This window comes from Xenopus laevis, chromosome 2L (genome assembly GCF_017654675.1).
Source record: "Xenopus laevis strain J_2021 chromosome 2L, Xenopus_laevis_v10.1, whole genome shotgun sequence".
In the NCBI taxonomy this organism is placed as follows: Eukaryota; Metazoa; Chordata; class Amphibia; order Anura; family Pipidae; genus Xenopus; species Xenopus laevis.
In genome coordinates this window covers 9,700,105-9,844,283 of record NC_054373.1, presented here as the reverse complement: position 1 = coordinate 9,844,283, position 144,179 = coordinate 9,700,105, and the positions used below count along the sequence as shown (strand labels likewise).

At 39.0% G+C, this 144,179-nt stretch overlaps 3 protein-coding genes and 1 pseudogene across 5 annotated transcripts in view; 2 read left to right on the top strand and 2 right to left on the bottom strand.

Moving 5' to 3' along the window:
* Positions 1-31,379, bottom strand: part of tmprss2.8.L (transmembrane serine protease 2 gene 8 L homeolog) — a 35,628-nt gene extending 4,249 nt beyond the window's left edge. The window contains exons 1-9 of the mRNA XM_041581163.1: positions 31,059-31,379; positions 27,502-27,553; positions 26,799-26,921; positions 21,952-22,081; positions 19,469-19,579; positions 18,819-18,862; positions 10,846-11,014; positions 3,752-3,921; positions 2,826-2,921 (exon numbers count right to left, since the gene is read on the bottom strand). Of these exons, the coding sequence (XP_041437097.1) occupies positions 2,826-2,921; positions 3,752-3,921; positions 10,846-11,014; positions 18,819-18,862; positions 19,469-19,579; positions 21,952-22,081; positions 26,799-26,921; positions 27,502-27,553; positions 31,059-31,379 (1,216 nt within the window). The remainder of the gene's footprint in view (positions 1-2,825; positions 2,922-3,751; positions 3,922-10,845; positions 11,015-18,818; positions 18,863-19,468; positions 19,580-21,951; positions 22,082-26,798; positions 26,922-27,501; positions 27,554-31,058) is intronic.
* Positions 31,380-62,730: 31,351 nt separating this feature from the next.
* Positions 62,731-81,261, top strand: LOC108707403 (annotated as a pseudogene).
* An 8,393-nt stretch (positions 81,262-89,654) lies between these two features.
* On the top strand, positions 89,655-130,145 carry LOC121393120 (transmembrane protease serine 2-like). Of its 2 annotated transcripts, XM_041581521.1 has the most exons (16): positions 89,656-89,756; positions 94,987-95,039; positions 97,773-97,941; positions 100,786-100,866; positions 104,247-104,381; positions 105,403-105,540; positions 106,275-106,403; positions 112,524-112,653; positions 116,324-116,434; positions 116,841-116,884; positions 118,736-118,904; positions 119,549-119,727; positions 121,080-121,175; positions 122,899-123,041; positions 128,656-128,808; positions 129,852-130,145. In XM_041581521.1, exons 2-16 carry the CDS (start codon positions 95,031-95,033, stop codon positions 129,861-129,863), a joined length of 1,698 nt encoding a protein of 565 aa, XP_041437455.1. In that variant the 5' UTR covers positions 89,656-89,756; positions 94,987-95,030; the 3' UTR covers positions 129,864-130,145. The 2 variants fall into 2 exon arrangements, with proteins under 2 accessions (XP_041437456.1, XP_041437455.1); XM_041581522.1 differs by lacking the exon at positions 105,403-105,540 and having other exon boundaries at positions 89,655-89,756.
* A 3,669-nt stretch (positions 130,146-133,814) lies between these two features.
* The window catches only part of tmprss2.4.L (transmembrane serine protease 2 gene 4 L homeolog), a 30,805-nt gene continuing 20,440 nt past the window's right edge, over positions 133,815-144,179 (bottom strand). For both annotated transcript variants that reach the window (XM_041581523.1, XM_018245886.2), the window contains 6 exons: positions 143,422-143,590; positions 141,686-141,861; positions 138,448-138,543; positions 137,625-137,767; positions 135,179-135,331; positions 133,815-134,123 (listed from right to left, as the gene is read on the bottom strand). In XM_041581523.1, coding sequence (XP_041437457.1) covers positions 134,112-134,123; positions 135,179-135,331; positions 137,625-137,767; positions 138,448-138,543; positions 141,686-141,861; positions 143,422-143,590 — 749 coding nt within the window. In that variant the 3' untranslated portion in view covers positions 133,815-134,111. The remainder of the gene's footprint in view (positions 134,124-135,178; positions 135,332-137,624; positions 137,768-138,447; positions 138,544-141,685; positions 141,862-143,421; positions 143,591-144,179) is intronic.

The window sequence follows — 144,179 nt, the reverse complement described above, 5'->3', positions numbered from 1 at the left end:
CCACCCTGGCCATTACCTTACAGTGCCCCACTTTTGCCTCCAGTGGGAGCTTTTTCTACACTCACAGCTGTGCCCCACCCCTTCCGTGACATTAGAGTGGGTCGGGCGTGGGTCTATAAATAGGGAAGCACACCAGGTTAGGGTTAGGTGCAGGTGCTGAAGGGTCAGCCGAAAAAGTCAACCCACACATCACTAAAGGAAAGCTCAGTATAATTAAGTTGTGGAGCTTTCTTCTAGAGTACTGATCTGAGCTGCAGTTTTCAGCTTCTGTGTTAGAAAATACATCAGACTTAAGGTGACCATAGACACACAGATCCGATCGCACGAATCGAGGATTCGTACGATTTTCGGATCATGTGTGGCGTGTGCCGACATCTTTCGCCCGGCAGAGATCGGTCGTTTGGTCGATCGGTCAGATTTGATTTTGAGCCGACCGATCCCATCGGAGCTCATGGCACATCGTAATCTGATCGTTCGGCCATACGGCCGAACAATCAGATTACCCCCGATATAGCCATGGCTGTTAATGGCATATCGGGGAAAGATCCGCTCGTTTGGCAACATCGCCAAACGAGCGGATCTTTGCATCTATGGCCACCTTTAGGGTGGTGGCACATGTGGCTATTCAGGGAGATTAGTCGCCCAAAGAAGAGCAGATTTGTCACTGGGCGACTAATCGTTTTTCCGAAGTCGCCTTAAGTTGCTTCATGAAGAAACTTCGGGCGACTTTGGAAAAACAAAGTGATCCGAGTTCCATCCAGCCGGTGATTCACATTCTAGCCGATGGGAAGCATTTTGAGGAGATTAGTTGCCCGAAGAAAAGGAGATTTGTCGCTGGTCGACTTCTCTCCCCGGAATCTTAGCGTGTGCCACCACCCTTAGGGGCTGATTATTATTTACATACTGCAGTGTCATCATTTCACACAGCGCTTTACAGACTAAGGGGATACAAATAAAAGACTGATTTTATGATGCTTAAGCAACAATTTACTGAAACCATGCGTGAGTTCCTGAAACTACACATACTAAGAGAATGGGTTTTTCCGCCAAGCAGGCTTTTGAAAACATTTGGCATGTTGTAATTGTAATTTTCTTCAAAAGCTCCCTTTGTAGAAAAAAAAATCTGCTCACCAAAAAGTCAAAGCAGAGCAGAAAAAATGAGTACGTTCAGGAACATGTGGTCTCAGAAAAATGTTTGCATGAGCCTGAAGGCTTGAGCAATCATAAGTCTGCCTCTAAATATAGAAACAGAGGTATGTCATTTGGAGGGGTTTGTTTAAAGTTTTTTTAGAGATTTTAAAATAAGAGGCTTACTTATTCTTAAAGGAGAAGGAAAGGTTAAAACAAAGTAAGCTTTATCAGAAAGGTCTATATAAATACATCAGTAGCCCCTCAAAGTAATGCTGCTCTGTGTCCTCTGTCAAAAGAAATTGTGCATGTTCTGCTATAGTCATTGAGTACCATGCAGCATATTTACTTAGTTTGTACCGCAGGAGAGCTAAAGTTTATAGTGAAGCACTGCAGAGCACATGGTGCATCACAAAATGGCTGCCGCATGAGAAATATACACAGGCTGAAAAGTACTGTTATCTGATTATGAGTTTCTCATCACAATGCAAAAGACTGTTTGTTATTTAGTGATATTTAATGTATTTTATCATATGCTCTTAGGTTCTAAACATAATGGGGCTCATTTATCAACACTGGGCAAATTTGCCCATGGGCAGTTACCTATAACAACCAATCAGTGATTAGCTTTTTGAAGCCATCTGCAAATAGGACAATGGATGCAGCAATCTCATTGGTTGTCATGGGTTACTGCCCATGGGCAAATTTGCCCAGTGTTGATAAATGACCCCCATATGTTTCTAGCGATATACAGTGAATAAAGTAAAATATAAGTCACAGAGGAGTTTCATGACCATATTTTATACAGGTCATGGAACTCAGAGGTAACTTCTAAAATCCTCAAATTCTGCAACAGGGGGTACTTTATTTATTATAATATACAAGTTTTAGTGAGTCATGTGACAGAAATGACATCACTGAGCACCGTTTATAAGGATATAAGGATTTATAATTTACAGGATATTCATGGCTCCTGTGTACTATATAGTAATAATTGCCTGTTGTAATGGGTGGGCTGGCAGCCTTGCTGTGTACCCAACAGTGACTGTGTTTCTCTGTTGTTTTAGAGGTATCTTTGTATATTCTGTTTTACGTAAATGTGTCTGATGTAACAGAAAAATCCACAGATGTCATTGTCATCCACCCTTAAACTCCATATCAACCAATGGGATAGCAGCATTCCAATTCATTTCAGTGAAATTTCTCAGTTTTGTGACATTTTCCACACTTTCACAAATTTTCAGCAAAGTGAAAAAAAGCAAATTCACTTATCACTAATTACAAGAAGTAATCTAAGACTGTCAGGCTAAGGTTATATATTTAGACATAGCATAATATTGTATCCAAAAGATGTGAGGGTCTCCAAAAATAAAGAAACAAATGTAAAAAGTAAAAAAATTATTAGGACATGAAGACCTAACGCGTTTCGTGCCTATAGGGGCACTTACTCATAGGCTAAATGACACACCCCTGTGCATCTGTTATATAGGGGCTGTGACCAATCACAAAATTACAGACACATGTTACTATTTCACACAATAAGTGAAGTTCCACCTAGTGGCGGGAGCATGGAATGTTACATACATATCTTAAACAACAAAAAAGCAAAAAAAAAAAACAAAAAAAAAAAAAATAGCATAATATAACAAAATGACAACTTTCAAGTTGCTTTAGGTAATGCTACTTATTTTCCTTACCTGTTTCAGAGGTCTTACCCCAGCCAGATATCCAACATGTGGTACCAGTTTCCCAGATCATTCCTGAGTTGGGTAAGCACACCGGCTGAGTGTTATCTGCAAAAAATAAGATAATATTGTATGGTTTGCATTTTCTTATTCTGCTAAGCAATGCCAAAATTACACAGCTATATAGCTATGCAGCCAGTATCTAGTCACATTTACAAATTTGTTGAAAAAAAATATTTTTGTAAAAAAGAATTCCAGGCAATAAATGGTACATTTCAGAGAGGTATACATTACTAACATAAACCAAAAATAAATGTGTTGAGTCAGCTTCATGCAACTTTAGAATGCAGTTACAGAGTAAATCTTGTCAGCTTTAGATACTTTTGGGTTTCTTTAAGAAATGACAGATGAGGAGTGTTTTAGCAGTTTGTCTAGCAGGTATTTTAAAGGATTTAAACATGCATAACCCCAATCACCTGCATTTGAAAACAATAGAACTTGGCAGGAAATCATAGCTAAAAATCTAGCAGATGCTACTTGAATTTTTAGGTGTGTGACCTTGCAGCCAGTGAGGGAAATGTTTGGCATTTCAGCCCTAAATTTTTGGATTACCAAAAAATGTCAGGAAAAATGTCCCAAATATCTTTAATTCAGTTTATTTCACATGAATACTGCAAGCAAAGTTCAAAGGCAAACAAGAGCATCGTCCCCATGTGCATCCCCATCTCATTCCACATGAATACCTTCCAACACTTTCCCCTTATCTCTATCCACATATATAAGCCATCTAGTGCTTACCAATCCCTATTTCTGTATGGAAATGAGAGCAGAGCAGGCAGTAATCCTTCCAACACTTTCCTCTTGCCTCCATCCCTAAATATTCTGAACTGTTAGAGCTTGGATTCTGCCCATTTTATTTCAATACAGATAAAACTTACAATTATATGATATTTCATCTTGGAGTTTCATTAGGGCAATATCATTATCATAAGACTTATAACCAGGGTGTGTATATATTGCTTGCACCAAATGGCCACTGGTGTCACTGTAACTTGGCAGGGTCAGTGTCCCAGCAAATACCCTCCAGTCTGAAGCATATGAATTAGATCTACAAGAAAAACAGGACATTTTATGATTCTCATATTGCAAAATGTGTATCAAAGACACACACATTTCAGTTAAAAATCCATCCAATTCTCAAAGGCTTTGAGATTACTAAAATATTAATTATATATCAACGAGAACCTCCGGGCCGATAGCTGGCAATGTTTTAGGTGCCCTCACTATGAGCATATCCCATTCAAATTATGTAGTCACTATTTGAGTACACTAAATGATCGCTATTTGTTTCAAAATGGATGTCCATTTTCTGTCTTAAAGGAGAAGGAAAGGTACCGAAGCAGTTTATTTATTGTTATAGCTTGCACAATAGTGCAAGCTATAACACTAGCTATTCTGCGGAATGCTTTACCATACCTGAGTAAATGGCTCTAGAAGCTCTCTCTGTTTGTTAAGGATAGCAGCTGCCATATTCACTTGGTGTGACATCACTTCCTGCCTGAGTCTCTCCCTGCTCACTCATAGCTCTGGGCTCAGATTACAGCAGGGTGGGGAGGAGGGAGGGGGAGAGGAGCAAACTAAGCATGCTCAAGCCCTAGCCCTGGAGGATTAAGCTGAAAACAGGAAGTCTGATACAGAAGCCCATGAGTACACAATAGAAGGAAAGAAATGTGGTGTTTCTTTTGACAGAGGACTCAGATCAGTATTACTTTGAGGGGTTACTGGTGTATTTATATAGACCTTTCTGATAAAGCTTACTTACTTTTAGCCTTTAAGAGTGGCTTGGATGATTTTTTGGACAGACATAATATCAAAGGCTATTGTGATACTAAGCTCTATAGTTAGTATAGATATGGGTATATAGAATTTAATTAAAAGTAGAGAGGGGTGTATGTATGGATGCTGTGTTTTCATTTGGAGGGGTTGAACTTGATGGACTTTGTCTTTTTTCAACCCAATTTAATTTAACTATGGTTCCTTCTCATTTAACCCAACATTTTCTAATGAAATACTGTACATTAGTGAAAACACAAGGGAGCAATTCTCAGCATTATAAACCTAAGAATGTCCCCTCATTTTCTGCATTGAGTTCAGGTTTAAGATTCTAACAAAATCATTAATATCCTAACTATATTGTATCTGGTTTGGTCTGGTTTATTTGATGTCTTTATCTCAGCTCTTGTCTTATACTCTTCCACATTTTCTCCAATGGTGAAAATCCATAGAGAACAATGTATCCACTACAGTACATCCTGAGAGAACTGCAAGAATATCATAAGTAGAATCTCAATCAAAGAAGTTGAGCATTCCTAAGCACTCAAACAGCTTCCAGCACGCCTTAACCTTAATAATATTAGGGGTGCTGTGGGATGGCGTTATGGCTCGGTTTACATCCCTGTTAAAATGGTTGCAAACCCAACTGTATTTGTAAATCCATCCCACAGCCCCCAAAGTTTTCAGTAGAAGTTACCAAAATACATAATTATAGATGCAAGAAAATTTAGCAATAAGAATTATACTGACTGATCAATCAGAATGTTGAATCCCAGCACCATGTCAGGTATCTTGCTGGAGTTAATTTGATTATTTCTCTTTGAAACCGTTGACCTGAGCTCCTTACAGACTTTAATATGTTTGATAGGTTAGAGACATGTTTATTTAAGTAATACATTTTTGCTACAATATTTATAACAACCCACGACAGACTACAGAATGGGCAAAAATCTTATGAAACTGTTTGCTATAGCTGGTGATGAGAGAAATTTGTTCTTTTAATTTTGGATGCATTAATGGCAGCTAATAATTAGTGATGGGCGAATTTGCGGCGTTTCGCTTCGCCGTTTAATTCTCAAAACGGCACCGGCTTCTCGTTTTTGACGCCGGTGCCCGTTTCTGACGCCGGCGCCCATTTTTTTGACGCCGGCGCCCATTTTTTTGACGCCGGCGCCCATTTTTTTGACGCCGGCGCCCGTTTTTGACGCGAATTTTCGCCACAAATTCGCGCCTGGTGAATAAATTTGTCCATCACTACTAATAATGTACCTCTCCTAACCCTGATTGCCCTTTGGAAAGCTCTATCAATAGTTCCTTGACCAAAACCTTGTTCCTCAAACTTCCTCCTCATAGCCTGTGTATGTTTGAAAAATTCAATATCTGTTAATTCTTAATTGGAGGAACTACCCAACTGGTGTTTTCATATGGCGAAAATGAACATTTAATATAAGCTTTGGCATACTGAAATAAGAAACTTTCAAAATACAATCAATAAAATATTCTGTATCATTTCTGAAATAATCAAGTTTATCTTCACTATCCCTCTCAGCATGGGTATCAGAAGTTTATTGACAGTTAGATCCAATATATCTTATAGGGGGGCTTCCTTTCCTAGAAGATGAATTAGAGCTCACTCAAATAACTGATTCCAGTACAAACAAAATCTAACAAAATAACTGCCTTTTGCACAAATTCTGCATGTAGAGAGACATGTTGTCTGGTGATTTTAATAGAGTGAGCTCTAATACATCTTCTAGGCAAAAGGAGCCCCCCTACAAGATATATTGGATCTAACTGTCAATGACTGACACCCAACATGCATGTTCTCAAGGTAGAATGAAGAAAAACTGATTCCGAGAGGAATAGTGAAGATGAATTTGATGAATTTTCATTCATTTATTTTCACGATAGTGAATTTTTTTGGATGACAGAAACGTGCATATAACAAAGTATTGCCACTACACTCCTTCCGAAGCAATGTAGTGTTTGTTAATTGATCAATTACTGAAATGTTGATGTCAATAAAATTTATCTTCTTTTTATTGTTTTGCCTAGTAAATTTAAAATTCAACTCATTATCATATATCTTTGCCACAAACGTAAAATAATCCTTTCTTGCTCTGGTCTAATGATCTCAAATCTCTTTTGTTACTTGTTTTTTGTAATGTGTAATTTTTGAGTAAAGGACTGTCTTTCTCACCAAGTAGGGATTTTAATATGTTTGAAACCATTATTGATGTCAATAGATTAGTAAGGAAAATAGTTTTAAAAAATACTTCTCACAAAGTGCAAATAACCATCTAGGTAACAAAAGAGAATTGAGATCATTAGACCAAAGCAATAAAAAGATATAGATACTGCCAAATTTAAAAATAAAAGCAATTTTTATCCAACACAACATAGGGGTCCCCTTTTATATCATTTTCAGCAAATAGAGGAAGAGGCTCTGTGGGAATTAAATAGTGAGGTTAAAGAAAAGAAAACTTTGACTTGAGAAGAAAAGAGAGCACTACTAGAATTAGAGCAAGATGGGTCCATCATAATAAAAAATACAGACAAAGGAGGCTTAGTAGTGGTGTTGGATTCAGAAACATATAGAGAGGAGGCTCTGAGAAAGTTGAGTGACAGGCAGGTCTATATTGTCCTGAAGAATAATTCTATAAATGAATATGTGATAATTCTCTGGTTGATAATGCAGTACAGGAAGGTCTGATAGATATAGTTATAAAGGATTACCTGATTCCCAAGACAGTAGTGACCCCACCTTCTATCACCTACCTAATGTAATGTAGGAATGTATTCAATTTTTATTAACAGCAACTAAATTCTTGTTAGAAAATAATTATTTAATTTTTTAATTTGTCTCTTAGAGATGTGGGATGGCAATGGGGGCAAATTTGCCCCCTCCTTCACCAACCTGTATATGGATTGGTTGGAGGAGACCCACATCTCTGCAGATATGAGAAAACATTTTTTTTTTTTTATTTACGGTATATAGATGATTTACTGTGTATACAGGATGGATAAATTAACACTACAATGTTTTGGAAACAGTGTAGTGACAATACTTAGTTACAAGCACATACGTGTCATGCAAAAAATCTTAAACTGGGTATACCAGTTGGACAGTTCCTTCAATTAAGGAGGAACCGCTCAACAGATATTCAATTTTTCAACATTTCTAGCTTTTTAAATAAGTTTCTTTAATCGCCAGCTATAGCAAACAGTTTCATAAGATAATAGGCATAGTCAAGAGATTTTTGCCCATTCTGTATTCTAATAAGTATTTCTTTAATTGTCTGAAAATGGTCATTAGGGGGTGTTCCCAGGAGAGCATACACTTTAGGTGATGCTTTGTCTCTAAGTATGTACCGTAGTACATCAGAAGGTAAAGATCAGTTTCTTAATGCTGTGGGTTGTTATAAATGTGATAGTTAAAATGTATTACTTGTAAATCATCTGAACAGTCTCTAAGTCTCTAAGGTATTCAGGTCAATGGCTTTGAAATAAATTTACCAAATTAAATCCTATATCAATGCAATAGTCCAGTTGTTATTTATTTGATCATTTGTTTAATAGGTGTGAACACGAGGGAACATCTGAGCCATATTAAGAATCCACAGTATAGGGGCAAAATCAATGTAACTAAGCATTTTGCTGAATGCACTAAAAGCAACGTGAGCCAATTTTCATGTGGCTTTTGGTGCCTTGCACTAGGTATAAGAAGGGGAGATCTAGCCAGTTTACTACTGGATTTTTTACACACTAGTATACCACTAGGTTTGAATTGTATATTTGATGTTACTTGTTATACAAATTAGAATTATATATTTAAGTATTGTATATAAACATTTATATATATTCTATATGCTTAAAGGAAAAGTTCAGTATAAAAATAAAAACTGGGTAAATAGATAGGCTGTGCAAAATAGAAAATGTTTCTAATAGTTAGTTAGCCAAAAATGTAAGCAGCTAGAGTAACTGTTTGTCTAACATAACACGACTTCCTGCTTTTCAGCTCTCTAACTCTGAGTTAGTCAGTGACTATAAGGGGGGCCACATGGGACATAACTATTCAGTGAGTTTGTAATGGATCCTCAGCATTCAGCTCAGATTCAAAAGCAACAGTTATGACTCATGTGGCTCCCCCTCAAGTCTCTGATTGGTTACTGCCTGGTAATCAATCAGTGGAAAGTAATAAAGCTGAGAAGCAGGAAGTAGTGTTCTGGCTATTATGTTACACATCCAGTCACTCCAGCCTTTATACATTACATTTTTGCCTAACTAACTATATTAGATATATTTTTTATTTTGCACAGCCTATCTATTTACCCAGTTTGTATTTTTACACTGAACAATCCTTTAAGTAATTTACATAGTTGATTTGGGCTCTGACTTCAGCTTTTTTTAAATGTATATTTGGATTCATGTATGCACTGTATGTATTACTTAATGCTGTCTTTTATATGGGTATTTACTGTAAGATTTTTACAATGCATAACCATATGGGTATAAAAAGCAATTTGCATATATTGTTACATCTATGTATAAGGCAGCATTATGATTGTGTCACTTTCACAGAGAAACAACCCTGCAGAATGTATAGAAATTAGAAATAATTCCATTGGCACCGTGTATATGTATAAGCACGGCTGCCATCGGGGAAGGGGGAGTGTTGTCCCAGGCTTGGAGGGTTTTAGATCTTAAGAGGGGCTTGGCTGTGCTGCACTTACTTGATTAGCCAGCCCCCCCCCACCAGCTTTCAGTGAGCTGCAGACTTATGAAGGGTGGGCGGGATCACAGATGACTGATTCATAACTCCTGTAACAGCATTCTCTTCCCTTATTGGTCACAGATGTTTAAGTCCCGGTTGAGCTGCTTAGGGATTGGATATTTGAGATTTGAACTTCCCCTCCAGCTCATCCAATCCCCCTGTGACTTTACTGGGACTTAAACCTCTGTGACAAATAAGGGAAGAGAATGCAGCCACCTGTGCTCCTGTCCTCCTTTCCGTAGTTGGCAGCTCACTGACAGTAGGGGGGGCCCTGCTAATCAAGTAAGTGCACATGGCAGAGCCCCCTAAAGTTAACCCCTTTGTGGTCCCTGTTATTGTATGGAGGGAACCTAGGCCACCAATTTTTTGAAAACTTCTGGGGGCCACAATTTTTTTTACATAAATATGTGAGTGGGCCCTTTCCACCAATATTTTTTTTGACATGTGGGGGGACCCTGGCCACCACCAAGTTTATAAAAAAAAACTGGGGGGGAGGGTTGGCCATATTTTTTATATGAACATGTCAGGGGTTCCTAGTCACCAATAGTTTTTTTAATGGGGGCTCTGACCACCAATAGTAGTTTTACGGGGGGACCTGACCACCATTTTTTAATAACATGTGGGGACTTTGACCATCAATGTCTTTTTGTTTTCACTGTGGTGTGGGCGGACCTGTGGGTGGGTGGTAGAGTCCCAGAAAATGTTGTAGTATGGGGCCCCGATTTTTTTGATGGCAGCCCTGTGTATAAGTATAAGATAGGGGAAGAGCCAGTACTGATGAAATGTTCAGCAATTGGCTAATCCTTGATTGAAGGGGTGGGGTTTTATGTTTCTAAATGTTGTACATGACTGGAGCTTTTCATTGCCTTTGACTAAGTGCCATTTGGGCATAAAATGTGTAAGGCTGTAGATTGTGGGGTTGGTATATATATATATATATATATATATATATATATATATATATATATATATATATATATATATATATATATATATATATATATTTAAACATTTATTGAATTTTCTGTGCCTGTCCTGCTGAATCAGCTCCAGAGTTGTGACACTTTTGCAGGTTCCTGGGTTAGAAAGTAAGTTAACTGTATACAGTCCACATTGGGTAGTGATTCTGGGTAGTGGTGGATTGCAGATGTGGGGCAGGTTAAGGTTCAGCGGGTCCTTCTGAATGGACCTCTGCAGGACTGCAGCTGAAGTCCCAAAAGCCTATAATCTATTTGGAAATAAATATGGAATAAATATGATTATGCCCTAATGCTATAGGTGTGCTTATTGCTATATTAATGAGGTGTTAGCCATGATAGGTAATGGAGTTTATTACATTTGCTTGTCCAGTTTTATATTACTGGACAAGCAGTTTGCAGTGTAATGCCACATCAACATTTGTGTTTGCAAATAATAAAACCTTACCCATCTACACAGTGAGCTGCAGTTACTATCCACCGTGGAGAAATGATTGACCCGCCACAAAAATCTCCTTTTCTGTGCTGTAGATTCACTTGCCAGGGCCAGTTTCCGTATGAAGCAATGGATCCTCCTGATATTCGGCTGGTAACACTGTTATATGATAAACCACAGCCTGCAGGTAAAGGAATTAAAACATACAATACTTAAGCAATATATCAGCTACAAGTCAGAAGTAAAATGGCCACATTCAGTTAGGCCACATCATCTCAATGCTACCCAAACCCAGACTTGTATTTCTGGAGAGACCAGACCCTTCCCAGGTCTGTTTAATAAGAAAAACCCAGTCAAAACAGTAACAGACACAAGGGGCATGAGCAGGTCCGGACTGAGAATAAAAAAATAGGCCCTGGCATTTCAGGTACATAGAGGCCCAATCAGCCCACATAGAGGCCCAAACAGCCCACACCAGCCCACTAAATAGTGACTTTCTATGGCACCTTATAGCAGCCCCTCTGGCATTTGCCAGAACCCACAGATTGCCAGTCCGGGCCTGGGCATGAGAGATAAATTGCATGAAAAAAACAGCATTGCAGGTACAGCTATAGTTAAATTTCTGACTGTTCTAGACTTTCAGGGCCTTATTTATCAAAATCTGAATTTTTAAATTAAAAAAGTCTGAGCAAAGTAGAAGCCATGATTTGCCCTTATTTATTAAAAAAGCATGATTTAATTGTTTAGGGGACAAATTTGATCAAAACAAGCAAAAATCTGATTTGTGTGATTTTTGTCAAGTTTTTTCCCAAATCGCTATTTTTTTCCAGCCTTTTTTCCAAAAAACCTTAATTTTTGGGTTTTTTTGGCAGAAAAAGTCCACAAAAACTTCAAAACAGGATAGGGACCTCTCCCATTGACTTATATACAACCTTGGCAGGTCCACTGAAAATTATGATTTTAGAGTAAAAAAAACATGCTTTTTTTCCCCCCGTTTTTGGTATTCGGACTTTAATAAATAACCCCCTCAATGTATGCAATATCAATTTTTCATTTTAGTGATATGAACATAGGAAGTATTTATTTTTAGTATTCTTCACTGATTAAGGCTAATATCCCACCATTAAATCTGTTGTTATTCTTTAGCTAGAACAAAATACATTGAATTGTTCCGCCACTAGAGTGAAATTCTGCCACTCTCCATTCATTTCTATGGGATTTTTATAGGCGTATTTATCAAAGGGTGAACTTTCACTTTCACCCATTGATAAATACGCCTTTCAAAATCCCATAGAAATTAATTGAGAGCTGTGGAATTTCACTCTAGTGGCGGAACTTCACTCTTTGATAAATTTACCCCATTGTATCTTTTTCTGGCTGTTCAGTGCAGGAGATCAAAGAGAAAGTCAGGACATTTCAGCAGCAATCTAGGACTATTGGGAGGTATGGCGACAAGGATTCATACCATCTGCAGGTATCACAGTAAAACAACTCGCAATCCACAGTACTATCAGCATTCCAGCACACAGCATGGCCAGCCTGCCTAACTTTCCCTGTTTTGATGTGCACCAGTCCCAAGCAAACCTAGGAACACTCTGGAATAAGTGGCTAAAGCCTTTTAAAATATTTCTCCAAGCCATGAACATTACTGACAATACCAGAAAGAAAGCCATGCTATTACATTATGCAGGGGAGCAGGTATATGATATATTTATAACTTTGCCTGGCACAGGAGGTGACCATGACTATGAATTATACAAAACAGCCCTAACAAACTACTTTTCTCCGCATAAAAATCCAGTTTTTGAGACTTTCAAGTTTCAAAACAGTCACCAAATGAAAGCACTGATGAGTAACATGTGAGATTAAGACTTCTTGCTGTCTCATGGGAATTTGCAGATGTGGACAAGAAATTCGCATGCAGCTTATACATGGGTGCACTTGAACTAAGCTGAGACAACAGGCACTCAGAGACCCCACTATTACTTTGTCTAAATTACTAGAGACTGCTCGCATTAACGATGCTGCAGAGAAACAAGCTAAAATGATTGAGCAAACTGACAATATTCCAGATCAGTCATTCTCTTTAACTAATATCACACCAAAACCACATCAAGCCCATAAATCTGCTGCAACCTGCTACAATCGTGGTGGCCCTTATCCCCACCAGGAAAACTGTCCAGCAAAAGGGGTAATCTTCCATATGTGGAAAACAATCATTTTGCAAAGGTATGTAGATCATAGATCTCCAGGAAGCATCTCCAGGAAAAGAGTAAGCACAGTTTTACCAGTGGTTGCAGATTCTTGTCATGGTCATGCAATTGCTAATCCAAAGCAGATAATTCTAATAAATGGCAACCTTGTAGAAGCTCTTATTGATACAGGGGCATCTGTCAATGTTATCAGCCAAACCACTTACCAGAATTGTACAAACAAAGTGGCATTTCACACAGGGTCAGACTGGGCCGGCGGGATGGCGGGAAAAATTGCGGTGCCGGTGCACACACACTGGCATCTGCACATGTACGGCGGCATTCATGCATGCGTTCATGCGTAACACGCACGCTTAGGGGGGTCCCCGGAGATATGGAACTCGGTGGGGCCCAAATGGTCCAGTCCGACCCTGATTACACAATACTGAGCTGAAAATATTTCCTTATGGCTCATCACATGTCTTGCATATATGTGGTAAATTTCAATCAGAACTGACATTCAATGACAATTCTGTCTCTGTCTGATTCTTTCTATGTAGTGGAATGTGCTGCTGACACACTCTTTAGCTGCAGCAGTGCATTGGCTACTAGTGATGAGCAATTTTTTTCGCAGTGAATTCGCAGTGAAATTCCACATTTAGTTGTCTGTGTGTTTTAGGGTTCAGGTTTTATGTGTTATTACAGTTTTGCTAATGAAGGTGAATTGCCCTTTAAGCTGCAAGTCAGAGTTTCCCCAAGAGACCTGATTATCTTAAATTGTTACAATTGTTTCTTTGCTTATTTTAAATTTTTACAAAAGTATCTAAGTGCACCTGCCACGTATTCTGGGCTCTCTGCCAAAAGGTAAAGAAACACACCAGCACACCCTGGCCTTTGGAACTGATTTCCGCCACGGTGCTCAATGTCTCCTGAGGGATCGGCACTCCAATTAGTAGCAAGTTGATTGGAAACCGGCACAACAAGGCTGTTATAAGCGTGATAAACCCTGCATGTTCATTGGTGTTAGTGATGTAACATTTTGGGGCATGCCCCTTCATCAGACATGCCCCGAAATGTTACATCACTTGCACCAATAAACATGCCGGGTTTATACTGCTTGTGTAAGGAACCCTGGTGGTCTAGTGGTTGACACTTACCCTGGTGGTCCAGTGGCTCTCTCCTGGGCATGCGGGGGCTCCCGCCATGCCTCCGACGGGGACGCCCACCGCATGCATCCTTCTTCCTCTAAGTCCGGTTTCCCTATGGCGTGCGCGACAGTGCGCTTCCTGATTCACTGGCAGCATGATGACGTCATCGCGCAGTGGCGCGAGATTGAAATCTTTAAAAGGGGAATTCAGTCTCTAGCAGATTGCCCCCTGTTAGATTCTATTTGATTGTTCCTGGGTGCCTCAATCTTCGTGATTCCAGTCGATTCTCTGTGTATTGACCTTTGCCTGCTGTGACTACTCTGATCTCTCCAATCCTGACCCTTGCCTGCCTGTTAACTCCGAACTCTCCAATCTGACCTCTGCCTGTCCACCAATTACTCTACGCTCTCCAATCCTGATTCCGGCCTGTCTGACAATTCTACTCTGCTTGGGTTGGCCCGGCCTGCCTGCTCCACTCTGTGTTATCTGGCCTGCCCTCCTGAGGTGTTCTTATATTCCAGTATCCTGGTGAGATGATCGTGCCCCTTTGCTCATCCAGAACCATTAGCTTTGCTCCTCTCTCTTTTAAGACCTGGCGGCATCCGATAAGCCGAGGGCTCCTCCCGAGGTGAAAGGCATCGGTTAAAGGAAGAAGTGAGAGCCAAAACCAGGGAGCTTAGCTTGGGTTCTGGATATAGGGTGCCAAATGTGACAGCTCGTAACAGCCTCATTGTGCCGGTTTCCAATGGATTTGCTCTCTGCCAAAAGCCAATTAAGTTAGAAACGTTGTATCTAGCTGTTCTGTGCAGGAGATCAAAGAAAAAGTCGGGACATTTCAGTAACAATCTGGGACTGTGGGTTGAGCTGTCAAAATCGAGACTGTCACATGAAAAACGGGACAGTTGGGAGGTATGTCAAAACACAGATTCCACTTTGCAAAACACATAACTCTGGGGAAAGGCTATTTATTCAGTGCAAGAACATTGAAAGAAGGAAGGAGCTACTATACTGCTACAGCAGTACATAAAAACCTCAACTAGTTCTAAAAGCACCTGGTGTAATAAGAGCACACATACCAGCTGTGTCTGCACAGAGGCTCACAAAGAAACCCCTTAGATATCAAAACTACAAAACCCTTAGATATCAACACTGCAAAACCCTTAGATATCAAAACTGCAAACCCCTTAGATATCAAAACTGCAAACCCCTTAGATATCAAAACTGCAAACCCCTTAGATATGTAAACTACAAACCCCTTAGATATGTAAACTACAAACCCCTTAGATATCAAAACTGCAAACCCCTTATATATCAAAACTGCAAAACCCTTATATATCAAAACTGCAAACCCCTTAGATATCAAAACTGCAAACCCCTTAGATATCAAAACTGCAAGCCCCTTAGATATTTAAACTACAAACCCCTTAGATATCAAAACTGCAAACCCCTTAGATATCAAAACTGCAAACCCCTTATATATCAAAACTGCAAACCCCTTAGATATCAAAACTGCAAACCCCTTAGATATCAAAACTGCAAGCCCCTTAGATATTTAAACTACAAACCCCTTAGATATCAAAACTGCAAACCCCTTAGATATCAAAACTGTAAACCCCTTATATATCAAAACTGCAAACCCCTTAGATATCAAAATTACAAACCCCTTAGATATCAAAACTGCAAACCCCTTAGATATTTAAACTGCAAACCCCTTAGATATCAAAACTGCAAACCCCTTAGATATCAAAACTGCAAACCCCTTAGATATCAAAACTGCAAACCCCTTAGATATCAAAACTGCAAACCCCTTAGATATCAAAACTGCAAACCCCTTAGATATCAAAACTGCAAAACCCTTAGATATCAAAACTGCAAACCCCTTAGATATCAAAACTGCAAACCCCTTAGATATCAAAACTGCAAACCCCTTATATATCAAAACTGCAAACCCCTTAGATATTTATACTGCAAACCCCTTAGATATCAAAACTGCAAACCCCTTAGATATCAAAACTGCAAACCCCTTAGATATTTAAACTGCAAACCCCTTATATATCAAAACTGCAAAACCCTTAGATATCAAAACTGCAAAACACTTAGATATCAAAACTGCAAACCCCTTAGATATCAAAACTGCAAAACCCTTAGATATCAAAACTGCAAAACACTTAGATATCAAAACTGCAAACCCCTTATATATCAAAACTGCAAAACCCTTAGATATCAAAACTGCAAAACCCTTAGATATCAAAACTGCAAAACCAGAGGAACTTTACTAGATAGCAATGCCTTTCCAAAAAACAGACCCCATTCAAATCCCTGGAGAAAAGAGGCTTAATATGCGTAGACTCAAAGTCAGACAGTGAGAGAAGAAGGAAGTACCATACTGCCATAGCAGTGCAAAACCCCCATCCAGTTGTGGAAGTACCTTGTATAATAAGAGTACACATACACTGTGTCTGCACAGAGGACTTAGGCTCACAGTAAAAAACTTTAGATATTAAACAGCCATAGCAAGGAGTCCCAGAGGAGTATCTGCACCTTACCAGATAGTAGTAACTAGTCAGCAAGAGAGAAAACTCCAGCCAGAGTCCTGATAGCTTTCAGCTGAGGGACATACATCATCTGTTCAAGGGGAAGGTTCCTAGCATGTGTAGAGATCTACCTTGAACAGAACTGTGACTGACCCGTTGAATAGAAGGTCCTGTATTAGAGTGGTTAGAGTGGTTATTTTCAATGGAAGGATTAGGGCGCAAAGTTAAAAAAAAACAGGAGCAAGTATCCATTGGCACGATCTGTTGGGAGAGGCATGTAGGCATCTATCATCGTCATTCAGATATCAAAATTAGTGTGTGGTGTAGAGGAAGCATTTCTGGCTGCAGAGAGTCACAAGGTGCATACGTATGTTACAAGAGGCAAGTGCTGAGTAATTGAGCAATAAGGGACATTATTGCACTTGCATCCAGGTCATTTGTGAATTACCACTTAGATGTCAAACTTATATACCGTAGTTTTTCAGCATCCAAAATGTGCTGAAAAAGTCTACCTCAGCTTATACTCAGGTCAGCGGTACCCGACCCAAGTAGCTGAGATTGCAGTCACTTTTAATCATTCCTATACCAACAGTTCACTTGGGGAGAGACTGCAATATCCCACAATGCCCTCTGTTAGTTATATGAAAGAATAACAGTGCGCCCTCTGTTGGTTATATGAAAGAATAACAGTGACTGCAAAATCACACAGCGCCATCTGTTGGTTATATGAAAGAATAACAGTGACTGCAATATCACACAGCGCCCTCTGTTGGTTATACGAAAGATTAACAGTGACTGCAATATCACACAGTGCCCTCTGTTGGTTATATGAAAGAATAACAGTGACTGCAATATCACACAGCGCCCTCTGTTGGTTATACGAAAGATTAACAGTGACTGCAATATCACACAGTGCCCTCTGTTGGTTATATGAAAGATTAACAGTGACTGCAATATCACACAGCGCCCTCTGTTGGTTATATGAAAGAATAACAGTGACTGCAATATCACACAGTGCCCTCTGTTGGTTATATGAAAGATTAACAGTGACTGCAATATCACACAGCGCCATCTGTTGGTTATATGGAAGAATAACAGTGACTGCAATATCACACAGTGCCCTCTGTTGGTTATATGAAAGATTAACAGTGACTGCAATATCACACAGCGCCCTCTGTTGGTTATATGAAAGAATAACAGTGACTGCAATATCACACAGCGCCCTCTGTTGGTTATATGAAAGAATAACAGTGACTGCAATATCACACAGCGCCCTCTGTTGGTTATACAAAAGATTAACAGTGATGGCAATATCAAACAGCGCCCTCTGCACATGGTTGTGGGACAGTGGGACAATGCACACAGTAATCCGTTTGGCAATTCCCTGTCACCATCAACTTTGCAAAGAAGTCCGGTTGATCGCTGGGGGGGTCGCTTTGGCAGAATGTGCGCTGCTGGGAGACAGGGCTGTAGTTGTGTCTAGGCTTATACTAGAGTCAATAAGTTTTCCCAATTTTCGTAGGTAAAATTAGGTACCTCGGCTTATACTCGGGTCGGCTTATACTCGAGTATATACGGTAGGTAATACCCCTAATTTAAGCAAGAAATACAAACAGCAATTCATCACAACAAGAAACCTGCATATTTCTGTAGAGAGGGTTTTACAGCTAGTTGTTGAATTAAAGGGACATCATCAACCACTGACTAGAAGAGACTTAAAGGGGTAGTAAAACCCTGCTGAACTACCCTGCTGAACTGCACTGTTCAACCAAACATTACTCAGTTGTTTCTGGACTACAAATCCCAGCATACTTTAACATATTATTAAAGATCAGATATTCCAGATTGCAGTCTTGTCAGTTGTGATCTTGTTATATTAATGGATCATTTAAGTAAATTAATATGATAAATCAGAAACATATATAATTTAGAGAGGCCCCTAATACATATATATATATATTTTTAATATAACTAAATCCAGAATATTTTAATTTGGTTTCATAAAACTGTATCATTAGAGTAAATTGTTATATTATTCAAATCCCAAACCAATTCCTGCTATCAATGCATCCCTCATATTCCCATTCTGATGGTCATAGTTTGACACTTACCTATACAACGCAAATAGACCACATATCCTGATGAACAGGAAAGACTGAAAATAAAGGCAGAATATTGTTAATTGCAATTATTTTAATAATACATTAGTTATATTTAGAAAAAACCTGTACAGTTTGCAAGTTGCACTAAATGCAGAACCCTATACTTTATGTTAATGATGTACAGGTTGTTGGATTAATATTAATATGGAAATGTTTAGGCTAAACTTAACTCTTGGCTTACATTTTAATTGTATCCAATGATATTTGCACATTTCAACATCTCAACCGATGGAAAAGGGACATCTGAGGGTTGTCTAGATAATACATCACATTAATGTGTATGTATTGTAATTCTTTAATTATATATTTCTTTTGGTGGCAAAGGCACAAAACTAGATACTGGGAGGCTTAATAAAGAGAGACATAAAAATCAGCTAAAATGCCTATGGGTTTACCTGATGTGGAAAAGAAATGCTATGTGTCTCAGGAGCCAAATAAATAAATCGGGGAGTCCTCTAAATCCTTATCACAACCTTATAAGTGAGACCTGTCCTTAGATTTTGAGAAATACTGATATATATATAGGCATTTAAGAAAAAAATAAAATGTACATGTTTATTAGTTGTTGCTATAGGAGAGGGTATAATAAAGACAAATACCTGTATTTAATGCTTGTATAGAATTTGCTGGTCAAAGATTCTGTCTTCAGTTTGAAATACCCTTCAGGGGCATATACTGACCTCAGCATACCATATCTAATATAACTACTCCTGAAGAAGAGACCAAACATACATGTCTGGGTTAAAGAAACACTGGTATATACTGTATAGTGGCATGTAATGAATCCAAGGAGGGAAATATAGTATGTCAGACATTATGGATAATTAAAAGGAAACTATGCTTCAGTTAGTTAACTTTACTGTAAAACATAATTTAAACGTATATGTTTGAAAGGTGTAATATCAGTCTTTCTGCTGTAGTACAAAGAATAGGAATGACAGACATTCACCTCATATTGTATCTTAACTGGCATACAGGGTTAGATATCAGGAATACCCTGAAAGGTAGTAATTTCCACAAATTTCACCCTCATTAGGATTTAAGTTAAGTACCCCACCCAATCCCTGCCATGTTATCATTCCCCCTCTCCTTCCACATCAGCCAATGGGATTTCAGCTGTCCCACAGTCTATATAAGAAGGTGCACAGGTGGCCATTACTCATTGCGTTGTTGGTTGTTGTTAGAGTAGGAGCATTTTCACCTAGGTTAGGTGTAGGCGTTTGGAGAGTTAGCTGTTTGAGTCAATGCAAGTGGAAGTTGTAGATTTCAGTTTACTGCTTTCCCTCATCTGCTTGCCTGCTCACCTGTGAGACCCAAGAACCATTGTTAGCGTTATGTTTGTTTGGCTGTATGTATCCCTTGTGGTGCACACTGCTGCTGAAGGTTTTGTTCCAGGTTAATTTAGTGCTTTATTTATCTCTTCCTTTCCCCAAATATCCAAAAAAAAAAAATATCTAGTTTAGGTGTGGTCCAGTATGAGGTTCTGTGGGAGAGGGATAAATGGTGGGATGGGAGTTGAGGGTGGCAGAGGGAGGGAGGATGGTGTAGGGTGTGAGGGTGGTTGAGAGTGCATTACTGCTAACCTGCTGTTTTTTCTGGCCTTTTGAAACTACTAGTCAAGTCCTGCTGGGTCTAAGTACTCCGTATAAAAATTTTGCAATCACACAAACATGTCTCTTAATTGAGTGCTCAAATGCCTCCAAGATACTGTTGTCTCTGGTCTATTGAGACTTTTAGTCAAGTCCTGCTGTCTAATCATCATTGTCAAACAAAAATCATTCTCTTCAGTTAGTGCTTACAATTTAAATCACATCTCTAAGGCTGTTGCTGTTGTCTCTGGCCTTTTGAGATTTATAGTCAAGTCCTGCTACCTGCAATCGAACAAATTAAGTGACTCTAACCTGCTGTTGTCTCTGGCCTGAGATTATCTGCTGCAAAAAACTTAATGGTGTGGCCGCCCCATACTTGCCATCCTTATAGATGATGGTTTTCCTGTAGTTACATCACACAACTCAGCCTGTATAATTTGTACTGTACAAATGCAAGTGCTGCAATACTCAGACAAATTATTTCATTGCCAGCTGAATAGCTTCAAGTAGTTCCGCCTGCAGATGGCACAGCACCTGAATATGCAACAGCAACACAGGCAGCAGAACCACCGGCAGCAACAGTACCACCATCTGTAGAAGTTCCCAGCTGGCAGCTGGGGAAAATGGGGAAATGTTTTAGAAAAGTTTTATTGTGCAATATTGCTTTAATTATACGGCCCAGGTGTTGCTGGACTACAGCTCCCAGCATGCCTCAACCTGGTGAATAAATTCGCCCATCACTAATTGGAAGCTTTAAGCCCAGTTTCCCAGAACTGAACAAGTCTGTCCTTTATCCCCATGTCTAATTTCAGTGTCAAATAACGAAGAAAAAAATGACATAATTATATTTATATGTAAGATAACAGCAAAATGCCTGACATGGTGCTGGGAATCAGTATTACGAATTTGTCAGCTTATTGTAATGTAGTTTTTGATCAGTAGAATTCTCACTGTTGAATTTTCTTGAATCTATAATTACATTTTTTTGGCAACTTCTATAGAAAACTAGGGGGCACAGTGGGACAGATTTACAGCTGGGTTTACAACCTGTTTCATCACATTTTTCAAGAAATAAACAACATTTGATTCCATGTTTGATTCCAATCTTTAATACTTAGCTTTTAATCTTTAATGCAACTGTTTTTGCAATTACTGTATTTCGTTTTTGTAATGATCCCTGTTTATTCTATTAATAATTGTTATACTGTACAGTGCTGCAAACATAAGTTGCACTATATAAATAAAAATATACATAAGTACATAGCATATGCTTGCTAAACAGATTAAAAATATTGTGAGCTTTTGTATTCTAACTTCCAAACAAATAAATAGTATCACTTGATCCCTTAACAACTCTGGTTAACACATATACTTCAAATGCGAAATAACTGTGAATTGGGGGACACGCTCAATTATATTGTAAACTAATAGGACCTACAGTTGGTGAACTATAGGTATATTGGAATTTTGTTGGACCATATATAGTAATTTACCTGCTGTATCCAAAGTCCTGGCAGGCGAACTTCCCATAGTCATCATTCCAGTAATCACTGCACACGGGCAGCCATGCTGACTTTACTGTAGAATAGACCTGCAGCTGGAAGTCTGCTCCATATAATCTCACTGGAAGAATAAGAGAATGTCCTGTAACTCTTCTACTAACAAAGACATTATTCTTATTTCAGAGTGGATTAATCACTTCACAAGAAAATTATTTAGTAGTTCTTTCATTGTTAAACCTTTAGCTAGCCAAACACAGAATAATATAGTGAGCTAATCCTTTTCTTTCATGTGTGAATTGCACCCTTGACCTGTAAGAGTACGATAACAGCTTACAGTTGGTTGTTCCTGACTAGCGATGAGCGAATTTTTTCACCAGCCATGGATTTGTGGAGAAATTCTGAATTTCGCCATCTACAAATTTTTTCGCAAAACTGCAGCAAAAATTTGCTGCGGAAAAAATTCACCGCGAAAATAAAGTCACAAAGAAAAAATGCCCATTGACTTTAATGCATTTGGACATAAAAGTCGCCATAAGAAAAAACGCCTTTTGGCTTTAATGTATTTGGACAAAAAAGTTGCAGAGACAAAAAAGTAGGCATAAGAAAAAACGCTCATGCGTCTGGAGCAAGGACAATTTTTCGTGCACGTAAAAAATTGTTGTGCGTAAAAAAAAATTGATCCCCATTGACTAAAATGCATTTAGATAATTTTTCTCCATTTCTTACATTATTCTGGGATTTGTAGTCCAGCAACAAATGAGTAACATTTGGTTGAGTAGTGCAGGAGGTTTAACTACCTGAAACACTGCTTAGTCTTTCTTATGGTCCTCTGCTAACACTAAGCGGGTGAAACACTCGGAAAAAAAGACTATACATTACTGCGTTTTGTGCTGCGGTGGAATGCAGGAAAATAATGTACAGGTATGGGACCTGCTATCCAGAATGCTCAGGACCTGGGGCTTTCCGGATAACGGATCTTTCCGTAATTTGGATCGTCATACCTTAAATCTACTAGAAAATCATTTAAACATTAATTAAACACAATACGCTGGTTAAGCTTCCAATAATAATTAATTATATCTGTTAGGATCGAGTGCAAGGTACTGTTTTATTATTACAGAGAAAAAGAAAATAGTTTTTAAAACTTTGGATAATTTGATTATAATGGAGTCTATGGGAGACAGCCTTTCCGTAATTCTGAGCTTTCTGGATAATGGGTTTCCGGATAACGGATACTATACCTGTACAGTGAAATACCTGTGTGTAAGGGACCTAAGACATTTAAAGCATGCTTGAATGTGGCACAATCTTTTGGAGTTTTGGGTTCACAAAAGCTATGTTAAATTCATGCAAGGTTCACACACAGAATCCCATTGTATACTACAGAGCTTATCTGTTATCTGCTGTGTATCCTGTGCCTTTTCTCCTTATTCAGGTTTGAATTTTAGTCCCTACGGTTACACAACAGCTTGTTTATATAAACTATAGTAGTGTTCTGAAGCAATACACCATTTGTACAAGCACAGCATAATCAGTACATTATATTATCATTACTTTAATACACTTTTATTTTTTGTGTTATTGTTACTCTAAGAATACAATCCTGATGTCGCTGGACTACAGATTCCAGCATGCCATACATTTGTTACTATATAACACTATTCTGGGATGTTTGTATTCCAGCAACAACTAATGTTGTAGAGTAAGTAAAGTGTGGGTAAGAAATGCATTGCAGCATGATTTAGTCCAAAAACCAGTTCAAAGATATTGAGTCTCATTGGTCATGAGAAATCTAGCAACTAAATCTGCAAACAATTAAACTCAGGTTGCCCTGGATGCCCCTATGTTATTTCTTATAGGGGTAGTAAACCCTGCTGCACTGCATTGTTCAACCAAACGTTCCTCATTTGTTGTTGGACTACAAATCCCAGAATAATGTAACATATAGGGAAAGTTGAGACATTCTGGGAGCTGTAGTACAGCAACATCAGTGTTGTATTCTTAAAAAAATATTGCACAACAAAACTTTCCCCAAAATCTCCACAGCCAGCGACTGCTTTAAAATGCAAAAAATCCTCCAATGAGAATCCCAGCCGATCTGTATAAATCTGGCTCCATGTTCTTTGTGCACATGATCAGTCCCAAGTCTCTGGCTAAAGCTATTATGTAGTATTTGAACCATACCTACCAACATTTTGGAAATAAAAAGAGAGACAAAAAATTTTTTTGCATGTAGTGCAGCAATTTTTTTTGACCACACCCATTTTGTGGCCGCACCCCCTAATTACCATGTTCATTTTACAAAGTTTGGCAGGTTATAAAAATTTGAAAATATTTCTCCTTATCTAAACTGTTAAAATTACTTATTTTCTTATCTCAAAATTGTTATAAAGCATCTTATTTGCACCTGTTAGCTGTACTGGCCTCTCTCTGCCAAAAGCCAATTAAGTGAGAAACTTTGTTTTTTTTTCTGTGCAGAGAAAAGAGGGACGTTCCAGTACAAATGAGGGACCTCAAGTTGAGCTGTCAAAAGAGGGACTGTCCCTCTGAAAAAGGGACAGTTGGGAGATATGTTTGTTCCTGCAACTGGAGTTGGAAGCTTTAAGCCCAGTTTCCCAGCACTGAACAAGCACTGTGGGATGCCATTGTGGTTGGGGTTACAACCCCTTTAAAGGGGTAGCACATTCTGCTGCGCAGCACTGTTCAAACAAACTTTACTCAGTAGTTGGACGCTTTAACCCCTGTTTTCCAGCAATGAACCTGTGTGATTTAAGTAATATAATGAAGCCAAAATAACACAATAATCACATACTAATCTCTGTATGTAAGTGTAGGGAATCAGTGCAAAAGCATTGCCCTTATCCCTGTTATGGCAGAAGTACAGAGCCTGTGTCTGTGTCCTGTAAGCTGTTACCTAGCAACCAGCTTGTCAGTGATTTCAGTGCAACAGGAAGTGACACAGCAGCTACGGAGTGGCAGGCAGGAAAAGGAAGTGAGAGATACTGGCAAAGAAGAGAGCCTGACATAGAGAGCGCATGGTGGACAGAGAAGGAAGCAAGAGAGCTGCTGGTGGGCCCAGAGAGCTGAAAGGCTGCACCAAAAATATTCATTTGGATCGGGCTGGTACAGGGAAGCCACATACGGTGCCTGGAGAGACAGAGAGTGTGAAAGGAATCCAGACTGGTGGAACAAACAGCAGAAGATTCGTATCTGAGCATCCGAAGGGACTGGTAATCGCACTGTATGTCTGAATATGCTGGATTCGCCTGGAGAGAGCTATAAAGTATTACAAAGAGGATTAGTGAGTATCCTGGTTAAAGGGACATTACCTAAAAGAGGCGCTTGAACATAGAGACTGTTTTATTAAAGGACTTTGCCTTCTTTAGTTAGACAGTTTGGCGCTAGCAAGTTAGATAGTGAGGCCCTATTGCCACCAGTTAGGAGTGCTGCATGTACAGTACTAGCTGGCCATTTATTTTATATAAACCATTATTTAGTTTAACCAATACTGTGTGTGTGTGTTATTACTGTATTCCTAGTGGGGCCATCCGTAGGTGCATTCCCGGATCCCACTAGGTGGAGTCACTGTGCTAGTAAGTACCAGGTACCCAGTCTCTCCCAATACCACTGCGGAGTGGCTCAGGTTTGTCCCGCGTCATCAAGTAAGTGCCACACGTGGAGTGTAACACAGACAAAGGGGTGTAGAAAGGGTTACATAAGATAAAAAGAGGGTGTCCCACATAGTGCTGGGAATCAGCATTCTCATTAGTCAGATGTTTTGCATTTATACTTATGCTTTTGATCTTTCAGATTTTCATTGATGAATTTTCTTGCATCTATAATCATGTTTTCCAGCAACTTCTACAGAAAATTAGGTGGTGCTGTGCGATTGTGTTATGGCTGAGTTTACAACCCCTTTAACAACATCCTGGAAGTAGGTCAGACTTGCCTATTATCACTCACCACAAGACATTTCATCTTCTCCATTAGGACATTGGATCACCCCATCACACCACTGGGTTGAGAGGATACAATGTGCTGATGAGCCGCATCTCTTTTCACATGTTGTTGTTGTTGTTGTCGTCGTTTTTTTTGTTGTTACTGCAAGCAGATATAGAAATTATTGATGCTTGTTTTTTCTTAAGAGAGAAAATATTGTGCCACAAAAGGTTAAAGAATGTGTCACCTATATGAAAGACATTAAAAGGGATGTAAACCCAGCAGTAATGCCATTCCCCAACGCCCCCTAAATTTCTATAGAAGATGATAAAAAATTTAATTATAAATGTATAAAAACTCACCAATGAGAATTCTACTGATCAAAAACTTCATTATAAATACAAACAAATTGACCAATGAGAATGCTGATTCCCAGTACCATGTCAGGCATCTTGCTGATATCTTATAGATATACTGTATTTATGTAATTTTTTACTTCATTATATTACACTGGGGGTAAAGGACAGATCTGTTCAGTGCTGGGAAACTGGGCTTAAAGCTTCCTTTATTACAACAAATATGTCCTTTAACCCCTATTTTTGATTTCACTGGGATGAAGGGATAATGAAATAGCATAATAATCTCTTTATGTAAGATAACAGCAAGATGCCTGACATGGTGCCAGGAATCAGCATTCTCATTGGTCAGTTCTTTTGCATTTATAATGAAGTTTTTGGTCAGAAGAATTCTCATTGGTGAATTTTTTTGCATCTATAATTACGGTTTTCAGCAACTTCCGGGGGGAGCCGTGGGGTGACTTTTTGCCTCAGTTTACATCTCCTTCAACAATTTCTATGTTTTTTAAACATTGTGGGGAAGGGTTGAACTTCATTACTCACCGCAAGACATTTCATCCTCTCCATAAGGACACTGGGTCACTCCATCACACCACTGGGATGACAAGATACAATAGGCAGAGAAGCCACATCTTTTTTCACACATGAGTGGTGTTTTTGTTGTAACTTTAATTAAGCAAATATACAAGGTATTTAATTTGTATACATTAAAACTCTTTCCCAGGTCTCCACAGGCAGCAGTTATATTAAAGTGGCACTGAGCTCAAACTTAAAAGGGATGTAAACCCAGCTGTAACGCTGTCCCATAGCACCCCCTAGTCTATAGAAGTTGCCAAAAACTGTAATTGTATATGCAGGATAATTCAGCAATAAGAATTTGACTGATCAAACGCTTCATTATAAATGCGAAATAACTAACCAATGAGAATGCCAATTCCCAGCACATCAAACATCTTGCTGTTATATATATAAAGATAATTATGTCATTTTTATTCTTCATTATATGACACTGGAATTAAACATAGGGATAAAGGACAGACTTGTTCAGTGCTGGGAAGCTGGGCTTAAAGCTTCCAACTCCAGTTGCAGAAAACATAGAGCCAGACATACACACATCAGCTGGCATTTTTATGGGTGAATGGTTTATATTTAAGACCATTTTTACATGTCTAACAAGTTATTTTAATCATCATTTCATGACAATAAAAAACATTCTAGATGTGGGTAAGACTTGCCCATTACTCACCGCAGGACATTTCATCCTCTCCGTTGGGACAATGGACCATTCCATCACACCACTGGGACAAGAGGATACATTGTGAAGATGAGCCACATTTCTTGTCACAAAAAGGTTGTGCATTTTTTGTTACTATATGTAAAGAAGCAGATATATGAATTACTTACATTTTTGTTTATAATAATAACAATCCCACAGTGTCATTTGGTCCCAACAATAGTTGTAATACAGTTTTGACATTATAAAGTACTAATATTCCTCTATTTTGTTCCATGCCAGAATGCAACACATACTGTATAGTGCTTTCTACAGATCAGCCCGTCTTCAGTTTTCTTTATATGGTTGGCAATTGGTCACAGCAGATTAGGCACATGCCCATTTGTATACTGTACATTGCTGTGCTTTAATAACCTGTAGCATGGGGAGATATCAGCTGCCAATAAAGGCAAATTAATAGCCTTTTCAAATCAATATCCATTTGGAGTGGTGATTGGTGAGGGAATTTCTGAGCACATTGGACAGTGTACAGGATTCATTGCTAGTGCTTTGTATTAGAACCATGTTTGAATCAATCATAGCATATTATTTGTGGGTTAATATAGCAGTGACTGGGTATCCCTCCCTGTGAAGTGTGTATTTTCTTGTATTTCATAAAAGTATAAATATATGACTAACACAATAGATTATATGCCTTATATTAAAATTATTGCATAGAATATGGGTTTGTGGATATTGTTCAGGAAGATTTGGCAAAAGTGAGAGCAAGCAAGGAATCTCTGTACAGTCTGTAGAGGAACAGGATTTTGGCACATAGTCTGGCTTCTGTTTAGAGCCCAATCCTCCTTGACCTGTTGCTAAAATTTGTAACAGTGCATGTGCAGATGACAAGGTTATCTGTGAGTATGGCTAGGGGTCATTAGAATAGCTAAGTCTAGAATGTAAGATGTCTAGCTAAGAGTCAGTAGAGGTCAGGACGCAAGTTTATACCTTGAATATGAATGGTGGGGTCTGGTTTGCCAAAAGACTGAGTATGGGGTGCAATTTGTCCTAAATACATATAAGGTATGTCCTAATATGTATAGGGTACATTATTTCTAATAATTTTTAATGTGTCACTTTTTATAACTGATTACTGATTTATCAAGGATCGAAGTGGATTCGAGTGAATTTTCGAAGTTCAAAAAGTTCGAATTTCAAAGTAATTTTTTGGATACTTCGACCATCGAATAGGCTACTTTGACTTCAACGTAAAATCGTTCGAATATTCGACCATTCGCTAATCGAAGTACTGTCTCTTTGAAAAAAAAACTTCGCCTTCAATAGTTCGCCAAATTAAACCTGCCGAAGTACTATGTTAGCCTATGGGGACCTTGTAGACCAATAAGCTAAAATCGTTCGAATCATTCAATTCGAACGATTTAATTCGATCGTGCGATTGCCAAATTCGGTTAGAAATCCTTCAACTTCGATATTCAAAGTCGAAGTATTTCAATTCGAGGGTCGAATTTCGAAGTATTTTACACTAAGAAATTCAACCCGTAGTAAATCTGCCCCTTAGTGTCTAATTTAAATTCAATTTAAATTGAATTATACTTTTCTGATACACTTATCTTATCAATTGTTTGAGTCAAGTACAACAAGAGACTTTATTGTTATAAAAAGGAATGGCATTGCTATTGTTCCGATCTTTCAGAACAATGAGTTTTAAGGTACTAGCAAACTCGGATTTGTGGTGAGGCCACAAAGTCCCTGGCCTAGGGTGGCAAAATATTAGGGGTGACATGCCTTCTGTCAGACTCACCAGTATAATCCAGTCGTAGAAGGAGCTGGAGCAGAAGATAATGAACCCACAAGCACCTCACACAACTGCTACCCACTTGGAGTGGAACAAGGAGCAGGGTTGTGGAGAGTAGCCAGTGAGACGATAGCGAAGAACAAGGGATTAGGCGAAGTCGTAGTCAGGAGATCCGAGGTCAGAAGGCAGGCAGCAAGATTCGTAAATGATAAGACAGGCGGCAGTAATCAAATCCGGGTTCAGGCAAAGGTCGATAATCAGGAATCCAAAAAGTTTAAGACGCTAGGGTTTTAGTTCAAACAACCTAATAACCAGGCAATGCATTACAGACTGGTTTGGGTTTAAATGCAGATAATTTGGCGCCAAACTGGCGTCACTGCGCTGACGTCGCGGAACTGACGCCAGCACGTCTATCACAGGCGTTTCCGCCTACGTCCTTGTGCCCGTGACCGTCGCCGGCGCCTCCGCGCCCGCGACCGTCGCCAGCTCCCGCGTCAGACGCCGACGCGCATTAGCGCACCCACGCCTGCGCCGGACAGGACGCATGCGTGCGTTCTCACATTGACCCCCATCAAGGAGCGGCCTCAGGACGCGACCACCAGAAGGCTTACCAGGGTAAGTTCCATGGAATTTCTCCAGCAACTCCGGAGCGTGGATGTTAGACGCTGGTTCCCAGGAATTTTCTTCCGCACCATAACCCTTCCATCTTACCAGGTACAGGAGCCGCTTGCCTCTTAACCTGGAATCCAGGATCTCCTCGAATTCTTCTTTTCAACAAAGAAGATCCCGGCTCCAGCTGGGGAAGAAGACTGTCTAAGGAACCCTTTGGCCAGATTCTCATCTAAATAAGAACGAAGTTCCGACAGTTCAGATTCGGATAAAGGATAAACTCGCCCAAAAGGAATTTGAGCCCCAGGAAGAAGTTTAATAGGGCAATCATAAATACGATGAGGAGGTAACTTGTCTGCCCCTTTTTTATTAAAAACGTCCGTAAATTCCCAGTAAGCTTGAGGAAGAAGATTATGAATTTCAGAGGCAAGGGATAACGAACAAACTCTACTTGAAGAAGAAATACATTGAGAGGAACAAAAATTTGAAAGAAAGTTCACTTCGCCGGTAGTCCAGTTGATGGATGGGTTGTGTTTCTGCAACCAGGGTAAACCCAAGATGACGGGAAATAAAGGAGAAGAAACCACATCGAAGTTCATGACTTCAGCATGCCCTTTATTTAACACAACAAAAAGTGAGACAGTCTCTTGCACCACAGGGCCTGAGGTAATCAGAGAACCATCTGCCACACAGAGAGCTATGGGGTTCTTCTTAGACTGGAGTGGTATCTGGAACTGTAGTGCCACCTTATTATCCTAGAAACACCCGCTGGCCCCAGAATCAAGGATTGCTTGAAGCTCTACCCGCTTGTCTCCCCACTGCAAAGATAAAGAGACAGTCAGGAGAGGCACGGGCACATGGCAACCAGAAAAGTCTCTTTCAAACATCCTCTTACCCGTTGGACGGATCGGACAACCTCGAAGCAAATGACCAGCTTGTCCACAGTAAAGGCAGAGGTTGAGTCTGCGACGTCTGATCCGTTCCTCTGGAGTTAATGCCGATCTAATGGCTCCAATCTGCATAGGCTCTGGAGCTGTGCTGAAGACGGGCGGAGAGACAGCTGGAGGAAAAGTGGAAGGCATTCGAATAGGAGGTGGAGCGGTTGGTAACATCCAAGACTGAGGAAGAAGGCCTGCTTTCTCTGCCTGTTCTTCCTCTCTACGTTCTCTGAGCCTCCGATCCAGTTGGATGGAAAGAGAGATGAGGTCTTCCAAACTGTCAGGGATGCCAGTGCGGCTAATTCATTCTTTAATTCGGAAGAAAGTCCGAAGCGGTACTGGTTTTTAAGCGCTGCCGGGTTCCATTCCGTGTCATCTGCCCATTGCCGAAATTCCAGGGTGTAGTCTTCCGCTGGACGGCCACCTTGCTTCAGAGCACGCAGGTAGGCTTCGGCGGTAGTTGCTCTGTGAGCGTCATCGAAAAGAACTGCCATAGCATCGAAGAAGGAGTCTACTGAGGCCAATACAGGACTGTGACGATCCATAAGACGAAAGGCCCATGTCTGTGGCTCTCCCGTAAGAAATTAGATAATCACCCCGACCCGGGTCTGCTCATTAGGATAAGTGTGTGGTTTGAGCGAAAACAGCAATTTGCAGTTGCTCCTGAAGTTCCGAAACATATTTCGGTCGCCAGCAAACTTCTCCGGAAAGGCCACCTTAGGTTCCGAAATTTCAGAGGTGATCACCTGAACTTCCGTTGGAGCAGGCGGAGTTGCAGCGGCCGTGGAAGGGAGAACGGCTGGTGGATGGGTCCTGATGTGTTCCTGTAGCTGAGTATAACCACTTTGCAGCTCCCGGACATCTTGCGTGAGGGACGACAGTTGTTGAGTCAGGACGGCCCTTCAGCTGGATCCATCTGGCCTGGTTATACTGTCTGACTCACCAGTACAATCCAGTCGTAGAAGGAGCTGGAGCAGAAGATAATGAACCCACAAGCGCCTCACACAACCGCTACCCACTTGGAGTGGAACAAGGAGCAGGGTTGTGGAGAGTAGCCAGTGAGACGATAGCGAAGTACAAGGGATTAGGCGAAGTCGTAGTCAGGAGATCCGAGGTCAGAAGGCAGGCAGCAAGATTCGTAAACGATAAGACAGGCAAGAAGGTCGAGACAGACGGCAGTAATCAAATCCGGGTTCAGGCAAAGGTCGATAATCAGGAATCCAAAAAGTTCAAGACGCTAGGGTTTCAGTTCAAACAACCTAATAACCAGGCAATGCATTACAGACTGGTTTGGGTTTAAATGCAGATAATTTGGCGCCAAACTGGCGTCACTGCGCTGACGTCGCGGAACTGACGCCAGCACGTCCATCATAGGCGTTTCCGCCTACGTCCTTGTGACCGTCGCCAGCGCCTCCGCGCCCGCGACCGTCGCCTCCGCGCCCGCGACCGTCGCCAGCTCCCGCGTCAGGCGCCGACGCGCATTAGCGCGCCCGCGCCTGCGCCGGACAGGACGCATGCGTGCGTTCTCACAGCCTTCCAGCCGCTTTCTGGGGAGTACTGGGGAGCACAGCTCCCCATCGCTCCAGTGCAGGCAATCATGGTAGGGGGGATATGCGGGCGCCACTGGGTTCTAGGACTACGCGGCCTAGGGGCCACCTACGGTGTTGGATATTAGTGCTGAAATCTGCATTTCTTCAATTTGATAACATGAAAGATTTATTAAAGTTAAATAAATTAACATACAAAAAAAGTAAATCTGTCTCTATACCAGTGCTTTTATATTATACATAAATGATTAATAAACTTCTCTTACCAAAATACCAGATAACTGGTATAGCAACAATAGCAGCTACTGTGACTGCTCCTGCTGTAATCTTGATCTGTGCTGTAGAAAAAAAGTAATATTGTTGTTAGTAAGAAATAATTGAAACAAAGCTTCCTTGTGCTAGTAATTTATCTACAATAACATGCTATGTGCCTTCTCTAGCACATCACCCAACCCCCTTGTAGCTCTTCAAGAACTTCTGCACCATAAGGTTGAGAACATGTGTGAAGCATGGTATATAGCCAGCAGGTTGCGTCTATTGTTGCAGATCACAGTACCTGCTTGGTGTTGGCATGGGATAAACCACTGTTGGATCTGAGACTAGAAGGTGTCCAGGACCTCAAATTCAGTGTGGCTCCTCTTCCCAAGCCAGAGAAGTTGCAGCACAGCCTGGCACTGAAGCAGTGATGCTTTAAGGATGGTTTGGCCGTAACTTGCTTTGGGTGTAGGGCAGCGGAGAAGAAGGAGGACTTGAACAAAGAGGATGAAATGCAGCCTGTAGCGGAGGCAGCAGCTGCTCCCTGGAGCTCAGTAGAGAGGCCCAATGAGACCCAATGGTAAAAGAGAAATATTGGCCCTGGTCTAGAGTGCACTGATATCAAACACACATGTGTATAAACAATCGAGATGGCAGGACCTTTTCAAGGGTCTACACTGTAATTATACAAGGGTCTACATTGTAATTGTAACTTTAATTATACCAAAGATCACTTCAAGTAAGCAGTGATATTATCTAATCATTGTAACCTGAGAACATCTAGTTACCTTACAGACGAAGCAAGAAAATTCACCAATGACAATTCAACTGATCAAAAATGTAATTATAAATGCAAAATAATTGACAAATAAGAATGTTGAATCCCAGCACCATGTCAGACATCTTGCTCTTATCTTATTTTTTTCTTCATTATATGACACTGGAATCAAACATGAAGATAAAGGACAGACTTGTTCAGTGCTGGGAAACTGGGACTCGGTTCAGTGTAAAAATAAAAACTGGGTAAATAGATAGGCTGTGCAAAATAGAAAATATTTCTAATAGAGTTAGTTAGCCAAAAATGTCATCTATAAAGTGTTATTCAGTGACTTGATGGGAAAGCAGTTTCTGGCAAACTATCGTCGAGGTATAGAGCTGTACCGCTGGCTGTGGGCCCCCAATACCACCCTGTGATATGCTATGGAATAATAACTTACCACGGATTGGTCATCCAGTCTGAGCACAAGCCTGCCAATATTGTTTTGGAGCTACAGTCCTAATTGAGCAGTACTGGTCCTGATAAGTATTCAGTTCAAATATTGGGCATGACTCACTACTATGATAAACAATAATTCACATTTATTGAAGACTATCATTGTGTGCCGGATATCAGCTCTGCATATATATCTGGTCGGGCCATAGAAAAAATATTCAGAAAAAAAGTACCACTTTGGTTTTAATTACACCACTTTACTTCTTTTTTTCTAAAATGGGCATTGGTTTAGGCAGTCTCTCCCTCTTAAAAGCCGCTCAGCAGTTGGCGGGGGAGGATTTAGCACACAGTTTGAAACCAAAGCACTGGAGATGTTTACATAAAGAATTGTTACTAAACAGAGAGGTAAAATTCCTTTTTTACTATGATTTGAGATAAATAAGTTAGGGACCACCATGTGGGGTTTTACCTTGATGTGGTATGGTGGCTTATCAATATTATGATCATAACTTTGTAACAAAAAAACCCTGTTTCAAAATTACTTGCACTTGCATATTTACTTGAATCATTTAGACAGGGCTCTAAACGTTTTGAAATTGGCCTCTGGTGTGCACCCACAACCCCCTCAGTTTTGCATTATACCACTTGGATTTGAAGTGGTTCTATGTAAAACACCTCATGGCACCGCAAATTGCTGTATAAGCTATAACATCTTATTTTAATTGAGTGACTTGTGCAGTCTTGTGTATTGTTTCAAATTGGATCCTTAAAGTGATGCTAGACAAGCTAGAATATCTGGTTGTAATATATTTGGGAACACAGTACTGCGTTAAGGATATGATTCCACCACTGATTGTGGATAAGGCTGTGCTCAGTTAACAAACTGAACCAATCCATATATCATTGGGTGGTTTAAAATTCCAATATAACAAGTGATATTGTGCATGTGTACAATAGGTGATGTTTTGTAGTGATGGGCAAATTTGTCCCGTTTCTCTTCCCCCTGTAAAATTTGCAAATTTCCAGTGAAATTCACAAAACCTCGTAAAATTAGCAAAATGCATTGAAGTCAGTGGGTGTCAATTTTGACACCAGCGACAATTTTTATACGCGTGCCTATTTTGTACGAAAGCATTTAAGTCAACGGACGTCCAAATAATTTTGACTAGCACCAAATTTTTTTGATGTGGCAGATTTTCTCTGCAGTCTTGCAAATTTATTCACTGGTGACGAAACTCGGAAATATGCCGCAAATTTGCGCCTGTCGAATTTTTCACCCTAATGTTTTGATGAAGATCTACACAAGAGATACTTTTATACATAATTGCTATAATTATTTGTATGTCTTGGCAAGGAGGGGCCCACAATGGTAACATCTACAGTATGTATGTTATCAAGGTTTAGGATTATTTTAATTGAACACACTGGCAGATTGATAAGAAACTTATATGGTTTTAGAACTGTTTGGATGTCTAATAATTTGCAGATTAGAATTTGAGTCCCAATGTATGTTAAAGTGTCTCAGGTATTAGCTTGATTGGGACACTCATATTCGGCTATATTAGCTCAGATTCAAAAGCAACAGTTCTGATCCATGTGGCCCCACTCAAGTCTCTGATTGGTTACTGCCTGGTAACCAATGAGTGGTAACAAAGAGAGCTGAAAAGCAGGAAGTAGTGTTCTGGCTATTATGTTACACATCCAGTCACTCCAGCCTTTATACATTACATTTCTGCCTAACTAACTATATAAGACACATTATTAATTTTGCACAGCCTATCTATTTACACAGTTTTATTTTTATACTGAACTGTTTAAAGCTTCGAACTCCAGTTGCAGGAACAAGGTACATGGGGCCAGATTTACACAAATCATCTGTGATTCTCATTGGAGGATTGTTTTGCATTTTAAAGCAGTCACTGGCTGTAGAGATTTGGGGAAAAGTTTTGGCAAAGTATATTGTGCAATATTGCTTTAAAAATACAACCCTAATGTTGCTGGACTACAGCTCCTAGCATGGCTTAACCGTGGGACAGGATTATGGTTGGGTTTACAAACTGTTTAAGGTCCTGTTTAACAAGCATCAGGAAGAACATTTTACAAAAATTATATACAAGGGCATCAAAGCACTAGTTTCATTTTCTAGTTTTCATTGTCAATTAGTCAATAACTCACCTGAACAAGGTCATAAATCAGTCAGCAAACAGAAATTGGTAAGCTAGTATGATTAAAAAATTGTTTCAAAGTATATGCTTGACACCTTGGTCTCCATGTATTTTTATATATAAAAATAATCACTTACTTAACAGTACTGGCATGTTTACTTCTTGACGTTTATCACAAGCTCTACTCTATGTTTAGGAAAAATGGATAGTGGTGGCGTTGGTCTCAAATGACAGATTCATCCATAGACTCTACAAAGGGAAAGGAGACAAAATGTAAACCCTGTCACAATACCCCCTAGTTCTCAAAGAACATGGGGCCAGATTTACACAGATCAGCTGGGATTCTCATTGGAGGATATTTTGCATTTTAAAGCAGTTGCTGGCTGTGGAGATTTGGGGAAAAATCTTATTTTTATTGTGCAACATGGCTTTAGGAAAAGAAGCCGTATGTTGCTGTTTCTGAGTAACTTGTACAGAAAACTAGGGGGCACTGTGGGACAGCGTTACAAATGGGTTTACACCCTCTTTAAGGTATTTCAAAGGGTACTCCTTCTAATTTCTTCTAGTTGTGCTTGTTGTCCTTTCTGCCATCTGTTCTGTTCTATTCTATTCTGTCATTATTGTAAACCTCTGAACTGATTTAATCCCTTATATTGTGAGAGACTGGCTCAGGACTTTATACACATGGGTCAGAGAATAAATAGGTGAGCATGCCCATGGAAAAAAATGAATGCTTATGTTTAACTTTACACAGTTACCATAACTATAAAATTAAAATGTTTAGTGGAATTACCTTTGAATGTGTGTAATTATTCTATTGAATTAAAGGTGAAAATTAAAGGTGAACTACACACTTTACAAACTAAATTCTTTCCAGTGGATGTTCACTGGCAGCACCATCAGGCCTGGATTTGTGGGAAGGTCACAAAGGCACGGGCATAGGGTGGCAGTATTTTAGGGGTGGCATACCACCCAGCTGCATCCACATTGTTTCTGAAGCACTGGGGACATACAGGAGATTTGATAGTTTTTTAAAATTTCCCAAGCACCAATCTTCAGTGTTCTGGACTTGAAAAAGGAAATTTGTGTGCGTGGATGTGTCAAGGGGAGGGTTGTAGGGACAAAGAGCAGGCAGGCGGCAGGCCTATTGTTGCCCAATGAGTAAATCCAGCCCTGAGCACCATAATCTACATGTTACCAATAGGGATGGGCGAATTTTTTCGCCTTGTTTCGCCTCAAAAATTACGCTCATAGACTTGTATGGCATCGTGCGTCAAAAAAAAGACATGTGTCAAAACAATTTCGCCACGCGACAAAATTTTTTGGACGGCCATAGACTTTTATGGACGTTGGCGACATTTCGCCGGCGGCGACTTTTTGGCGAAACGAAACGGGTCAAATTCACCCATCCCTAGTTACTAATGTAAAATGTCCCCAAAAAAGACTGAGTGTTGTGTTAAACAAAAGCCCTTTGCTGTAACTTGTTTACTAATGACCTGGAGGTGAGTAATGTAAGTTTTGTCTATTATTATTTTATTATTTTATTTATATTGTAATTATTATTATTTTTACTGATGATACTGAATTGTGCAAAACTATAAGTTCCATTCGGGTTGCTGCCACTTTGGCAAAAACTGGGCAGCAAACTGAAAAATAAGATTCATTGTTGATATATGCAAAGTTATGCAGTTTGGTATAAAAACATAAATGTTATACACTAAGGGGGGAAAGTTATAAAAGAATAAATATGTGCATTTCCCCACGCATGTAATATTATTTGTTAGATTGTTATTGTATTGCAAATTTGAATTGTGCATTGTTCATTTCTAAAGGGGAACTATAGTGAAAATCAAATTGTCATGTGATTGTTAAAGAAAACTATACCCCCAAAATGAACACTTAAGCAACAGATAGTTCATATCATATTAAGTGGCATATTAAAGAATCTTACCAAACTGGAATATATATTTTAGTAAATATTGCCCTTTTACATCTCTTGCCTTGAGCCACCATTTTGTGATTCTCTCTGTGCTGCCTTAGAGATCACCTGACCAGAAATACTACAACACTAACTGTAACAGGAAGAAGTGTGGAAACAAAAGACACAACTCTGTCTGTTAATTGGCTCATGTGACCTAACAAGTATGGTTTGTTGGTATGTTTGTGAGTACAGTGAATCCTACGATCCCAGGGGGCGACCCTTATTTTTTAAAATGGCAATTTTCTATTTATGATTACCCAATGGCACATACTACTAGAAAAGTGTATTATTATGAAAATGGTTTATTTACATGAAGCAGGGTTTTACACATGAGCTGTTTTATGCAATATCTTTTTATAGAAACCTACATTGTTTGGGGGGTATAGTTTTCCTTTAATTCCAGGACTAAAAGAAACAAGATTTAAATCATTTATAAAGTGTAAGTAAAGTTTATTTTGCTTGACTAACATCATGAAATGGGATTTGGAATTATTTCTTAGAGTGTCTGGTCTCCTTTAACTTTGCTTTCTTTTCTGTCTCCTACTTTATCATTGGTTGTAAAGTGGATTGAAAAGCTTCCTTTTTTGCCGCACCTAAAAACACAAATCTCATGCTTTCTTCTTTGACCCCCCCTCCCCTCAGAATGGCATGTGGAAAGGCAGTGTTGTCCATAGTAAAGTGGCTTCAAATACTTCCTTCTCCGTTTCCCCTCCATTCTCCACACAACTCCTACTACAAATCCTTCCCCTCCTCAGAAAGGGAGGATAGGCAGATAATTGGTGGCGTCCTTCAATGTTCAGGGTTGTACTTTCACTTTTAATTATGCTCTATGCCTCGCAGGCATTGAATGTGCTGTGCAGGAGTGTTTGAACAAGGAACGAGCAGGAGTTAAGTGGGAAGGTCAGGGATTACTGATATTGCTTTTTCACATGCCTTTGAGGAGGGGAGGGGGTGAGCTCCGTGGTGCTCACTGGTATAACCCCGGGCCGGTGCAGTTTTCTGCTAATAGGAGCACCAGCCTGGGGATTCAGGTAAGTCAATCCAATCACTTGGGGGTGCCTAACATTTTGCACCCCCAAGTGCAAACAGCCTTTCCTTCTCCGTTAATGGTTTATGATTAACAAATAAAATTGAGGACAGACTTGTTTTTGAAATGAACCCAACCTCAGAGCTGGCCAGAGGTCCAGTAACATAGAAGCAACTTAAAGTGGAATCACTATAAAACTTAAATATTTTGAAAACTGTATAAAACTTGTTATATATTATAGCTAGAAACTTTAATAACAATATGATGATTCATCTCAAGAATTATTAATGTCATGAAAATTCCACTTTAAGGGGCCGATTCACTAAATTCGAGTGAAGGATTCGAAGTAAAAAAACTTCGAATTTCGAAGTATTTTTTGGGCTACTTCGACCATCGAATGGGCTACTTCGACCTTCGACTACGACTACGACTTTGAATCGAAGTATTCGAACTAAAAATCGTTAGACTATTCTACCATTCGATAGTCGAAGTACTGTCTCTTTAAAAAAAACTTTGACCCCCTAGTTCGCCATCTAAAAGCTACCGAAGTCAATGTTAGCCTATGGGGAAGGTCCCCATAGGCTTGGCTAACTTTTTTTGATCGAAGGATATTCCTTCGATCGTTGGATTTAAATCCTTCGAATCGTTCGATTCGAAAGATTTAATCGTTCGATCGAAGGAATAATCCCAAAGTTGAAGTTTAAAGTCTGGTGTTTCAGTCTGGCATCTCAGTGATCGAGGTACAGATTTTGAATTGTTACAAATTGCAACTTAAAAAGGTTATTTATTAAAATCCAAATGTTAAAATCTCTAAATATTCAAGGTTTTTTTGAGATTTATTATACCCTGATGCTACAAAAAGCCTGAATCTGAAAATCCTCCATTCAGACCTGTTGTGGTCCTGTATAAAGATGAAACCACTTTGGTTTGTGTGATTAACTCAGAATATTTTAACAAATTTAACCCATTTATTCCATTTAACACAGAAAATTGCATCATAGCATCACATCTAATTAAAGCGTTCACCATTGTGAACAATGGTGCTTTGGTATGCTAATGAAAAGGTTAAATGCAATAAATGAGATTAGATGATTTTAGATAACACAGTTTCTTCAGTTTATCCTGAGTCATGACACATTTAATACACAAATCCAAGTGGCTTCATCTGTAAGTCAATGGTAGAGGCACCTATCACAATTTAAAGTTTTCATGGTCTGCATTGGGTTTAGCCCAAAAATCTGACATTTTGGAGGATTTTAGGTAAAAACTAGAAAAAATCAAGCAATTCGGAAAAAAAACCCCAAAAATTTGAGCAATTCGGATTTTTGCTCGATTTTATCATGTTTTTCTGCAAAAAAAGATTACATTTTGCTCGATTTTATCATGTTTGTCTGTCCCTGTCTTGCTCTACTGTACAGTACAGTATCTATATGTAGTACTTGCTTGAATACAAATATACATTATCAGCAATATTGATTGTTCATACCTGGATCAGATTAGTTTCTTTCTATTCCTTCAGGGCCTAAACATTGAGAAGATAAAGAGAGGCAGAACACTGAGCATCTGTGGATGCCTACATACAATAAAGCAGTATTTATACGTAGCTCTAGACTTTGGTATGAGGAACAAATCTGTATAAATATATATAAAAATTGCAAGGTACATTCCCATTTGTTAGTTCTCATCAAGGTTACCCATAAAGTGGGGTGAGAGGAGGAGCTTTAAAAAAGTAATTTATTTGAACAAGGTAGATCATAAAACAAGAGAATAGCATCTATAATTAGTAATTTGGCATGCACTGATTTGTCATACAACCCTGTGTCCAAAGCAAAGGGCATCCACCTCATTGTCACTGCAAATGCCGTTCTTTTAAAACAGGGATCCCCATTCCCAACCTTTTTTTTTACCCATGACTCACATTCAAATGTAAAAAGAGTTGGGGTACAACACAAGCATAAAAAGTTCCTGTGGGTGCCAAAGGGCTGTGATTGGCTATTTGGTAGCACATATATGGACTGGCAGCCTACAGGAGTCTCTGTTTGGCAGTTCACCTGGTTTTATGCACCAAAACTTGCCTCCAAACTAGGAATTAAAAAATAAGCACCTGCTTTGAGACTACTGAGGGCAAAATCCAAAATGTTGGTGAGCAACATGTTACTCACAAGCCACTGGTTGGGGAAGGTTTTGTCCTTGCTCTTGCCAATCTGTATTACTCCAGCAACATTCAGAAGTGCATACTTGCTGGGTCATAAGGAAAGTAGGTTTTGAAACAGTAGTCATACTGGTGTAACAATAGGGGAAGCACTGCCTGTACCACTGCCTGTGTGGGGAGATAATGGGTCACATGCTCAGGTGAAGAGCAACCCGGAAATGCTTTTTGTTGGAGGAAATTTAAATGACACCCCTTAGTGGGAAACTGTATATATATCTTTAATGCTAAAAGTATCAGTGCAAGAACTAAGGATTTAGGTTGCTTAACACAACTTTGCATTTATCATATTTTACCCCATATTTTACAATAGTTTGTAAATTGTTTCCTATAGATTGTGAAAAGCTACACAATTATTAAAAAATGAATTATGTATAATTATGTGCAGGGCTTTTGCTAAACAAATAGCTGAGTTAACTATGAGAGCTAATCTGAGATGTTGCTTTAGGGTAAATCAAGATATGTAGGCATACAGCATATATAAACTCAGTATCAATCAATATTTTAGTATAAGATTATTTAAAACTATTTAAGTCTGATTTTTCTCTCTAGTCTCAGGATCTGTAATTTATGCCCTTGGTTGTGATATTGGCCCAGGAGGGTTGTGACCATTTGCAAAAAAACTTTGTACTCACCACTAATTTTAAAACCATTAGACAGGGGTGCAATGAGGATGTGAATACAAAATTCATCAAGACAAAGACAATAGATCCTCTGCACTCAACCCATTATCAATATATTAAGGACACTGACACATTTTGTGCCTTAAGCTACAAAAAAAATGCCTTACACTTAAAACAGGAATTGTTTGTCCATATATTGCAATATATTTAAGTTGGCCAACTATATCTGGCCAGTCCTACACTCAACTTGCATCTGATTCATTAAGAATACTATTGTTTCATTATTCATTTTACACAGGGACTAAGTTTTTCCTGCAACTTACTAGCTGCTTTCAAGGTTAAAACTCTCAGACATGGTTGCCCTTTTCCTGTTACATTTTAAATTAATAGTAATACCTACTTCCAGGGTTACTCGCTGACATCATGCATGAAAGAGAGGCTCTTTATTTTCCTGTTACATTTTAAATTAATAGTAATACCTACTTCCAGGGTTACTCGCTGACATCATGCATGAAAGAGAGGCTCTGCATGTATGGTTTCAGACCCTGACACTTTTCAAGGTATCCTGGAATGTGTAGTTTGAGCAACAGCTACTGCAGAAGTATGGGCTTAAGGGTCATTTATCCCCAGCCAAAAGGCCCACAGGGAGTAAAGGACTTCAGAACCCCTTCACCTCAAGTGCAGGGGGGCACCTTTGTCAAATCCCCTCCAGATGAAGCCTACAAGGGGAAGGGTAACAAATGATCCAAAGAAGCCTCAAATATATATTCACCCACAGCAGAGCTGAGTTTTAGAAGAAGGAGCTTAATGGCCAGGCATCCACCCCTAGATCTGTGCAGACCTGTAGGACCCTACTTCTACTGACTATTTAAAAATAAAAGACATATAAAATTTGCAATGTGACAAATGTGAGTTAAAAGAATAAATAAACAGTATAAAATCCACAATAAATTAAGTGGCTGTGTGCAGCTACAGTCTAACGACCGTAATGTAGGGATTCAATTACTCCCAGTGTGCAACAGGCTGGGGTAAAAGAGCAATGCATTAAAGTGCATGAGACAAAGTTCACATAGTGCCATGATCTTTGTGCCTCCAACCACCATAATCTTAAGGCCACGCTTTTTAAAATTTTTGGCAATATCTATAGAAAACTAGGGGGCATAGTGGTACAGCATTAAGGTTGGATTTACATCTCCTTTTACATGCAAGTCTAAAATACATTTACTGATCATACATCAGTAGTGATGGGCGAATTTATTCGCTAGGCGCGAATTCGTGGCGAATTTGCGCGATTCGCGGCAGGCGAATAAATTCGCGAAACGCCCGCGAAAATTCGCGGAAAAAAACGGGCGCCGGCGTCAAAAACGAGACGCCGGCGCCGTTTCACGAATTTTTCGCCGTTTCGCGAATTTCGCGCGAAATTCGCGAATTTTTCGGCGAAGCGAAACGGCGCAAATTCGCCCATCACTATACATCAGGGTTAAGTTGAATCTCAGACAATGTAATAAGCATTTTCATTCCCACAAAGTTACTGCTACGTGTGAGAATGTAAAAGAAAAGTGTCTCATAAGATAAGATAAAAAAATAGGCTAGTAATGTATGCCCCTCCCCTTTTTTACAATCTGTTTTTAACCTATTTTCTTTATTATTTACCTATTTCATCTGTACCTTCTTCCAGTAAAAGGAAACTTTGTTCATTTCAGTAAATCGGGACTTTCCCACCACAGTAAATGACAGTTGCTTTGATAAATCCTAAAATACGTTAAATTGTTGGGAATCCTTCTGGATTCTCCAGTTGAATAAATAATAAATCTGCACCATTGTTTTATGTTTGAAAAGACAAATCATAAGAAGAATTAAAAAATGCAACACACTGTATGCACTCATAGTGAAAATGGTAGTTGTAGAATCAGCCTTTGGATCCTTTGGAGCTGATTTTATCCCTCTGAACATCACCAACCAGCTCCCCACTCTATCAGCTCTGCCCCTCCTCTAGCCCCCATATATTTCCATTCGACAAATAGGAAGGAGTGATGATGTAGCTCTTTAAGGTTTACATGATGGATAAAGCCACTTACTGTATATCATTGATCAAATGTGCAGTACAGGTATGGGACCCGTTATCCAGAAAGCTCAGAATTACAGAAAAGCCGTCTCCCCTAGACTCCATTATAATCAAATAATCCAATTTTTTTTTTTTTAAATAATTTCCTTTTTCTCTGTAATAATAAAACAGTAGCTCATACTTGATCCCAACTAAGATATAATTAATCCTTATTGGAGGCAAAACCAGCCTACTGAGTTTATTCAGTGTTTACATGATTTTCTAGTAGACTTAAGGTATGAAGATAACATATTGTTTAAATAGAAGAGGAAAAACTGCTTTTTAAGATGCTAAAACTGACAGTTGGAAATTAAATTTTTTATCAGAAGGACAATTTACAAGAAAACTCAAGGACAATGAAACCCAAATTCACTGAGAACAGTGTGTGTGCAAATTTATTAGACCTTTGGGAACCTTGACTAATGCCGTTCTGCTCTGGGTATGTTTACATAATTACTTAAGAAGTAATCTAAGCCACTTTGTCATCACCTGGCAACCTTACTGCCCTCAGTCTGAAGAACTACCTTCACGTTTGTTGATCATTTCTGTGGAGGAAAAAAGATCCACAACTATATGTCTATAATGTCTTCTGATGTACTTGTAAAGAGAAACCATAGCACTTTGCAACCGCATTTTCTCCAAAAAAACAACCTCAACGTTGACAATATTTGGTTTAATTCTTCTATTCCTTTTACTAGTTTAATTGCAAATATCTGCACTGTCTGCAGCTTATTAATATCCAAAAATGGCACTGCATTGCACACTCAAGGTGAGGCCTTACCAGCAATCTATCAAGTGGCAAAATTATGTTTTCATCCCTCAAGTGAAGGCCATTTTTATGCAAGCCAGTACTTTATTTGTCACTGAGTGACACTGCTAGAGTTACACAACTTGTTATCCACATAACTCTCCAAATTCTTCTCCATTCTTTTCCATTTGTTTTTTTCTAAATAAGATACCATTCGAGTTGTGAGTTCATTTGAGTTCATTCAAGTTCATAATATTCAACCTTTGATATATAACCCCCTAAATCTTAAAGTGGACCCGTCACCCAGACACAAAAATCTGTATAATAAAAGTCCTTTTTAAATTAAACGTGAAATCCAATTTCTATTTTTTATTAAAGCATTCATAGCTGTTGTAAGCGCATTTAAAAATCTCAGCTGTCAATCAAATATTGTCTGCCCCGCCTCTATGCCTAGGCATAGAGGTGGGGCAAGCAATTACTTTCACTTTCCATTCAGCACTTCCTAGATGTCACTGCTCTCCCCACAATGCCCCGTTCACTTCACCATTTAATTGTGTAGCCAGGACATGGGGATGGACATCAGGTCCCGCATTCTGGTGTACAAACAAGATTCTGAGATGATACAAGGCTTCTCTTAATAACAGTGTCCACAAAATGGCTCTTGCCTGCTTGTTATAATTATGAATCCCCAGACTGAAGGAAACAAGATTCAAATAGTTTATATAGTGTAATGAAAGTTCATTTTGCTTGACTAATGTGATAAAATAGGATTTTTAATATTTTTTTGGGGTGATGGGTCCCCTTTAATTGCCAGTTTGATACCTAGTTCTATAATTAAGTCATATCGTTCTGCAAAGCATCCTGTATGGAACTTATATTAAACAAATATTATGTTCCAAGTCAATATTCCTTTATATTGTCAGTAACCATATGTATGGTACAATATTAAATGCTTAAAGGAATTGTTCAGTGTAAAAATACAAACTGTGTAAATAGACAGGCTGTGCAAAATAAAAAAAATGTTTCTAATATTGTTAGTTAGCCAAAAATGTAATGTATAAAGGCTGGAGTGATTTGATGTATAAAATGTTAGTCAGAACACTACTTCCTGCTTTTCAGCTCTCTTGGTTTAGACTGACTGGTTACCCTGGTTACCAGGCAGTAACCAATCAGAGACGAGGGGGGGGGGGGCACATGGATCATAACTGTTGCTTTTGAATCTGAGCTGAATGCTAAGGATCAATTGCAAACTCACGGAACAGAAATGAACCATGTGGCCCCCCTTCAAGTCGCTGACTAACTCAGAGTTAGAGAGCAGAAAAGCAGGAAGTCGTGTTCTGGTTATTATGTTACACATCCAGTCACTCCAGCCTTTATACATTGCATTTTGGCTAACTAACTATATTAGAAACATGTTTTATTTTGCACAGCCTATCTATTTACACAGTTTTTATTTTGACACTGAACTGTTCCTTTAAGCAGTCTAAATAGATCACATCCACCTACAGGTAATTTTGCATTTCCATATACTGCTATAGACACCACTCTATTGCAACTGCTAAATACTGCTTATTCTGGTAATTTTGTTTATATCCCTACCTGTATCTGTTAACCCCAATAATTTTTGCCTGTTAGGCCTACTCTGCTTTAGTGCTTTTTGATAAATATCTCAAACACACATCTGTGTCTACTCCTCAGTGAACAAGAGATATTTTATTGCCCCAAACTTGGTTCTGATCTGGTGTCTGTAGAAACTCTGCCCTTTGATAGCTGGTTAATTGATTAATTAGTCAATTAAACTCTGTTTTTTCAATCAGCTACATATAAATTCAGGCCCAGTATAGGGGATGGCACTAGTGTCAGTGGCATGGCAATAGTGCTAACATTTCCTAAGTGCTAGTATTTTACATGTGCTAGGAAATGGCAGTTATACAAGGCAATTGCTTATATTATACAAGTGCTAGGAAATGTCAGCTATACAAGGCAGTTGCTAATATTTTACAAGTGCTAGGAAATGGCAGTTATACAAGGCAGTTGCTTATATTTTACAAGTGCTAGGAAATGTCAGCTATACAAGGCAGTTGCTTATATTTTACAAGTGCTGGGAAATGGCAGTTATACAAGGTAGTTGGACAAGGCATTGACAAGGCAAAATGAACCATGTACCAATATGTAAATATATATGTACTGTATATACGGTATATAAAACTTATTATAAAACTGGCCCCAAACTCACATATTTATATTGTGCTTATTTAAGAAATAATCTAAGCCACTTTGTCATCACCTGGCAGTACATTCCCACAACCTTACTGCCCTCACTCTGAAGAACTACCTTCTCTTTGGTTGATCATTTCTGTGGGGGAAAAAAGATCCACAACTATATGTCTATAATGTCTTCTGATGTACTTGTAAAGAGTAATCATAGCCCTTTGCAACCACATTTTCTCCAGAAAAAACAGCCTCAACCTTGACAATCTTTGGTTTAATTCTTCTATTCCTTTTACTAGTTTAATTGCACATATCTGCACTGTCTTCAGCTTATTAATATCCTTCTTAAAGGACTGGACCCAAAAATGGCACTGCATTGCACACTCAAGGTGAGGCCTTACCAGCAATCTATCAAGTGGCAAAATTATGTTTTCATCCCTCAAGTGAAGGCCATTTTATGCTAGCCAGTGCTTTATTTGTCACTGAGTGACACTGCTAGAGTTCCACAACTTGTTATCCACAAAATTCTCCAAATTATTCTCAATTAAGGAGCCCCCAACACACTACCATGTGTGTGTATAACTCACAGTTATTTCTAACAAATTGTATAGCCTTGCACTTATCAATATTAAGTGGGTTATTTTTTAAGGTTTGAGTTATGTTTTCCAAGAACATTCAGGTTAACAAAACTCAAATTTTTTAAGTTTTTTTTTAAAGAATAAAACTCAAATTTTTTTTGTACACCAACCCTGGAAATAGTTTGAATCCAAACATACACCATCTAAAACCTGTCAAGGTCATGTATGAGGCAGAGGTCCCTTGGACCATTTGAATATGTTAATAGCCTGCATTGTGTTTTTTAGAGGGTTTTGCCCAAAAACTGGAATAATTTCAGTAATTCGAGTTTTTTTACAGCCAAAAACTCCATTAATTTGAGTTTTTGGGTTTCGCAACTGTAACTCGGAGAATCAAGTTTTTTCCATTTGAGTTTTTTTTAAATAAGATACCATTCAAGTTGTGAGTTCATTTGAGTTCATTCAAGAAAATTTTTTTAATATTCAAACTTTGATATATAACCCCCTACATCTCATTTGCAAAATTTGATACCTAGTTCTATAATTTAGTAAGATCACTCTGCAAAGCATCCTGTATGGAACTTATATTAAACAAATATTAGGAAATGGCAGTTATACACGACAGTTGGACAAGGCATTGACAAGGCAAAGTGAACCGGATTCCCCTGCAATCAACAGTGAACCAGCTGGGATAAGAAAAAAAACTGATTTTTTTTGTACCTGCTAGTTTGTTACTTCTTACTCCAAAAATGCTTTATCCTGCATTTCTCCTCTTTTCACTTTCTTGCTTCCTAAAACATTTTTCACCACCTCACCCATCAAGTCAAAAATTTATACAAATCTCAGCCTCTCTACTTTCCTCTCCTTCCCTCTCCACACATGAAGTATATAAAGTACTGTGTTTAGCCAGGTTATGCCTCTTCTTCATACAAACTAAGAACTAACAAATCCCGCTCTCACTTAGTCTATCTTTCCTTTCTATTGCTGGCAGCTGGGGACATTTCCCCAAACCCTGTCCCCTATCCCATCCCAGTTATATCACAGCCACTGGCTCCTTCTGTTCAGTGCAAATTCCAACAGTACAGAACTCTTGTCCCTATACCCAAAAACCCAAGACACTGCCTTACCTGCTGCCCTGTCCTATAGGGACCTACACCTTACTCATACTCCCAGACCTGGTAACAGACCTGGAGGTGGGGTAGGTTTGCTTCTCTCTCCCCGCTGTACTTTTAAAGTTCTCCCACCTGTTCCTTCCCTATCATTCTCCTCATTTGAGGCTCACTGCATTAGGCTCTTTTCTCCTGTTTCACTTTGAATTGCTGTTATATATCGACCTCCAGGACCAACCGGCCAATTTTTGGACAACTTTGCTGCCTGGCTTCCTTACTTTCTTTCATCTAACATCCCATCCATCATATTAGGTGACTTTAATATACCCGTTAACAACATTAACAACTCTTCTGTCTCTAAACTTCTTTCGCTAACCTCCTCCCTAGGCTTATCTTTGTGCTCAGACTCCCCCCTCACTCCAATGGTAATGCTCTGGATCTCATATTTACCAGACTCTGTTCAACCACCAATTTTACTAACTTACAGTTTCCCCTCTCTGATCACAATATGCTCACATTTCAACTCTCACTAACTCCCTCCTCACCCCCTGCTATTCCCCAAACACGTACCTACCGTGACTTGCAAGCTCCAAACAGGTCGCATCTCTCTTCTTCCTTTGACTCACTTCACTCTGAGGGGCAAATTTATTTACCTTCGAAGTTGCGCCAGTATTGACTACAGTGCACTTCGCCAGGCGTAGATTTGTCAGGGCTGCTCAAATTCACGAAGATCTGAAGTTGGGCATAAGTTACCGATCATTTGTGAAGTTGTGCTAGCAATGTTACGCTCCTCCTGGAGCTGAATTTGAGCTCCCTCCAAGTCCAATTTGAAAGCCCACAATTTTAAGGTACATAGCATTAGATTTGTCTTTTATTGCATTAGTGAGTAAGGATCACTGAACTGGTTGTGTATCATCACATCGGCCACACTGCACCTCATAATAAAGAGTGTTCCATTGTGTGGCATGTATGGTGCCTATTGTGAGATTTTGAGGTATTTCCAGCCTTTATGCTGCTTACTATGATGTACTATATATCCTAATTTCTCCCAGAGGCTGTGGCTTGTCATATGACTTTAAGTATGTATAATTTGATGCTATAAATTAAAATATGCATTATGCTCAGTGTTGTTTTGCATACAGTTTATTTTTGATAACTTTCTAACGCTTAACGTAAACTGTCATCCGAATAAGTGTTCACATTGCCAGAAAACAATGAGAATTATTTTGATTGTATAGAGTAGTTTTGGGGAAAATTTTAATTTCTTTTATGTAAAATACAGAGAATTTAAAATATCCATAAGGCTTGGGATCTGCTATTTTCCAGTTATTGGATCTTTCTGTAATTAGATCATCATACATAAAGTCTACTAAAAATGTCACTGGCTCTTTAAATTTGGGGAGCCCCACCAAAGTTGCTCCAATTGGGCCCCGCTGCAAGCATAGCAGACGGGGGACGTCAGTAGAAGGACTCCTGTGCGAGACGCAGACATGCTACAGGCTCGCCATCACTGACTTAGGTATTCCCAGGCTACGTGTTGCAGCTCTCTCAGGTCGAGCCCCCAGCACTATCCAGCTCCCAAAATCCTTTTGCCCTTCTATCTGTCCCCATATTGTACCCCTGGGCCCGGTAATCACCAGACCATACTACTTTCCAGCCCCATTTTTTCTGTATCGTCACTACGGCTTTTGCACCGAAATATCAATCTCTGCTATTTGCTGTCAATCACTTTAGCCTCTTCTGGCTCTTCAAAAGCAGGAGATTCTGACTGAAGATGCAATCGGTGCCAGACCTGCATCATCAACCACTGTGTGCGCTCAGTTGTATGCAGTACCATTTCTTACTAAAGAGCCGACTGAGGCGGCTCCTGTGCTGCCTTCCCCCTGCCCGCTTACCTTTGCAAGGGGAGGCAGCGACGCTAGCGTGGAGAGCGCAATTGCACTCTCTCTCGTCTCATCAGTAAAGCCGAATTTTTGGTTTAAAAATTCGGCTCTTAAAGGCACCAGGAGCGGCTTTTTGCCGCCACTGGAAACCTAACTGGCCCTGCTGCCTGAGGCGAGTTGCTCAACTCGCCTCAATGGCGGAGCGCCCCTGGTTGTGTGGTACAAAATGTTACCTCAAGTCACAGTCTGCCTCACATTCTTTTTTTTTATTTAGGAGCGCACACAGTGATTGATGATGCAGGTCTGGCACCAATCACATCTTCAGTCAGAATCTCCTGCTTTTGAACTTCCTGTATCCTTTGGGACACTGGCTGCATCCATCGGGTAGAGCAAGGGGGGGGGGGCACGAACAAGACAGTGACAGACTCGCTGCCCCTGACTGATTTGAATTTCCCGCCCACACTGGCTCTTTAAGCTGGGCTAAGGACTTACTAAAAGGCAAATTGGTGGCTCAGTGACCCCCGTCCTTCTCAGCACAGGGAAATTATTGGTAAGGACTTTGCCTGTTTTTTTTATTGTTTGTTTACAAAGCATTCAAAGTTTGGATCTTTAGCAGGATAACATAGGGAAGGGAATCCTAAGCACTAGTGATGGGCAAATTTGCGCCGTTTCGCTTCGCCGAAAAATTTGCGAAATTCGCGAAACAGCGAAAAATTTGGGAAACGGCGCCGGCGTCTCATTTTTGACGCCGGCGCCCATTTTTGCTGCGAATTTTTGCGGGAATTTGTTCGCTGGCAGCGAATCGCGTAAATTCGCCCATCACTACTAAGAACAATTTAGCACACTGCCCAGTATTCGATATAGAGAAAAATCACATTGTTTACTTGTGGCCTCACACAAGGGATTACAGAAATTAGACACGAGAAGAGGGCCATGGTTTTGTAGCAGCTATATTCCTTTAAAGATTATCCTGCCCTTTCCTGAAATTTCACCCATTTCAGTTTTTAGCAACCTGAAACAGGTTTTCACCTTCCATTGTTCCTTCTATTTTTTTTTTTTTTTTTTTTCGGGTTTAAAATGTACTGTTTTATTATTACAGCGAAAACGGAAATCATTTTTAAAAATCTGGATTGTTTGATTATAATAGAGTCTATGGGAGATGGGCTTTCTGTAATTCTGAGCTTTTTTTTTTTTTTTTAAAACTTGTTTTTATTAGGGATCAGCACATAGTAGTTACAAAGTCATAATCAAGAAGGAAAATGCCCAGAATATTTTTGTAACAATATGTGTATGCAGTGAGCACAAATTATCAAGAACAGTAATCAAAAAAAAAAATAAACAAATAGCTCAAACTAAGGACTGAGAAAGGTAAAAGAGAGAAAGGCCGAGAGAAAAAAGGAAAAGAAAATTCCCTATATAGGGTTCGATAAGTAAGAACTTAATAACCTGTTGGTGAAATGGATCCCGGGGGACGTCGGATTCGAATGTGGTTGATCTAGACGTTGGTCTCTGAGATACTGGGACGACTCCATAACCAGCGGATGTTCCGTAAGTATCGCTGTATCATACCAAGTCGTATAACGGAACGTATGTATCGTAAGGTGTCTAAGCAATATTGGTAAAGATTCTATGTACGTTGACCATGTCGCAAAAGTTCCTTCTATTTTAACAAGATGCACAGGCCGTGCTGATAAAACCAGCCCCAGAAGATTTTTCTTTTATAACCATATTTTAATAAAGGTGCATCCAGCATATTTCATATTTACATTTTGTCTTACGGTTTGGTATTTTCTATCATAAAACAATGGGCCAGATTAGCTATTCATCGAGCTTTGGACTCCAGCCGTTTTATCTATTTTATGATTTATCAAACCAAAAAGATATGGGGATAAATTTATCAAAGTTCCGCCACTAGAGTGGAATTCCGCAGCTCACAATTCGGGGCCGATTCATGAAGCTCGAGTGAAGGATTCGAAGTAAAAAAACTTCGAATTTCGAAGTGTTTTTTGGGCTACTTCGACCATCGAATGGGCTACTTCGACCTACGACTACGACTTCGAATCGAAGGATTCGAACTAAATATCGTTCGACTATTTGACCATTCGATAGTCGAAGTACTGCCTCTTTAAAAAAAACTTTGACCCCCTACTTCGGCAGCTAAAAGCTACCGAAGTCAATGTTAGCCTATGGGGAAGGTCCCCAAAGGCTTGCCTAAGTTTTTTTGATCGAAGGATATTCCTTCAATCGTTGGATTAAAATCCTTCGAACCGTTCGATTCGAAGGATTTAATCGTTCGATCGAAGGAATAATCCTTCGATCGTTCGATCGCAGCATTTGCGCTAAGTCCTTCGACTTCGATATTCGAAGTCGAAGGATTTTAGTTCCTAGTCGAATATCGAGGGTTAATTAACCCCTCAATATTCGACTCTTGATGAATCGGCCCCTGTATGTCTATGGGATTTTGAAAGGCGTATTTATCAATGGGTGAAAGTGAAAGTTCACCCTTTGATAAATACACCTTTAAAAATCCCATAGAAATGAATGGAAAGTGGCGGAATTCCACTCTAGCGGCGGAACTTCACTATTAACTTCACTCTTTGATAAATATACCCCATGGTATTTACTGAGGCAGAAATGAACTGATTCATGAATGTGAACAGAGCTACCATTTACTGGAAAAAAAGATTTTTGAAGGGAAATGGGAGTACAGGAGAAAGGTTAAAAAACACACAGGACATGCAAATAAAGAAACATTACGAACCTATCCCAATCCTGAATTGCATCTTACAAGAAATGCTCATTTTACTTTCTCTTTCCCACACGTAGCAGATTGTATAAGAATAAAAATGTTTATTATGGTTTCAGTTTACCCTGATGTATCATCAGCAACTCTATTGTATACTTGTATGCTGAACTTCTCTCTAGTACAAAAGCAGTGGGTGAAATGACCAAATCTCCCATTCCCATTGCTTAAGGGAAACACACTTCTACATTTTGCATTGGCGTCCATCTGTGAGTCGGCAAAAGTGTTTTCCATACATTGCTATGGGATGCCGCAACAGGCGTTTTCAGACATTTTAACTAGGGATGCACCAAATGCACTATTTTGGATTTGGCCGAACGCCCAAATCCTTTGCAAAATATTCGGCCTAATACCCAATCTGAATCCTAATTTGCATATGGAAATTAAGGATGAGAAGGGGAAAACAGTTTCCTTCGATCGTTGGATTTAAATCCTTCGAATCGTTCGATTCGAAGGATTTAATCGTTCGATCGAAGGATTATTCCTTCGATCGTTCGATCGTACTATCTGCGCTAAATCCTTCGACATTCGAAGTCAAAGGATTTCAATTCCCAGTCGAATATCGAGGGTTAATTAACCCTCGATATTCGACCCTTAGTGAATCAGCCCCTTAAAGTCACAACATTGATTGCTTTGTTTTCTTGTGTGAAAATCATCTCTTACTTCCAATGGAGCAGGTTGGGTCTGTATCCAGAGATTTTACCAATAGAGCAGAAACCTTGACTTTTAGGGGCAGATTTATCAAGGGTCGAATTTCGAATTGTAAAAAAATTCGAAATTCGACTAGGGAATAAAATGGAATAAAATCGAATAGCCAATTAACGTTCTATCGAATATTCGAATTGGCGAATATTCGATAGTCGAATAGGCGCTCGATCGAACGTTCGATCGAAGGATTTTTTATTCGATCGAACGTTCGATCGAAGGATTTTCATTCGATCACAAACTTGGAAAAAAAGCCTATGGGACTCCCATAGGCTTTTATAGCAATTCGGTAGGTTTTATCTACCGAACTAGGGGGTCGAATATTTTTTTTAGAGACATTTCTTCGACTATCGAATGGTCGAATAGTCGAACAATTCGACTATTCGATTTTGTTCGAATCGTTCGATCGTTCGAATTCGACTGTTGAATAAGCCAATTCGATGGTCGAAGTAGCCCAAAAATCATTCGAAATTCGAATTTTTTTTAATTCGAATTATTCACTCGAATTCACTCGAATTTAGTACATCTGCCCCTTACTGAAGCCCCTTTGAACCAATTTTTATTTAACAGCTTTTGCTCCTGCCAGATCTCAGGATGTCCAAAAGGAATTAGAAAGATTAAAAAAAGAAATATAACTACACTCACTTTGTTTAACGCGGAGTGAGTATTATAAGCAAAGATTGATCCCCAGGGATTTACACAAAGCAAATAATTTGGTAGGAAGACAAGAAGACAAAGAGTCTTCTCTGGAAAAACTGATACCTCAGAAGAATCAAGTGGATCACAACCTTTTTTAGTCAAACAAAAAAAAGGCAGACCACAAAAAACTAGGAGAGGGAGTGGCAAGACTAAAAGAAAAAGAAGTAGTGACAGGGTCCCAAATACTGACTAGAAGTCAACAGAAAGACAAATAGTCTTCAATTTATCTAAGATTCCCTTGACAGAGACTCAAATTCAGGTACTCATCAAGGGCCTATCTTTGGTACTAATGGTAATGTTTTTTAAATTGATCTTTTTAAAATTCTCTTGATTGCTTAATTTGAAATCTTTTTTTCAGAATGACAAAGATATTGCCAATCCAAAAGTAACTGAACATCAGACAGCAATGACCCAGAAATTAAAGATGCTTTACACTTATATGCCCCCTGTAGCACATAAATCTGAACGTATATGTATCAATAATGTCAAAAAGGATATGATTTCATATGAAAAACATAAACGCAGATATCATAAAAAATGTAGATGCACTGAGAAAGGACTATATGCAGATAAATAAAGAATCAGGGTTATAGAAAGGAGGCATTAAGACAGTTACCTCTTAGGGTCAGTCCACACGAGCAGATTCGGGGAGATTAGTTGCCCCAGCGACAAATCTCCTCTTCTTCGGGACGACAATCTCCGCCGGCTAAAATGAAAATTGCCTGCGGCAATGCACTCGCGGCGCTTCATTTTCCAAAGGCAACTTTGGGCGACTTCGGAAAACGAAGCGCTGTGTGTGAAATGCCGCAGGCAATTTTTTTTTTTTAGCCGGCGGAGGGCAGGGGGAAGGCAGTTCAGGGAGATTGTCTCCCAAAGAAGAGTCGATTTGTCGCGGGAGCGACTAATCTTCCCGAATCTGCTCTGTAGACTGACCCTTATAAAGCGCTATCCAGTGACCCAAGAATGTTTTTTCTGGCTGTTATTAGAAAGCATGTGACTGAAGCCTTAAACCATAAAATAATTTAAAAGAACATTGACAATCTTTCTATTATGAAATTACCCAGACGACCAAGTTTGTATTTACTACAGGTATAGGGTCCCTTATCCGGAAACCTGATATCCAGAAAGCTCCGAATTACGGAATGGCTGTCTCCCATTGACTCCATTTTATACAAATAATCCACATTTTTAAAAATGATTTCCTTTTTCTCTGTAATAATAAAACAGTAGCTTGTACTTGATCCCAACTAAGATATAATTAATCCTTATTGGAGGCAAAACCAGCCTATTGGGTTTATTTAATGTTTAAATGAATTTCTAGTAGATTTAAGGCACGAAGACCCGAATTATGGAAAGATCCGTTATCCGGAAAACCCCAGGTCCCGAACATTCTGGATAACAGGTTCCATACCTGTACCAAAAATACACTCGTGCCTGGTAAAACCTCCATGTGTTTGACTTTATTTATATAGATTGCTGTGGTTTGGGCATTTTAATAATTTTTAAAATGGAAAGAGTGATAAAATGATCCTCCACTCTACGCACGACGAACACCACGCCAATTGTTGGGCACACCACCTAATCACCACATCCATTTTAAAAGATTTAGCAGGTTATGAAGTTTGACCACATTTCTGAGAGTTTTAGGTACATTTTTATGTGTTTTTTACCGTTTTGCTAATGAAAGTGAAATTGCCCTTTAAGTTGCAAGTCTCCCAAGTCCTCCCAAGAGACCTGCTTATCTTAAACAGTTACAATTGTATCTTTGCCTATCCTAAATTATTACAAATGTATCTAAGTGCAGGTGCTGAGTATTCCTGTCTCTCTGCCAATTAGACTCTTATTTTATTAAGTTTCAGAAACTTTGTATCTTTTTCTGGCGTTGGTGCATCAGTTAATAGTGCTGATCCAGCTGAATTCTGCACTGAAGTCCATTTTTTAAAAGAACAAACAGATTTTTTTTATATTTAATTTTGAAATTTGGCATGGGGCTAGACATATTGTCAGTTTCCCAGCTGCCCCCAGTACTCTGATAAACTTCAGTCACTCTTTACAGCTACACTGTAAATTGGAGTGATACCACCCCTCCCTTCCCTCCCCCCAGCAGCCTAACAACAGAACAATGGGCAGCTAACCAGATAGCAGCTCCCTGACACCTCTGCTGAAGGATTACATTGCATTGCTAAAAATAAAAACCCTGCTTTTTCCTGCTTTGGTACTATTCTCATGTCTACCACTAGGTGGGGCTAGAGACTTGGGTCTTACTGAAGTACAATGAGAAGGGGAGAAACAATATCTGTCTCAATAGCAGTTCCACCCTGAAGTGCTGGCTCCTTCTCAAAGCTCAGAATCAGGCACAAAGTACTGAGATAGCTCCTCCACACCAATATTATAGCTTAAAAAATACATTGGTTATTTCAAGAATACAATTTTAAATGGTAAAGTGAATTATGTGCAATGGAAATAAGTGTAATTTAGAAATAAAAATCATGACAGAATCCCTTTAACAAACATCCAGGCCTGCAGACTGAGCTGTCAAAATCAGGACTTTCCCACAGAAAATAGGACAGTTGGGAGGTATGAGTTTTATCATGAATTAAATGTGGACAACAGTTAAAATGCCCAAGGGCAGCTAATATTAATCCGTGAGGCCTCTTTTTTTTTTGTTGCTCCTTGTGCTGCTTCAGCAGAAATACATTTTTAAAAAATAGCTTACAGATTTTTTTTATGTTTAATTTTGAAATTTGGCTTGGGGCTAGACATGTTGTCCATTTCCCAATTACTCCCAAACCATGTGACTTGTGCTCTGATAAACTTTAGTCACTCTTTACTGTAGTGATATCACCCCCTCACTCTCCCCCCAGCAGCCTATCAATCAGTAGCCTATCGACAGAACAATGGGTAGCTAACAAGTTAAGCAGCTACCTGAAAAAAAGCATAAGAGCATCAGCCTAGGGATTAAAGTTTTTTTTAAGAGTGACTGGGGGACCCTAATAAATGAACATCCCCCATTTTAATTTGTATTTAATTTTCCTAATCAAAGACTAGCAGAGACAGTTTCGTTACACTAAGGTGGAGACAGGACAGGCTGAAAAACTCACCTAATAAGGCAGTGCTGTTTAACTTCTGTGGTACAGAGGGCCAGAATTTTTCTGGTCTCAGTGGTGGACGGCCGATAAGGGAAGCCATTGTTGACCACTCCCTTTTTAAATGACACACACTTTAAAGCACACCTACTGTATATTACCATAGATTATCCCACAAGGAGCATAGGGCAGGCAGAGTATGGCACACACAGGGAGCATAGGGCAGGCAGAGTATGACACACACAGGGAGCATAGGGCAGGCAGAGTATGACACACAAGACAGAGTAGGGCAGGTAGAGCATGGCACACACACAGGGAGCATAGGGTAGACAGAGTATGACACACAGGGAGCATAGGACAGACAGAGTATGGCACACACAGGGAGCATAGAGAAGGCAGAATACAGCATGAGACAGGGAAACCTATCAGGGCCACTCTAAGATGTACTACATACAGTGACACAATGCTGGTAGTTTCAGTCTGGGTATCAGGTGTGAACAGTACAGGGCTTTAGGGGTGTCAACATTAGAGGTGTCACAAGTGTTAACAGGGGGAGCAGGGGGAATAATAAGTGTGAACAATGCAGGTGCTTACAGCTTGAATTTGAGGTGTAAACAATGCAGGGACCAGTTAGTCAGTGTTGATACCTTTTAAAGTTTAAACAAGGTAAGCAGTCACAGCAGGCAGGCTTTCATGTGGGGGCCACACAAAGGGGGGAGTCGCAAGCCGGATGCAGCAGCACTTAGACAACACTGTTCTAGGATTTTAATGCCTCATGTAGTCTGGATCCCCTAACAGTGTAGGACTGGGACACCAGCCAAAAACCTTAGACTAGGGACCCACCAAAAGACCTTAGATCAGGGGCCCACTCTCAGTACTATTATAATTCCTCTCCTTATGCAGCCTCTATTCTGCTAGTCTCTTTTCTTTACATGCTATAATCTATTATTCAATCTATTTAGTCTCTTTGTTCTCGTAGAAATAGGTAATGGCCAAGAAATAGGCCAAATGTTTTGAAGCAGGAGGGTCATCTCCTGACACCTGGGCCCACAGGGACTTTTCCTGGTATCCCTGTGGGCCGGTCCGACACTGTTCCCTACAGTAGAATGGATCAGGGATAAAAAAAAAAAAAGCTTGATTCCCTTTTCTGTACAGTGGTCCCTTCACTTTGGCAACCAGAGCCTATGGTAGAGCTGCTCACTTCTATTCCTTCTATCCTTCTACCTGGAGTATGTGCAGAACATTTACTGGGGCCTTGTTGATCCCAGACTCCCTGGACCTTATCCAACTGGGTCAGTCACTGAAGGCCAAAGAGGAATGATCACCCCATGCCAAACACTATATTAAAGTTTGGCAGGGAGTGGTCATCAACCTATAGGCCAACAATACAAAAATGTAAATTAGAAAACTAGATATATGGGCTTTTGCCCAGCAACTAGGGAATGAGGAATTGTAGGGATTTATACTATATACTGTAGGCTATTAACCCTATGGGTCCCTACAGAAGCATCAGTATGTTCCATTTTTTTTAAATTTGTTCTTATAATTAGTTTTTCCAACCTAAAAAAATGGGGCAAATTTATTATAGCTTCAGCTATGGAATGCAGAAGGATTGCCAGAAGCTCAATCTATTTTATTATTTGTCAAAGCAAATCTCAACTGTCGTCACTGAATCAGAGGTGTCCTGATTCACGTACCTGTTTACTAGAAAGAAGACGGTAGAAGGGGAAATAGATTATAAATTTATAAATTCTCACAGGAGAAAGATTAAAACACAATAGCATTGCAAATAAGGACACAACTGGTCTATCCCATTCCTGAATTGCATCTTACAAGAAATGTGTAATTTGCTTTATCTTTATCTCACAAGTAGCAGTAACTGTACAATGTAAAAATGTTTATTACATTGTATGGTTCAGTTTACCCCTGATGTCCAATCAGTGACTGTAATTCACACTCACACGTTACTTCTCTCTTGTGGAGAAGCAGTGTAATGACCTAAGTCTCCTGGAATCGTTCTTTAGCATTTTGCATTAGCTGCGGTCTGTGAGCCTGCAATAGTGTAGTGCAGTGACAAGTGGTTTAGGCATTAAAACAGTAGTGAAAAAGTCCCATATTCCATAGACCTAAGATGTATATTGAGATAACCCCAAAAAACCCTTTGAAGTATTGCCGTTGTTGCAAGTATTCTCTATGGTTTCTGTGCAGTAAAGTCTGTAATTTTTATTTGTCATATTTAGCACATTATCGGCAAATTACTAAAAAGTTTTGTTATATTAAGTTTGCATTGGTGCTTATATGCATATTTTTTCCAGGTAAAATATATTAGTAGGAAACATCAAATATTTGTGCACCAACAGATTTTTGGCAAGAAGAATGTTGTCTATTACTATTAAATATATAACCTTGTGGCATACCATTGCCCTTAGGACAATGACACACAATCATGGGCAATAAATCTTCTCTTCTGTGGGTGACTAATCTCCTATATCTATATGCCCATGGCAATAAAGTGAATAGCTGGTGGTAAAACCCATGTGTCGCTTCAGTCTTCCAAAATGACTTAAGATTGCCTCAAGAGGAAAAATGTGACAAAATGCATTATAAACTTTAATGCAGCACCTTATTAAAAGTTTTTCAAAGTCCAACAAAATCATATCTATCAAAATCTATCTGCAATCCCACTGTCCAATTCCTGCTTAGTAAATTTGTATGACACAATCTGTCCTTTATAAAGCCAATCGTATTATTACTTATAATGCCATTTTTCATAATTGTGAATGTTATCTCTGTAATTTGCCCACTCCAAGTGTCAAACAGGCCTATAGTTGCCAAGTCAAGACCACAATCTATTTTTACATTAAAGCATTGCAACAGCTTTCTTCCAATCCATTGGCATGATACTAGACAGGGCTGGGCCAAGGTATTTTGGCACCCTAGGCAAGGGCTTCAATCAGTGCCCCCCCCAACCGGTCCTGCATTACCATTTCCCTCCTTACCATTCATATTGCTCCATGTACCTGTGCCAGCAGCCATGATATTGCCCCCATTTGTACCTGTGCCAACGGCAGTCAATCCCTCAAATTGCTCCCAATATGTACCTGTGCCAGCATAAGCCAAAACATCCATCATATTGTTACACCCAATCTGTACCAATGCCAGATATTGCCCCTAATTTGTACCTGTGCCAGCAGGAGCTAAAAATCCATCATATTGACCCAAACATCTGTGTACCTGAGCCAGCAGACACCATATTGCCCCATATACCTGAGCCGGCAGCAGCCAATCCCTCATATTGCCCCCAATCTGTATCTGTGCCAACAGCAGCCAAAAAATCCACAATATTGCCCCAAATATATACTTGTGCCCAGGGCCGCCATCAGGGGGGGACAGGGGGGACAAGCGTACCGGGCCCTGGCATGAAGGGGGGCGCTGCATTTTTTGAAGATCCGGGCCCCCCTTACGAGCGCCCGAGCCGTACGTCTTGCCTCTTGCGTTGCCGAATGCGGAAGTGCTGAAAAGCCGAAGCCAATGCGCCGAAAAGACCCGAAGTCACGGAAAAAGCCGAAGTCACGAAGCGCCGAAAAGACCTGAAGTCACGAAAACAGACGAAATTGAAGTCCTGAAGCGGTGAAAAGACCCGAAGTCACGAAAGGAGGCGAAGTTGAAGTACTGAAGCCATGAGTTCAATTCTACTGAACACCAGTTTGTGTTTTTTTTTTTTTTAATCCCCTGGCCACCAATGTATTATTTTAATATTCTATAGGCCCCTGCCACCAATCTTTTTTTTAAAACATTTTTTTTTGGGGCCCCAATTTTTTTTTTAACTCGTAAGGGGTCTCTTGCCACCATTGTTTTTTTTAAAAAATTAAAAAAATGTAATTTTTTTTTGGCAGCCCCAATTTTTTTTAACTTGTAAGGGGGCCCTTGCCACCAGTTTTTTTTTTTTCAAAAAAAAATTATTTTTTTTCAAATTTTTTTGGGGCCCCAATTTGTTTTTAACTTATAAGGGAGCCCCTGCCACCAGTTTTTTTTTCAAAAAAAATGTTTTTTTACATTTTTTTGGGATCCCAATTTGTTTTTAACTTATAAGGGGGCCCCTGCCGCCAATGTTTTTTTTTTTTCAAAAAAAATTATTTTTTTTTCAAAAAAAAAATTTTTTTTTCAAAAAAAATTTTTTTTTTCACATTTTTTTTGGGGTCCCAATTTGTTTTTAACTTATAAGGGGGCCCCTGCCACCAATGTTTGTTTTTTCTTTGTTTTTTTTTTACATTTTTTTTTGTTGGGGCCCCAAGTTTTTTTTAACTTATAAGGGGGCCCCTGCCACCAATGTTTTTTTTTTTGTTTTTTTTTAAAAATCTAAAAAAAAATTTTTGGGGCCCCAATTTTTTATAAGGGGGCCCTGACCATCAATAGCTTTTTACAACTCGTGTGGGGGGGTTACTTTTTTAGCACTGATGTCTGTGTGGTCTTTTAACTGCGATGTGGAGTGGGCGGGATATGGGGTGGAGCTTGGTCGTCAGTGTGGGCGGGGCCCAGATGGGCCCCAAAAATTTTGTTGTACGGGGCCCCGTGATTTCTAATGGCGGCCCTGGGGGTGGGTGAGAAGTGTTGCCATGCAAATAAAATTGGTCAAATTCATATTTTACATTGAGAATGACATTTGACGAATCTGACTTTTAATTGCCCCAAATTGTCCTGTTTGTAATTTGAATTATAACAATGTTTTCATATCAAAGAATTATTTTTTTTTACTACACCTTTTTGTTGGATCTCTAAACGTTGAAAAATAACATTTTACCCCTCAGAAATTGATTATTGTCTAATTGTGTGAATGTGTTTTAATTGTGTGTGTTTGTGTTTGGCTTAAAAAAGACTGCGATCCAATCCAACAAGAATAACTATGAACAGCCGGCACCTCCTGCTTATGAATCAGTTCCCTATACAATACCAATGCAGCCTGTACTACCACCACCACCTCCATACAGCGCTGAAGAACAAACTGGCCAGTTCAGAGCACCACCTCTTACCAGATCATCAACCTGGAGTCGTGGTATGTCATTTTCATGAATGAAAGCCCATTTTTACCAATAATCTAAATTTTTCAGAAATGTAGCTATTAGTGATGGGCGAATTTATTCAAATGCAGAAAAACTGCAATACCTTAGTATGCTGCAACAAATTTATTCGCCCGGTGCGAATTCCTGCGTTTCGCCACCTGCGAATAAATTCTCAAAACTGCCGCGAAAATTTGCTGGCGTCCATTTTTTTTGGGCTCCGGCGCATTGTCACCAACAAATGTGCGCCAGGATCCAAAAATGGACAGTGGCAACCAAAAACGAGATGCCGGCGACGTTTCGCAAATTTTTGTCCGTTTCGCAAAATTTCACGGGAAATTCACAAATTTTTCAGCAAAACTGGATAAATTTGCCCATCACTAGTAGCTATGATATACAAAACAGAAAGAGGGGGAACTTTCTATCATAGACCCTATCATTAACCACAAGAACCTATTTCTAGTAAGAAGCGAGGAATCTTACCAGATTTTCTGTAACTATACATAAGAGGAAGTGAGAAATCTTCATATATTTCACCTAATCACCTAGGAAGCTGTTCCTGCTGAATTGTACTTATCACTTTACAATACCTATGGTGGCATAGTTTAACGGTATATACATATGTAGTGGAAGGGAAGAAGGAAGAAAACACTGTAGGGCAACAATACGACAGCATACACACACATTAACAAAACTAAGCATACATGCTATTGCCTACATCCCAACACTATTCACTTACAAGATTAACTAAAAAATATAATAGAAAATGTCAACTTTCCTCTAATGTTCAGGAAGTCTCAGGTCAGTAATCAATGACCTGTGCATGGGAGGTATTCCTATTGGCCCAGGGATAGTTTAGTAGCATCTGGTTCCCAAGACTATAATACATAAGGGAACATCCACTCAGTCTCTAATTGGACTCCATATTAGCATGGAGGTGGATGTGCTAGAGTGCCTGAGGTGGAGGTAGACCTTAGTGCCAATGAAGAAGATGTAAGCCTATCTATCACTTTAATGAAGCCTGGGATACAGGGACACCATCAGTGAGGATCAGCAAATGATAGACTAGGCTCAGTCATAGTACATCTCTGGGCTAATGATAAAGAGCAGCTCAGGCAAAGAAAAATAATGTGGGGCTAATAATTCCCAGATTACACCTGCCTAAAGTAGGGACTACAGCTGGAAAGGCCTGGCAATATTTAAGCCTAAAATGCTTCAACTGGAGGGGATGCAGAATCACTGGGGTGTTATAAGGATACAGATTTTTTGGCTTTGGTTATCTTTTCACTGCCTTATTAGCAGATACTTGTAAAACCTCCCTTCCACCCACTGGGCATTACAGGAGAAAAAATGAAAGGAATCAGTCAAGCCAAGGTTATTGTATTCTTCTCCTGAATTACCACCCACAATCACATGCTTGCAGCCCTTCCTCAGTATTGACAATTTCTTTTTTCTTTAAGGAAAGAAGATTCGCATAACTGTAAGCACAATTGTTGTCAAAGTGGTCGTAATTGTGGCAATAGTACTTATCAGGGTTTTTGGTAAGAGAAACATTATATACATCTGTATTTTCTTGTGTATTCCAAGATCTTTTCAATGTATTTGCACAGAAATTTGTCTGATTTTCTTTCTGGTTAAGTGCAATACTGCTGCTTTTTTTTTTTTCAAATTCCTGTCATCTGAAAACATGTTTTTTTCAAAACACATCAGTTAATAGTGCTACTCCAGCAGAATACTGAAATCCATTTCTCAAAAGAGCAAACAGATTGTTTTATATTCAATTTTGAAATTTGACATGGGGCTAGACATTTTGTCAATTTCCCAGCTGCCCCAAGTCATCTGACTTGTGCCTGCACTTTAGGAGAGAATTGCTTTCTGGCAGGCTGCTGTTTTTCCTTCTCAATGTAACTGAATGTGTCTCAGTGGGACATGGATTTTTACTATTGAGTGTTGTTCTTAGATCTACCAGGCAGCTGTTATCTTGTGTTAGGGAGCTGTTATCTGGTTACTTTCCCATTGTTCTTTTGTTTGGCTGCTGGGGGGGGGGAAAGGGAGGGGGTGATATCACTCCAACTTGCAGTACAGCAGTAAAGAGTGATTGAAGTTTTTCAGAGCACAAGTCACATGATTTGGGCCAGCTGGGAAATTGACAATATGCCTAGCTCCATGTCAGATTTCAGAACTGAATATAAAAAAAACCTGTTTGCTCTTTTGAGAAATGGATTTCAATGCAGAATTCTGCAGGAGCAGCACTAAAAATTTTTTTCCCATGACAGAATCCCTTTAAAGGGGAAGGAAACCTAGTTGGCGCAAAAACCCTCCTGTGTGTTGCCCACCCTCCCCCCTGGCCTACCCGTCCCGCTGGGCAAATGCCCATAACTTGTTACTTACCGTTCTGCGCAGGTCCAGTCCAGGGAGTTCACAGACGACACCTTCTTCCACGCGATCTTCTTCCTGCTTTGACGGGCGCATGCGCAGTAGGAGCATTTCGCCGGTACGATCTACTGCGCATACGCCAAAAGTACATTGTGACTTTTGGCGCATGCGCAGTAGATCCGTACCGGCGAAATGCTCCTACTGTGCATGTGCCAAAACGCCGTTCAAAGCAGGAAGAAGATCACTGAGCTACACATTTAGGGGCAGATTTATCAAAGGTCGAGGTGAATTTTTGAGTTAAAAAAAAAATAGAATTTCGAGCTATTTTTTGTGTAATTCGACTAGGGAATAGTCCAAATTTAATTTGAATTTGAAAAAAATTCAAAAATGTGAATAACAAAATTTATCATGTACTGTCTCTTTAAAAATTCAACTTCGACCATTCACCAACTAAAACCTTTAGCCTATGGGGGACCTCCTAGAACCTATTTGGAGTCAACTGGTGGACTGGTGGAAAAATTTTTGGGAAAAACTTTGAATCGAATTCGATCAATTGCGCTATTAATTTGATTCAAACGATTCAAATTCGGCCAAATACGGACCTATTCGATTGAAAATGGACCTATTCAACACAAAAAAAACTTTGACTTTATTTCAGTTGGTCTTTTTGAATTCAAATTTCGAAGTTTTTTCAATTTGAAATTTGACCCTTGGTAAATATGCACCTAAGAAGATGGAGAAGGACAGTGAAAGGGGAGTAGCTGACAATGAGAAATAAGGAAAAGTGGAAAAAATCCTGAATACAAGGGGAATTGGAGCACAAAAAAGAGAAGCAGAATAAAGTGCAAAATGGTAAAACACAGGAGAAAAAAAAGAAAAAGGGGAAAGAGAAGAAAAGCCAAATCATATATGAAATAAATCCCAGTTGGATACTCTGGGGTCTTAAATTCAATTTATAAGTCAACATTTTGATCTGCTTTCGACCTACCTCAGGAGAGAACTCAGGAACAAGGTGAAGATGCCGACTATAACATATAAGACATAACATTGCAATCTTACAATGAAAAATGTTCTGGGCAAATATTATGGGTAATAAAATGGAAGTTCTCAGGAGTAAACAGACTTTATTAAGCCCTAAATAGACCTGAACAGTTAATATTTTTATAATAAATATCATGTATTCCAATAAAAGGATTAAAGAGTTTTTTTTTTTACAGTCACAAGACGCGTGATCCACTCAAGTCCACCCACCTGCCAAATGTACTGTAGCTTCTCTCTCAACTGCATCTATCCCAGATATGTGATGGTGTAGCAGACTGCATTTATAGAGATGACGAAGAGAATTGTGGTAAGGAATGATTCATGACCAGCATTTAATGTGAGGCTAAGAACTTTTTATTTTTTCTGTGCACATAAATAGGATTCTGAAATGGGAAAACGTGTTTTTTTACAAAATGCATCAGTTAATAGCACTTCTCCAGCAGAATCCTGCATTGAAATCCATTTCAATCCAAGGCTAGACATGTTAGTTTTCCAGGTGACCTCAGTCATGTGACTTGTGCTCTGATACACTCTTTACTGCTGCACTGCAACTTGGAGTGATTTCAGCCCTTCCCTTTCACCCGGCAGCCCTTCAGCATAACAAAGGGAAGGATAACAACTCCCTGACTACTGCATTGCTAAAAAGCTTCCATGCCCCACCTAGTGTTAGATATTAGAACAGCATTCAATAGTAAAAATCCAAGTCCAGCTAAGCCAAGTTGCAACTCCTTCGGTTCCATTGAGATGGAGAAACAATAGCTTATCTGAGAGCAGTTCCACTGTGTATTGCTGGCTCTTTCTGAAACCACATGATCGGGCAAAATGACCTGAGATGGCCGCCTACTCACCAGTGTAAAAAATACACTTATTGGTTCAAGAATAACATTTTAAATGATAGAATAAATGATGTGCTATGTACACAGTGTTAGTAATAAAAACTATACCATAAAAATCATACAGAATACCTTAAATTCTTAAAGGACCTAAGTGCCAAAGTTCATATGTTCTTTGGTCTGCAGCACTTTTTGAATGGAAGTGGAAATTAAAGTGGAATAGAGGCTTTTACAGACACTGATCCTCTTCTGTTAAAAAAGTGAGTTCTCAGTACAGGTGTAGGATCCCTTATCTGGAAACCCGATATCCAGAAAGCTCCGAATTATGGAATGGCTGTCTCCCATAGACTCCATTATAGCTAAATAATCCAAATTTTTAAAAATTATTTCCTTTTTCTGTGTAATAATAAAACAGTAGCTTTTTCTTGATCCCAACTAAGATATAATTAATCCCTATTGGAAGCAAAACCAGCCTATTGGGTTTATTTAATGTTTAAATGAATTTCTAGTAGACTTAAAGCATGAAGACCCAAATTACGGAAAGATCCATTATCGGGAAAACCCCAGGTCCCGAGCATTCTGGATAACAGGTCCCATAACTGTAGTGAACAACAGACTCACTTAAGTCCTTACTAGCCCCAGTCTATTAATATTGTTATAATAAAAATCTATTTTGAAGTTAATGGTATAAAGAAATGGTTTTGTTTACGTTCACAGGGCCCCTAATATTGCCAAGTTTTTCGACCTGCCAAATGTACTGTAGCTATTCTTTCATCTGTGTCAGTGCCAACCAGATATGTGATGGTGTAGCCGACTGCATTTATGGAGATGATGAAGAGAATTGTGGTAAGGAAAGATTCATGACCAGCATTTAATATAAAGCTTAATGTCGACATTAATCACATCTGTTAATGCTTTAAGAGGAATCTACAACCAACCCTACCAAAATACACACATTTTACACTAACACAAAAACTTTCTTTTTTATGGGTGGGGGACTTTTGCATAATCACATCACTCAATATATAGTTTGTACACAAACATCATGGCTCAGTTACAAAACAAGGAACAAGGTTCCAAATGCAAAAAAAAAAAAACAGTTGCAAAGATTGGAGAGCACTGGGCTGCACCTTACTCTAAAGCTGGCCATAGATGTTGAGATTTTTAAAAGATCAGATACTGATCTAAGACCACGATCGTACGAATTTACCATCAACTAAAAAGACCAATTTGCCAGGAAAACAAAGGGGAGCTGCCTGCTTGGCCCTGCAAACATAGATACATTGCACTGGGACCGACAAAGATTTTTTGACCTGGCCGATCAATTTCCTGACAGATGTCGGCCGAAAAATCGTAAGATGTACGATCGTTCGAATCCCACCAACCGCACGATAATTTCGAAGGATTGGTCAGGCTTCCCTAAAATCGGTTGTTCGGCAAGAAGAATCGTCGCATCTATGGGGAGCATAAGGGGCAGATTTATCAAGGGTCGAAGTGAATTCGAGGGAAATTCCGAAGTAAAAAAATTCGAAAATCAAAGTAACTTTTGGGAAACTTCGACCATCGAATAGGATACTATGACTTTGAATTTAATTCGAATTTGATTCGAAGTAAAATAGTTTGAATATTCGATAATCGAAGTACTGTCTCTTTAAAAAAACTTCGACTTCAATAGTTCGCCAAATGAAACCTGCAGAAGTGCTATGTTAGCCTATGGGGACCTTCTAATGCATTTTTTAAAGTTTTTTTTAAGTAAAATCGTTCGATCGATCACCGAAATCGTTCTAATCGTTCGAAACGGTCAAATTCGGTAAAATTCCAAGTCGAAGTATAGCCATTCGATGGTCGAATTTTGAAGTATATTTCACTTCGAAATTCGAACTTTGATAAATCTGCCCCTAAATATAGCACTATTTGCTTTCATTAGCACTGAATCAAGATAGGGCAGGTGGTGGCTGGCACATCAACATACCCTAGAATGGAGCATCCTGGGGTATGTTGATGTGCTTGCCACAACCTACCCTAATTAGTTTGCACATCAATGAGGTTAAGGGCTCCAGGGGCTGCAAGGCAAAGAGGAGCAGTAGTATAGGACTGTCATGTGTCCAACAGTTCTTCACTCTGCATCTTATGTGGGAATTTCAAGTAGTTTTTATATTCTTTCAGTGATGTTGTTGGGTTTTTTTGGGATTTCTATTGCATTTTCAGTCCCACATTTCAGTTGATTGCTATTTTGTGACCTTAGAATTTTAATTGCACCATGAGACTAGTGGATATTGAATTTTGACTGCCAATCACACTGTTATTTAATGTTTTATGTTTAGTGATTTTTTGCATACTGCATTGTTTTGTTCAACATTTTCATTTCAGGGTCTCAATATGACAATATGGCAAAAAAAAGCATTTTCACTTGGTTGTGGTAGAAACATATATATTTACTCATTTTGAATTAATCACAATATGTTCATTCCAAAGAATAAATGGTTTCTGAGGTCAACTTACTGTTAGGGGCTTTTACCATATATAAACTGTAGACCATAGGTTGTTCTTGTCAAAATGGATGTGCACTATTTTGATTTTGGGATCTCTGTATGACAAATCTTTTGATAATCCTATACATGCTGGGCCAGCTCAAACTATTTTTTAACTGTGAAGACATGACTTTCCATACATACACACACCCATATGTTGTACTAAACTACTAAATTGACTGGGCATAGAGCATAAGCCATCCATTATTCTTAGAAATTTAGTACAGAACAACAAACATTTATTGGATTCGATTGCAAGGATTTTATATAAATTATATAAGTCAAATGTGTTACCAGTTGGTCCAACACATATAGATCTACTAACTGGAGTGCACAAGTAATAACTCTTGTAACTCCCTTCTTGAAATTTGCATATTAATCATGTTAGTTGTAGAGTTACAGGTTTTCTATAAAAACAGACCTCCTTTCTCTTCCAGTGAGATTATATGGAGCAGACTTCCAACTGCAGATCTATTCTCCATTAAAGTCAGCATGGCTGCCCGTGTGCAGTCTTAACTGGACTAATGATTATGGGGCTTTAGCATGCCACGACATTGGATACAGCGGGTAAATATATTACTGATGTCAACTTTATGCCATTTATATTTATAGTTAATATATGTTATTTACTGTATATACATTCCATCTAAAGAAAAAAAAAAAAGAATTTGTGACCCCAAAAGACAATCGTACTAGTCCATGGATCAAATTATCATTTAATATACAGGACTCGAAACACTTAGGGGCATATTTACTTAGCTCGAGTGAAGGATTAGAATAAAAAATACTTCGAATTTCAAAGTATTTTTTTGTCTACTTCGACCATCGAATTGGCTACTTCGACCTTCAACTACAACTTCGACTTCGAATCGAACGATTGGAAGTAAAAATCGTTCGACTATTCGATAGGCGAAGTACTGTCTCTTTAAAAAAAAACTTCGACCACCTACTTCGCCACCTAAAACCTACAGAGCACCAATGTTAGCCTATGGGGAAGGTCCCCATAGGCTTTCCTAGCTTTTTTTTTGATTGAAGGAAAATCGTTTGATGGATTAAAACCCTTAGAAACGTTCGATCGAAGGAAATGCGACTTCGATATTCGAAGTCGAAGGATTTTACTTCGACGGTCGTATATCGAGGGTTAATTAACCCTCAATATTCGACCAATAGTAAATGTGCCCCTTAGTATTGTGTTATTGGGACAAATATTTATTGGGACAAAATGTTGGAGGGGGTCACGCATTTTGTACTGACCCACTTAATAGCTCTGTTGACACATTGTCTGACACAAATTTTGCGCTATGATTCCTGTAGAGCAGTAGTAGATCTGTAGTATAAATATGGACTAGGTGTGCCGTAATGGGTGCATTGGTGCTATAAATGTATTCCATGTAAAAAAAAAAAAAATAAATTAGCATTTTTTTCCATAAGTGGGTTTTTCATCAAAATAAAAAGCTCACCACCTAAAACCTGGGAAGCAATTATTTTGGTAAAAAAAACCTGCTCATGGAAGCATTCTTCCACACAACCATGTTTGTTCTTTTCTTCAGGAGAAGCAATATCAGATCTGGTACTTTAAACTTTATGCCCCAAATGGGTATTTCCAGTTAAACAATGGCTCTTGTACCAGCAAACTTCATGCAAGTGTTCAGTAAAGGTATGATTAATATGGGCTCTGTTTTAGTTACCAGTTGATAATATAGTCATTTATATGTGGCTATTGATATGAGGTGTTAAGTTTGTAGAAACCCATAAAAACCAATCAGCGAGTAGCAATTACTGTTCTGCTGTTTGAAAACAAACACTTCAAGGGGGCAGATTCCCTAAAGGGCGAAGTGACTAATGTTAGCGAAAATTCACCAGCGTGACGTAATTTTGGAACTTCGTAAATTTCCTAACGGGTGCAGGCGTCAATTCGCTAGCTTCGCACTCTAACACCAGGCAAATTTTTGATTTGGCGAATGGACGTAACTATGCAAATTCACTAAGATGATTTTACTGAACATTTCCTCGTTTGCCAGACTTGCATTTGCCAGCTCAGACCAGTCCCAAAAATGCTGGCGTCTTTTACTTTTTTCAGAGTGATAGCTGCAAAGGTCCGTAAATTTTTTTTTGGGTAACCAGGTTCCCCCCCTACATTTCCTAACATATGGCACATAAACTATACACTGGGCTCATGTGTAGGGCAATATAACAACTCTATTTTATTTTATTAAGGTTCCCTGGACTTGTGTAGTGTAATGTATTTGCTGCAACATATGCGTCCATTCAACTTTAACTTACCGCCGTATGCAAATTAGCCAACACTAGCGCAAGTTCGCTTCACTTGACGCAGTAACGATAGCAACTTTATCATTTCCCGCTGTATGCAAATTAGGCAACGCTAGCGCATCTTCGCTTTGATTGCCAAAGTAACGCTAGCGAAAATTTGCCACCGTTCGACGCCCTGGACGCAACTTTGCACTCTAGTGAATTGGTGTTGTCCTCGCGAATTTACGCCTGGTGAAGTGTTGCCATGGCTGCGAAGCTGTCACTGACGAATTTTCACCGGTAAGGGAATTTGCATTGGCTGTTGTGAGATACAAAAACTTGGAGGAAACTTTTATCCTAACATTACATTACCCAAATGACTTGTGTTAGGACATGTAAGGAGGTAATATAATAAAAGGAATATAGTTGCTCCAGGTAGTTGCTCCAGGTCCAGTAACCAACTGAAGACTTTGCTTTTAAAGAGCATGAATATCTACTAGTTGGTTGCTATAGGATTTCTAGAACTGGGCAGCTCTCTACTTGAGCATGAATTATACCAAACTCAAAAAGCAATGTGTCTAATTCTTTTCAAATAAGTACTATGGTTTGGATTGGGATTGAGGACTTGGAACAGGTGTTCGGTGCTGCTGTGGTGCCCCACTGAGCACTAACACTCCACAAGAATGGGTTTCAGCAGCCAATGCCTTCTGGTGAACTGACATATAGATCTTCTTTGATAAATGTGTCATTTAATTAAAACAGGTAGTTCTGATAAGTAAATAATTAGTCTAGCTTGAGTGCACCATTGCACAATGCATATTTATGTTCAGCATTCAATACATATTTTGAGCCGTTCATGTTCTACTCAGTATAATTTAGAGCTTCCTATAATAAACATATCAATTTTATTAACTTCTACATTTAATCACAGTTCTTCCTGTTCATCGGGATACGTGGTCTCATTACATTGCATAAGTAAGTGTTACAATATAATCATCAACTCAACAAATGTATTCGTTCTTTATTTTAGTTTTATATAAGTGAAAGGAAGAATACGATCTAGACATTTCAAGGTTGAAATCATAATTAATTCTAAATCAAAAATTTGGTCACAAACCTAATTACTTGTCTTAATGTAGGACCCATAAAAAGAGGGTACTGTATATGAATTAAATATTTTATTAATACAGGTATGGGAACAGTTATCCAGAATGCTCAGCACCTGGGGTTTTCTGGATAAGGGATCTTTCTATAATTTGGATCTTCATATCTTAAGTCAGCTAAAAAATCATTTTAACATTAATGGGGATGATTTATTAAAGGGATTCTGTCATAATTTTAATGAAGTTGTTTTATTTCTAAATTACACTGCAAATAATTCACTCTACAATGTAACATTTCATTCCTGAGCCAGCAAGTGTATTTTTTTTAGTTGTAATATTGATGTGTAGGTGCATCTCAGGTCATTTTGGTCATGTGATTTCAGAAAGAGCCAACACTTTAGGATGGAACTGCTTTCTGGCAGGCTGTTGTTTCTCCTACTCAATGTAACTGAATGTGTCTCAGTGGGACCTGGATTGTACTATTGAGTGCTGTTCTTAGATCTATTAGGTAGCTGTTATCTTGTGTTAGGGAGCTGCTATCTGGTTACCCAGTGTCGGACTGGGATGCCAGGGGCCCACCAGAAAACCTTAGACAGTGGGCCCACTTTCCAAACTATTATTCCTCCTCTCCTCAGTCAACCTCTTTATTCTACTAGTCTTTTATATCTACTAACTATACTTTATTCTTCCATTTTTAAGCATTTTTTTAGCATTTAGAAATATGGAATGACTATAAAATAGGCCAAATTGTTAGAAGTAAGAGGGCCCACTTACACCTTGGCCCACCGGAAGTTTTCCTGGTATCCCGGTGGGCCAGTTCGACACTGTGGTTACCTTCCCATTGTTCTGTTGTTAGGCTGCTGGGGGGGGCGTAATATCATTCCAACTTGCAGTACAGCCATAAAGAGTGACTGAAGTTTATCAGAGAACAAGTCACATGAATGGAGGCAGCTGGGAAACTGACAATACATTGTGGGGAAGATTTATCAAAGCTCGAAGTTAAAATTTGAAATAAAAAAATTCGAAATTTCGAGCTAATTTTTTGTGTACTTTGACTAGGGAATAGTCAAAATTTGATTTAAGTTTTTGAAAATTCGAATTTTGAAATGTATCATGTACTGTCTTTTTAAAAATTTGACTTCGACCATTCGCCATCTAAAACCTGCCGAATTGCTGTTTTAGCCTATGGAGACTTCCTAGAACCAATTTGGAGTCAATTGGTGGAAAAATCAAAGTTTATTTTGCGAAAACTTCGATTGGTACGATTCTATTTGAACGAAAACTGACCTATTCGATCTAATAAATCAGCCAATTAAAACCTTCAATTTAATTTTGGTTGGTCTTTTTGAATTAGAATTTCAAAGTTTTTCAAATTTGAAATTTGACCCTTGATAAATCTGCCCCTGTATGTCTAACCCCATGTCAGATTCCAAACTTAATGAAATGGATTTCAGTCTGCTGGAGCAGCTCTATTGACTGATGCATTTTGAAAAACACATTTTTTCCCCATGACAATATCCCTTTTTTACTCGAAAATTAAAATTTTCCAGTTGTATTTTTTTGTTTGTTTTTATCAAAACTCACATTTTTGGGTTAAAAATACTCAAATCTATCACGTTTTCTTAAAAAAAACTCGATCGATTCAAGTTTTCGGGGTTGTGGGACTCGCACATTCTGCTTTTTGCAATTAAAGTTTTTTTCTTAAATAAGATACCATTTGAGTTTCAAGGTCATTTGAGTTCATTTGGGGTAAAAAAAAACTCTAACACTTGACCTTTGATAAATAATTCCCTACATAAACCCAATAGGCTGCTTTTGCTTCCAAGAAGGATTAATTATATCTTAAAGTACAAGCTACTGTTTTATTATTACACAGAAAAAGGATATAAGGCCATATAAGGTGATTTATAGCATGATAGTAGAAAGAAATAATCTGAATTACTGATTTAATTGTAACTGATGTTGAATTTGCTTGCCTATAATCATTTATGTACATGTGTATGGACATCTTAGCATTTCTCCAGTTTTATGTGACTGTCCAGTTTATTCTGTCTGTCATGTTATTACTGCTAATTTCACCTTCATTCTGATCTGGGCTAAATTCCTTTATCCACAGGCTGTGGTGTATCTTATAATAATGCAAACAGTCTAACAGTAGGAGGAACTAATACTTCCTTAGGAAACTGGCCATGGCAAGTCAGTCTACGGCAGAAAACAGGAGCTTTATGTGGGGGCTCCATCATTTCTCCCAAGTGGATAGTGACTGCAGCTCACTGTGTATATGGGTAAGTTGTTGCTCACTCATACTTGTTATTGAGGTGTAGATTTCTTATCCCCAGTTTAAATATAAAGATATCAGCAGTTATCTTCATTTTATGTTAAAATGAACTGGTTTTGGTTGAAACTTTGTGCCTTTAGTAACTTGGGGAAGAGAAGGTACCTACTGCCCGGATGTAATATTGTCTGGGTGCAAGATAGTTGAGTTTTCTAGGGAAGCATCATTTTATGATGGTTCCTGATGGTATTGTAGACACTTTACTGTGCACATTAGGATATAACCTTCCCTTCCCCCTTTTAATCCATGTATTTTCAGATATCATGTAATTGCATTTTCTGTATCAAGAAATATGGTAGATATGGCCCTGGGTGTGTGGCCCTAAAGGTGTCCATAAGCAGGCTGACCCATATAGCTATGTTGTCTGGCCCACAGGCCTATCAAATGGATACCATACATACCTAAATATGTAGGTCCACATTTCTATTGTTCTGTTCATTAGAGCCAAACAACTGAACTATACGAACAGCAGGAACTGAAGAGGAGATCTTTGAACCACAAGGGATTGCCCCCCATCATCTGACCACACATATGGTCAGACAGTATGGACAAAATCAGATAGATATACACACATTACTATTCCCAGTGGCACTACAGCCCTTGAAGAGCCCTGGCCCTGTCCCGTTGTTCTCTAGCATTTGTAGTGCATTGTTTCTTGGATGGAGTTTCCTAAGATCAGCCTCTACTTCATCCAGCCACTGTTTTCTTGAACTTCTAGCACATTTACTACCTTGTGCCTTGCTATTTATTAGTTTCTTCTGGGTCCTGCCACTATCCAACCTTTTCAAATGTCCTAACCACTGCAGTCTATAGCCTTTAACCACTGCAGTCTATAGCCTTTAAAGAAGAATTCAACCCTGAGAATGAGACCACGCCGGTCTCATTCCGAGGATTACCAAAGTGGCTTAAGATGGCGCCTGTGATGTCTGATGCCTGAATCTGAACCGGGGGGCCACTATCCAACCTTTCCATATGTCCTAACCAGTAATATGCAGTCTACAGCCCTTGCGAACCTTGACCTCCTTAATCATTCTGTCTCATTGTTCTCTACCTTGTGCCTTGTTTCTCCATTCTCTTGGATGAAGTTTCCTCAGATCAGCCTCTACTTCATCCAGCCTCTGTTTTCTTGGTCATCCAGTACTTCTACCACCTTATATTTATTAGTTCCTTCAGGTTCCTGCCAATATACAACCTTTCCATATGTCCTAACCACTGCAGTCTAGGAATTTTAGCTTCCATGTACCTATATGGCACATTTTACATAAGTTTTTTTTTATGATGGGAAAAAACCTGGAACTGAGCATTATACAATGTATTGTTTTCTGTTAGAGTTAATTCAAGTGCTTCTGGCTGGAAGGTTTTCGCTGGGGCACTGACCTTGCCAAGTTCCGATGATGCCAGTGGTTTTTTCGTGGAAAGGATCATTGTGTTCCCTGGTTATAATTCTTCTGACAATGCTAACGATATTGCTGTTATGAAACTGACAAAAGAAATAACATTTAGCAGTAAGTAACCAGAGATATGAACGTTTGCAGTTTAACAGACCCAAATTCAATTCTTAAGTCCGATGTTATTTGTAATTTACAAATTTCACATTCAATTTAATTTATGGACCAGAAAACTTTTGTTGTTACACAGCATTTTGTGTTAGGGACAGTAAACTCACTGCACTTCTCAACCACATTTTTATTAGTCTTTTATGGAATACAAATCCCACCATCCTTAAAATATTATCAAATGTTTTTTTCTTTCTGCTAATGGAGTTGGAAAAAATAAACACAGTTTCCCAGTGCTGAACGAGTCTGTCCCTTTCTCTTTGTTTGACTCCAGTGTAATAAAATGAAGACAAAATGACATAATTATCTCTGTATGTAACAACAAGACGTAGTGCTGGGAATCAGCATTCTCACTGGTCAATTCTTTTGCATCTGTAATGACGTTTTTAGTCAGCAGAATTCTAATTAGTGAATTATAGTGATGGGCAAATTTATTAAATAGGCGCAAATTCGCAACATATTTCGCTGCCTGGGAATAAATTTGCGAAACGGGAGTGAAAATTTGACGCCGCCAACAATTTTGCGTCAATTTAACGTGCGCCCATTGACTTTGATGCAATTGGACAAAATAGTCAAAATTGAAGCTGCTGTCAATTTTGACCACTGCGAATTGACGCCAGTGTCAAAATTCGCATTTTTCACCATTTCACAAATTTTGTGGATAATTCGCAAATTTTTCAGCGAAGCAAAATGGGACAAATTTGCCCATCACTAGTGCACTACTCCTGCAAGGTAGACAATATGGTACACGGTCTCCAACAGAGCAATAGGAGTAGAAACAGGAAGTTCAGCTCTTTCTATGGTCAGGGTACATAACTCTTTCTAACATTCTCTTCTACAGTGAGAAAAGCTAAACCTCTGCCCAACCTATGCAACATTTCGTTCTTCCGATGAGGGATCCAAGTGGCTAGGCTCTGGTAGCCTGTCATTAGCTGTGACTCTTTGCAGAAAATGCTAACATTGCTTACCAGAAAAAAAAAATCTTAAAAAACTTATTTTTGCAGGTAACATCCAGCCGGTGTGCTTACCCAATTCTGGAATGTTCTGGGAGGCTGGAACACAATGTTGGATATCTGGTTGGGGTACGACCTCACCTGTAGGTAAGAAAAGATTCAAGAGTAAAGAATTTGAATGGTACTGTTCTTGAAAGCTACAAACCACTTAATTCTGAACAAATGTTTATATTATGTGTGTTGCTGTTTTATATATTAAATGATTAGATAGATAGATGTCCAATATCTTATGCACATCTCCTGCAGGTGGACTTTCTGGCCATCTTGATCTGCTGTGGTTCCATGTGTTCTGTACTTACAGTTTTCAGAGGGAGGGAGACACCTATATTACCAGTGTCCCCATAAGGAAATCAGAGAATATATTAAAAAAAACAAACACCAGGGGGCCGATTTATCAAGGGTCGAATTTTGAAGTGATAAATACCGTTTTGCGGTCAAAGTAAAATTGTTCGAGCGAGTGATGAAATCCATGGATTGAACGATTTTTCACTTCAAACAACTGCTCTAGAAGGTCCCCATAGGCTAACATAGCACTTCGGCGGGTTTAATTTGGCAAAGTATTGAAGTCAAAGTTTTTTTTAAAGAAACTGCTTCAATTATCGAATGGTCGAATATTCGAACGATTTTACTTCAAATCGAATTTGAATTTGAAGTCGAAGTCATAGTATCCTATTCGATGGTCGAAGTATCCAAAAAATTACTTTGAATTTCGAATTTTTTTTACTCAGAAAATTCCCTCGAATTCACTTTGACCCTTGATAAATCTGCCCCCAGATGAAAGTCAGATATAATGTATAAATGTAATGCATTTTAGTTCCTGGTGTTACTAACCATTTAAGACCCCATGTTGGTGGTCGCCCTTTATACAATATACCCAAAATGGTATATTTTAAGTAAATAAAAAATATAGAAAAAAATGAGAGTACCCAACCATTGCAGGACTTCTTATTACCTCCTGTTTTAGATATGGGGGACTCACATATAGGGCCACGCATGGGCATTTTAAAGTAGGCATTATGCTTTTGTGTCTGTGTTACAAATGAGTAGAATAGTTTGTTTGGTCCTTGTATGGTAGATAATTCGTTTCCAAGTGCACAGATAATCCCCCCCATAATGAACCCCTACTATTAAAACAGTCACAACAAAGGGTAAAGGAGGAACTCATATAGTGTTAAGATAATCCCTAGAAAGGACCAAATATGGCAAAGCTTCAGTTTCTGTATTTGTCCTGTTCATCTTAAGAAATAACAAAAAAAAGTTTTGTTTCGCACAGGTTCTATTCACTGCACTCATAATGAACATTGGTTTTTATGTACCCCATTATAGCACCAAAGCATTTACTTGATTGTAACATTTTTTTATTTTACATTTTTACTTCCAGGTAACAATTCTGCGACCCTGAAGTGGGAAGCAGTTCAATTGATTTCCTCGAAAGCGTGCAATCAGTCTACTGTATATAATGGGGCGATTACACCTTCAATGATATGTGCTGATCTTCATCATATAGAATCTTGTCAGGTATCCTTCACTATCTGCAACACATTGAGTCTCATTTACAAACAGCAGTCACATAACTACTTGAAAAAAAGTGCAAAGATGCACCTTTAAAATGCCACACATATAGCACAAGTGTGTGTGTAGTATACTGGATATATTTTAGTGATGTGCGGGCCGGCAGAAGAGCTCTACCCAGACCCTCCTGCGACCCACCTTACAATGCCGACTTCCGGGTTCAACTTTTATAGATGCACGTCTGCTCGCCCCGCCCTTTTGTGACATCATTGGCTGGGACGGGTCAGCACGGGTCTATAAAAGGAAGTCGGCTCGGGCAGGCACGGTTGGAAGGAGGGTGGATATCAGGTGGGTAAAACCTGACGCGCACATCACTAATATATATATAAACTTATAAACCTCTTTTTTCATCTCTACAATATTTGTAAATAGACCCAAAAATGGCATACCTTTCTCACTGCATTCAGATTTATGTTTTTTGCTAGTCCAGCCAGTTAAACTGCAGCTCTTATTTATTTCCTTGTCTAGCATGAAGCTCCACCCCTTTTGCTTTCTGAGCACGCTTGCTCTTTTCAACTATGAATTCCTTAAAGAGGTGCTTATTGCACGTGGCCGATAAATCCATTTGAGCAGAGCCAGTGAGCATGCCCAGGAGAACGGTTCAGGTAGCTGTAGAGGAAATCGCACACCCACGACACCCGTCCAATATAGTAGTACCTGGTGCCCGGTGATGGAGGAATCGGCAAACCTCTCAAGTAGATACGAAAAAGCACACCGGCACACAGGATTTGAAGCTGCAGGGCGAGCCCTTGCAATTTTTTAATGCAGTGCACCTGCACTGCATTAAAAAATTGCAAGGGCTCGCCCTGCAGCTTCAAATCCTGTGTGCCGGTGTGCTTTTTCATGCCCAGGAGAAACCTCTACCTAGCTGGAGAGAGAGAGAGAGAGAGAGAGAGAGAGAGAGAGAGAGAGAGAGAGAGAGAGAGGATTGCTCAGATAGCAAAAGGGGAGGAGCTATACACTAGACAAGGAAGTAACTAAAATTGCTGCGTTTGAACTGGCTGTAATAGAGAAACAAACTAAATCTAAATGCAGGTTGAAAGATATGTTATTCTGGAGGTGGTTTTGAATCATTTTAGGGGATTTTAAAATAAAAATCTTATATATCCTTTAAGGGGCAGATTTATCAAAAGTCGAGGTGAATTTTCGAATGAAAAAAAAAATCGAATTTTGAGCTTTTTGTGTACTTCGACTAGGGAATAGTCCAAATTCTATTTGAATTTGAAAAAAATTCGAAAATTCGTATATCTAAATTGATCATGTACTGTTTCTTGAAAAATTCGACATCGACCATTCGCTATCTGAAACCTGCCGAATTGCTGTTTTAGGGGGAGAAAAACTTCGAATCAAATTCGAATACGGACCTATTTGATCGAAAACAGAACTATTCGACCCAAAAAAAAATTAAACTTAATTTCAGTTGGTCTTTTTGAATTCGAATTTTGACGTTTTTTCTATTGAAATTTGACCATTGATAAATATGCCCCTAAGTGTGGCATACATACAAATATATTTAATATATTTATATTTATTATAAATCGCTATCCCCTACAAGTTAATGAGCCTTTCCTTTGCCATTTAACTGTGCAATGACTTATGACCACACAGCGTTCCATTACTTAATTCAAATGGATTCTAAATGATGTATTTTCATTTCATAGGAGGACAGTAGTGGACCTTTAGTAACCAAGACAAATGGCACATGGTGGCTTGTAGGTGACGCCAGTTGGGGAGTCAGTTGTTCTCAACCCAATAAACCTGGTGTATATGTGAATATGACAATGTTTGTGGAATGGATATATTTACAGATGAGGGTAAGGAACATTTATTTTTTACACATATATTCTTCTCTTTCTTTTGTTTTAGATCAGGGATCCCCAACCATTTTTTGTACCCATGAGCCACATTCAAATGTAAAAAAAGTTGGAGAGCAACATAATTATGCAAACAAATTCCTGGGGTGCCAAGTATGAGCTGTGGTTGGCTATTGGTAGCCTCTATGTTGACTGGCAGCCTACAGGAGACTCTGTTTGGCAATAAATCTGTTTTTTATTCAACTAAACTTGGAATTCAAAAATAAGCATGTGATTTAAGGCCACTGGGAGCAAAATCCAATTAGTTGGTGAACAATATGTTGCTCACAAGCCACTGATTGGGGATCACTGTTTTAGATGGTGGTAGCACTTCCATTTATTAACGTTCAGTCCTTCATATGTCCTTATATTTTTTAATGCATTTTTTCCATCTCATTCACCTTGCTGTAAGACATATCAGCCAAAGCAAACCTCTGTAGCCTATAATTAACCCTATGTAGTTGTGGTTTAAGAAAAGATTTGTTGAACTCGGTTACGTGGAAGGAGGAGCATTATAACACTGATTTACAATGTGTACTTTTAACAAATAGTCCTTTTATGGCCTATCTTCTTCCTTGTAAAGCTGTTTATCCAAATATTTAGTGATACGTTTTTAATGGAATGCATGATATATTTCTATTGCCTAATAACATCAGTTGTTTCTATCTTTTTTCTATCTTTTGCAGACTTACATGTGATCAGTGATGCTCGTGAATTTATTCTGATGTTCCAACTGAGAACCAATGATATTGATAGAACACAGCTAATGATTTCTAACTGTAGATTCATATTCCTATTGCTGAATCCATAGAATTACAGTGTTGGCTTGTCTGCAATGGTGTGTGTGTTAAAGTTAAAGTACCTTGGGTATACACATTGAATCTAACTTGAAAAATTAGGGCATTTAGGTTACATCTCTGAGTCCCGGCCATGCTATATACCTGAATTCCCATCCACTTTAAATTTAGCCGTGTCCAAATTGGTGCCCAGTTGAGGCAATTTTTAGGGCAGGGCAGAGAGAGCATTTTACCTGAGGCCCCAGAATCCATTTATAGCCACCGAGATAAATCCTGGAGCTACCAGATGTTTCCTCAACTAATTTTAACATAGCATTTTGTTTTTTGGAGACATGAGAAGATCTACATGTGAAATGGAACTAAGTAAAGATACAAAGTGGAAAACGCGTAAATTATCATGTCTCCAAACATCATCATTTTTCTGAACTGTCTATTCCCACCTTGTGTTGCTTATTTGTGCCACTCTGTGAGCTAGTTATCAGTTAGATGAGCTTGGAACATATGGACCAGGGTAATGGATTAAAATTCCTTCCTAAGCTAATATGTGGTGAGCCGTGGACTCACCAGCGTGATCTGCAAACACATGTTTCAATAAAGAGAGGTAATAACACACTTTGCAATAAACAAATGGTAACGGTAACACAACAAGTTAAATTAAAACAATATGGCAAGACATGGCTGGTCCATGGGTGATGGAAGGATGGCAGGATGGTCAGGGGAAGGAAAGGTGATATGGAAAGTTCCAGGATCTATAGATGACCAGGTGACTGCTGTCTATAAGACAAGAAATGTAATAGGCCAATTAACAAAATGCCAAAATAATAATATATATATTCAATGGTTATGCTTATACTGTACAACTTAATGTAGAAGGAAAGCTCCAAGACAGTTTATTGCTAATAGATTAGCTACAATAGTACAAGCTATAACACAATATTTATTCTGCAGAATGTTTTACCATACCTGAGTAAACAGCTCTAGAAGCTCTCTGTTTGTTTAGGATAGGAGCTGCAGTATTAATGTGGTGTGACATCACTTCCTGCCTGAGTCTTTCCCTTCTCACTTATAGCGCTGAGCTCAGATTACAGCAGGGAGGAGGGAGGGGGAGAGGAGCAAACTGAGCATGCTCAAGCCCAAGCCCTGAAGGTTTAATCTGAAAACAGGAAGTCTGATACAGAAGTCCATGTGTACACAATAGAAGGAAAGAGATTCAGTGTTTCTTTTGACAGAGGACTCAGAGCAGCATTACTTTGAGGGGTTACTGGTGTATTTATATAGATCTTTCTGATAAAGCCTTATCTTCTCCTTTAATGAGCTGGATATGTAAATAATGTGGATAGGCAGGACAAAGGCATTCTTGTTATTTACACATGTAACAACGGGGATCATTTGGATATGTTTTGAAAATAACACAATTTTTTCTTAATGTTTGTCATTACTTAATGAATACTTACTAGTAATTAGTGATGGGCGAATTTATTTGCCAGGCGCGAATTCGCTGAGAATTTTCGCGTTTCGCCGACAGCGAATAAATTCGCGAAACGCCCGCGAAAATTCGCGGCAAAAATTCACCGGCGTCAAAAAAATTTTTCCGAAAAAACGGGCGCCGGCGTCGAAAACGGGCGCCGGCGTCAAAAACGAGACGCCGGCGCCGTTTTTTGCGAATTTCGCAAATTTTACGGCGAAGCGAAACGGCCCAAATTCGCCCATCACTACTAGTAATGAGTGAATCTGTCCCGTTTTGCTTTTTTGAAGCCGAAAAATCCGCAAAATTTAGAAAAATTGGTAAAAAGGCGAAAAATTTGTGAAATGGCAAACATTTGTGAAACATATTGAAATAATTTTGAAACGCGACAATTTTTAGGAGCGCGACAATTTTTACACTCGCCACTTTTGTCCAAATGCATTAAAGTAATAAAATAATTTTGACATGCGGCAATTGTGACGGACAACAAATTTTTCCACGGTGAATTTTCGCATCAGTCACTCTAAAACATTTGCAGTCGGCGAAGTGCGTAAATTCGCCGTTAATCCACTCCTGCGAAAATAAATACGCCCATCAATAATACTCACTATAAAACAGTCATTTTCATTCTTATATTTACTGAACTTATGGTATACCACTATAGGTTAGTTACAGCACATATATTGATTTTTTCTTGATGGGCTTTTTGTCCTGAGCATATTCTTCATTTGGTAAAATAACTCTTTTCAGTTTTAATTGTTATGCAGGGTATTTCTTGTATTAGCAATCTTCATGTATATTTAATAATTAGGGATGCACTGAATCCAGGATTCGGTTTGGGATTCGGCCAGGATTCGAACTTTTTCAGCAGGATTCGGATTCTGCCTGGCCAAACCAAATCCGAATGCTAATTTGCATATGCGACTTTTTGTCACAAAACAAGGAAGTAAAAATTGTTTTCCCCTTCCCACCCCACCCTTCCCATGCAAATTAGGGTTTGGATTCGGTTCGGTATTTTGGCCAAATCTTTCGCAAAGGATTCGGGGGTTCGGCCGAATCCAAAATAGTGGATTCGTTGCATCACTAGTACTAATATTTGGCTTTGTATTTGAGACAGTCAATTGATTTTGTTTGCGTTCTTATGGAAACCTAATAAACATGTTGAAAAAGAAAGAAAATAGCATCATCTATGGGATCTGTTACCCATTATGCTTGGGACCTGGGGTTATCCAGATAAGGTTTCTTTCTCTAATTTCAATCTCAATGTTCACCTTTAAATTAACTTTCAGTATGATGTAGATACTCACATTTTTTTGAGTTTTATCTTCTGTTATTTGTGGCTTTTCAGTTATTTAGCATTTTGTTCAGCAGCTCTCCAGTTTCCAATTTCAGAAGCTATCTGGTCGCTAGGGTCTTGTTTACCTTAGCAACTAATCAGTAGTCTAAATGAGAATATAAATAGAAGAGGGTCTGAATAGAAAGATAAGGAATAAAAAGTGATAATAAAAGAACTATAATAAAATTATAAGCTCACAGAGCTGTTGCTTTTTATCTGCTGGGGTCAATGACCCCCCTATTTGAAACTTGGAACAATGTACAAGAAGGCAAATAATTAACATAAGAAATAAATAATGAAGACCAATTGCAAAGTTTCTTGGAATAGGCCATTCTATAACATAGTAAAAAATTATTTAAAGGTGACCCACCCCATTTAGTCTACTAAAAATAATTTACACAATAAATAAACCCAATAGGCTGATTTTGCTTCCAATAAGGATCAATTATATCTTAGTTATCCTGCATCTACACTCTATCCCCAGTTTGATCTGATCTACGCCCGCACCGTCCTGTCCCATCCAGTATGTTCCTGTTCCACTTCTGCTCCATTGTCTGTTCCTGTCCTGAGTCATCGCCCTCTTCTTCCTGCCTAGTCCAGTCCTGATCTTCGCCCTCTCCGTCCTGTTCTGCTCTGCTCCTGGTCCAGTCTGACTCATCGCCCTCATCAACCTGCTCCTGCCTCAAGGACTTGCCCTTCCCCCATCCCAGCGCCCCCTACCTAATTCTTGACACCAGGGAGAGCAGTCAGGACTAGTGATGGGCGAATTTGCGCCGTTTCGCTTCGCCGAAAAATTCGCGAATTTTGCGCGAAATTCGCAAAACGGCGAAAAATTCGCGAAACGGCACCGGCGTCTCGTTTTTGACGCCGGCGCCCGGCGAATTTTTTCTGCGAATTTTCGCGGGCGTTTCGCAAATTTATTCGCTGGCGGCGAATCGCGCAAATTCGCCGCGAATTCGCGCCTGGCGAATAAATTCGCCCATCACTAGTCAGGACCAAGGAGGAAGCTTTGGGGTTAAAGTCCAAGGGGTTCAAGGTACAGGCAAGGTTGAAAGCGAAGTCGGTATCCAGGCAGAGATCACAAGGCAGGCAGAAAATATAAAAGTCAAAGTTCAGGCAAGGTCAAAGTCCAATAATAAATCCAATAACAATTACAGAGCACCCAGGAATGTAAGCAAACAGAACCTGTAATCCGCCATTGAACTGGCGTCCTGGGCATCCTTTTATTTTGAATTTGGCGCCGTGCCATGTGACGTCATCACGCCGGCGTCATTCCGCTGGTGCCACTACTACCCATGTGGTAGCACTGGGCGCCGACATTTTTCAGCGAAAGTGAAATGACCCAAATTCGCCCATCACTATTTGTGACAGAACTAAATCTTTATTTAACACAATCACTTCATTTCAGGTGCTCAAAAGTTATTGGACAATCGGCTATTTGTGTGCAGTTGGGGGCAATTCATTCGTTATTTCATTATTAATGAAGCAGATAAAAGCCCTGGATTTGATTTGACGGGGGGGGGGGGGTGCTTGTATGTGGAAGATTTTGCTGTGAACAGACAACATGCGGTCACAGGAGCTCTCCATGCAGGTGAAACAAGTTGTTTCATTTAAAATTCATTGTGGTAATGCACAGAACCAAAATTTAAAAAAAAAATGTGTCTGTCCAAAGATTTATGGGCCTAATATGTTATTCAGCATCAAGGTTTCAATAAATTGAACTTACTAGCTCAGAGACAGCAGACAGGAGGAAAAGATCTGAGGTGAGTGGAGCATACAATATGGCAGTAAGATTATTGAAGTTAACCGGCTGTTGGTTCACAAAAACCTCAGAACTTATTTTTTGTGCAGCTGAGCTGAGTTTTCATTCAATCCCCAGTCAAATGCACCAAACCGTCATGGAGTTTTAACCGGACCAGATACAGTTTTTGGAGAATGGAGGCATAAAAACAGAGCCCTGAATGCCTAGCTTTATAATTACACAGTGAGGTATGCAAGGTCTACAAGGTCTTGTAAAAAGAACACAGTATATTCAGCTCTTGAAGGCACAGATATAGGGTTCTACAAGGAGTCCATCAGAACTCCTCCACAGCAGGCAGTGCAAAGAGTTAAAGGAGAGTAACCCCATTGAAAGTTTCTTCCATGACTATTTAAGCAATGGTTATATGACCCCTGTATCTGCTACATTGAGCTCTGCACAAGACTGAATGATATGTAAGGTAGGGGATGTGCAAGGGGCCACCAAGAATGCCCTTAGAATGAACGATTCTGGAAAAATGCCCAAAAAATGTAAGGATAGAAGGATATACCAATAATTGTAAAACCTATATGGAGAACTTTAAAACCATCACTTAAAGGTATTCTGTCATGGTTTTTATGGTGTAGTTTTTATTTTTAAATTATATTCTACATTGCAAATAATTCATTCTACCATAAACATTTTTATTTTTTAACCAACAAATGTATTTTTTTTATCTGTAATATTGGTGTGGAGGAGCCATCTCAGTACTTTGTGCCTGATTCTGAGTTTTGAGAAGGAGCCAGAGCTTCAGTATGGAACTGCTTCGAGACTGCTATTGTTTTTCCCTTTCTCATTGTTCTTCAGTACGACCCAAGTCATGCTCCTATACCCACCTAGTAGTAGACATGAAAGGATCACCCAAACAGGAAAAAGCAGGGGGTTTTTCCTGCTTATGTGCTATTCTCATGTCTATAGCAATAGCGTCAGAAACGTGTGGAGCAACCACACACACTTACTTCACCTAAATGTAGCTTGGTGCACGATGATAGAAGTTTCGGCACCCGCCGATGTAATCAAGAAGAAGAAATTCACCGGCACACAAGACTTCTGTTTGCAGGACAAGCCCATGCCATTTAATAATGCGGAAGTGCAAAGTTTCAGGCCATGCCCCTCTGAAATGTTGCATTTCAGCATAATTAAACGGTAAGGGCTTGTCCTGCAAACAGAAGACTTGTGTGCCGGGGAATGTCTTCTTTTTCTATTCTCATTTCTACCACTAGGTTGTGCTAGGGAGCACAACTTGGGTCATATTGAAGTACAATGCAAACAAATCCTTCACCAGAGATGTCAGGTATCTTGTTATCTGCCCATTGTTCTGTTGATAGGCTGCTGATGGGCTGCTGGGGGGGGAGGGGGGGGGGAAGGGGGTGATATCACTCCAACTTGCAGTGTAGCAGTAAAAAAAAAATCTGTTTGCTCTTTTAAAATTCTACTATTAACTGCAACAGTATCCCTAAAATATCCCTAAAATATAAAAAATTGTGATTGGCTAGCCCACTATCTATCTATAAATAAATAAATAAACAAATAAATAAATAAAGTAGTGCCTTCTCACTCTAGTCACTTCCTATTCCCTATTAAAGGAAAACTATGTCCCCCAAACAATGTCATCATCATCATCATCATTTATTTATATAGCGCTGTCAAGATACGCAGTGCTTTGTAGGTCTCTATTAAAAGATACTATGTAAAACAGCTCATGTGTAAAACCCTGCTTCATGTAAATGAACCATTATCATAATAATATACTTTTTTAGTAGTATGTGCCATTGGGTAATCATAAATAGAAAATTGCCATTTTAAAAAATAAGGGCCGTCCCCTGAGATTGTACGATTCACTGTGCTCACATACAGACCACATGTAAGGTCACATGAGCCAATTAACAGACAGAGTTCTGCCTTTTGCTTCCTCACTTCTTCATGTTACAGTTAGTGTTGTAGTATTTCTGGTCAGGTGATCTCTGAGGCAGCACAGATAGAGTCACGAAATGGTAGTTCAATGCAAGAGATGTAAAAGGGCAATATTTACTTAAATATATATTCCAGTTTGGTAAGATTCTTTAATATGTCATTCAATTTGATATAAACTATCTGTTGCTTAAATGTTCATTTTGGGGGTATAGTTTCCCTTTAAGCATGCATAGAAGTGAGCCAATCACAATCCTGTCTGTTTTCTTCCTATGAAACCACAGTCCTGCTATGAAGCATTGGTCCTCTGATTATGATTTACTACTAAAGTCCCCTGTTTAGGTCCACAAGCAAACTGTATGACTTTCCTCGACACCATGTAATGAGCAAATGTGATATTGTGTTTCTTCTCCCCTCTGTGATTCTGGACACATCACACATATACAGGGAGAGAAACCTCACGTACAAGAGAAATACAAGGTGGAAGATCCAAATATGTTACTTGCATGGCTAAAGTAACTAACAATGGAACTTTTGAGGAGTTTGGTTTCCTATCCTATCAAGCGGTGTCTCTGGGTTAGGACATCATATTTTCCACTTTGTGCTTTTCTCTCCAAATTTTTTGGTGATGTTACCCATAGTATCATATGTAAATGCTAGGAGCAGATAAGATGCAACATGTTCTCATCTCTTTTTTATGTTTTAATGTGGTCTACTAACTCGTGCTTTATAGTGCAACACATAAAAAAGACACCTTATGGGATACCATGTTTTAACGTCCATGTGTAAGATCCCTTACCTAGAAGGGTTAGCTGGGTGCATAACCTCAGACAACCTGCTCAGTGTATACATGCCTGAGATAAATCTAATAATTGAATTAGTTAGGAGAGCCTATTTCCTACTTTGGCTTTCAAAATATAGTACTAGCTATGTTTACTGACAGCCATATTATGTCTACTATGTTGGGCTTTGCATTTAGATAACGAAGCAACATAAATGAATGTGTTTCCCGGATGCAGTGCCAAGTTCTTTAGTAACCTCTGAGATTGGAATAATTGAATCAGCTTCATATGAATGTAATCAGTTAATCAGCTAGAGGTGTGGTGGCTTCCCCATTGCAAACCTGGGCTTCAAGAGTGTAGCACCAGCAAGGTAATCCTTTTTATAGCATTTGTTTCTATTTTATAAGAATACTTTTAATTTCTTTATAAGATGTCTTTTCCTTGGGGATTGTTCTTCATGTTTCTTATTCCTAAAATGGGTTCATTTGGATGTTTGCATGGAAAGCTTGAAATCATGGCTATAATTTGTGGTGATCTGGGTTTCCCGTATGGTCAGGGAAGCCCAACCTTTAGAACCCATGAGCAACATTCAGAAGTAAAAGGAGTTGGGGAGTAGGACAAGCATGACAAATGTTTCTGGGGTGCCAAATAAGTGCAGTAATTGACCATTTAGTAGCCCCTATGTGGATTGTCAACCTACATTGAGGCTCTGTTTGGCAGTACACCTGGTTTTTATACAACCAAAACTTCCCTCCAAGCCTGGAATTCATAAATAATCACCTGCTTTGAGCCCACTGGGAGAAACATCCAATGGTGGGTTACATGTCCTTTATGGTCTTTACAATCGCAGTCTACAGTGGTGTGTTTTGATACCTCCGTGACTGACCCGTGTTTATTTGCAATAGTTTATTACGTGATGTCTCTATCTGGGAGACTTGTGCTTCCATCCATTCCAGAATGCAGGACAAACAGACTTAGTAGGTCAAGCAGGTGTGGTCCTGTTTTATTTTTAGTTTGGGAAAATATTAATTTACTTAATATAGATGTCCCAGCCCACTGTCTATGTTGGCTGGATGTAGAGCTTTTGGGTTTTATTTTCTGTATATGTTTATTGTGGGATCACTTGTCCACTTATGGCACTTTCTGTATAACTGAATATTTGTGGAAGCAGGTAATAACCCTCATCCAGGCTAGCTTTCAAGGTATGGGTCCATCATATGATTCCTTGTGGATGAGACATAATAGTATTCTGTTTTTGTCTGTAAGCAATTGCAATATCCAATCAGGAGGCCAACGTAATCATATACAGGCCCCTTGAATGGATGTCTGAAGTGGTTTTTAGGAAGGTTCCTCATCCCTATAGTTGTAAATCTTTATATAGTTTGCCACTGTCTCATGATGGCATGTTCCTGCTGCTTGATTACAATGTAATTCTCCTACCGCACACCTGTAGCTCACCAATCCTGCAAGCTGGTGGTGCGTTCCTTCCGTTGACCCGGCCGGGTCCCTTAGCAACCAATGTGTAAAAGAAACGGATCCGCACACACATCAACGTTTTCGGGGGGGAACACCCACCCTTCATCAGGATCCTGATGAAGGGTGGGTGTTCCCCCCCGAAACGTTGATGTTTGGTGGCTGAATAATCGGTGTGTGTGCGGATCCGTTTCTTTTACACATATGTTCCTGCTGCTGCCTGGAGTTTTTCTGTTGCTCTGGGTGTTGATGCCTGACTTGCCCTTTTGTGACCTGGACATTTTATCCATTTCGTTGAAAATACTTGGGTGCACGTAGATCTCGTCCAACAAGGGTCTTCCCCTTGTTATGTTTTTCCAAATCCTGGGAGGTGTTGTTGCAGGTTCATTTCAGCTACTGTAGATTTGGGTTTATTGTAGTTCAAATAGTTTATGAGATCATTGTGGCCCAGGTCATTCTATGGGTCTGTAAGGCTTTAATGTACAATGGGTACAAATCTCTATTATGTTCTGTACTGCGTTTATCTCAAAAGTTAGAAGAATTTATCTTTTATTTAATGCTTGATATGCACCTGCAAGTTGTTTGGGATATTATCAACACAAAGATTATTTTGTTTTACTTACAGGTGTGCCAATAATATACCAATGTTGCAATTGCTGAGTAATGTGTTTACAAAGTGTGACGATGGCTGCAGCCTGGAAAGAATTTTTCCATGAATTCAATTAATGCCACGTCAATACAAATGGCTTATTGTTCTAAAAGAGGAACTAAAGGCTAGAACTAGAAACGCTGTATACACTGATCTTACTGGCCCACCAATAGGTTCACAAGTCCAGTAAAAATAATGAGCCTCGACTTTAAAATAGAAAGATCAGACATATCAGGCAATCACCAAAAATCACTAGTTGGGTGGGAATGGGTGGGGTCAGGGAGTGGGTGGGGTGGGGGCGGGGCATGCGTGGGATGGGAAGTGGGCGGGAGGATGGGGATCAGAGTGTGCTGGACCCCTCTGAAGATTTTTTTGCACTTGACGCACTCTAGTTACACCACCGGTGCACCGCATGCCATTTTTCCTTCTTCTTGATTTAGCAATGGAGGTGCCTTCAGAAATCTCCAGCCAAAATGTATAATCTTGTCAATCTTTGTTGATTCTGCCTAATGATTCTAGGAATGATAATGGGCAGGGTAAACAAATCAGGAAGTAGAACAGCATTCCCTTATTAAATATCACATGCATTCAACACCATTTGTGGCCAATTTATTAGAGCTCAAATTTTTCAAATTAACGGCGTTGAAAAAATTCTAGAATTTCCCGCGAAACGGCGAAAAATGTGTGAAATGGCGCCGTTTTTGACAAATTCTTTTTGACACTGGCGAATTTTTGGCAGCGAATTTTCGCGCCCGTTTTGTGAATTTATTTGCGAATTGTGTAAATTCACTGCGAATTCACGCCTACTGAATAAATTCTCCCATCACTACATCTAAAACCTGTTGAGGTCATGTAGAAGTCAATGGCAGCTGTCCCTGAAGATATTTCTTGTCATCGACATCTGCGCTGGTTTTCATCAAATAAATTTGAGTTCTCGCTGCAACAATTTGAGTCAAGTTTTCGGATCAGCACTTCGAAAAAGCTTTTGTCACAACTTTTTTTCTCACTGACTTTTTCGAGAATAATTATTGATAAATGTGTTGCATTCATGGATGGGAGTAAGGTCGACTTTGTTTAATCAAAAAAAAAAAAATAGATAAATGTGAGTTTTAGTAAATACCCCCTTGATGTAAACATTTTATGGCCTATTACTTGTATTTATTTATTGTTTTCATTTATGACATTTAGGGTGGTATTTATTAAAACTTTTATAAAAAATTCTATTCTTTTATAAAAAATTCTATAAAAAAAAATTTCACATTTTTTTATAGAATTAAATTCGCCCTAACTCACATTCACAAATTGTCCTAATTGATCAAAAATTCTGGTCAGAAAAAGTCTCCACTAAGTCACGCTACAATCCGTATCATGCAAATTTTTTTATTTGGACTCTAGAATTATGCAACTTTTTAAATTGTCACCAGATAAACAAAATTTTTTCAGATTATCAGCGCAGATTATAACTATGGCAAGAAACATCTTCAAATTGTAAAAGGGACATCTGCCATTGACTTCTACATGAGTTTGACCGGTTTGAGCTGAAGTGTATAATAAAGTGTATATTATACACATGGGCAATTTTGGTGCGATCGAACACGCTGTGCAAAAACGCTGGTTTCATGTTGACTGTAACGGAAATAAGGTAATATAGGGAAAGGTCGGATGAAGTCACAGCGTTCATCCAATGCGACATGACTGTCGGATGCAGACGCAGTGCTTCAGACAGACGTTTCGCGTCAGATCAACGCTGCAACACCATCTGACAATGCTATTACTTACCTTATTTCCATCGCATCTGACTTGATGCCTGCATTTTTGCGCAGCGAGTCGGATTGTGTCATAATTGCCCGTGGAGTTCCTCCCTAAAAATTTTTAGTTTTTCCCCTTTAAAAACTTGGCAACAAAAAATTGAGGCTTAATAAAAAGGCCGCTAATTGTGTTTTTGTTAGTTCCAAATGCATCCTTTTATTCTATTGTCTGCAAAAGAAAATGCAGCAAGTTGCTTCTAGAAAAATCTAATAAAATGCATAACAATGAAATGCAACTCAAGCAACTCATGCAAGTTCATGAGTGCAACCAGGCAGAATATACTAGAAAAAAATGATTTGATGGGTTTAGGTGCACTCAAACCTGTATGTGAAACGCCGAGCCATTATACATATATCCCACTTTCAAATATTCTTGAATTAAAGGGGATGTAAACCCAGCTTTAACACTGTCACACAGCGCCCCCTAGTTCTCTATAGAAGTTGCTGAAATATATAATTATAGATGCAAGAAAATGTATTCCCCTAATTAAAAACTTCATTATAAATGCAAAAGAATTGAACAATGAAAATACTGATTCCCGGGTCTGTCAGGCATTTTGCTCTTATCTCACATATAAAGATAATTATGAAATTTTTTCTTCATTATATGACACTGGAATCAAACATGGGGATAAAGGACAGACTTGTTCAGTGCTGGGAAACTGGGCTTAAAGCTTCCAACTCCAGTTGCAGGAACAAAGAACATGGAGCCGGATTTACACAGATCAGCTGGGATTCTCATTGGAGGATTTTTTACTAAAGCAGTTGCTTGTTGTGGTGATTTGGGGACACGTTTTATTGTGCAATATTGCTTTAAGAATACAACCCTGATGCTGCTGGACTACAACTCCCAGCATGCCTCAACCTTCATTATGGGGCAGATTTACTAAGGGTTGAATTTCGAAGTACAAAAAACTTCGAAATTCGACCATCGAATTAAAAAACTTCAAATTCGAATATCGAATTTGATGTTTTTTCAACAAATTTGGCGAATCTGCGGGCGAATAAAAATCATTTGATCGAAGGATTTTTAGCGATTGATCGAAGGATTTCTATTCGACCAAAAAAAACATAGAAAAGTGCTGTGGAAGGTCCCCATAGGCTAACATTGCACTTTGGTAGCTTTAATTTAAGTATGAAGTCGAAGTTTTTTTTTAAAGAGACAGTACTTCGATTATCGAATGGTTGAAAAGTTCAACAATTTTTACTTCGAATTGTTCGAATTTAAGTCGAATATAGCCTATTCGATGGTCGAAGTACCCCAAAATCTACTTCTAAATTCGAACTTTTTGATATTCAAGCCATTCACTTGAGCTTAGTAAATCTGCCCCTATATGTTCCATTTTTCTGGGATTTGTGGTCCAGCAACAACTGGAGTAAAGTTTTGTTGAGGAGTGCAGGGAAACAGGGTTTGCTACTTTAATTCTAATCATATTATTTAGGTCACTTGCCCCATTAGATTCAGCAATGCTCCAGTCTTTTTGGGAAAGGGATTTTTTGCCTCGATAAGAACAGTTTTTAATCATTTATCTTCTAATTTCTGCTAAATATTTCATAGCCAAATCTACATTTCATTTCAATGAGCATGCAGTTGCATTGTATGTTTTCTTACATGTATATATTATTTTATAAATATTAATTGTTTTCCGGTCCATTGTTTTTATTTCTAGATTTTGCGAATTCAGCACACGGCCTTCTGAATTTTGAGACTGAAATGGATGTGGTAGGTGGCTGTTGTTTTAACTAAACTAAATATATCTGGTAAGACTGGTAATGGAGTTTGTTCTCTATAAGAATCAAAACCAAGAATGTGAGTTCCTCCAAAAAAGTGTTCAGGCAGCAAGTAAAAAAATACAAAAGTTATTAAAAAATATTAGGACATGGCCTGACGCGTTTCATGCCTGTTGGGGCACTTACTCATAGGCTAGGTTTTTTCGCTATAATCTACATGGATATTTTAAATGAAAACACAGGTTTGAAGCTACAGTATGTTGCAATCAGTGATGATATAATAGCAATATGCAAAATGCCCCTTTACTGGAGCTTCCCATAGATAAACTATGGTCTCTGTTTCAAATGAGTCGTGGGTGTGTCCTAACGGTCCTTGTAAGAAGCAGAGTAGGAGTGGGTAGCCAATCACAGCCCAGCATATCTACAAACAAAGATATGTTGCAGTCCCCTGTTAGGTCTGCCTAGTTCCTGATTGGTTCCTGTCCTAGAGTTTTTGGAGAAATATTTGATAAAGAGGCTCAAAAATGCAACTTTTCTAAGCACATTCTTCTGTATTTAGAAAAGTATAATGCACTGGCTCATTCATGTTTTTTTCACACAATATGTCCCCTATAAATACACTACATTAACTTTCACAGACTTCAGTGAAGAAAATGTATACTGTACTTAGTTACGTCTGATAACTGTCGAAATTCTGTTGGCTTTAGCAAAATGCAAGTTCAGATTTGAATATCTTCCAGACAGGCTAAAACAACTGATTTACAGAGCAGACAATAGCTCTTGTTATCAGCATCCTTGTGCCTATGGACTGTTTAAAGGAACAGTAACATCAAAAAAGGAAAGCTAATCTGTTATCTGCTGCATATCCTGTTACCTTTCTCCTTTTTGGGTCTGAATGGCTGCCCCCATGGCTACACAGCAGCTTGTTTATATAAACTATAGTAGTACTTATCTGTTATCTACTGTGTATCCTGTGCTTGAATGGCTGCCCCCATGGCTACACAGCAGCTTGTTTATATAAACTATAGTAGTACTTATCTGTTATCTACTGTGTATCCTGTGCTTGAATGGCTGCCCCCATGGCTACACAGCAGCTTGTTTATATAAACTATAGTAGTACTTATCTGTTATCTACTGTGTATCCTGTGCTTGAATGGCTGCCCCCATGGATACACAGCAGCTTGTTTATATAAACTATAGTAGTACTTAGCTGTTATCTACTGTGTATCCTGTGCTTGAATGGCTGCCCCCATGGCTACACAGCAGCTTGTTTATATAAACTATAGTAGTACTTATCTGTTATCTACTGTGTATCCTGTGCTTGAATGGCTGCCCCCATGGCTACACAGCAGCTTGTTTATATAAACTATAGTAGTACTTATCTGTTATCTACTGTGTATCCTGTGCTTGAATGGCTGCCCCCATGGCTACACAGCAGCTTGTATATAACCTATAGCAGAGTTTCTGAAGCAAATACACCAGTCTTACCAGTGCAGGGCAACACTACATTATATTAGCATTCCTTTAAAACACTTTAATTTTTTTTTTGGTGTTACTGTTCATTTAATGCCCCATGATACACAATTACAGAAGGTTTATATTTCTCAACTTTGACACAGCTTAAAGGGGATAATTTGCATTAACTTTTAGTAACTTCAATTTAAAGCAAAAAACAAAAACAAAACTGCATATATCATATCTTTATCCCTTTAAGAAGGTTTTGTGAAATCACTTTCTGCTACCCCTTTTAAAAAGCATGTGGTTTTGTGAATATTTTTGTACTATCTTTTCTGGCTTCACAAAGGGCACCTTCTATGCTTTGATTATAAATGTATCATAAATGCACTTTGTTTTCCAACACACTTTTTTGCAAAGTGTTGCCTTATCGTCCTTGTCATATATATATATATATATATATATATATATATATATATATATATATATATATATATATATATATATATATATATATATATATATATATATATATATATATATATATATATATATATATATATGAATGAAAATGGAGGATGAGAACCCACCTAGGGACATATGAGTACCTAAAATTCAAAGAATAACCAATATACTGGATGTGCTAAATAGTGTATTTAAGTCCTTTAACCTTCAGTAACCAATCAGCATGTAGCTTTGTTTATTCTAGTGAAGACAGAATGTTGAAGAAAATATCTAATTGGTTGTTATAGATTAAGCCCAACTTCTTAAATATGGTCAAAAATGTTACGTTGTCTCTCCAAGATGCCTCGTTCAGGCTCATTAAAACGTAAATGGCAGTGTTCAAAGTGTAAAAAACAGGGAGCGCACAAGTATTTGCCATCCCACCCTCTAACTCACATATCATTCAGACGTGCAAGTAAGTGGCAAAAAACACCAACCGCAATGGGGGTTACACCCTTCAGTCAGACCAAGAAAGAAGTGGTCAGGCATGGGCGAATTTTTTCGCCTTGTTTTGTCGCAGAAATGACGCCTATAGACTTGTATGGCGTCGTGCAACAAAAAAAAAAAGATGCGCGTCAAAAAAAATTTGCAGAACGACAACATTTTTTTGACGCCCATAGACTTTAATGGCCGTTGGCGAATTTTTGGCGAAGTGAAACGGGTCAAATTCGCCCATCCCTTGAAGGGGTGCCTCAATGAGCACTAAGGGCTCTTGACATGGTCTCCATAACTGCCCTTTATTTTGTATGTGTTTTGCTTAACATAGACTGTCATCCAACCCAACAAGAATAACTATGAGCAGCCTGTACCACCTGTTTATGAATCAGTTCTCTATACCATCCCAGTGGAGCCCGCACCACCACCATATAGTGCCCAAGCAAATGCTGGCCAGATTGGAGCAGCACCTCCAAGAAGATCACCACCCTGGAGTCGAGGTAAGTGTTTTAACAAATGAAAGCTCAAACTTAAAGGATTCTGTCATGGGAAAAGTTTTTTGTTTTTTTTTCAAAACACTTAAGTCAATATTGCCCCTCCAGCAAATTCTACACTGACATTTTTCAAAAGAACAAACAGATTTCTTAATATTCAATTTTGAAATCTAACATGGGGCTAGACAAGTTGTAAGTTTCCCATGTGTCATGTGACTTGTGTTCTGATAAACTTCAGTTACTGCTTTACTGCAAGTTGGGAGTGATATCACCCACCTTCCTCTCCCCCAGCAGCCAAACAAAAGAACAATGGGAAGGTAACCAGATAGCAGCTCCCTAACACAAGATAACAGCTGCCTGGTAGATCTAAGAACAACACTCAGTTACATTAAGGGGCATATTTATCAAAGGTCGAAGTTAAAAAAAACTTCTAACTTCGAATTCAAAAAGAGCAATCGAACTGAGTTTTTTTTTTATTTATTTGCCTTCTACATAAGCATTAGATGGAGTAAAATCTTAAAGGGGAGTTAAACCTTAAACAAAATGAATGTATAACTGCACAGGCTGCTCTTCTTGGCACATTTGCAATATACATTATTTTTTTCTGTTTCAAAGTTATAAAGCTGTTTATAAATTCCTCAAGTATTGATTTTTGTAACCACAGCACCACCTGCTGGTCAGTTCCCCCAACCATACCGCAGAGAAGAAGATGTTCAGAAGGAAGACAGAACTGTTTTGATGTTGCTCTGCTCAGGAAAGAGATCAGAAAACGAAAGTGATCTTTCTCGTGTCTTTTCTGAGCAAGGTTACTTCAGAGCAGTTCTCTGACTTTCTCCTGAACATATTCATCTTCTTGACCGTTTTTTCAGAAGAAGTGGCCAGCAGGTTGCGCTGCTCCAAAAGCCATTCATTTAGAAGTTTATAAACCGCATAATAGCTTTGAATCTGATATAAAGTGTTTAGAAGAGCACTCTGAGCAATGTTACACCCATTTGTTTAAAGGATAACATACCCCAAATGTGAAAGGCCCCATCCGCTACCCTTCATAGTCCCCCTCCCTGCTTTCTCCAACTGCACATGCGTCCTGAAGAAAACCTAAGATATGGAAGATGGTGCCCTTGAGCTCCGCTGTGCTACTCTGCATGGATATGTGAGATTCACAATTAGGGACACGTTTTTCACTAATACACTATACGGAGCAGAAGCAGGGAGGGGGCACTATGGAGTGTAGTGGAAGGGCTTTTCACATTAGGGAGGTTTAGTTCTCCTTTAAGGTTTGCATATCCTTAAGGGCCTTACAAAGAATGTGGCTAGATAAGATGTACAATGTGTTTTGGGATTTTGCACCAGCCCTAGGAACCCTCAGCCCTATAGATGCCCATAGTAGCTCCCCAACTTTGTTTTCAGCTGAGGCACCGCACATTCTCAGTCTGCTTTTGGCTGCAGTCCTTTACTTGAGCTTAGGGACTGGCTCACAATATACTCAGCAGAAGACTCATGTATCTAAGTAACATGTAATTACATCACAGTAAGTAAAAGATGAATATTTGATGCAATATTTAAATCAAAGTGACAATATTGCTCAACCGGAGACTAGTCTGATGTAAACTGCCAAATGCACTGATTTCTATACAGTCATACAATGCACTTCTTTAAAGGGACACCAAAGGAATTTGTTTGAGTTGCTCAACATGTTTGGACAATACAACAGTTTCAAAACAATAATAAATCATACAAGCTAACCAATCACAAGGCAGCACGTCTCCTTAAAACAAAATTAACACCCTGCTCTGGCACTCTCTCTAGGTATACACTAAGGTGGTCATTTATCAAATTCCAAATTTTTCTGATTTTTTTTTAAATAAAAAAAGTCTGACCAAACTAGCATCCACAATTTGACCTTATTTATTATTTGAAAAAAAGCACATTTTAATTAGATCAGGGAAAAACTTGATAAAATTGAGCGAAAACCTGAATTGTGCAAACTTTTCTGCAGTTTTTACTCAAATCGATTTCATTTTTCAGATTTTTGCCTGAAAAGTCAGGCTAATTCCGTCGCAGACCACAAAAATTTCCAAATAGGATAGGTACCTATTCTGACTTTTTGCAGCCTAGGAATATAATAAATCTCAAAAAATTTGAGGTTGTTTTTCCACTAAAAATTCAAATTTTAGAGAAAAAAAAAATCTATTTTTTTTCGAGTTTTTGGCATTCCAACACCCTAAATCTAAATTTTTTTTTGATCTGGCCAAATACCAAATCTTTCAAAAAAAGATTTGGCTGAATCCCACCTTGGTGAACCTAGACTAGTACACCCCATGATATGGGCAGCAACAAGCCTTGGTCCCTTTCTTCCCCCAAATATTATTACCCACTTTTTAAATACTATAAAGGCGACAGCCAACATATTAACCATAAGTTAACCATAACATAACTTTACATTAGACAATTAGTAAACAGAGTAAAACCTATCCAAGTAACTCCCCGTAAATAGCAACTTGTGGAGATCACCTGTTCCCCCACCATATTCAGAACCCTAAAGACAGTCCCCTTATACCCCTCTCCTCAGACCTAAAACTTCCACATGACTCCTGTTCCCCAGCTCCCTTCCCATCACCCCCAAGTAGCTGTGACTGCTGATGTGCCCCATAACAATGCTCACATCCATCACTACCCGTAATAAGGATGAATGAGGGCTGCAAATGTAATATGGTGTCCATTTCCTTATAAGCACCCATGGCCAATCATTGGCTAAACTACTTCATTTATTTAGCTCTCGAATTACCCAAAATAATAAAAACTGGCTTTCTATTAACAATGTTTTTTTTCTTTGTTTTTTTTTTTTTAAAGGAAAGAAGATTTGTGTAATTTCTATTATAGTTGCTATCAAACTGTTAGTGATTGTGGCTGCAGTACTGATCTGGTATTTTGGTAAGAAAAAATGTTTATATTCTGTTATACACACAATATACAATACTCTATGTATATTTGTCTGTCTTCCAAGCTATTTTTAAAGCATTTGCACAGAGATGGGATAATTTGCTATACTGGCCGACTGCAAAAAGGTCTAAGCAAATTGCACAACCTCAACGTGTCTTGTAGCCATTAGTTTTCCATAGATTTTGCATAGATTCTCTGCAATACCCACTATAATAATAAGAGGGACTTCACATCCCAGAATCCATCACTTCACAATGGAACAAAGTTAGGGAAGGGTTGCATTACACTGTGAGCCTAAGGGGATTGGGACATCATCGTGGAATCAGTTAAGTACAAAAAAAATACATTTATATTTATAGTGTTTCTATACAAGTCCAACTGAATGAGCTCATTTTCATTTTAAATACCTACCCACATGTGAACATTTATCAGAATTATATCTTATGTTATGTAACATTATAAAGTAGTAGTTGAGGTTGAAAAGACCTGTGTCAAACTCAACTTTTTGTCTAAATGAAACCTCTAATTTCTAATTGCTACTTTATACAAGGACGGGAGAAATCCCATCTGTAGCCTCTCCAATTAGACTCAGAAGGGCAAACAAATCCTTTTTGACTCCCCAGGCCCCAGATCAACAAAGAGCTAATTTCAGTAGCCCTGTATTTTCCTCCTTTTCAGGCCACTTCTCAGTTGATTCAAGACCCACAAGTACCTCACAGAGGCTTGCCTGATAGTAGGAACTAGTGATGTGTGGGTTGGGCTTTTCCCGACCCAGACCCGCCCGCAACCCGACCTCCCACCACCCGCGCCCGCCTGCGCCCAACTTCAGGGTCTCTTTTATAGACCTGCACTGACCTGCCGATGATGTCACAAAAGGGGTGAGGCGAGAGGGGCACGTCTATAAAAACTCAACCCGGAAGTCGGAAGCCAGCATTTAGAAGGTCGGGGGTGGGGAGAGCAGTGAGAAGAGCTCAACCGCACCCGCAACCCGGAAAAAAACGTGTGAGGTCGGCCCAAACCCGCCCGACCCGCGGGAATGGGAAGCACAAAAGTAGGGCGATGCTAAAGAGCCCAATATTGCAGCACAGGTATGGGATCTGTTATCCGGAAACCCATTATCCAGAAAGCTCTGAATTACAGAAAGGCCATCTCCACAGACTCCATTTTATCCAAATAATCTCCATTTTAAAAATGATTTCCTTTTGCTCTGTAATAATAAAACAGTAACTTGTACTTCATCCCAACTAAGACATAATTTATCCTTATTGGAAGAAAACTATGTTCATCTAATGTTTACATGATTTTCTAGTTGACTTAAGGTATGAAAATCCAAATTACAGAAAGATCTGTTATCCGGAAAACCTCAGGTCCCGAAAACTCTGGATAACAGGTCCCATACCTGTACAGCGGGTTCGGGCAGGAGATAGTAGACAGATGCGGGTCAGGGCAGGCAGCGTAGAGTCACAGGCAATTGTTCAGGCACAGGTCACAAAAGGTAAATCAGAAGTAAGTAAAAAAGCTAAGATACCAGTCTAAACTCAATAACCAAGCAATTTGTAAATAGCACTTGGCTTCTTTAAGAGCTGGAGAGACAAATGTCAGTGTAGTGATGTGCTGTGTCACTATGAACAGACACACTTTAAACTGTAGATGCATTCTGGAATACATAGGTGCCTTGCGTTCTACTATGCAGAACTGGGGGACGACCGGAGGAACCAGCTCTCCCATAAGACACCTGACATTCCTTGTTAACACGGTTGCCATCTGTCTGGTTTCCGGAAGGGCGGGTGATTACTGACTGCCCAGATTACCAAATTAAAAAATCCGGATAGGACTGTCAGAAGTAAATGACACAATGGTTGGTCAATTACTGATCTCCATGTCATAGTCCCACCCCCTGATGTCACTGGGCCACCTCAAAATTTCACCATCCGCACCCCGAAAGATCATGGCCTCATCCCCCACCCAGATTTAGCGTTGCCAAAAGGAGGCAACCTTGTTCCCTCAGAGATCCCCTGACCAGAAATACTGCAGCTCTAACTCTAACAGGAAGAAGTGTGGGAGTAAAGGACAGAACTTTGCCCATTAATTGGCTCATGTGACCTAACATGTATGTGTGCACCTGGTTTGTTTGTGTGCACTGTGAATCGTACAGTCACACAGGGGTGGCCCTTAATTCTTCAAATGGCAATTTTCTATTTGGTATTACCCAATGACACATACCACTTAAAAGTATATTTTTATGAAAATGGTTTATTTAAATGATGCATATGATCTATTTTATGCAATAGATTTCTATATAGACAAACATGGTTGGGGGGGTATAGTTTTTCTTTAAGGAATGTTCAAAAGGAGAAAGTAAAAAAGTGTAAATCATACATGAAAGAAATCAAATTTATATCAACATTTTGGCACCCAGTCTAATATGCCAAAGATATAATAGGATTTATTTACTAAAGTGTGCACTTTCTCTTCATCTAACTTCACCAAAGTTCACCTCACTTCTCCAGTTGTATTTTCACAACACATCTCATATTTACTAAAAATCGTAAGAAATTGAGAAATGTGGTGAATTTTCTCCTGGTGGAAATTCTTTGTGAAAATTCACCAGTATATTTTTCCAATATATAGCAGTGGGGGAAATTCTCTAGAAATTTTTCTCTAGAGAATTTTCACCATGGAGAAAATCAGCATGGGAAGGGTGATGATGGGGATTAAAAAGTGTCTGCTATTTAAATAATGGAAGTTTGCCAGACTGAACCTTGAGAAATTTCTCTTTTGCAAAAATATGCACTTGTGCTCTTAGTGAATTGGGGAATTTTCACTGGAGAAAGTTCATCTGTAGAAGAGAGGTGGGTTTACACCAATGCAAGAAGAATTTTCACCACTGCAAATGTAATTCACTAAAACGGGCTAGTGTAGTGTCCTTTTAGTAAATTGACAATGTTGAGTAGTGATGGGCGAATTTGAGTCGTTTCGCCGGAAAATTCTCGAATTTCGCGCGAAATTCGCGAAACTGCGAAAAATTTTCAAAAAGGCGCCGGCGTCTCGTTTTTGACGCCGGCGCCCGTTTTTGACGCCAGTGCCCGTTTTTTCGAAAAACGCCGGCAAATTTTTGCCGCGAATTTTCGCAGGCGTTTTTGCGAATTCGCGCCTGGCGAATAAATTCGCCCATCACTAATGTTGAGGAAAATCTTAATTTTTGGTAAAACTACGCCAAATTTTCACTTTCACAATGTGCCCCAATATTTCACTTTTTAAAAGGAACTTCTCAGGAGCGAGCAGCTGACTTTACGAAGTCCTTACCAGAGCCATCTGCTGATATTGTTATACTAAAAAATAATGTTTTCCAATCTTTTTTTTTTTTACAGTCTCAAGATCCCTAATAATCCTAAACTCACCAAATTGCCAAACGTCATGTAGCCTCTCTCTCAGCTGTATCAGTGCCAACCAGATATGTGATGGGGCACAAGACTGCCCTTATGGAGACGATGAAGAGAATTGCGGTAAGGAATGAAACATGATCAGCATTTAATATAAGCAGATGTAATGTATGAAAGCATAATAATATATGTAATGTAATTAGCACAATGTACCATGCAGTATGCAAGTGCAAAAAAATGGCTGATTGTGGTCTTTTCTTACACTTTGTACACTAAAAGGATTATTTATCAAAGGTCATATTTTAGTGGGTTGTTTATAAAAATCCACATTTATCGCAATATTTTCTGTTACAAACTCCACTCAGGTTTTTTTTACACTTATTTATTATTACATAATCCCAAAATTTGCTTTATGGGAAAAAATCCAATGTTCACGCTTTTTTCAGATTTTTTATCCGATTTTCACAATTTTTTCAGATTTTTCCAGATTTTTGCATTCGTAGGTTTGGTAAATAACATCCAATAAAGTAATGTGATTTTTTTTTAACCTCTAATTAATTAGATTTTATTCACAATTCGATTGGTATGTTATTTATGAAAAAATTAGAACGTCTAAAATTTTATCAAATAGTCCAAACCTGAAAACTCAAATCAAATTCCCTCTTTTATGCATCAATGTTTTTTTGGATGCGCAACATTTTTTTCTCCCATTGGAATCTATGGCACCTCATGTTCGAAGTGAAACATGGCAAAAATTTGGCTCAATTAACATCTTCAAATAGTTCAAGGGACCTCTGCCATTGACTTCTACATGATCTTGGCAGGTTTTAGGTGGATAATAGTTATATTAGAACTGTTTCCAGGGTCGAAGTGTGATAAATCTCACACATTGAAATTCGAGTTGGTGGTTTCAAACTCGAATTTATGAGTTTTGACTGAAATTTTTTTTTTGAAAATACGAATTTACTATTCAAACCTTATTAAATCTGCCCCTAAGTGGTGCATTGAAAACAAGCCCTTGAGTCCCATGTTTGGGAACCATACATCTACACACTTGTTTACTAGCCCCTATCTGCTGATATTGTTATAGTAAAAAGTATGTTTTTCAGTAAAGTGCAGAGAAAGATTTTTTTTACATTCACAGAACCCACAGGACCCTTAATATTTCCGACCTTGCCAACCTGCCAAATATACTGTAACAGCTCCTACACCTGTATCAGTGCCAACCAGATATGTGATGGGGCACAAGACTGTATTTATGGAGACGATGAAGAGAATTGCGGTAAGGAATGAAACATGATTAGCATTTAATATATGCAAATGTAATGTATAAAACCATAATAATATATTCAATGTAATTTGTACAATGCAGTATGCAAGTGCAAAAAAAATGACTGATTGTGGTCTTTCTTTGGCTTTGAACACTAAGGGGCATATTTATCAAGGGTCGAATTTAGAGTTTATGGGAGTTTATAAAAACTCCCATAAACTCCCCTTAAAAAAAGGACCAATCGATAATTATTAAAAAATTTAAAATTTTTAATTTCGGATGATCGACCCGCAAACTCGAATCAAATTTGATTCAAGTTTTTTCACCCCAAAAAAATGTTTTTTACTTTTTTTTTTTAAAAGTCCAGCAAACGACTCCAAATTGTAGGAGGTCCCCCATAGGCTAAAACACCAATTCGGCAGGTTTTAGATGGCAAATAGTCAAATTTGAATTCTTAAAGGGACAGTACATGATAAATTTTGAATTTCGTTTTTTTTTAACTCAAATCGAATTTGGACTATTCTCTATTTGAATTACACTAAAATTAACTCAAATTTAAAATTTTTAATTTTCAATTTGGCCCTTGATAAATCTGCCCCTAAGTGGTGCATTAAAAATAAATCATTGAGTCCCATGTTTGGGAACTGTACATCTACACATGTGCTTACTAGCTCTTATCTGCTGATTTTGTTATAATTAAAAGTATGGTTTTCAGTAAACAGAGAGGTTTTTTTTTACATTCACAGGACCCTTAATATTTCCAACCTTGCCAATCTGCCAAATGTACTGTTATTATTCCTACGCCTGTATCAGTGCCAACCAGATATGTGATGGGGTACAAGACTGCATTTATGGAGATGATGAAGAAAATTGTGGTAAGGAATGATTTAAGGAACTTAAACTCTTAAAGTGCCAAAGATTGCAGAAAAGGGAAAAAGTTAATTGATTCTTTGGTCCAAATCACTTTTAGGAGCAGACGTGGCTTAGAGCCTTTTAAAGCTTCTGATCCTCTTCTGTTTTATTCCACCCAGAAAACAGCAGATTCATAGAAATCTGTTAATGCTTTCTACAAAACCTACCACCAACCCTGAATGAACTCAGTCTTACTCTTATATCCAATATCACCGTGGAATCATTTTTAAAACGCTTTTATTGATTTTTATAAGAGTTTCTAGTTTATTGCATTCTGCATTGTTCTTGGTTAAATGCTTTTGCCAATAACAAAATCTAAGTTCAATATTTTCAATGTTTTCATTTGGGGTCTCTATGTCACATAGTTTTGCATTCCTGTCCCTGGGCATAAAACTGTTCAGAAGACACCTGTCATTCATAATTAAGAATTCAATGAATAATAATACATTTCCCTAACTGTATCACAGTATTTTTCACTTGGTAATTTGTAGTAGAAAGACATTTTACTTGGTTTTAATTCATCACAAAATATATTCTCCAAAACATAAATGGTTTTCTGAGGTCAACTTACTGTTAGGGGCTTTTACCATATATACAATGCGGTGTTGTCAAAAGTAACCAGCATATCAGGTTACTTATAGTCACAAATTGGTTCCAGTATGACTGGCCAAGGATCCTACAGAAGTAGCATCCTCATTTGTTGCAAAGTTACAGGACATTCTGTACAGAACAAACCTACTATCAGGCGCTGTGGTAGGTCTGACGAATTAATAGCCTCCCCTATGCCTCTTACTGGAACTCAGAGCCCGAATGGAGACAGGAATAAGTCCAGGTAGAGAGTAACAGAGGTGCCGGTAGTAGGTGTTCAGCAGCACTTGTGTAGAAACCGAGTCGAAGTAGCCGAATAGGGTAAAACGAGGACGTAGTCAAGCCAGGCAAGGTCAGGAAACAGGATCTGCGGTACCGAGGGAGAATCCGAAAGAAGAGTCGATAAACAGGCCAAAATATTCAGGAAACCAATGGATCAGACAGTCAAAGTTCAGGAACGCTTAGTGTCAAGGCAAGATCACTTCGCAGTGATTTGCAGGCCTCGGCGTCCTTTTACGCGCTGTGCGCATGCGTCAAAAACGGGCGCGCGCCCGCGAACCTTCGTCCGCGCGCGCGCGCGACCAACTCGACGCGGACGCGCCGATGCGCGAAAATGACGCGACCTCTCGCGAGGGCAGACATCAGCACCAGAGGACTGACATTGCCCCCCCTCAAGGCGCGGCCTCAGGACGGGCCCAGGCTTAGCAGGATAGCGTTTGTGAAACAGCTTAATAAGCTGAGGAGCATGAACATTGTTTGTTGGTTCCCAAGACCTCTCTTCAGGAGAATACCCCTTCCAATGTATAAGATATTGTAACTGACCTCTGTGGTACCTGGAATCCAGAATTGCACCTACTTCGAATTCCTCGACCCCTTGGATAGACACTGGCACTGGAGGAGAAGAAGAACGACCAGGAAACGTGTTCTTGACAACTGGCTTGAAAAGAGACACATGAAATACTGGATGGATCTTGAAGGATGCCGGTAACTTCAGCTTGAAAGCCACTTTATTTATTTGTTGAGTGATGATAAATGGGCCAAGAAATTTCTGTCCTAACTTCTTGGAAGGGCAGTCTAATTTAACATGCTGAGTGGACAACCATACTTGATCCCCTACCTTAAATTCTGGACCTCCTCTTCTCTTTCTGTCAGCAAAAAACTTGTACGATCTCTGTGACAAAGTCATAGCTTGCTGGATCTTTTGAAGATTACTTGACAAAAAGGCAAGTCGGTCTTGTAGTAAGGGTACTGTTACTTCTCTGGGTAAGTTGGGTAATACCTGAGGATGAAAGCCGTAATTGGCAAAGAAAGGAGTCTCCTTGGTAGAAGAGTGCACAGAGTTATTGTATGAAAATTCAGCAAATGGAAGAAGTTGATACCAATCATCTTGTAGGAAGGAAGTAAAGCAACGAAGATACTGCTCAAGGGTTTGATTTGTTCTTTCTGTTTGCCCGTTAGTTTCAGGGTGAAAAGCTGTGGAAAAAAGAAGTTTAATCTTCAGGGACTGACAAAGTGCTCTCCAGAATTTGGATGTGAATTGAACTCCCCTGTCGGACACGATCTCATCAGGAACTCCATGTAGTCTGATGATTTCTTTAATGAAGACCTCAGCCGTAGAGGCAGCAGAAGGAATACCCGTGAGGGGAATAAAGTGCGCCATCTTGGATAAACGGTCAACCACAACAAAAATTGTATTAAAACCCTGTGAGGGAGGTAGTTCCACAATAAAGTCCACTGAAATAGATCCCCAAAACCTGTCAGGGACTGGTAAAGGATGAAGAAGTCCCATGGGTCGTGAACGAGAGAATTTAAAACGAGCACAGGTCTCACAAGAACGGACAAACAACCTACAATCCTTATTTATCCCTGGCCAAAAAAAAAGTCTTTTAGCTAAGTCAATGGTTTTCTTTGTTCCCAAATGCCCGGACAAAGGATGATTATGAACAAATTGAAGAACCTCCACACGAAGTTTCTCAGGAACAAAAATTCTATTCTTGAAGAAGAGAAAACCATCCTTTGGTTCTAGATCCGGGGCGGTATCAGAGGCAGAAGAAGCTTCTTTGACTCTAGACATAAGTTCAGACTGTAACAAAAGGAAGTTTTGTGGTAAGAGGATGGTATGGGTCTGTTCAGGGCATTCACCTTCTTCGGAAAACATACGGGAAAGGGCATCAGCCTTGCCATTCTTGGCTCCTGGTCTGTAAGTAATGTGAAAATTGAAACGAGAAAAGAATAAGGCCCACCTCGCCTGTCGAGGCTTGAGACGTTTGGCTGTACGCAAATATTCCAAATTCTTGTGATCCGAGAAAATTAAAACAGGATGTGCAGCTCCTTCCAACAAATGTCTCCACTCTTCAAAGGCAGCCTTAATTGCGAGGAGTTCCCTATCGGAAACATCATAATTCTTCTCAGAGGATGAAAGTTTCTTGGAAAAAAAAGCTACAGGAAAAAGAGAACCTTGGGATCCAAACCTTTGAGAAAGAATAGCCCCTACTGCGACTTCAGAAGCATCTACTTCAAGGACAAAAGGCAAAGCAGGATCTGCATGTTTAAGAATCTGGGCCGAGACAAATAATTCTTTCAATCTTTGAAAGGCAGACTGAGCTTGAGGAGTCCAGAAAAAATGTCTAGAAGAGCTGGTTAAATCTGTAATGGGGGCAATGATTCTAGAAAAGTCTTTAATAAACTTTCTGTAAAAATTGGCGAAACCCACAAATCTTTGAACTGCTTTGCGACTGTCAGGCGTTGGCCACTCAAGAATCGTCGCAACCTTCTTCTTGTCCATACATATTCCTTGATCAGAGATGATGAAGCCTAAGAATTCGATGGAAGTTTTATTAAATTCACACTTTTCCAATTTAGCAAAAAGACCATGGGTCCGGAGTCTGTTGAAAACCCTCTTCATATGTTGAATATGCTCTTCTAACGATGCAGAAAAAATAAGTATGTCATCCAAATAGACAATAACAAATTGATCGAGGATGTCTCTAAAAATATCATTGACGAAGTGCTGAAACGTCGCGGGGGCATTGCAGAGACCAAACGGCATGACAAGGTATTCAAAATGCCCATAGCGAGATCTAAAGGCTGTCTTCCACTCATCGCCCTCCCGAATTCTCACCAAATTGTAGGCCCCTCGTAGGTCGAGCTTTGAGAATATCTTTGCACCTCGAAGATTTTGAAATAGTTCATGAACAAGAGGAAGAGGATAACGATTCTTGACAGTTATATGGTTTAACTGCCTATAGTCAATGCATGGACGTAAAGAGTGATCCTTCTTCTCTACGAAAAATATGCCAGCCCCAGCTGGCGAAGTTGACGGACGGATGAATCCTTTCTTTAAATTCTCGTCAATATAATTCTTTAATACCAGTAGTTCAGGTTCTGAAAGAGGGTAGATACGTCCGAAGGGAATAGCCGCTCCGGGAAGAAGATCAATCGGGCAATCATAAACCCGATGAGGGGGAAGCTTGTCAGCCCCCTTCTCATCAAAAACGTCTAGGAATTCATGCAAAAAGGAAGGTATTGTCGTTAGACGAACATCACCGGGTGTATATAGGGCTAGGGAAGTATTTTCACAACTCTTAGTGGCTAAATGAGTGACACCAAACTTTGAGTTGAATTGCAGAACACCAGTGCACCAATTTATTGAAGGATTGTGACGTCTCAACCAGGGTAATCCAAAAATAACGGGGAACAAAGGAGAAAAAATGACATTGAATACAATAGACTCTGAATAGTAGGGAGTAATCAAAACATTCAGGGGAATCGTCTCATGTGTCACAGGCCCGGAAGAAAGTGGTGACCCATCGGCTGTTCTTACAGAAAAGGGATCTTGTTTAAGACGAATGGGAATGTCGTGATTCTTAACAAACTCAGAGTCAAGGAAACAGTCACAAGCCCCAGAGTCAATGATGGCAGAAGCTTTAATTCTTCCTTGGAGCCACTGTAGAGAAATGGGAAGAATTAATGGTGAAACTCCCCTAGATGAAGTGTTAACGGACAAAAAAGACAGTCTTGTTTTACCTGAAGGACGAGTGGGACAATCCTTCAAGAAATGGCCAGACAAACCGCAGTATAGACAGAGATTTAATTGGCGTCTACGAAGTCTTTCTTCAGGTGAAATGGCCGATCTTAAAAGACCAATTTGCATGGGCTCACCCGATTCCACAGCAGATGAAGAAGAAGAAAAACGAGGGAGCAAAGGAGCCTTGGGAAGGAGCCAGGAAGAAGATCTTTCAGCACGTCTTTCTCTTAGGCGTTGATCCATCTGAATCACCAGATCAATAAGGCCTTCCAGATCAGTAGGCATTGCTACACGAGACAATTCGTCTCTTAAGGCATCAGAGAGACCAATACGGAATTGATGTCTTAAAGCTTTATCATTCCATTCCGTGTCTGCAGCGTACCTCCGGAAGTCTGAGATGTACTCTTCCACGGGTCGTCTTTCTTGACGAAGACAACGAATAGCTGCTTCAGCAGACACGTCACGTCTAGGGTCATCATAGATTTGACCCAATGCCTGGAAAAAAGTACTAGAGTCATTCAGGAGTGGACTTTGACTCTCCATGAGACGATGTGCCCAAGCTTGCGGTTCCCCAGACAGTAGAGAAATAATCACTCCCACCTTGACTTGTTCGGAGGCATAGGTCTGTGGCTTTAAGGAGAAGACCAGGCGGCAGCCATGGAAAAAAGCCCGGAAAAGTTTTCTATCTCCAGCGAATTTTTCAGGTAGCGCCACCTTGGGTTCAGAAAATGCAGGAGCAGAAGCGGTAGGTAGAGCTTGAGATGCGGGAGCTGGAGGGGGGTTGTCAGGAGAAGCAAGATCTTGTAGCTGCAGCTGGATCTGTTGATAACCCCCTTGGAGGTCTCGCACCGCCTTGGTGAGAGAAGTGATTTGCTGCACGAGGGCATCAAATGGCTTAGAGGCTTGATCACCGTCAGACTCCATACTTGGCGAAGTGATACTATCAGGCGCTGTGGTAGGTCTGACGAATTAATAGCCTCCCCTATGCCTCTTACTGGAACTCAGAGCCCGAATGGAGACAGGAATAAGTCCAGGTAGAGAGTAACAGAGGTGCCGGTAGTAGGTGTTCAGCAGCACTTGTGTAGAAACCGAGTCGAAGTAGCCGAATAGGGTAAAACGAGGACGTAGTCAAGCCAGGCAAGGTCAGGAAACAGGATCTGCGGTACCGAGGGAGAATCCGAAAGAAGAGTCGATAAACAGGCCAAAATATTCAGGAAACCAATGGATCAGACAGTCAAAGTTCAGGAACGCTTAGTGTCAAGGCAAGATCACTTCGCAGTGATTTGCAGGCCTCGGCGTCCTTTTACGCGCTGTGCGCATGCGTCAAAAACGGGCGCGCGCCCGCGAACCTTCGTCCGCGCGCGCGCGCGACCAACTCGACGCGGACGCGCCGATGCGCGAAAATGACGCGACCTCTCGCGAGGGCAGACATCAGCACCAGAGGACTGACACCTACTTTGTCTTCCAGTGAGATTATATGGAGCAGACTTCCAACTGCAGGTCTATTCTACATTAAAGTCAGCATGGCTGCCCGTGTGCAGTGATTACTGGACTGATGACTATGGGAGATTGGCCTGCCAGGATATTGGATACAATAGGTAACTATATTACTTCTGTAAAACCTATGCCTTTTATACTCTAGTCTGTATCATAAAGTCAATACTATCAGTAGTACTATTACAGTTTATCTATATACATTCCATCTGAAGACTCTTCAATTTGCCCCAGAAAGGGGGGGGGGATTCCTTGGCAATCCCTGGATCAAGATATAATAACAAAAAATAATAAATCTGAAATAATTATTCTAATATAGATATTTGGATGAGCAATGCTTAGAACACGCAGTACTGGGGTGTTGGACAAACAAAAAAAAGTTTGAAGGGGATTACATATTTTGTAGTAACCCACTTTATAGCTCTGTTGATATTTCTAGGAAGGAGGGAGGACCTAGTAGAAGCATGATCTTGGTGCTGAAAACAAAGGGAGGGCTTCCAGAAGCTTTACAGGACTCCCACAGCCATTTCCAATCAGAAAGACTGTCCATGCAGTATGATTCCCAGTGGTATAAAAACCATACACCAGACCCCACAACCACAGTAGGGTCTGCTGTATGGTTCTGCTTCCCAGGTCCTTCCACTGTTTAAATAGTCCTGACCATTGCAAAACAGGCAGACAAACCGACCATGGGGTGGGGGCAAAGTGATGCTATTGGTGCTGCCCCTGCTTAGATTTGCCCAAAGGAGAGACCTGTAACTCCAACTACCCATAGAGAAACTAATCCTTTACCTACCCAGCTGCAAGATGCCCCGAAACAGAGAAAAGGGAACATAGAAACAAGCACCCAGAGTTTCAGGTAGCCGAGCCCCAATATAACCATCATGTGCCTATGGTTTACTGTACTGTTTTGCACGTAAAGTCTGAGGTGAGATCTTTGTGCATGTTTAATAAAGAAAAAGCAGCTAGGAGAATCATGATAGTAAATAGTGCAGAGCTCCTTTTTATTGAGCAGCTTCAAAAAAGAGGACTATATCTTAAGAAAGAAGTAGACCAGAAATGCTGTAAATTGTGTTTTGTGCTTCTGTTCCAGCTCAAGGCAACCCCAGCCTTTAGCAGTAAAGATCTGTGTCTCCAAAGATGCCCCAGTAGCTCCCCATCTTTTTTTCTGCTGATTCACTGCACATGCTCTGTGCTGCTGTCACTTACTGAGCTTAGGGACCCACTCACAATATACAGTACACATAGAATAGAAATGTCACAATATAAGGCTGATTAGTAATTAATTCAGATTCCCATTACAGTTCAGAAATCAATGCAATTTGCATCAGACCTTAAAGGGATACTGTCATCGGAAAACATGTTTTTTTCAAAATGCATCAATTAATAGTGCTACTCCAGCAGAATTCTGCACTGAAATCCATTTCTCAAAAGAGCCAACAGATTTTTTTATATTCAATTTTGAAATCTGACATGGGGCTAGACATTTTGTCAATTTCCCAGCTGCCCCATGTCATGTGACTTGTGCCTGCACTTTAGGAGAGAAATGCTTTCTGACAGGCTGCTGTTTTTCCTTCTCAATGTAACTGAATGTGTCTCAGTGAGACATGGGTTTTTACTATTGAGTGTTGTTCTTAGATCTACCAGGCAGCTGTTATCTTGTGTTAGGGAGCTGTTATCTGGTTACCTTCCCATTGTTCTTTTGTTTGGCTGCTGGGGGGGGGGGAGAAGGGAGGGGGGTGATATCACTCCAACTTGCAGTACAGCAGTAAAGAGTGATTGAAGTTTATCAGAGCACAAGTCACTTGACTTGGGGTAGCTGGGAAATTGACAATATGTCTAGCCCCATGTCAGATTTCAAAATTGAATATAAAAAAATCTATTTGCTCTTTTCAGAAATGTATTTCAGTGCAGAATTCTGCTGGAGCAGTACTATTAACTGATTCATTTTGAAATTTTTTTTTTTTCCCATGACCGTATCCCTTTAATATTCAGCCCTGTAGCACCAGCTTCTGTGACAGCTTAACCTCATTTTCTGCTTGATAATTTGCAATGACCCCATAGATTTGTTTCTCAACAGCTGCTCAGTAGTGATGGGCGAATTTATTCGCCAGGCGCGCATTCGCGGCGAATTTGCGTGATTCGCGGCAGACGAATAAATTCGCAAAACGCCCGCGAAAATTCGCCGAAAAAATTCGCCGGCGTCAAAATTTTTTTTAAGAAAAACGGACGCCGGCGTCAAAAACGGGCGCCGGCGTCGAAAAAAATGGGCGCCGGCGTCAAAAACGAGACGCCGGCGCCGTTTCGCGAATTTTTCGCGCAAATTCGCCCATCACTAGTGCTCAGACCACACTGAGCATGTGCAGTGCCACTGACACTCACAAATGGCCTAACAAAATCCAAAATTTTAAGGCCTGGATCATTACTAATATAGGGATACTTATCATCTAGGCTGGAGCAGTAAATTCATTATATAAAATACAGGTATGGGATCAATTATCTGTAAACCTGTTATTCAGAAAACTCTAAATTACTGGAAGGCTATGTCCCATAAACTCCATCTTAATCAACTAATTAAAATTTGTAAAAAATATCCTTTTCTCTGTACAGGTATGGGACCTATTATCCAGAATGCTCGGAACGTGGGGCTTTCCGAATAACGGAACTTTCTGTAATTTGGATCTTCATACTTTAATGGGCAGATTTACTTATGGTTGAATGGGTTAATTAACCCTCGATATTTGACTCGCGAATTGAAATCCTTCGACTTCGAATATCGAAGTCGAAGGATTTAACGCAAATAGTTTGATCAAACGATTTTTAGTTCGATCAAACGATTAAATCCTTCAAATTGTTCAATTCGAAGGATTTTAATCCATCAATCGAACGATTTTTCTTCGACCTAAAAATGGTTCCAAAGCCTATGGGGACCTTCCCCATAGGCTAACATTGACTTCGGTAGGTTTTAGGTGGCGAACTAGGGGGTCGAAGTTTTTTTTTAAAGAGACAGTACTTCGACTATCGAATGGTCGAATCGTTTAACGATTTTTAGTTCGCATTGTTCGATTCGAAGTCGTAGTCGAAGGTCGAAGTAGCCAATTCGATGGTCGAAGTAGCCAAAAAAATCATTCGAAATTCAAATTTTTTTTTATTCTACTCCTTCACTCAAACGAAGTAAATGTGCCCCTAAATCTAATAGAAAATCATGAAAACATTACATATACCCAATGGGCTGGTTCTGCTTTCAATATGTATTAATTATATCTTAGTTTGGATCAAGTTCAATATACTGTTTTGTTATTAAAGAGAAAAAGGAAATAATTTTTAAAATTCTGGATTATTTGGATAAAATGGAGTCTATGGGAGACAGCCTTTCCATAAATTCTGAATTTTTTGGATAACGGGTTTCAGGATAACGGATCCTATACCTGTAATAATGAAACACGAAACATGTGGCATGATCAATAATAAAAATGCAACTTGCAGTTAATCTGCCTATAGTGTGTGATTCCCAAACCCTGGATATACATTCTAATAATAAAAAAGTACCTTGTACTTGATCCTGACTAAGATACAATTAATCCTTATTAGCAGTTTATTATATCAGCATAGACTGGTGTTGGTTATTATAGAAGAATAAAGTGAATGTACAGTAACTCTACTGAAAAATAAGGTTCATTTTCCCTTTAATTCCATTATATTCCTTCTACTCCCCATTTTTATATTTGCTACCAATATATGAATCCACAAAACTCTGTTTATTCTTTTGTTTAGAAGCAGCTATTATAGATCTGATAGTTTACAGTCCCCATACGCCCATAATGGGTTCTTCCGCTTAAACAATGGATCTCAGACCAGGCAGTTCAATGCCAGCCTTCATTACAGGTATGATTATTATGTGCTCTGTTTTAGTAACAAACTAAGAATATATACATTTATTTCTGACACATGGGGCACATGTAAGAAGAAGTGAAAAGCTTGCCCCAGTTCTACTAACCAATCAGCAGGAAGCATTTACTGGACTGCAGGCTCATAGCAAACACCTGATTAACTAATGTGGGATACAACATTGGAGCAAACTTTAATCCTAATATTACATTCTGATAAATTAAAACATGAATCTTCTTTAATAAATTTGTCAGTGGATTAAACACTTTCCTCATAAGCAGTTTTGATCAATCCTAAAACAGAATCCAGAAAGATGCCCCAATTGAACTTATAATAAATAAATGGGTTTTATAGCTTATAATAAACATATACTGTATATATCTAATGACGTTCTGTTCTGCAGCTCTTCCTGTTTATCGGGACAAGTGGTCTCATTACGTTGCATAAGTAAGTGTTATAATATAATCAGCTCAATAAATGTATATGAAAATATATAAAACTGCCTTTTGGCAAAACAGCTGAAAACAGGAGTAGAAATTTTACACAGTTAACTTACCTTCCACAATTTGTTAATTTCCCTCTAGTGATGGGCGAATTTATCCCATTTCATTTCACTAAAAAATACCAGAATTTCCCAAAATTTCAATTTGCCTGCGGATTTTCGCTGCAATTTCGCAAAATAATTCCCTGGCGGTGAAACAAGGAAATTTGGCGCAAATTCACGCCTGCCAAATTTATTCGCCCATCACTATTCCCCTTCAGCTACAGCCTGTTGGGCAGCTCCAGAGTACTCTGACTTGGCCTTGCTTTCTTTCTTGAGGACATGTCCAGCTATGTCATTCTACAGATTTGACACTTGCCTGACTCCATTGGGGACTCTTATGATTCCCTCCAATGGGGGTTTTAGTGTTCCATCTCTCCCAATTCTATATCACTCAAATTCCTTTGTGTCAGTCTGTACTCTAGCTAATGCTGAGCTTCAGTTTGATTGTTCAGATATCCAATATCAACCTTTTGTACCTAGGGCCTGACATTATAGGATTGTCTTCTCCTACTGAAGTGTCCTACCTCACAGTTCAATCACCCAATGCTCTTCACCAAGTTGTTCCACAGATGCCTAACAAAAATGTCACTCTTCTTATAACCTATAGAGAAGAAACCCCCCACCTGGGCTTACTGGGACCTCCTATTTTCAGAACTTTCTCAATCAATTCTGGTCTGAATGGACATCAAGGGGCAGATTTACTAAGCTAGAGTGAATTTTCGAAGTCCAAAAAGTTTGAATTTCTTGGATTTTTTGGATACTTCGACCATCGTTCGATTCAAAGGATTTAATCGTTCGATCGAAAGATTTTTATTGGAACGATCGTATGCTATTTTAGCGCTAAATTCGATGGTCGAATTTCGAGGGTTTTAACCCCTCGAAATTCGACCCATGATAAATCTGCCCCTGACTGTTCTAAAGCTAAAACCTGCCAAAAACGGCCTCTGTCTTAGACTTGTGTTTCTTTCCTTCTAAAGGATGCATGCGTATGGAGATCTTTACATGCCTCCAGTTTGATCTGGCTGTGTAACATCCTGCCTGGGTTTGAGCTAGTGACCTTAAGGTTACTATGTAGTCTCCTATACTCATGTGCCATACAGACAGACCTCTTAGGTCCTGGTTCACTATTATAGGTATTATAGGTATCCTTGTATTCCTTGGTGGGCACGGTGAATTCAGCTGGCCACAGGTGCTCCATTAGTCTGGCTATATAACCCCTGCACTGATTCACTGCTTATTATTGGTCTAGAGTGCATGTTCATAGGTGCTGTTCCTTATATTCCTGCTATGTGCTCCTGTCCCCTGTGTGACTTCTTGGTTCTGACCCCGCTTGTTCCTAATCACAATTCTGTTCCTGTAATCTGTTTCTGACCTGGCCTATCTGACTACATACAGCTCCTTCCGTACTGCATCCTTCCCCAGAGAATGTTTGGCTCCCTTGCCTGCCCTTGTAGGACTATTTGTTCCTTGTGGGGTAAGTCCTAGCAGCACCCGAGTAAATGAGGGCCAGGCCCAAAGCCAAAGGTGGCTGTTATAGACAGAAGAGCACGTCTAGACAGGAATCCAGTCACTCCCCTGGGAGTTTGGATTTGCCACAGACTGTCCTGGTTGGCATAAGAAAATTGCTGAGCTCATCAATTTGTATTGATTTTAAGGCATGACTGATCATAATGCTTTCCCTTCCTTCTGCCTGTCGTTTTATTACTGATAATTTCCCCTTGATCCTGACACCACTTTAATTCTCTTATCCACAGGCTGTGGTGAACCTTACAACAGTGCAGTCAGTCTAATAGTAGGAGGAACTAATGCTGCCTTAGGAAACTGGCCATGGCAAGTCAGTCTACGGTACAAAACAGGAGCTTTATGTGGTGGCTCCATCATTTCTCCCAAGTGGATAGTGACTGCAGCTCACTGTGTATATGGGTAAGTTGTTGCACATCAAATGGTTATAGTAATGTCTTGTTTTTGAAGTGTCAATATTGTTCGTTATAATCAGAGTGATGTCACTTGTATTACACGACTTGTTAAAAAATGTCTGTTCTAAGAAGTTTGATTTCCCAAGCTTAAAATCCAAAGATATCAGTATTTATCTTCAATGTCCATGGATTTGATTATGGCATGGTGTCTTTAATGACATGGGAAAGACTGGTACCTACTGCCCAGATGTAATATTGTCTAGGGCCTAGGCAAAAGACAGTGGGGAAACCTGACTTAGGACGGGTCTTCTTTATAGTCAGGTTCCTAATAAGTAGTGATGGGCGAACAAATTCGCAAAACGCCCGCGAAAATTCGCGGCAAAAATTCGCCGGCGTCCAAAAAAAATTCCCGAACAAAACGCCCGTTTTTGACGCCGGCATCAAAAACGGGCGCCGGCGTCAAAAAAACGGGCTCTGGCGTCAAAAACTAGACGCCGGCACCGTTTCGCGATTTTTTCGCCAACAAGTCTTTCTTAATCTTCCTCAATTAAATGTATTAGAAAGCTTTCTGAAAACTAACTGACTGACTGAGATAGAATATCCCCAAAAAAATCTGAAAACTGAGCATCACACAATCTTCTGTTTTCCTAGTGGGTCTACTGGATCTGCATCTGGATGGCGGGTTTTTGCTGGGGTACTGACCTTACCAAGTTCATGTGGAGCCAATTGCTATTCCGTGAAAAGAATAATTCCACATCCTGGTTATAATGCTTCCAATCATGATAACGATATCGCCCTAATGAAACTAAACAATGAAATAACATTTGGCTGTAAGTATGAAAGATATAAATGTTTGCAGTTAACAGAACCAAGTCCAATAGCAAGAGCTGTGCTAACACTAGATAAGTATCTATTATATAGGGACAGAGACAAGGGGAAAGTGCTGGATTTTATTGTCCAACAATGGCAAAAAGTCATTTTAAGAGTTGTGAAACAATGGTAGAAATTTACTGACTTTGGCCGTAAAGAATAAATGCCATAGCTAATATGCTTGATCTATTTCTGATATTTCCTTGACTATGGAATGATTCTATACTCTATTAGACGGTGGTCATATACTGTTCTTTGAGGTAGCTGCTATTACCTGGGAAGTAAACATAGAAACTGTGGGTTTGCTTCTTATTAAAGGGGTGGTTCACCTTTAAGTTAATGTTTAGTATGTTATAGAATGACCAATTCTAAGCAACTTTTCAATTGGTCTTCATTATTTATTGTGTATAGTTTTTAAATGATTGGCCTTTTCCTCCTGACTCTTTCCAGCTTTCAAATGGGGGGTCACTGACCCCCATCTAAAAACAAACTCTCTGTAAAGCATACACATTTATTATGATTGATATGTTTTATTAATCGTCTTTCTATTCAGGCCTCTCCTATTCATATTCCAGTCTCTTATTCAAATTGGTGCATGGTTGCTAGGGTAACTTGGACCCTAGTAACCAGTGCTGAAATAGCAGACTGGCAAACTGTGAAATTAAAAGCTAAATATCTCAAAAAAAACACACATAAAAAAATGTCTCTCTACAACATACTAAAAGTTAACTCAAATGTGAACAAAACCTTTAAATAAACTGGCTATTGAAGAACTTTTGTTGTACCTCAAATTGATAAGGTATAGTTTGGCACAAAGTAGTACAACTTATTGGAGACATTTTTGTTATGTAAATGTAGACTTACAGTAGGTTTCCTTTAATGCTTCCCTGAAATGTAGATGTCCCAGGGTGGAGTGCTTCTACCAGTGTATAACACCCGTTTGGTTTCAGGTGCCGCCAGGTGTAGGGCCCAAAACTGACAATGGTCCGAAACAATATCTTGAAAAAACAAAAACACCAATGGTACAACTGATGCAGTTGAACTTCCTGCAAGGAAGGCAATATGGTACATGCACTCCAATGGAGCTATAAGAGTAGAAACAGAAAGTTCAGCTGGTGGGGTATTATTCTCCTCTATAGTGTGAAAAGCTAAACCTCTGCCCAACCCATGGACCATTTGGCTCTTCCACTGAGTTAAGGTGGGATCTAGGTGGATCTGGGGTAGCACGAGGGGGCAAAGTTATTCCACTTCAAGTCATTAGCCATGATTCTTTACTAAAAATGGAGAAATCTTAAAACTCATATTTTTACAGATAACACCCAGCCGGTGTGCTTACCCAATGCTGGAATGTTCTGGAAGGCTGGAACACAATGTTGGATATCTGGTTGGGGTTCGACCTCTCAAGGAGGTAAGACAAGGTCTAATATTTTAAGTTACAAGTCTTTATAAAATTCCTGCTATTTCATAAACAGAGAAACAAATTTGATAGACAAACATGATGTAGTAAAAAATATGTTGAAGGCTCAGTAACATAAATATGTTACTGTATTAGGGTTGCACAACCAACATGGTGTTAATTTCCCTCTTTTCAGAAGATTGGGCACTGAAAAGATTAAGGTCCCCACCATTATCTACAGACTCTGTATCATCAAAAGATGTTATTATCTAAACAATTTACCACCATGTAACTGTTCACAAAAGAAAACACAAAAAATGGTCATATCTTTCTTCAGCTGACCCTCCAGTATTTTTTGTCAAAGTACATGACCACAGCAATCTCAAAAACAGTGTATTGAGAGGATAAAAATAACAAAGTATGCTCTAGAAACCCTGGATGTACCATTACTTTTGGAGGTGATGGTGCTCCAGGGATTCCCTGCATTTCACTGCTATCAATTCACAAGAAGACTATAAGCAGAATTGCAAGAAGAACCTTCGACACAAGTCCCTTTACTGAATGGGATTTTTTTTTTTTTTTTTCACAACGGCAACTGTGTTTTTCCTCTCAAAGTAAAACTATACACGGTAGGTCTCTATAAAAATATATAGCATAAAGCCCTGCTTATCTTATCAAAACCAGTTTCATTAAAAATTATACTTTTTCAGTAGTATATGCCATTGGGTAATTCTAGGTAGAAGACATTCTAAAGGTCACCCCTGGGATCATACAATTCACAGTGCACACAAACAAACCAAGGAAATGCGTTTATGTTAGGTCACATTAGCCAATGAATGGACAAAGTTCTGTTTTTTACTCACATACTTCTTCTGGTTACAGAATTGCATTATTTCTAGTTAGGTGATCATTGAGGGAGCTGAATTTTTCATTCTTTGGGTACCCTCATTGTAGTATGTCCAATTGTTTCTAAATAATGAGGAATAGCATTACTTGGCACAATGATCATCGTAACAAAGGTACAGCTGTAGGAGAGATATAATAACCTTAGAAAGAATTTACATTTAAGAGGGGAGAGCAGGGGTACCTAACATTTTTTTACCCGTGAGCCACAAGAATTTGGGGAGCAACACTAGTATGAAAAAAATCCCTAGGGATACAAAATAAGGGCTATGATTGGCCATTTGGTAGCCCCTAAATGGATTGGCACTTAAAATGTCCTTCAAGCCTGGAATTCAAAAATAAGCACCTGATTTGAGGCCACTGGGAGCAACATCCAAGGGGTTGGTGAGCAACATGTTTCTCCTGAGACACTGGTTGTGGATCACTGGAGTATAGCCTAAGGCAAACCCCAAACCACAAAGGTAACCATTGGTAATATACTGGAGTATGCTGGCTGTGGTCCAGCAATATTTGATGAGGGCGCCCTCCCCTTCCGCAAGATTGCGCATGTGCATATTATCTTAGTGGAGTAATAAGTGTCTTTCGCGCTTGGTGCTCCGGGATTGCGGCAAATACACCTGCGGCTGGGCCTCACCGCAAATCCGGCCCTGACCCAGATCTTTCTCCCTCAGACTGCCCCTGTTGTGACTATAAATGCTTTTGATGGTCTACCCCTTTGAGGAATCATCTTGATAAAAAATTCTTTATTCGTGATCTGATTTTTCTGTTTCAGATACCCCTAAACACCACCTTCCTTTTTTTAAATTTTTCTTTTTTTACATTTTATTTCCAGGTAAGATTTCTCCGACTATGAAGAATGCTGCAGTTCAATTAATTTCCTTGAAAGTGTGCAACCAACCCAACGTATACAGTGGGAGCATTACCTCTTCTATGATATGTGCTGGTAATCTTTCTGGAGGTGTAGATGCATGCCAGGTATGCCTTACTCTTTGCAACATATACAGATCAATGTACAAATAGATTAAGGAGCACATGTTGAGAGACACAAGGAGATGTATATTAATTGTGCCTTGGGTGCATGGCACAAAGGTTCCATTTGCACACTATGCCTACATACATTTTGTTTCCCCAAACAAAATATACACAATAGGAGAACACAAATGCTCTGTCCATATAAATCTCATAATGATGCAGGTGCAACTTGTGTTATATGATTTCAAATAGCATAATAATATAAGAATAATTAAATGGATTGTGCCAATTTTTTCAAATCTTTATGTTGCTCACACTTATTAAATAAGACCAAATTTAATATATAGTCATCCACAGAAAGGGTTACCAGAATATATTTCCATAACAATTTGAATTGGAATGGTTTTTATAAATAGATACCAAAATGTGCCTGTTCATATTAAAGACATGTTCGTGCAGAATCCTTGGGCAATGGGGCTGAGAAGAGGAATCTATTCAATTATATTAACGGTAAAGGGAAACATTTCCATTACGAAACACAGAAATGGTTTGTAACCAAAGCAATACAGGTATGAGACCTGTTATTTAGAATGCTTAGGACCTCGACTTTTCCGGATAACAGATCTTTCCATAATTTTGATCTTGATACCTTAATTCTACTAGAAAATCATATAAACATTAAATAAACCCAATAGGCTGGTTTTACTTCCAATAAGGATTAATTATATCTTAGTTTGGTACAAGCTACTTTTTTTTATTACAGAGAAAAAGCAAATTATTTCTAAAATTCTATAACTTGAATAAAATTGAGTCTATGGGAGATGGCCTTTCTGTAATTTTCATCATTTTTAAAAATTGCGACTATTATATTGGAGTCTATGGGAGAGTGACTGTATAATGGGTTTCCAGATAACAGATGCCATACTAGTACATGTCCCACTTACTTGGGTTATTTAAACAATAGGTATAAATTAATACTTGTTGCTTGTCTGCTGGCTGATTTTTTTCACTAGTTCCCGAAGCTTATAGAAAGTACAGAGAACAAGCTAAATCTGATGCCAATTGGACTGAAGTTGTTATACGGAACTTAACAATGTTTAGTCTCTGCCGCGGTGGAGCTGAAAATCTGCAATATGTTCCCTATCACAAGTAGAGATGTCGCGAACTGTTCGCCGGCGAACTTGTTCGCGCGAACATCGGGTGTTCGCGCTCGCCGGAAGTTCGCGAACGTCGCGCGACGTTCGCCATTTTGGGTTCGCCATTGTTGGCGCTTTTTTTTGCCCTCTCACCCCAGACCAGCAGGTACATGGCAGCCAATCAGGAAGCTCTCCCCTGGACCACTCCCCTTCCCTATAAAAACCGAAGCCCTGCAGCGTTTTTTCACTCTGCCTGTGTGTGCTGAAGAGATAGTGTAGGGAGAGAGCTGCTGCCTGTTAGTGATTTCAGGGACAGTTGAAAGTTTGCTGGCTAGTAATCGTTTTGATACTGCTCTGTTATTGGAGGGACAGAAGTCTGCAGGGGTTTGAGGGACATTTAAGCTTAGGTAGCTTTGCTGGCTAGTAATCTACCTTCTACTGCAGTGCTCTGTATGTAGCTGCAGTGGGCAGCTGTCCTGCTTCTGATCTCATCTGCTGACTGCTGCAATAACAGTAGTCCTTGTAAGGACTGCTTTTATTTATTTTTTTGTTGTTTTACTACTACTACTACTACTACTATAAGAGCCCAGTGCTATTAGTCTAGCAGTGTTGGGGAGTGGGACTGGTGTGCTAATCTGCTGCTCCTAGTAGTTCAGCAGCACCAACTTTAATTTTTTTTTTTTAATATTCATTTTTTTTTATTTTACTTTTTTTATTTTACTACCGCTGTAGTAGTGTATAAGTTGACCTTTTAGGCATTATTTGCCCTGTAGGCATTATTTGCACACTGTTTTCTTCAACCCGCCATCTAGCTGTGTGACCTTGTTCACATTCTGTCTAAATATCCATAATATTACCGTCTCCAGAAAAAACACCGGAGTGACTTTTTTCAAGCAGCCATAATATATTTTACGTAATCCGTATCCACCGCTGTAGTAGTGTATACGTTGACCTTGTAGGCATTATTTGCACAGTGTTTTCTTCAACCCGCCATCTAGCTGTGTGAGCTTGTTCACATTTTGTCTAAATATTGATAATATTATCGTCTCTAGAAAAACCACTTGAGTTACTTTTTTTCAAGCAGCATTCATATATTTTACGTAATCCGTATCCACCGCTGTAGTAGTGTATACGTTGACCTTGTAGGCATTATTTGCACACTGTTTTCTTCAACCCGCCATCTAGCTGTGTGACCTTGTTCACATTCTGTCTAAATATCCATAATATTACCGTCTCCAGAAAAAACACCGGAGTGACTTTTTTCAAGCAGCCATAATATATTTTACGTAATCCGTATCCACCGCTGTAGTAGTGTATACGTTGACCTTGTAGGCATTATTTGCACACTGTTTTCTTCAACCCGCCATCTAGCTGTGTGACCTTGTTCACATTCTGTCTAAATATCCATAATATTACCGTCTCCAGAAAAAACACCGGAGTGACTTTTTTCAAGCAGCCATAATATATTTTACGTAATCCGTATCCACCGCTGTAGTAGTGTATACGTTGACCTTGTAGGCATTATTTGCACACTTTTTTCTTCAACCCGCCATCTAGCTGTGTGACCTTGTTCACATTCTGTCTAAATATCCATAATATTACCGTCTCCAGAAAAAACACCGGAGTGACTTTTTTCAAGCAGCCATAATATATTTTACGTAATCCGTATCCACCGCTGTAGTAGTGTATACGTTGACCTTGTAGGCATTATTTGCACACTGTTTTCTTCAACCCGCCATCTAGCTGTGTGACCTTGTTCACATTCTGTCTAAATATCCATAATATTACCGTCTCCAGAAAAAACACCGGAGTGACTTTTTTCAAGCAGCCATAATATATTTTACGTAATCCGTATCCACCGCTGTAGTAGTGTATACGTTGACCTTGTAGGCATTATTTGCACACTGTTTTCTTCAACCCGCCATCTAGCTGTGTGACCTTGTTCACATTCTGTCTAAATATCCATAATATTACCGTCTCCAGAAAAAACACCGGAGTGACTTTTTTCAAGCAGCATTCATATATTTTACGTAATCCGTATCCACCGCTGTAGTAGTGTATACGTTGACCTTGTAGGCATTGTTTGCCCAGTTTTTTTGGCCGCAGCCACTGAAGCACAGAGGCCAGAAAAAATATGCCATATAAATGCTGAAAATAGTCATTTTTTGCCATACGTTGACTCAACGTATATGGCAAAAAATTACTATTTTCAGCATTTATATGGCATATTTTTTCTGGCAACTGTGCTTCAGTGGCTGCGACCAAAAAAACTGGGCAAACAATGTCTACAAGGTCAACGTATGGCGAAAAATTACTATTTTCAGCATTTATATGGCATATTTTTTCTGGCAACTGTGCTTCAGTGGCTGCGACCAAAAAAACTGGGCAAACAATGCCTACAAGGTCAACGTATGGCAAAAAATGACTATTTTCAGCATTTATATGGCATATTTTTTCTGGCAACTGTGCTTCAGTGGCTGCGACCAAAAAAACTGGGCAAACAATGCCTACAAGGTCAACGTATGGCAAAAAATGACTATTTTCAGCATTTATATGGCATATTTTTTCTGGCAACTGTGCTTCAGTGGCTGCAACCAAAAAAACTGGGCAAACAATGTCTACAAGGTCAACGTATGGCGAAAAATTACTATTTTCAGCATTTATATGGCATATTTTTTATGGCAACTGTGCTTCAGTGGCTGCGTCCAAAAAAACTGGGCAAACAATGCCTACAAGGTCAACGTATGGCAGTTGTTTAAAGAGAACAGTAGATTACTAGCCAGCAAAGCTACCTAAGCTAAAATGTCCCTCAAATCCCTGCAGACTTCTGTCCCTCCAATACAGAGCAGTATCAAGCAGATTACTAGCCAGCAAACTTACTATCATCTGTCCCTGAAATCACTAACAGCTCTCCCCCTACACTATCTCTTCCAAGCACACACAGGCAGATTTTTCAGATACATTTTTGCCCTTGATCCCCCTCTGGCATGCCACTGTCCAGGTCGTTGCACCCTTTAAACAACTTTAAAATCATTTTTCTGGCCAGAAATGTCTTTTCTAGATGTTAAAGTTCGCCTTCCCATTGAAGTCTATGGGGTTCGCGAACCGTTCGCGAACCGCTCGCATTTTTGCGCAAGTTCGCGAATATGTTCGCGAACTTTTTTTCCGACGTTCGCTACATCCCTAATCACAAGAGTCTATTTGATACTTTAAAGGGGTTGTTCACCTTTAAATTAACTTTTAGTATGGGAGTGATATTCTGAGACAATTTGCAATTGTTTTTAATTTTTTATTATTTGTGGTTTTTGAGTTATTTAGCTTTTTATTCAGCAGCTCTCCAGTTTATAATTTCAGCAATATGGTTGCTAGGGTCCAAATTACCCTAGCAACCATGCATTGATTTGAATAAGAGACTGGAATATGAATAGGAGAGGCCCTGAATTCAATTTTACTCAAAATTTGATTGGGGGGGTAATTTATTAAAAAAGATCAAATATGTCAAACTCTGACTAATTTTACTGATCTGAAAACTTGAATCAAATTTGATTTGAATTCCACCAAACTCAATTCAAGTTTTTTCTCTGAAAAAAACTTGAATGTCAGGAAGGCTACAAACATCTCCAAATGGGTCACAGGACCTCTCCCATTAACTTATACTGGAATTCGGCAGGTTTTAGATGGCGAATAGTCAAATTCAAATTCTTAAAGGGTCAGAGTATGATAAATCTCAAAAAATCTAATTCGACTTTTTTTTAAAAAAAATAAATAAATAAACTCTAATCGAGTTTGGATAATTCCCTAGTCACATTTGACAGTTTTGTCCATAAAATAAAATCGAAAATTCAAATTAGAAATTTTCAATTTGACCCTTAATAAATCTGCCCCTAAATGTTTAGCCTTACAGGGCACTTGTTTTTTAGATGGGGCCAGTGACCCCCTTATGAAAGCTGGAAAGATTCAGAAGAAAAAGGCAAATAATTCAAAAACTGTAAAAAAGGCTGATTGAAAAGTTTTTTGGAAGTAGCCATTCTATAATATACTAAAAGTTAACATAAAGGAGAAGGAAAGATCAAAACTAAGTAAGCTTTATCAGAATATAAATACACCATGTCAAAGGAAACACCACACATGCTCAGTTTGCTTCTCTCCCCTCCCTCCTCCCCTCCCTGCTGTAATCTGAGCCCAGAGCTATGAGTGAGCAGGGAGGGACTCAGACAGGAAGTGATGTCACACCAAGCTAATATGGCAGCTGCTATCCTAAACAAACAGAGAGATAGATTCTAGAGCTGTTTACTGGTAGGGTAAAGAATTCTACAGAATAAATATAGCTTTCTAGTTTGCACTACTGTGGCTAATCTATTGGCAATACATTGCCTTGGTAGTTTTCTTTCTCCTTTAAAGGTGAACCACCCCTTTAAGCAGGAGTCATATAGTAACTGTAACTTAAAACAATTTCTAAATGATTTGTTTTGATTTCATAGGGGGACAGCGGAGGACCTTTAGTAACCAAAACAAATGGCACTTGGTGGCTTGTTGGTGACACCAGCTGGGGATATGGTTGTGCACAAGCCAATAAACCTGGAGTATATGGGAATATGACAACGTTCTTGCATTGGATATATTTACAGATGAGGGTAAGACACAATGATTTTTATACACTTGAACCCACACAAGCTGCATCAGTTAGAATTCTGAAAACAAACATTTTGTTGATTATTGCACTTAAAGTGTTGTATGTGCCAACAAATCCTTTTCTTTGTTTTATTTAATTGTGGTAACATTTCCCTTTTTTTTGTCTCAGCCCTGAAATAGATCCTTAGAAAAGTTCCAATAATTTGCTGAGTGCCCAGTAATAACTATTTATTATTATTATTAACATGTATTTATATAGCGCCAACATATTGCGTAGCACTGTAAAGTAAATGTGATTATACAACTACATCACATGAAATATATACATAGAATATATGGAGTAACAAACATCACAATCAATAGCGGTACAAAAGGTGAGGAAGGCCCTATGCATAGGCATACAGTCTAAAGGGAAGGGAGTAATACACAAGGTGTGGGAGTGGGCAAGATCGAATTAAATGGGTGAGAAATGTGGTGTTGTATGTGGTGTTGCGTTTGGTAGTTAAGCAGAGTGAGGGAAGGCTTCTCGAAAGAAGTGCGTTTTCAGAGATTTCTTGAAAGCAGAAAGGTTGGGAGAAAGTCGGACAGACCGTGGGAGAGAATTCCAGAGGAGGGGTGCAGCCTTTGCAAAGTCTTGAATGCGAGCATGTTGGGTCTCTGTCCACTCGCATTTAGACATATCATACAGAGCAATCTTCTGGATCCAAGAAAATTGTGGCTTTCATGGAGATTTCTTGACCTGAAGTGCATGGAGTATTTTAGCAATGTTTTGCAATGTGTACTTTTAAGCTTTTCCATGTCTTTAATATACAGCAAGCAAGAATTGATCACTGAAAATTGCATATATATGGGCAATGCTCAACCCCTTTGCAGTACCATTGACAACAAGTAAATAATAATAAATAATAATCATGTACAATTTATACATATACACTCCAATGCAACTTCAAGACTGTTCTATACAAAATCTTGCACTTCTGCCCCATATATTTTGCATGACTTATCTTTATTGCCTAATAACATGACTTGTGTTTATCAATTGCAGACTTACAGCTGATCAGTGATCCTCATGATTTTATTCTGATGAATGAACTCGAGAACTTACGTCAATGAGAGAATACAGCTAATTATTTATAACTGAAAATTGCTATTCCTATTGCTGCCATAGAATTACAGGGTTTCTTGAAATATTTATTGAAGTTGAAGTGCCTTGGGTATACACAGCACACATGGTAACATAGAAAAGTAAGTTGAAAAAATACCCATGTCCATCAAGTTCAACCTAAATAAAACCTGCCTAACTGCCAGTTGATCCAGAGGAAGGCAAAAAAAAACTCATATGAAGCCTCTCCCATTTGCCTCAGAGGGGGAACATTCCTTCCTGACTTCAATATGGCAGTTGGACTAGTCCCTGGATCAACTTGTACTATGAGCTATCTCCCATATCCCTGTATTCCCTCACTTGCTAAACACCATCCAACCCCTTCTTATACCTATCTAATGTATCAGCCTGTACCACTGATTCAAGGAGACAATTCCACATCTTCACAGCTCTCACTGTAACAAACTCTTTCCAAAATACAGCCAAGTTTATTATCTACAAGGGCTCCAAGGTCCTTTTCCATTATGGATTTGCCTAGTGCAGTCCCATTAAGGGTATAAGTGGATATTTTTACATCCCAGGTGCAGGACTTTACATTTATCAACATTGAATCTGCTACTTAGCCACTCAGATTGGCAGTTTGTCAAGACCCTGCTGTAAGGATGCCACATACCTTTCTTGAAATGAAAATAAGAACATTTAGGCTTGAACCCCTGTGCTTGCCACACCAGGATATATATGTTCAGACATATCCCCCATCTACCTGAATCTCCACATGATTTATGGTAAGCCATACCCAAATGGGTGTCCAGTTGAGTGTCCCATGGCCAGTAATGGTGCAGTTCAGAAAAAGAGAGAATCAGAGGGCACACTTGCCAATAGAAACAGATGAAAGAACAATGGATATATTATACTGGGTAACCATCCAAACCATGGACCTCCTGCTGTTCTTCAACCTCCATTCACATCTTCCAGCATTGCAGGACAGTTTTCTTCCTCTTTCTCCAGCCCTGGTATCTCCAAAGTTTTCTGATAATTTAGCCTGTACACCAGTAATCCCCAACCAGTAGCTCGTAAGCAACATGTTGCTCTCCAACCCCTTGGATGTTGCTCTCGGTGGCTTCAAATTAGGAGTTTATTTTTGAATTCCTGGCTTGGAGGCAAGTTTTGGTTGTATAAAAACCAGGTACACTGTCAAACAGAGTCTCAATATAAGTTGACAAACCACATAGGGGCTACTAAATGGCCAATCACAGCACTTATTTGGCACACCAGGAACATTTTTCATGCTTGTGTTGCTCTCCAATTCCTTTTACTTTTTTATGTTGCTTACGGGTTCAAAAGGTTGGGGATCCCTGCTGTACACTGTAACATTAATGCTAGCCAACAAACCACCAGGAGTTGTGCTTTGGGGGACTATTATAGTTTGTTTGTATAAACTAATATCAGTTCTGGTTCTTACTGCTGAAGAATGGCTCACATTTTGCTGAAAAATTCTGATTTAAACATGTATTATTTGTAAATTATGTTGCTGAAAATTTGAAAAATAAAATCTTATTTAAAAAAAAACATGCATTATATGTGACCTTGCCATGTTTCGAGGATGTCGCTGACAAATTGAGTAGAGATTCTCTTGCCGAATTACATGCTTGATCCTTGCTCCAATGTGAACAGTTCCTTTATGTTTTGCATATTTTGCTTCATTACATTAACAAAAAAATCCTAATCACTTTGATTGTAAAATCAAGGCCCAGTTTTTGGAACCTTTCCCTGGCTAATTGTATTCATTCTTAATTAGTACAGATCTGGGATCTAGAAAGCCATTATCCAGAAAGCTCAGAATTATGGAAAGGATGTCTCCCACAGAATCAAATTTATTCAAATAATCCAAATTTTTTAAAATTATTTCCATTTTCTCTGTAATAATAAAACAGTAGTTTGTACTTGATCCCAACTAAGATATAATTTATCTTTATTGGAAGCAAAATCAGTCCATAAGGTTTATTTAATATTTACATGATTTTCTAGTATGAAGGAACCCCCAGGTCTCAAGCATTCTGGATAACAGGTCCCATACCTGTATTTGACCAAATACAGAGCCCTGATCTTTCTGTACTTCCTGATCCTAGTCTGCTTGATTTCCCATTGCCAGGTAGAGCAGTATGCTTGCAGCCAATCAGACGGCTGTCTGTTTTCCTATTTGATTAATTCCTAAAGTGTGATATAAAGAGAAAACCAGTTTGAAACAGTAATATTTCCCTTTGGTTGGCAGAACATCGCCATATTTTTGCTGCCCATAGATCAATGTAATGAGAAAGTGTTTTTTACTGGAGTCAGAGCCCTGCCCTGACCATGGGGAAGAGAACAGTCCAATAGAAGGATGAAAAGGGAATCAGTGCTCTTTAACTGGCTCAGTACCTCAATGATTAATAGTAGTAATGGACAAATGTGTCCCGTTTCGCTAGAAAAATTGTGAATTCCCTGCGAAATTCGCAAAAAGGTGAAAAATTCCTTAAACACATTGAAGTCAATGGGTGGCAAAATTATTTTGGTGCGCTCAATTTCTACGCCCGCGACAATTTTTTGCATGTGCCTATTTTGTCCAACTGCATTAAAGTCAATGGCCATCCTAATAATTTTGATGGGCGGCAATTTTTATGCACACCCTATATTTTTTTGATGCTGCAGATTTTTCACCGCGAATTCACGCCTGGCGAATTCACTAATCAATAGTAATACTGACATGCTTAAGTTAATGAAAAAAAGACCATGATTATGGCTAATTACAGTGTTGGTGTTATAATGCTGCTACAGCCAAAGACATAGATAAATGAAAGTATAGGGTGATTATTTTAGCTAATATTTTTACATTGTTATTATTATTATAAGCAATCCAACACCTTCTTAAAGCGATCTAATTTATTTTATTATGATTATAATGTTATCATTATATTATTATTATTACTACTACCTGTACTATTAGTATCCTTATTATAATTATTATTATGAGCCAAAATATATTTTGCAGCACTGGGCAATAAACTGATAATCAATACAAGAGGTAAACAAGGTTTATCATTCCCAACTCCTTCTGCACTGGCTGGGAGGGACACAGCTCACCTCTTCACATGAACCACAGTCCACCTGTTGTTCATGTCCACCATACAAAATGTATTGTGGGTATGTTTGTAAATTTATTAAGGGATAGGTATTGCTTTGGAGCTGCCACTTGGGTAAGTACATCTGAGCCCATTTGTAGTAATAATGTTAGAACACTGCTCTTGGATAAGTGCATCGCCTCTAACAGAATTACCCGATAAACAGCTCTAATTCTCTCTTCATATGGCTCACATTCCTAGGGTCAGGTGAGGGAAGTCGTTTTGCCATTGCATTGATCCCTATGCTAAACTCATTTTTAGGAACAGCAGATGGCACACATAGAGGCTGAATTTGTATAGCTGAGGTATAGGGCTAGTAGGGCTAATGCAACTATATCCAGGTTTCTCAAGCCCATGGAGATGTGACTCTCTTGCAGCAAAGCAATTAGTCTTTCATAAGATTCTAATATCTGTTTGCCAACTACATGCAAAACATAAACCCACTTTATATCTGATTAGCGATGGGCGCATTTGCGCCGTTTCGCCGAAAAATTTGCGAATTTCCAACGAAATTCACAAAATGGCGAAAAAATCATGAAACGGGGCCGGTGTCTCATTTTTGAATTTTTTTTTTTTGACACCGGCGAATTTTCGGCAGTAAATTTTCATGTGCGTTTCACGCAAATTTGCCGGGAATTTGCGCCTGGCGAATAAATTTGCCCATCACTATATCTGATGACAACGGTCCATGATGGAATGTTGGCAACACATAACCCATTGGAATTAAGAACCAACACACAGAGATATGTTTGTTTTTGAAAAAAAAAAACCTTTATATTTTTCAAAGCACAGATCATTGTAGTCTTTTTCTCACAGTTTAGAGCCTACATTGTCTAAAAACTCGGCAAAAAAGGTGTGGGTTTTCAGGCCAATAAGGGAGTATCTGGGCATATTGGGATGAAGCATGGTTGATGGGAATATAGAAATTTTTGATTTCCAAATACCAAGTTCTGTGACAGCACACCGTGATAAATCATTGGCTGTGTTCTCTCATTATCATAGGCGCTGCATTTAATCATCAGAAAAGGATAATGAGGACCAATAATCAAACGTAAATCTGCAAAAGATAGGAATAATTGAGGTTATCAGCAAAAAATACACATATACAGTTACTGCGAGATATATATATATATATATATATATATATATATATATATATATATATATATATATATATATATATATATATATATATATATATATGGGATATTTATTAAGATTCAAATAGTAAATTAAAATTTGAATTTGAAAATTTTCTAATTTTTTATGTGTCAAAATTCACACATTCAAATTTAAACCCCCCCAATTCAAATGTAAATTTGAATGTGAGATTTGTCACACCTCAAGCATGGAAACTGTTCTAATTTGAATATTCTCACTTAAAACCTGCTGAATTTATTTACTAGTCAATGGCAGAGGTCCGTTGAACCATTTGAAGATGTTAATAGGCTTCCTGACAATCAAGTTTTTTTCAGAGGAAAATTCGATTTCGATTTCTTCGATTTCGATTCTAATGCAAATATAATTTTTGGGTCTTTCCCATTGGATCACATTTTAAACAATCAAATGTTTTCATGAATAATCTCTCAGTTGAATTGTGAGTACATTCGAATTTGAGTATAAGAAAATTCACATACATTCGATAAATCTGCCCCATAGATGTATGGAGTGTATTGTAAGCTAACCTTATTTTCATTGCATACTCAAGACATTTATTTACCTTTACATAAAGTATTTTGAATTGTCTCCTAAGTGACCCATTCATCATTAGTTGTATTACTAGAACTGGGCCAACTGAAAAGGAAATCTTTATTAATTGATTCCTCAGTTGTGTAGACAAATGAAAAATAATAGTTTAGAATCTCTGCTTTTTCTCTGCTTTCAGAAGCAAAAAAGTACATTGGTGACTGGTTGAGAGAGTCAAAAAGCTTTGAATTCTCCTGCCCCCCAATTCTCTGTACCCCTTCTTGTTTCTGGCAGGCAAGTGTGTGTATGTGGTGGAGGTATATGATTCTGAGTGGGGCAAAAGAAAGCTGCTGTTTGGGGCCACACATACTGTATACAGATATTGTTGCTAGAGGTTGTTAGCAATAAAGACTCAGTGTTTCTTACCCGCATCTGTAAATATATCCATTCCAAGAACGTTGTCATATTCCCATATACACCTGGTTTATAGGCTCGGGCACAGCCATCTCCCCAGCTGGTGTCACCAACAAGCCACCAAGTGCCATTTCTTTTGGTTACTAAAGGTCCTCCGCTGTCCCCCTATGAAAGTAAAACAGATTATATAGAAACCTTTTTAGTTAACAGAAACTATTTATTTCTCCAAAACTACAAGAACCACATTATATGAATGAAAGTGGGTTATGGAGAGTAGCCACAGTAGAAAGAGGGTGGCATGGTAGTACTGATGTCTTGTGTCCTGAGTTCCAGTGCAGCCAGGGCTCGGTCTGTAACATGATTGGATGTTCTTCCCTCTCTGTGTGGGTTCCTCCAATGCTCTGTAGACATGCAGGTAGGTTATCTTTCCCCTGGTAAAACTAGTGTCTGTGTCTTTATATAGAAATATAGAAGGCCATACTTGCAGCAGCTTCTTTTCAGTGAGTGACAACGGGGGTCATTTACAACCACAAGTACAGTTGCAGGAGGCAAATTGACCACAGTCATTAAAGGATCAACATGCGCTCATTGCACTTCCATATAGGACTGCAAATGTGCCTACTGATGCAGAGGAATCCTAGAACTACCGCCAGCTCCATATCAGTAGCCCCAGGGTTCCCAAAATGATTTTCCCACAGCAAAGTGCACGGGCAACAATTTGAACACATTAGCTGCAATTGCATCAGACTCAAATTCCCCTGCCATCCAAAATGATGGTATTGTGGGGAAGGGGGGGGGGGGGGGGGTTGGTAAAAAAATAAAAAGATTGTGCCTGAAACAACACTTTGCACAATGCAAATTGATCGTCAACTGTCTAGTAAAACAAAGTTTCATCCTAGGGACCATTCATAACCCCCGGAGGCGCAAATGCAAGTGTATTAGCATGCCCTATAGTGCTCATTTGATAAGCACTTGGGTAACCAGGATCGCCACTCTTTGCATGAAAAGCCACATAAAAAATCTGAATAATGCATTAGGTAGGGGCATGTGGAGACAGCAAGGAAGGACGCTTATGTGCCTCCCCTTCACCCCTTTTAAATCGAGGGTGGCCTAATGTCTCACTTTATTCATAGCGCTGGTCAATGCCTGCTGCTATCTGCATAATGTCCCATGCAGTGGGCAAAGTGCAGAAAAAGGCAGATTCAGCTTTTTTTTTTTTTTACACTTTGACACTTGGCATTTTTAAGCATTGTACATGAGTCACTGGGGCTCATTTATCAACACTGGGCAAATTTGCCCATGGGCAGTTACCCATAGCAACCAATCAGTGGTTAGCTTTTTAAAGCCAGCTGCAAGTAGAACAATGAATGTAACAATCTGATTGGTTGCCATGGGTTATTGCCCATGGGCAAATTTGCCCAGTGTTGATAAATGACCCCCCTTATGTGTTTATGAATACGATTTTGTTTTTTTTTCTGCTCAATAAATATACTTATAGGGTCCTACTGGTTTTGGGAGCCTTAATATCACTGCCTTAACACTGAAAAGCTGAACCCAACATTACCTTCTGTCTGTCAGTTCAGAAGTAGAAAACTTTTTCAATCTTTTAAATACTATACAGAGGTTACTTTTCTCAGGGAAGTCTCTAATTCAATTCAAAGAATTTTAAAAGGGCAAGTAGAGTCTGAGTGATATTTCTTTGATTGTAATTATATGGCAAACACATATTTGACATTGTGAGCCCTCAGCTAGGCACAAGATTTGCACTAATATAAGCACATTTTAAAAAAATATCACAGAAGGGACATTTAAATGGAATTTTCCAGTGCTGTATGTTTGATATTTATATAATGGCACAACTTTACACCTATTTTTGCACTTACTGATATAGGGCACATTTACTTACAAGCAAATCAGAAGTCTCCGCTAGACTTTGCACAACTACATCAGACACTGGGCCCGGTGTCCTGCTGGACCAGTCCGAACCTGACGTTAGACCATATTTATCATTAAAATGCTCGATTACGTCTCGACAAGAGAGCAGTGTTGTACTTTCATCAGCAATGATTCGTTGGCACAAAAATTTCATAATGAATTTTCTCTAGCATTAATTTCTTCCTAGTGAAACTTTGTTAAATTACTACAGTTTAAATTCAGTGGATATATAAAGGTCATATGTATGTATTTATTAGAGATGTTGGTGATATTGTTGGAATTACCCGCTAATTCTTAAATATGTCCAAGGAAGCAAAATTAAGATAATAGAGATCCCGTATTGTCCTGGGCCATGAACCCACCCTAAAACAAATGTGGCGTGAGCTTTGACTTTTTCGTATGACTTTTCTGGAATACAGGATATGGAGTCACTGACATAATAATGTTGAGGATTTAACTTCATTGTATTAATTTGCAAGTCTGGAGAAATAGATTTTGGTGAATAGAGAACAGAAGGGATTACCTGGCACGTATCTATGCTCCCATTAAGGTAACCAGCACATATCATAGAAGATGTAATGCTCCCATTGTACATATCATATTGATTGCACACATTCGAATCAATCAGTGGAACGGCAGCATACTGCAGATAGGCAGAAACGTTACCTGGAATTAAAAGGTTAATACTGAAATCAACAGTTAAAATAAATTAGGAATCGAGAGGGAGTGTTAAAAACTCATGGGAAGTGAAAATTTAAATTGTGGTTATCTGCGAGGCTTTGTTTTTAGCAGTTTTTATTGGAATTAACATTAAATTATAAATATATATATATATATATATATATATATATATATATATATATATATATATATATATATAACCTTTAAAGTTAGGGTTCGTCACTAATTATCCAGCAGAAAACGAGCTTCCCCTGTAATATAAGCTGATGCTACAGGTTTGCTGATTATTAAATTCTGATGCTAATTGCACTGGTTTCTGTGCTGCCATGTAGTAATTATGTGTATTAATTACTAATCAGCCTTATATTGTGACATTTCTATTCTATGTGTACTGTATATTGTGAGTGGGTCCCTAAGCTCAGTAAGTGACAGCAGCACAGAGCATGTGCAGTGAATCAGCAGAAAAGAAGATGGGGAGCTACTGGGGCATCTTTGGAGACACAGATCTTTACTGCTAAAGGGCTGTGGTTGCCTTGGGCTGGTAGATAAGCACAAAACAACATTTCTAGATTTTCTTCTTTAGTTAGGCTGTAGTTCTCCTTTAAGAGAAATAACGTTACCTGAAAAGTACTATACAAAAACTTAAATCCTAGATTTTTTCTTACCTCCTTGAGAAGTCGTACCCCAACCAGATAACCAAAATGTTGTTCCAGCCTCCCATGACATTCCAGAATTGGGTAAGCACACCGGCTGAGTGTCATCTGGAAAAAATAATAACATATAAAAAGGTGTTTTCTTTTTTTGATTAGAAACAACACCATTTCCACGCTTAGCATTACAGGTTCAGGTATAGGACCTGTTATCTGAAAACCTGTTATCCAGAAAGCTCCGAATTAGGGGAAAGCCTTCTCCTGTGGACAAATAATTAAACAATTAATTCTAATTTTTAGAAACAGTTTCCTTTGTCTCTGTAATAATAAAACAGTGCCTTATACTTGATCCCAACTAACATATAATTAATCTTAACTGGAGGCAAAACAATGTTACTTTTAGGGGCAGATTTATCAAAGGTCGGGGTGAATTTTCCAATGAAAGAAATTCGAATTTCGAGCTATTTTTTGTGTACTTCGACTAGGGAATAGTCCAAATTTGAATCGAATTTGAAAAAAAATGGAAAATTCGGATCTAAATTTATCATGTACTGTCTCTTTAAAAATTCAACTTCAACCATCCGCCATCTAAAACCTGCCGAATTGCTGTTTTAACCTATGGGGGACCTCCTAGAACCCATTTGGAGTCAATTGGTGGACTTTGAAAAATCTAAGTTTCATTGGGGAAAAACTTCAATTCGATTGAATATGTACCTATTTGACCAAAAAAAAAACCTCTTTGACTTAATTTCAGTTGGTCTTTTTGAATTCGATTTTCGAAGTTTTTTCAATTCGACTCCTTATAAATATGCCCCTTAATGTATGGAGATCCAAATTACAGAAAGATCCTTAATCTGGAAGACTCTAGCAACTGGGCATTCTGGATAACAGGCCCCATACCTGTAAAGTGCAGCAATAGAGACGTATGGGGGTTATTTATCAAAGGTCGAGTGTTAGAGGGTTTTTTTTTATCTTGAATGACCTCGAAACTTGAATTATTTAAGAAAAAACTCGAACCTCGAAAATTTGAATGAATATTACCAACCCGAAAACTCGAATCGAATTTCAAATGGAACTCAATTCAAGTTTTTTTCTCCAAAAATGTCAGGAAGGCAATTAACATTTTCAAATGGGTCAATTGACCTCTGCCTTTGACTTCTACATGAAGTCGGCAGGTTTTAGGTCGTGATCTATCGAATACGAGTTACTTCCGGGGTTGAGGTATGAGTTTGGATTTTTCCCAACTTGAATTTGTGAGTTTTGACCAAACATTCAACTCAAAAATTGGAGTTTACCATTCAAACTTTAATAAATCTGCCACTTAGAGCAGTAAGAGCCTTAATTCCAAATGCCTAGTCACCCAACCCATGTGTTACCTTCTACAACTTGACCCATGTCATTTTGGAGATAATAATTCTTTCTTTAGAGACTTTAGGGATCATTTTCTAAAACTCTGGACAGATGTACAAGATCACTAAATGAACAAAAACGCAGATAGCAACTAAAACAATACTTTGCATGGGACATGGAGTTTTCTGGTTAGCGGATCTTTCCGTAATTTGGATCTCCATACCTTAAGTCTACTAGAAAATCATGTAAACATTAAATATACCCAATAGGCTGGTTTTGCTTTCAATAAGGATTAATTATATCTTAATTGGGATCAAGAACAAGATACTGTTTTATTCTTACACAAAAAAAGGAAATAATTTTTAAAAATTTTGATTATTTGATTATAATGGAGTCTGTGGAAGACGGCCTTTCTGTAATTCGGATCTTTCTGGATAACGGGTTTCCGTATAATGGATCCCATACTTGTACTAGAAAATCATGTAAACATTAAATAAACCCAATAGGCTGGTTTTGCTTCCAATAAGGATTAATTATATCTTAGTTGGGATCAAGTACAAGCCACTGTTTTATTATTACAGAGAAAATCAAAAATTTTAATTATTTGGATAAAATGGCCTTTCTGTAATTTGTAAATCTCAGCAAAAGCTGTCTTTTCAACCCCAAACTGGATGGTAGGAAAAACCTGGAAATTGTTTTGCTCATCTCGACTGGGAAACCTCTCTTGTTAAGTGGGGTATGTAAATAACAGATGGAGGAACTTTTCACACATAGTAAAGGTCGGATTTTAGTGGTTTAAAGGATAAATAAACCTTTTAAAATCAGTAGAATTGAAGAGAGGGCAATATTAAGAATGCTTGCCATTTACATTCATTATTTATTTTCTTTCTATTCCAAGATATTAAGGGATACATGTACTGTTAATATGAATGAATTTTGTTCAAACAGCGCCACCTGCTTGTCAGTTTCTCACGTCTGAGCACCAAGTAGTCAAGGAAGTTGTCAGGAGAAAGAAAGAGGCTGCTCTGATGATTTGAGAAAGGTTTCTAATTATTTTCCTAAGCAGAAGAACATCAGAGCAGCCTCTTTCTTTCTCCTGACAACTTCCTTGACTACTTGGTGGTCAGACTGGTGGGAAACTGACCAGCAGATGGCGCTGTTGTAACAAAATTCAGTCATAGTAATAGTACATGTATCCCTTAATATCCCGGAATAAAAATAAAATAAATAATGAATGTAAATTACAAAAGTGCTTTGAATAGCCCCCTCATCAAATTTACATCCACTTTTAAAGGTTTACTTATCCTTTAAGGGGTTTTTGAAACCATGACAAAACTTAGTTTCTCTAGAACCACAAACGTCATGAAATTTATTAAAAGATGCAAATTAAAAAAATACGATGTTAAATATACCTCTAAAAATTTGATATTTTTGCACAATTCCTAGTGAAAATAACATTCAAAAGCCTATAAAACTCCAAATGGATTTAAAACGGACCTATAGGATCAGCGCAGCTCCCATGGACTTCTGTAGGACCTTGACAACTTTTGTATTAGAGGTTTTCGTGGTTTTTACACTAAAATGTGAGATATAAAGCTTAATAAAGAAAAACCCAGGTTCTATCCATTCCCATGGGACGTTTAGAACCGTATTTATCAAATTAGGAGTTCTAACTTTCACCCATTGATAAATACAATTAGAAAATCCCATAGGAATGAGTAGAACCTTTAGAGCTAGGAAAACCACACATTTTTAGAGATTCATGGAATAAAAAAATCTAAATTCAGTTGTTAGTAAATTATTCCCATTATGTTTGATTGCTCTGTTAAGTTTTGAACTGCAAACATTTAATTCTCTGATTCTTGGTTCTTCCCCAAACAATACAAATCAGACAAATACTTACAGCCAAATGTTATTTCATCTGTTAGTTTCATTAGGGCGATATCATTATCATAAGTGATAGAATTATATCCAGGGTGCGCAATTATTCTTTCCACGGAATAGCCCTTGGTGTCGTTGTAATTGGGTGAGGTCAATGTCCCAGTGAAAACCTTCCATCCAGAAGCATTTGAGTAAGACCTAACAGGAAAAAGTGTGATGCTCAGTTTGTAGAATTTTCGGTCATAAACACGTAACCAATGTTTCCATTTCTATATTATTGGAACCACCAAGGCCACAGCAGTGACTGTATTGGATCCCCCCTGTGTATTGTACCTTCATCGTCTTTAAATACCTTAATAATTTAATTAATTACTGCTAAGACTCATATCCACTAGTAGGGTACCATTTAGTTACGGTTAAGCAAAACCATCTGGCAGCCACTAAGCTAAGCTCATTTAGTAACCTAGAGTGAACTACATCAGGTCTTGTCTTATTTGAGCTTCCACCTGAGTTAAACAGTTGCCTCTTGTAATGGATAATTTACTAATTGTCTAGATGCAAGTGGAGGAGCGTAAATGAAGTTCCAAAAGAATTGGAGCAAGGTGTAGAGCTCAGTGCTGTCATCTACAAGGGAGGCAGTAAGTACAGGGCTCTCTTTGCAGCCTTTAGTGCTTCACGGTAATTTTTTGCAATTTGCACATTGGTCCAACCTTAGTTATTGACCCCTACTGAATTGGGTCTATAAATAGGAACTCTTCATTGGTTTGTCGGCAGCTAAAACAGAAGAGAAGTTGATTCAAAAACTAAAAAGTTAGCAGTTAACATATTTACAAATGTGCTAGCTTTTTCCTGATTTGTCCACCCCATTACTCCAGTCAATGTCTGGATCATTGAAATTGCCCATAATAATAACCAGATTTATTTGTGAAGCTTTTTCAATTTGTGATACTAATTGGGCCTTATTCTCCTCACTTAAACTGGGTCAGTTTCAGACTGGGGGTCCAGGGCCCACCAGGGCTGCCATTTCAGGGTTCCCACACCTTCATGGGCCCCAACCCAAGCCAACTGTAACCCTCCCTGGGCCCCAAGCCCCCCTCCACCCCTGGCATATACTTTCCACTTCTTCCATAAATGGGCCTGGGCAGGAGGTCAGGGGGCCATGCTACACGAGGCTTCAGGCCAAGAGTGAGTCTGGGTCGACGGGGTCCACTTTTTTAATCACCGCTGTTCCATTTCCAAAAAGGATAAAACTGTAGGAGTCCAAATTCACAGCCTAATGATATTCTACACCCAGCCAAGTGTCAGTATATCCTAATTCTGTGTACATCCAATTAACCTTTGCTCTCCCATTTTACTTGTCAGGGTCCATGAATATATTTTTGTTTAAAAACTTCTGCCCCTATTTGCAGGCTACAAGCTCACACTCCTTCATGCCCAAGGTAGTGGCCTAAATAGGATGACTACTTATAATTTCCAGGGCTCCCTTATTTTCACATGCCCTATACTTTGTACCATATCCATTGTGGAGTGTCTACAACACTGGAACTCCCATCAGTAGACGAAGCTACAATACCCAACCTAAACCCTTTATCATGTTCCTTTTGGGCAGTAAGTATTGTCTTCCTTTTTTTATTAAAGCCAGGAAGCTACAATCCAAGTGTCATGATTTCATGATGCTTTTATACTTTCAAATAACATAGACAACCATATCCACACCTCAAAAAAAAAGACTGTAATGATTGAGCTGCAGCAACTTACCCATATACACATTGTGCTGCAGTCACTATCCACTTGGGAGAAATGATGGAGCCACCACAGAAAGCTCCTGTTTTCTGCCGTAGACTGACTTGCCATGGCCAGTTTCCTAAGGAAGTATTAGTTCCTCCTACTACTGGGCTGGACACATTATTATTAGACACACCACACCCTGTAAAAAATGTAATTAAAACCATAGCAGAATTAAGTTATATAAGAAAGGGCACAGGCATATGAGATATTTAGAACTACCCAGTTAAAGGACACATGACAACAGGACCCTGAGACAGGAGGCCTCTAGCGATGGGGAATTATTTTGCCTTTCATGGATTTACAGCAACATCTGCCATTCAATTAAGGTTGAAAAGTAGAGAGAAAAGAGAATTGAAAAGCAATAAAAATTGTGACTAATAGTGATGGGCGAATTTCTCCCGTTCTGAAAATTTCTCCCTTCTCGAAAAACTTAGCGAAACTCGGAATTTGATGCCGGTGTTAAAGTCAACGAAGGTCCGAATAGTGTTGATGCTTTTCAGGCGCGTGTCCAAAATTTTTCGACACCGGTGAATTTCCGCCGGAGTTTCGCAAATTTATTCGCCGGCAGCGATATACAGAAATCCGCTGCTGTTTTACTAACCTGACTGTCCCTTCTCAACTTGTCAGTTGCTAACGGACTCCTGCTGCACAAATATGGCAGCCACCTCATACAGGAACATGGGGGTAAGAAAGGTAATGTAAAATCATCATCCAAATACTTTTATGGC

What these genes read in the sequence shown, in the direction of transcription:
- LOC121393120 (XM_041581521.1), top strand. An exon ending in CAGGATATTGGATACAATAG is followed by an intron (nt 112,654 to 116,323) that starts GTAACTATATTA and finishes TCTTTTGTTTAG; the next exon opens with AAGCAGCTATTATAGATCTG. An exon ending in CAATGAAATAACATTTGGCT is followed by an intron (nt 119,728 to 121,079) that starts GTAAGTATGAAA and finishes ATATTTTTACAG; the next exon opens with ATAACACCCAGCCGGTGTGC.